Source organism: Schistocerca nitens, chromosome 11 (genome assembly GCF_023898315.1).
Source record: "Schistocerca nitens isolate TAMUIC-IGC-003100 chromosome 11, iqSchNite1.1, whole genome shotgun sequence".
Taxonomy (NCBI): Eukaryota; Metazoa; Arthropoda; class Insecta; order Orthoptera; family Acrididae; genus Schistocerca; species Schistocerca nitens.
Genome location: NC_064624.1, coordinates 138,816,461 through 138,960,639, shown reverse-complemented (window position 1 = coordinate 138,960,639; position 144,179 = coordinate 138,816,461). Strand labels below are relative to the sequence as shown.

The 144,179-nt window shown below is 40.5% G+C and overlaps 2 protein-coding genes and 1 long non-coding RNA gene across 3 annotated transcripts; all 3 read right to left on the bottom strand.

Moving 5' to 3' along the window:
- Positions 1 to 39,447: 39,447 nt before the first annotated feature.
- Positions 39,448 to 118,175, bottom strand: LOC126212717 (uncharacterized). Its single transcript, XM_049940128.1, has 4 exons — positions 117,565 to 118,175; positions 98,805 to 98,842; positions 82,047 to 82,129; positions 39,448 to 39,715 (listed from the first exon to the last, which is right to left on the bottom strand). The coding sequence occupies exons 1-4, from the start codon at positions 117,770 to 117,772 to the stop codon at positions 39,448 to 39,450; spliced, it is 597 nt and encodes a 198-aa protein (XP_049796085.1). The 5' UTR covers positions 117,773 to 118,175.
- A 5,929-nt stretch (positions 118,176 to 124,104) lies between these two features.
- Positions 124,105 to 126,903, bottom strand: LOC126213184 (uncharacterized). The gene is made up of 3 exons (XR_007541105.1): positions 124,822 to 126,903; positions 124,591 to 124,716; positions 124,105 to 124,494 (listed from the first exon to the last, which is right to left on the bottom strand). It is a non-coding gene; the product is annotated as an uncharacterized LOC126213184 (long non-coding RNA).
- Positions 126,904 to 126,982: 79 nt separating this feature from the next.
- Positions 126,983 to 133,093, bottom strand: LOC126212715 (uncharacterized). The gene is made up of 6 exons (XM_049940127.1): positions 132,957 to 133,093; positions 130,274 to 130,367; positions 127,931 to 128,082; positions 127,681 to 127,827; positions 127,436 to 127,560; positions 126,983 to 126,995 (listed from the first exon to the last, which is right to left on the bottom strand). The coding sequence occupies exons 1-6, from the start codon at positions 133,053 to 133,055 to the stop codon at positions 126,983 to 126,985; spliced, it is 630 nt and encodes a 209-aa protein (XP_049796084.1). The 5' UTR covers positions 133,056 to 133,093.
- Positions 133,094 to 144,179: the final 11,086 nt, after the last annotated feature.

Sequence of the window (144,179 nt, the reverse complement as noted above, 5' to 3'; positions counted from 1 at the left end):
GAACTTCAGGGTGGTCTGTGAAGTATTGACATGGCTGTAGATGTGGCTGAAGTTATTCACCAGAAGGAAAAAGGAGAGGGGCAAGCTGATGATTAACTCTTTGCATGACACACGGTTCGAAAGACATAGTATTATAGGAAACACAAAGTTTTACCTTAAACAGATGAGGCCTCAACCACTACACCAGCCACTCAACAAGTAACAGAAATGTATTTACATTGGCACTCCACGTTCTCGTGACCTCCAGTATTGACAACACAATAACTGTAATTTCCCTCGTGGGCCAACAAGGCCTTCGTGTCATGTAAAGGGTTCAATGAACTACAGGGTGTTTATAAATGAATATTGGGGTTTTAACACTTTATAATAAAGGGTTGGCCAGTGAAACGGGCAGATTGGAGATGGCCTTGACAGGTGGAATGAGCGGTGGGGGTAATGGTAGCTGGCTCCGTTATACCTGCATGTCCCGCCATTTAGTTGCGATGGATCGTCGGACGGGTGAACATTGCGGCTACGCGATTAAAGCGTATTATACGAATGGTGAGAGTTTCGTGAAAACACGACGTGGACGCCATTTCAACATACTGCGTAACAGGACTATTCCCCCAGATAACGCAATTCGTTCATGGATAAACAACCTTGAACAAACTGGATCAAAGTCTAAAAAAAAAGAGGTGGGAGTGCAAAAACAGTTCGAACCCCTCAAAACATTGCTGCTGCTCAACAGGTATTGCTGAGAAGTCCACGCCGATCTGCCAAACAACATGCTCTACGTATTGGAATAAGTAACACTTCGGTGAGAAGGATTCTTAATCAAGATTTACATTTTCACCCATACAAAATACAGATTGTGCAATCTCTCAAACCAAGTGACTATCAGAAAGGGTTACAATTTTGTGAGGAAATGGCCAGAAGACTTGAAGAAAATGACGACCAAGTAAACCACTTGTGAATGAGCGATGAGGCGCATTTCCACCTCTCGGCTTTTGTTAATAAACAAAACTTCAGATACTAATCAGAGGAAAACCCTGGCGCACTTCACGAAACGCCTCTCCGTGCTCAAAAAGTGACTGTTTGGTGCGCAGTGTCGGCAAGAGGAATAGCAGGCCCATTTTTCTTCGAGGATATCAATGGAAGTGCTGTGACTTAACTCTGCACGTTACGTTGCAATGATCCAGAACTTTCTTACGCCAGAACTCGCCCGTTTTCCAGTGAATGAACACACAATGTTCCAACAAGATGGGGCAACAAGCCACACTGCAAGTTGGCACGAATGTTGTGAATGTTTTGTTTCCAGGCAGCGTCATTTCCCGAAACGGGGATATCCCTCGGCCCCCTCGCTCTCCAGATTTGACAACCGGCGACTTTTTTCTACGGGGTTACTCAAAAACAAGAGTTTTTCAGAACAATCCACCAAGGACTATCCCAGCCCTAAAAAAAGGAATTCGGGACAAAACTGAAGGAATACCAGTCAATATGCTGCAAAATGTCATGGGAAACTTCCAGGCCCGGCTGCAGAAGTGCACAGGAGGACATTTGGCAAATGTTATATTCAAAAAATAATTTTTTCACTTATTGTACAGTAAATTATATTTATAATGATTAAATTAAAAAAATAAATTTTCTTAAAGAATTAGTCACTTATTTAAATCTTCCCGTTTCACTGGCTAACCCTGTATTTATTACATTAAACTTACAGTTATAAATGATGTCAAATGAAAGAGGAACTCAAACAGTTGAGTTGGCACCAGTGTGCATGCGCAGCGCGCAATGTTTCCGCCACAATCCACTAGACAGTGGTAGTACCGAAGATGGCGACTAGTGAACAGAAGCGTTTTGTGTTTTGTAGTTTGCAAAGACCAAATCTGTAGTTACTGTGCAACGGGCATTCCGGCTAAAGTCTGATTGTGATCCTCCAAGTGATGATAACATTTGTAGATGGGATCATCAATTTGAAGATACCGGCTGCCTTTGTAAAGGGAAGAGCACAGGAGGAACCAAGAGTTAGTGAAGAGACTGTTGAGCGAGTGAGAGAGTCGTTCACTCATAGCCCAAAGAAATCAGTCTGGAAGGCTAGTCACGAATTACAAGCTCCCGTGTCGACTGTTTGGAAAGTTTAACAAAACATGCGTACAACTACGTCCTTACCGTTTACAGCTATTACAGGCTCTAAAGATGGCAGACCACGGATTACGTGCCAACTTTGCAAACGAAATATTGTTTCGTGACGAAGATTTTCTGGGTCATGTTGTCTCCAGTGACGAATCGACCTTTCCCCTTAGTGGACACGTCAACACACACAATGTGCGCATCCGGGGCTCAGAAAATCCTCACGAGGTGGTACAAATGCAACGAGATTCCCATAAAGTGACTGTTTTTTGTGCCGTATCCTGGCAGAAAGTTTATGGGCCTTTCTTTTTTGGTGAACCTACTGTAACTGGCACTTCTTACCTTGATACACAGAGCAATGGCTCTTCCCTCAGTTGGAAGAAGATGAGCCAGAGAACTTCATTTTCCAGCAAGATGGATGCCACTTCACTGGCATACCAAAGTACGTGATTAGTTGAACTTCGCTGTACCCGAGCGCTGGATAGGCTGCAAGGGGCCCAATGACAGGACTCGCTTCGCGTGGCCTCCACGTTCACCCGACCTAATGCCACGTGATTTTTTGCTTTGGGGCTTCATCACGGATCGTGTGTACGTGCCTCTGCCACCAGCATACCTCCCTGAATTAAGAAACCAGATTGAAGCAGCTGTTGCTACAATCACTGAAGACACACTTATCAACATTTGGGAAGAACTCGGCTACAGACTTGATGCGTGCCGCGTGACAAATGGTGCTCACACTGAACATTTATAAGGTTCTTGGTAAAACTGTTCGAGTTGCTCTTTCATTTGACACACCATTTATAACTGTAAGTTTAATATAATAAAAATTATAAAGCGTTAGAACCCCAATACTCATTTATAAACACCCTGTATTTAGTAATACTAAATATTCAATCATATTCTTACTGGTCTTTCTAGCAGCAATGATATATGGTGAGTCGAAGTGATACTTTAATGTAATTACCACTTATACTACAATATGTGTTATTTTATTCTGTTGCAAGAATGAGACAGCAAGAAAGTGGCACCAAAGGTAGTCTTCAAATGTGAGAGAGCATTTAACGCCACCGAATGTATTCACCAACAAGTCGGCAGTCAGAGGGTCAGGAGCGTCAAATCCATTCTGTGCCTATTTTTGTTCACAATGGGTTAAGAAAAAATATATAATTTGTATCGTAAAACTTTCAGTAGTCTCGACATCTGAAAATGACAAAGATGTTATCTGATCTTGTAATTAAGTTATTATGTGACAAGACGCTCTATACACATGTTAGAATAAAACATTTGTGAAGTGTTGAGATTTATTAGAAAATCTTGGTTTTCTGATTATCTTCATAACTGTGTAAAGAGAATAGTTCAAAAAGTGGTATTGGAGACAGTGATCATATTTTCAAAAAACACAAAGACAAGATCCCGACCGATACGAAAGAAAAAGTAAAACTTATCTTTTGTTGATGAAAACTTATACAAGTGGGAAACAGGAATTTATTAATTGTATTTGCAAAATCAAACAATCAAAAATCCAGGATGGAAAAAGACAATACCATGAAAAGGATAGATTGCTACTCACCATACAGCGGAGAAGTTGAGTCACACACAGGCATAGCAGAAAGACTGTTAAACAAGTAAGTTTCCAGCTAAAAGGCCTCCTGAATTACACAACACAACACACAACTAATACCCACGTGGTCATATATATATGTGTGCGTGTGCGTGTGTGTGTGTGTGTGTGTGTGTGTGTGTGTGTGTGTGTGCGCGCGCGCAGGGGAGTGCATGCGCGTGCACTTTCTAAGTCAGAAGAAGACCTTTCGGCCAAAAGCTTAATTCCTAAGCAGTCTTTCTGTTCTGCCTGTCTGCGATTCAACTTCTCCGCTATATGGTGAGCAGCAATCTATTCTTCTCATAATATTATCTGTATTTGATTTGCAATAGATCAGTGAAAAGTTATAAGTAATACTAAAATATTCTTTATTTAGAATGTTCTGAATGGTTTAGTGAACTTAATGCTGAAATTTAAAGCTAGTTAGCATTTTATTTGAAAGGTGGATAATACATACCAGACTACAACATTCAACAGTGTGTGGTGTCACAAGGCTTAGGCCTGTCCCACCCCTCATTAAATCGACCAAGACTTATACGAATAATTGTAAGAACAGTTATTATTATTATTATCATTATTATGTTCTTTAAGCTTGTTTTTGGGTTTTCAGAAATACTGTGGGAAGAAAGTTTATTTATGTCGCAGATAACGTGGAAGACGTTGCCCAACGATCACCACGAAAGTTCGATGTAGCGGAAAGTGGGCAAGGAATAAAACGAATGCTGCAAACTACTGGGAGTCGTGGAAGAGCCCGGGCCGCGAGGGCTTCGAGCTTCCTAGGTCGTTGTTGGACAATGTCAAAGGAAGAGATATTCTGCTTTCTCTTTGTAAACAGATCGATTGAGTCTGGAAAGGTTCGTGTAAAACGTATAGGCGGGTGACACATTAGGTGGGACCCGATGCCTGTAATACTTCCACAGTTATTAAAAATTTGTTAAACGGCAAAACCAATAGTTCATCATTTATACAGATAAAAAGTAGTAAATATATAGGAAAGAAAGAGTTGCGGCGTCAGAATGAAAAGTGATACATTGCTCAGCAGCGAAGAAGGACGTAAACAGCAGGCGTTACGTGGTGAAAACAAATCAACTGATGAAACAGTAAGTCTGTAATTAAGCATAAAGCCACGAACACTGCAAGTGCAGTAGTAGCTACAATCACTGGTGAAAACAAATTACGTGGATTATAAAACAAAAGTGAAAACATTTGGAATTTTAAGGCCCACATACCTCCGATAAGTGTAGCACATTTCAAATTGAATACTCAATGTTAATAAAAAGAGACTGACGATATGTTAACTATGTGATTTTTAGGTAATAAAGATATTGCTATAGGTGAGTTGACAAACTGTAAAAGGTAAGGTAAAAAGATAATAGGTAAGTGTGATCTCTGGAATGGAACAGCAACAGAGAAAATAAAAAAGTCCAACTTCAGTGGATTTAAAACTTGTTTCCGAAAATAAGAAAATTTACCTAGTACAATATGAAATAATGCCCACATTCAAAACGTGAAAGCATACATGAATCTGTAATCAATGAATTATCTTCATAAGCATGAGAGGTACAATGTTCGTGGATGCAGCTCGCGATCTAATGTGATGAGAAGTAGGTATGTTATCTTCGAAACATACAGTTGTATGTATTTGAAGAACAGATAACCAAGTTTATCATAGTTTATTTATTTAAACAGTAAAACCCTGCTTCTTTAAAGAATTGAGCTCCACATGTATAATACCTTCAAATGTCTGATTCTTTGCAAATGAAGTGTCACATATTTGATGTTAAGCATGCAAGGGAGAGAAAGTTTAGGAAAGGATTGAAATTATGCTCAAAGTTCGTTGGAAGTCACGAAATGCTCTCATTATGAAACACTGGATGAACGTTTTCCTTTTTTTAAGCAAGGGCTGGTTTTTTACACATCTGAATGTTTACGGTGTTTTATATCCTGAACTATAAGCTGTACAATGATATAATTTAGCAGTTACATTCAGTGGTATATGTGAATACTGTCTGAAAATTTTTGGAACAGAGTTGGTAGCAAAGTAGTATTGCTTATGTTTTACTGCATGAACAGTGAAAACATAGCAAGTGATGAACTTTTTCCATCATTTTGCAGGGCAATGTCAGTGACAAAAATCTTCATAAAGATTTGAATTTATTTGTAAAGTTTGTTGAAAGTAAATAAGTGCTCTCATTTGCAAATACTGGGTGAATAAAGTATGGGTATTTTCATGCTGTCAGTTAGGCTGACCCATGACACACACAGAGTTTCTAATCTTAATAGTTGTCTTACTGCGTTAAAAGTTTAACGTACAGTTATACATCTTAATGAGGTATACAGATCAAGATAAAATTGCAGAAAACCTCACTGTATCGGAGAACCCTACCAATGTGGAAGACACATGGTTGGTGTTGAGGAATGACGTGTCACGAAGTGCAAGAGAAAAACACTCTTGCCATCCAAAACGCAGAAGTAAACCACGGTTTGATGGAGAATGTCGGGAATCTGTTCGTATAAGATCAGCAAAGAGGATACCGTGGTTAGAAAAACTCTCAGAAGAAGCAAGGGTAGCCTACTGGGAAGCAAGGTGTAACACAAAAAAACTCACAAGAAAGAAGAAACGGAACACCATAAAAGACTGCTGAAAGCAGTAGAAGTAGCAAAGTCATCACACTCGTTTATCCAGGCCTCAAGATTTGCCAGAGGTGTCTACCAACAACATACGTTAGTTCTAATGTATGAGACAGGTGAAGTGGTACCACCAGAAGGGCAGGCAAACCTATTAAAAAAACACATTTAGAGAACCTAATGAATCGGGACGTTCCACTGACGGTGACAACTCAGATGGGAGCCCGTTTGATAGAGTAGAAGTTCTTGAACCATCAGAGGAAGAAATCAGTGTTGCCCTAAAACTACTCAAGAACAACAAGGCCCCAGGAGGTAGTGGTATCACAGCCAAGATGCTTCGCTTGGGAGGACAACTACTGATGGAGGCATTGAAATGATTAATATCAACCATCTGGGAAGCACTAATAATTCCAGAAGAATGAAACAGAGCAATTATATGTCCCCATCTTCAAGAAGGGTGATGCTGCCAAAATATCGAACTACTGATGAATTTCACTTCTCGAAATTGGATACAGAGTCTTTACAACTCTGCTGCTAAGCCAAATGAGACCACTGACTGAAGGAATTGTAGGCACATATCACTGTGGGTTCGTCCCTGGACGGTCTACCACTGACCACAAATTTACTTTGAGGCAGCCGATAGAAAAATTCTACGAGTTCAATCGGGAACTACACATCATCATCGATTTTCGGCAAGCTTACGACAGCACTGACTGCGTCACATTATGGGAAACGTTAGAGGAACTTGGCATCCCGTCGAAATACACCTGTCTAATTGCAGCTTGCTACTCCCAGTAAACTACTAAAGTACGGTTTGACAACCAACTATCACCACCTGTCACTATCCAAAATGGATTGAGACAAGGAGATCCATTGGCGCCAATATTATTCAACTTCGCCTCGGAAAAAGTAAGCCGAGACACTAGCCGAACCAGAGAAATGGAGACGGTAGGGGCAGACACAATTCTAGCATTTACTGATGGCGATGTGACCCTCGGCGACACTCTAGAGCAAATGTGTGCAGGTACTTCCCGAATCCTCCAAATTACAAAGGAAATTGGGCTGAAGGTGAATGAGGACAAAACTAAATATATTGGAGTATCGCGTCGTCAAGTTCTCCCTCCTTCCACTGTTGTAGACGGGCATACCTACGAACGAGTTGAACAGCTCAAGTACCTGGACTCGATATTAACCGACAAAAGTGAAGTGACGAAAGAAGTACATCAATGCATAATACGTGCTAATCCCGTGTTCTTTAGTCTGAACAATCTTTTTAAATCTCGTCCGATATCTCGGAAGAACAAAGTCCATCTGTACACGACGCTGGTGGGGCCGGCACATTTATACCGTTGTGAAATTTGGACGACACCAGCAACGACAGAAGATTCAATTTGTGCGTTTGAAAGGAAGGTACTTCAGAAGATCTATGGACCTGTCTACAATAACATGGAAGGTAAATAGGAACGAAGAAAGAAAGAAAGTAAGAAAGAAGACCTATACCAGAGGTTTGGAAAGCCACACACTGGATGAATATTGGGACAGAGGCGACTACAATGGTTTGGCCACATCTTAGAGTGGATGGATCTCTTCCTGAGAGTGTCCTCCACTCTCAGCCCATGGGAAAACGACCGAGAGGACGCCCACAACTGCGATGGAAGGATCGAATGACGATGATCCTCTAAGAAGTGGAACCAGCGGCAATGGAAGATGATGCTAGAGGCCGGAGAAGACGGAGTGCCATCTGCAGCAAATACCTCCTCTCTTGTGTTTGACAGACATTTCCTTCATTGGGGTTTTTTGTCTTTATAATGTTTTTTTCCCCCTAATGTTCTCCTGCTGTAGGCCTCAAAGGCCTATTAATGCAATAAATGATGATGATGATGATGATGATGAAGAATGAGTTCATTATGACAGCATTTTAAATTCTTAAATTCTGTCAATAAAATACACAAAATACTGAAAATCAAATTTCTGTTGCACCTATAAGCCACTAGTTAGACAACCTGATAGTGAGTTCCGGATTAGGCACTTAATAAAATAGCTTATGACAGTATTGTTACAGCTATATTTAACTGTAAAATTGAGAGGTTCCACGCCCTCTTTTGCATGTCGCCTCTCATTTTCATCAATTTCATTAATGTTCTGTCATTGTACGGTAATAACAGACTGAACAAGGTCATTGTAATGAGAGTATTTGTACTGAGAGTATTTGTACTGAGAGCTGAAAAATACTTTTCACTTGATTCCTATGCATGTTGGGTCACTTCCCAGGGTGGCCTGTGCGAGGCGATCATCCGAGGACGCGGCACACTGCATTTCTGGTTGGGGGCTGCACTTCCCCGAATTCTGAGGGGTTCATACAATGGGCTTAAGCGCCTGGTGGAACGACTGACGTCGGTCAAGTTTCGCCTATTGACACAGTGGGAAACGACCTGCGAGACGTCTGAGTGTCGCTGCAATTTATGCGTTTACTATTCCGGCGCGTCCGGAAACAAGACTCCTGGCACCGACTGACTGCATTCTCCTCTCGATTCTGAGAATACTTGTGGACCGTGCCCTGCTGGGTGCAACTGTCTGGCGCCGGATGGCCGGTGGTCTAGGCACGTTGTTTTCGTAGCCGATCAAATGGCAAGTTCAGTGCCCTCAGCTGAATAGCAAAGGCACGATCAGTCAACTTGAACTGAGGCTAGTTGACATCATAAAGCCCTGCTCGAAATTGGGTGGAACGGTCGCTATTGGCGCGAATGATGTTCTGAGACAGTGTGGGGGAATTTTGGAATCGGCACTGAATGCCGATTCGCAGTTTTCGAGGATGGTAGGGAGTCGAGCAATGTTGGCTTCGCAATTCCATTGCGCGGGCGCAGGGAATTCGGGTTCTGATCTTCGTCAGAGACGGACGGTCTTGCGAGTTAGTTGCACTTTTTCGGCAGAACTTAGAATTCTCGGACAGCCTTCGAGGCCAGAGGTCGACACAGAGTTGCCGCACAGCAGAAGTCTGCGCCTACATCGTCAGAACACTGCCTACCGACGACTTGCTACAGATTTCAGCACTGGTAAAGTATTTTGCGGCTCCGACATTGTAGGACCTATCAGTTTTATACTCGAGTCCTCAACAGCACGCGCACTCGCTTTGCTGGAAGTCCAACTTGCTTGTTTCTCCATGTGATCCCATTTGAGCACTCACTACTCATCACAATGCTGCAATATACTCGGGAGAGTCATATTTGATTCTTTAGGACCTCCAGCCATTATCGTCAATCTATCACATCACAGAGAGTAGGAGTCCCTTGTACTCGAACCAACTCTTATTCTCATAATAGTTCAGTATACCCTTATCCTTTAACCTACTGTTTGTGTCGATAATTGTGTGCATTTATGTTCTGATGTATAATAAATCTCATTGTAATATTTAATCTGGGTATCATTTTGTAGATATTTGCAAAATCCCATTTCCTGTTGTTTATTATGATAAAGTTCTCCTTTTTTTCTCTGAGTAATTACAATTTTTTATTAAATTATTTTGAGTGTGCACTCCTTATTTTACCAACTAGCAGGTCCACCATCATTTCCCTTCGTTACTGTTGTGCACATAATTAATTAGGTGGTATGTAAGGGGGGGGGGGTTGAGTGCATGTTTTGTTCTCGTGCAAAATTCGTCAGAATTAAAAAGGTACAAACTCTTCTCTGCCCCGGCACCTCGTAAAAGAAATCACAATATTATGCAAACTGATATCTACCTTTTCTTTTCTAGTTACAGTATTTGCAGCTCAGTGCAGTAGTATAAAAATAAAGGTTTACTTAAGCAGTCATCTACAATATGTGGCCTACATGTGAGCTGCAGATTAGTGTGGAAAAGTGGTGCAATGATTCCTTTACAACGTTAGCTGACAGTGGTACGTAGCTGCGAAAGGCAAATTACTGAAAGTAGTGCCAGGCGGTGCGAGCACTATTTTTTGCCTGTCAACAATGCCGGGCCCTCTAATTAATGAAAAGAATTTTTAATTTTTCATCACGAGCCATAGTACTCGTAGCTGGGAGGTGACTGCCGAGTTCTGATAAACCGATGGCAGGCCACAACTCTGTAGGCTACTTGACAAGCAGTTTAAAACACTATCCTTAATATGCTTATACATTTTAATTTTACTTCTTTCACAATGCAGCTTTTACGGACCATAGACAAAAATCCTTGAGCACAATTCCCACAAAACAAGAAATTAAAGAAAAGTCCAGGTAACATCACACAATATAAAATTATACGAAATAGTGTAAAGTGCACCGCAGAAATCAAAATAATCAACCACACTGCAGTAGACTCCCTAACAACCCAGTCAACAGCAGGAACTGAAACCCAGCTGAAACAACTTATGAACAGCTATGAAGGGAGTCGAAACAAGGCCCCGGGAGTAGACAACATTCCATTAGAACTACTGATGGCCTCGGGAGAGCCAGTTCTGACCAAACTCTACCATCTGGTGAGCAAGATGTACGAGACAGGCGAAATACCCTCAGACTTCAAGAAGAATATAATAATTCCAATCCCAAAGAAAGCAGATGTTGACAGATGTGAAAATTACCGAACTATCAGTTTAATAAGTCACAGCTGCAAAATACTAACGCGAATTCTTTACAGACGAATGGAAAAACTGGTAGAAGCTGACCTCGGGGAAGATCAGTTTGGATTCCGTAGAAATGTTGGAACACGTGAGGCAATACTTACCTTACGACTTATCTTAGAAGAAAGATTAAGGAAAGGCAACCCTATGTTTCCAGCATTTGTAGACTTAGAGAAAGCTTTTGACAATGTTGACTGGAATACTCTCTTTCAAATTCTAAAGGTGGCAGGGTTAAAATACAGGTAGCAAAAGGCTATTTACAATTTGTACAGAAATCAGATGGCAGTTATAAGAGTCGAGGGACATGAAAGGGAAGCAGGGCTTGGCAAGGGAATGAGACAGGGTTGTAGCCTATCCCTGATGTTATTCAATCTGTATATTGAGCAAGCAGTAAAGGAAACAAAAGAAAAGTTCGGAGTAGGTATTAAAATCATGGAGAAGAAATAAAAACTTTGAGGTTCGCCGATGACATTGTAATTCTGTCAGAGACAGCAAACGACTTGGAAGAGCAGTTTAACGGAATGGGCAGTGTCATGAAAGGAGGGTATAAGATGAACATCAACAAAAGCAAAACGTGGATAATGGAATGTAGTCGAATTAAGTCGGTTGATGCTGGGGTAATTAGATTAGGAAATTAGACACTTAAAGTAGTAAAAGAGTTTTGCTATTTGGGGAGCAAAATAACTGATGATGGTCTAAGTAGAGAGGATATTAAATGTAGACTGGCAATGGCAAGGAAAGCGTTTCTGAAGAAGAGAAATTTGTGAACATCGAGTATAGATTTAAGTGTCAGGAAGTCGTTTCCGAAAGTATTTGTATGGAGTGTAGCCATGTATGGAAGTGAAACATGGACGATAAATAGTTCGGAGAAGAAGAGAATAGATGCTTTCGAAATGTGGTGCTACAGAAGAATGCTGAAGATTAGATGGGTAGATCACATAACTAATGAGGAGGCACTGAATAGGGTTGGGGAGAAGAGGAGTTTGTGGCACAACTTGACTAGAAGAAGGGATCGGTTGGTAGGACATGTTCAGAGACATCGAGGGATCACCAATTTAGTATTGGAGGGCAGTGTGGAGGGTAAAAATCGTAGAGGGAGACCAAGAGATGAATACACTAAGCAGATTCAGAAGGATGTAGGCTGCAGTAGGTACTGGGAGATGATGAAGCTTGCACAGGATAGAGTAACATGGAAAGCTGCGTCAAACCAGTCTCAGGACTGAAGATCACAACAACAACAACATGAAGGGAGTGCTTGCTGCAAGCCAGATGTCTATATAGTTCCCCTTTTCAATCATCACAAATTGTAACTTTATTATATCTGTTCATTTTGTAAATAGCTACTTTACCCTGAGATTTGTGTACATTTTGTTGGAGTACAACTGAACCTACACTGCATCTTTCTTTCTTTCATTCCCTGTTGCCTTAGTCCCATATCACGGGCAGGGTCGGCAGGCTTAAGTATGGATTTGGCACAGTTAATGTTAAGGGGTGGCCGGATGCCCAGGGTGGCATGATGCCACCATCCAATACGTACCCGGGACGGAATTAGTGTACCCCAGCTGTCTGCGTCTAGTGAAAATCGTGTAATAGTGTGAATGCGTTTCAAATGTCTGCGAGTCGTGTAACTGAGGCGGAATGTGGGGACCAGCCCAGTATTCATCTAGTGGGATGTGGAAAACTGCCTAAAAAGCACATCCAGGCTGGCCGGCACATCGGCCTTTGTCATTAATCTGCCGGGCGGATTCGTTCTGGGGCCGGCGCGCCTACCCGAGTCCCGGCGCCTACCCGAGTCTCGGCTACCCTGGCGGGTGAGCTACACTGCAGCAACTGTACTGTAATGTGCTGACTTGATCGATGGGATGAATATAGAACTAAATCGATTAATGATATGTGCCACTAGGAGAATCATTCTGAAAATTAACTGTAACACGTGAAAACTTTTAGGAATATGAAGCAGCATTTTAAATACTAAGAACAAATGGAAAATCCTGAATGAAATGCAGAAATATTATAAAAAGGAGAGTTGCTACTAACCAAGTCGCTACTGCCAAGTCGCAGATGAGCACAAACAACAAAGATTATCACAAATAAGCTTATGGCCAACAAGACCTCCTTCAAAAATAGACAACACGCGCGCTCGCACATGTATGCTGTAATGTAATGGATTACTGAAACTAAAGTTATATTACTCTAAATTCAGATTGTGATGATACCTTTCTTTCTCCATGTCTTCAACCCTGTATGTACTCTGTTGTTAGAGTGAACAGCATGACGGGGACTTGTGGTCCACTAGGCACACCAGGGAGACCACACAGGTTTAAAATAATAATTTGTAGCTTAATATACTACTACTGATAATAATTAATATTTGTCCCCTGGAGAAAGAGCTGCAGTACAATGCGCGCGTATGACAAGTGGTATATATTTCTTGGCTCTACTGACTGATATTGTGTCAGTTACCTCCAACTGAATATTTGGTCTGTGCTGAAAGAGATGCAAAGGTAGTTGTAACAGCTTTACAAACTGAAGTAAATTGACCAAAATTACACACACAATATACGTCATCACAAGTTCCCAGTTAGGCGAAGAGCAAATTGTCAACAGGCACAGGAGGTTACAAAATTTGAAAAGTGAGACCACATTTTACAAATAGCAGTGTGCACAAAGTGGACAATGATTTGATGGCACAGATAAGGTTAAGGAAGTGAAAACAACAGAGCACACTTCCACCTATTTTCAGAGGGGGTTCAAGGGTTACATTCAATGATGACACAAATGTATCACTTTCAACAGAGACTATTAATTTACCGGTTTTGTCTATAGCAAGAAGCACTCCAATTACATCAATTCATAAGTTAAAACCACCTTTGCATTACTTTAGTTAGACCTCTCACATTTGCGAGCATAAAAATGATTCAATGTTCAACAACTTCAACACTGCAGACCTCAATGCAAAGACATGTCAATATTACCTCACATTACAAGAGCAAGTACAAATCTGTTTTTATGATCATTAAGAAGCTGCTCAGTTCAACATTTTTTCATGTATAAAACTAAAAATGATAGCAAAAATATGCTGAATTACATACGATGGAAGCAAAAACAAATTGAGCCTTTCATACAGTGGAATTTTACCAATAAATTATTCAAGCTTTCGAAAATTTGAATGACAAGTTGTTACGGTTGCAAATGTTGCTATTTTATATGCATTACATAGGTGACTCAAGATGGGATCTTACAATTTCAATATCAATCGCAGTATTACATCTGGATAAATGAAACAGCTGTCATATAATAAACACAGTATGTAGGCCAGAGAATAATGTGGCCAACTTCACTCTCAAGAATGGGAAAGGAAATCATTCCTCTGTGCAGATTACATAACGTAATCGTTGTTAAGGTGTGTACCTCCACAATGGTGTTGCGCATAACCGATAACTGACTTAAATGTCCGAAACTACAACTACGAGGCACATTTTTTAAGTAAGGTCCATTTGAACATAAGTACACAACGAAAGGTTATTTCAAAAAAGTAAATTTATTTTCAGAAAGTACATACTTCACTCTATTTTTTCGACATAGTTGCCAAGTTTGTTGAAACACGTATCGTACCTCTCAACCAATTTTAAAATACACTCTTCATAAAAATTTGCTGCCTGCTCCGATAACCAAGAGTTCACTGCCATTTTCACATCATTGTCATCATTGTAACAGTTGCCACTGATGTGCTGTTTGAGGTGGAGGAACAGATGGTAATCGCTCGGCGCAATATCGGGACTGTAGAGTGGGTGGTCTAAGACTTCCCAGCCAAAACTGTCCAATAAATCGTGGGTCTGACCTGCAGTGTGAGGTCTTGCATTGTCAAGGAGAAGGACAATTCCCTTTGTCAGCATGCCGCACCTTTTGTTTTGAATCGCTCTGCGTAGCTTTCTCAGGGTTTGGCTGAATGCTTCTGCATATGAAATCGACAAACAAAACACCATGTCTATCCCAAAACACAGACACCATGATTTTGCGCTGGGACAGAGTCTGTCTGGCCTTCACCTTTATAGGTGAGTGTGTGTGTGTTTCCATTTCACGCTCTGTGGCTTCGATTCAGGTGTGATATGCGAAACCCATGTTTCGTCTCCAGTTACGATCTAACTCAAGAAGCCGTCACCTTCTTCGTGTTAACGAGTCAAGAACTTCATCGCACACTCAAATCTTTGGCTTTTGTGGTCCTCCGTTAGGAGTTTTGGGACCGAAAAGGACCATAGTTTCCTAAACTTTAGGTGTTCAGAAACAATGTTGTCAAGCACTAATCTCGACACGTCAAGGAAATTCGTTTGAGAGACCTGTTATTGTGAAGTGCCTGTTCTCACAAATCCTCACTACAAGTGAAGCCACCAAATCGTCTGTAATCAAAGAAGGGCAGCCAGAGCTGTTCTCATCATGGACGCTGTCACGGCCATATTTGAATTCTCATACACACTAATGCACTTTGCTTCCACTCATAACAGTATCACCATACACTTCACAAATCTGTCAATGAATTTCTGCAGCAGACAGGTTCCTTGCTGACAAAAACCGTATCACTGAGCGAACCTCATATGCAGCAGGCGAGTTGATAGTCCTAAACATTTTGAAAGCACAGAACAGAACCGTACAGGTTAGCTACAGAGCTGAAACTGAGCACAGTTGTTCCAGAGGCATGCCAGTACACGACACACGTGTTTGCCGCAGTATGCGCAAACTACTAGTATCTACAACAAAACGGACCTTACTTAAAAAACACACCTCGTATAATAATTGGCATACTGTAATTGTGTTTCCTACAGTGCTAATGTGGATCCTATCTTCTCCGTAGAAATTTTTAAATTTTAAATAATACTTCACAATTCCTTTCAGTTGTTATATTATGTAAGGTGTTAGGAGGTGGTTTTCCGTTGGTTGTATAAGACATAGTGGAAGGGATTAGCAGCTACTTAAAGCCCAGCACTCAGCTGGTGTATTCAGTTGCAATATACTGCTGGAATTAAATGACATGTCACAGTTGGATATAATATCCCACTGCTCAGGGCCTGGGATATTATGTTGGTGGGAGTGATTTATACTTGTGTAGATCCAATTTTTAGAATGCTTTTGACATTATTCCGGTGACGGATCCTTAGGATTTTTCAAAAGTCCGATGGTGGTCGGTACAATGAAACCAATACCTCATCAATTAAAAAGAAGTGCAACCAGGTCTTAGTTTTTATTGGTAACAACTGGCATTGCATCCAAATGATTCAACTAGAAGTCCCAAATCTAAATGGAACTAAATGCCGCTCCTTCCGAACCTGAGACCCATACCTGAAGAACTGTACCACACCATTCATAGAGATTCCACGCCCTATCTTTTACCTCAACTGTCTCTTTCTCACAAGCTACATTATTTCTTTGACCATAAATTACAGGAAAGCACTTTTCAAGACATTCATTGCTTCAGTTCGATCACATTGCATTTACCATAACTGCTTTGGGATTTTCACAGATAATTTCAACTTCCGCTGGGAATGCAGTACTTTATACGACATTGCACTTCAGTATCTGAGATCACCCAACACACTTGCGGATAACTCCCCCTGCCCCAGACAACAGCACTATAATGTAGTATCCCGCTTCTTACAATTCACAACAAATTAGCCGACTGCTGAACACAACAAAAACTCTAGAAAAATTTCAAAATACCATTTGGTCACTTGGCAAGTGCACCAGTAACACAGCATCAGACGTGCGTTACATTAACCTGTGAATTTACCTAACACTTCTGGAAAACAACTTTCTCATTTGAGAAGATTCAGGTGTGCAATTTGTGAAACATACCGGAATACTTCACCCATTTGTTGTGATAATTTTCAGTGGTAAGTTTCAGCTCAACCTGAGGATGAAACGCTCAACATCTGTCAAAGACTGATGCATTCTCTGTCTTCTTTCCACTGTCCAGAAAGTGCAGGTCCGTCACCATTCAGATATCTGTAGTCCATTACTTCTCTCTTCCATTAGAAAATACTTCTCTTCTCACTGCACAGCTGTCTCAGTTATCACCGAGCGTGAAACTGTAAAAAATAGAAGCTATGTATTAGGAATTTAAAACAAATTTCACACAGGTGTTATAACTGTTGTGAAACCATAACAAGCACTAACACTGTACAGAAAATGAGTACCGTATTTACTCAAATCTAAGCCGCACTTTTTTTCCGGTTTTTGTAATCCAAAAAACCGCCTGCGGCTTAGAATCGAGTGCAAAGTAAGCGGAAGTTCTGAAAAATGTTGGTAGGTGCCGCCACAAGTGACTTCTGCCGTCGAATATAGGTAATGCTGCATAGGCATGCTTTGCAGGCACAAAGATAAATACTAGCGCCAAACCCCCCGCGTCAGTAAATAAATTAAAAAAATAAGGGTGGAAGACGAGCCTTCTTCTCCGCCCCGAGTTTCGACCACTGCATTTTATACATTATCCAACGACGTAAATACAAATTCCGTATTGTTCATCTTCGAATGTAGCAGCATTTCAACGTACTACGAAAATCCGACTGGCAAGACTGTTTGGGATGTTTGTCAATATGGCCAACCCCACGTTCTGAATTTTTTTCTACCTGTGAGAAGAGATGGTTGCTAATAGGAACTTTTATGAATTGTGAATCACATACAGTATTCTCTTCGCCATAAGAATAATACGATTATAAACATTTTGCCGTGTATTCTTTCATGTTTGCTGCTATCTCATTTAAATACTGCCTGCCTAATAAACTACGAAACTAGGGTGAGACAACAGCAAACGCGGAAGAATATACATATCATGTCATGTTTATATTCGTATTATTCTTATGCCTAATAGTGATACAGTCAGAAATGAAGCACGGCAATTGATTAGATTCTTAAATCTAAGATGGCTCAAATGGTTCAAATGGCTCTGAGCACTATGGGACTCAACTGCTGAGGTCATAAGTCCCCTAGAACTTAGAACGACTTAAACCTAACTAACCTAAGGACAACACACACATCCATGCCCGAGGCAGGATTCGAACCTGCGACCGTAGCGGTCGCGCGGTTCCAGACTGTAGCGCCAGAACCGCTCTGCCACCAGCGGCCGGCAAAATCTAAGATGACTCTAATTTCTGTGCACAATGTAATGTACTGAAGAGGCGTCTGCAAAGATTTTCAAACGGAGAAAAATTTTCGCTAAACTCTCGTTTAGAACGTCTTCTATCAAAATCAGTCTATTATTTGGTTCTTGTTGATCATTATCAAAGAAAGCAGCAGTGTAAGTAACAACAAATAGCAGTCTCTTGCCGTTGTTTTGCTAATGAAATGATTCCTCTCTTTGTTTATTGCAAGTGGCGGTAGCGCGCACGAAAACAAGCCATGCCGCGAGCGGGGACAGGCCGTATACACTCATATTAGAATGCGACAAACAATGCATGACACAGTACAGTAATGCATTTTCAGCTTAGAGTGACGTAAACACCTATAACAAAGAGAACGGCACTTACCAGATCAAAGCAAAATAAGCAATCAATTCAAACCCGACGTGAAAAAGGAAAGGTACCCGTATAAATACTGACGGAGTGCGTGACGCGCAGCAATGGCTACCCAGTAAAGCTTAACTGCTAAGCTTACGACTCGGACCTACTGTAGCTGTATCGTCCGGCATTCATTCAACCTAAATTGTGTCTCATATTACAATGGACCAACTTTGTTTCGATTTGTAGGTGCGGCCTAAAACTTTTCTCCCCCCTTGAATTTCGAGTCTCAGATTTCAGGTGCGGCTTAGATTCGAGTAAATATGGTACCGTAGTACTGTAATAAGATAACACGCATGACATTCATTCTAGCTAGTTAAAAAACTTGCTTCATCAATGTGTTTGGTGGTGTCTGGTTTGAAGTAGCTCTCCTCACTACTCTATCCTGTGCAGGCTCCTACGTCTCTCCGTAACTGTTGCAGTCTACATCCATCCGAACCTGCTAATTAGTCGGGCCTGCCGGTCTAGCAGTAAAGCACTCGAGTGGAAACCGAGAGCTCGTGGGGTTTAATCCTATTACAACCTCGGATTTTTCAGTACGCATTTTAAAATAGCCTTCACCTCTCAACAGTGTGACGAATCACTAGCAATGACAGCCGGTTCGGATTCAGCGTTAAACTGTAGGTCCCCATTCCACAGTCGAATAACTAGGGTAGGTCGCGGACACGGAAGCTGCCGAAGTGGTGTTTGATTGAAAGACTTGCAGCAGGCCACTGAGCCACACAAAATTATCATTATCTGCTTATTGTAGTCAAGTGTTACATGCTATTTGGGCAAATAACATTTCACACTCCTCCTAGTACGAGGTAAGACGATCGTGACAGAGTAACATTAAATAGGGAGTAAGTCACAGAATGTATTCTGTGCGCGGGTGTTTGTTTTTGTACGTGAAGACACTAAATGAGAGGTGTGGATTACGAGATAACAGCAAGACGCGTTGACAAACGGCTTTACCTGCCGTGGGAGGGGCCTTTTACGTTTTGGCGGTCGCGGCTCCACAGTGGCTCGACCGTCAAAGAACGACTGCACTCTCAGAGAAACAAGACAAAAGACGAGACAGTTTTGTGACAAATGAAATATATTGTAATCTGGAATGCTACGTTGAGCCTTCAAGGTGTATGACTAAGTTGTGTTCTACTCTAATTCACGAGTCACACTAATGGTCTGTACACCCAATGAAGGAAATCTAGGTCTGTAGAAGGAAAGTGGTAGAAGGCTGCAGAACGTGAAGACGTCGAGCTTTTCCTCGGCTACACGAGGGATTTCAGAGGCACTGATCAGCCGGATCTCTATTTCGAGAGAATCAACTACCGCGACCGGATTAAACGAAAAAGATAAATATGTCAGATATTACGTCAGGTGACAGGTCTCGTGAAGTGTTCTGACTCGGCTTCGAGAACAAGGAGCGAGCCTGCAGCTACATAAAACCCTAAACCGACGAGAAAAACCCTAAACCGACGAGAAAAACCCTAAGCCGACGAGAAAAACCCTTCAGTAGTCGAGTCTCGTTGTCCATCTACAATCTGCCTGCTCCCTCCCCAAACTAACTACTCTTTGATGCCACACGAAACATCTTACTCATGTACTTGTGGACTTCAGTGAGAAAGTTACACATATGCATTCTGGATAAAAACACCTTCAGTCACAATTTTTTCAAGTTTTATTAAATTACGACAGTGAATGAAAAGTAATGCCTCCACATTTGTTAATCGGGTTTGGATGGGAATATTTTAATGAATCAAACACATAAATAATCCTTAGAATGTGATCTTTAATTACCAATATTCACTTTTCCACATAATCACTAGCAAATTGTCTACATTTCTGTCAATGATCAACAAGTTTACTGAAGCCGTCACGGAAGAAGTCGACACTCTGTTTCCGCAACCACAGCCTCACAGTTCTGTCAACGTCTTCATCAGCAGCATAATGATGTCCCCGCAGATCGTCTTTCATTATAGGGTACAGGTGGAAGTCAGACAGTGCTAAATCTGGACAGTACGGAGGATACCGTACGGTGGTGAGATTCAGTCTCTGAAGTTCTGCTGTGGTGGCACATGAAGTGTGTGGTTTGGCACTGTCATGCTGCAGAAAAACATTTCCCCTTTCCTTTCGGACCCTCGTTAGACGTCGTTTCAGAGTTCGCAGTGTTGTATGTAACGCTCTGAATTTATTGTTGTTCTACAATTGAGGAAATATAACACCATCTGCGTCCCAGAACGCTATGGCCACGATTTTTCCAGCTGAGGGCTGCGTCTTGAATTTATTTTTCTGGGGTGAGTCTTTGTGTCAATATTCCACAGACTGACGTTTTGTCTCTGGGTAGTTAGTAATGGTGTACCAAAGTTTTGTCTCCCGTCACAATTGAATGGAGAAAGGTGTCACCTTCATTCTCATAACGCGAGAGGAGTTCCTGGCAAATTTCAAGTCTGTGTGCTTTTGTTTCAGTAGTCAGCATCCGGGGTATCCATCGTGCACAGATCTTCCGATAGCCAAGGAAAGCAATAATGTGACCCACACATTCTAGTGAAATGCTGATTGTGTTTGCAATTTCTCTCAGAGTGATACGACGATCTTCCCGAATCAATCTGTCAACATTTTGCTTGTGAAACTCGGTGGCTGCTGTCACGGGACGTCCAACTCTTTGTTTGTCATGCAGGTCAGATGTTCCCACCTCAGCATCTTCAAACTTACTGGCCCAACGACGCACAGTACTCACATCCACATGGGGCTGATGACCTTAGTAGTTAAGTCCCGTAAGATTTCACACACATTTGATTTCACATCAACACGTTCACCATAAAGTACTTTCATTCTGTGCTGAATCAACTTTGGGGTGACAACTTCTGCTGAAGAATTCAATGACTACACGTTGCTTAAATCACACTGACCGACTGTCTGCACAGGGGGATACTTTACACTGTAACAACACAACTGTTCAATGCTAAGGCTTCCCACCAACGGAAGCAGTACAGAAGAGGCTACAGAACAAGCCAGTACCTACCGCATACCAATGCTGCCAACTGTTGAAGAGTTATGAAGGTACAGGCATTACTTTTCAGTCAACCCTCATACACAAAGCGTTTCAGACCCTATGGGTCCATCTTCGGGTACAAATTGTCTAACACACAATTTACATTTGCTCTTCAATGATGTGAACATTTACCTGTTATGAGAAAGTCTGAAGTTAGATTTCGTATTTCATAAATGGAGTGCACAGAAATATGAGGTCTCTCCAAAAAATTCCGGAACTTTGTCCACAATATTTTTCTACGTTTACCTTTACTTATTGTATAGAATTGGAAGGAAAATCAGCATTGGCTGTATTTTGTTGTTTTATTGTCAGCAAAATCGATCTTCGGTCACTTAGTGACCATCCTCAGTGCTGTAATATACAATTACCGTATTTACTCGAATATAAGCCGCACTCGAATCTAAGCCGCACCTGTAAAATGAGACTCGAAATCAAGGAAAAAAAATTTCCCGAATCTAAGCCGCACCTGAAATTTGAGACTCGAAATTCAAGGGGAGAGAAGAGGTTTAGGGCGCACCTCCAAATCGAAACAAAGTTGGTCCATTGTAATATGAGACACAATTTAGGTCGAATGAATGACGATACAGCTACAGTAGTTTGGTTCGAGTCGTAAGCTTAGCAGTTAAGCTTTACCAGGTAGCCATTGCTATGCGTCAGGCGCTCCGTCCGTATTTATACGGGTACCCTTCCTTTTTCACGTGCTTCGTCTGGTTTGAATCGATTGCTTATTTTGCTTTGATCTGATAAGTGCCGTTTTCTTTGTTATAGGTGTTTACGTCACTAAGCTTAAAATACATTACTGTACTGTGTCATGCATTGTTTGTCGCATTGTGATAGTGCGTGTTTACGGACTGTCGCCGCTCGCGGCATGGCTTGCTTTTGTGCGCACAACTGCCGCTAAAAAAAAAAAAAAAAAAAAAAGAGAGAGAGAGAGAGAGAGAGAGAGAGAGAGAGAGAGAGAGAGGGGAATCGTCTCATTAGCGAAACAATGGCAAGAGACTGCTATTTGTTGTTACTTACACTGCTGTTTCTTTGATAATGATCAACAATAACCAAATAATAGACTGCGTATGATAGGACATGTTCTGAACGAGAGTTTATCGAAAATTTTTCTCCGTTTGAAAATCTTTGTGGCCGCTTCTTTAGTACATCAAATTCTGCACAGAAATTAGAGTCATCTTAGATTTGAAAATCTAGTCAGTTGCCGTGCTTCATTTCTGACTGTATCACTTAATACGAATATAAACATGACACGATACATATATTCTTCCGCGTTTGCTGTTGTCTCACTCTAGTTTCGTAGTTTATTAGGCAGGCAAGATTTAAATGAGATAGCAGCAAACACAAAAGAAAACATGGCAAAAGTTTATATTCGTATTATTCTTATGGTGAAGAGAATACTGCATGTGATTCACAATTCATAAAAGTTCCTATTAGCAACCATCTCTTGTCACAGATAGGAAAAATTTCAGAACGTAGAGTTGGCCATATTGACAAACATCCCAAACAGTCTTGCCAGTCGGATTTTCGTAGTACATTGAAATTCTGCTACATTCGAAGATGAACAATACGGAGTTTGTATTTACTTCGTTGGATAATGTATGAAAATGCAGTGGTCGAAACTCGGGGCGGAGAAAAAAGTTCGTCTTCCACCTTTTTTTTTTTTAAAAAAAAAAAATATTTACTGACGCAGAGGTTTTGGCGCCAGTATTTATCTTTGTGCCTACAAACCATGCCTGTGTAGCGCTACATATATTCGACAGCAGAAGTTTGTTGTGGCGGCACCTACCAACATTTTTCAGAACTCCCGCTTGCTTTGCACTCGATTCTAAGCCGCAGGCGGTTTTTTGGATTACAAAAACCGGAAAAAAAGTGCGGCTTGGATTCGAGTAAATACGGTAAAATTGGTAGGCACTGAGGATGGTCACTAAGTAACCGAAAATCGATTTTGCTGACAATAAAACAACAAAATATGGCCAATGATGATTTTCCTTCCAATTCTATCCACTATTTGGTCGTGGTGCACACAACACACCATGGAGTTGCCAATAAATCAATTTACTTATTGTGCATGGTCTGCTTAAAAATATTCTCCTTCACTGTCGATACATTTCTTCTAACGCTATTTCCACTTCCGGTAGCAATCTTGGTACGTCTCTTGCTAGATTGCATGAAGCACCATCTGAGAATTTTCTTTTACCTCATCTGTTATTGCAAACCTTCACCCTTTCAGTGGGGTTTTCAACTTTGGAGGTAAAAAATAAACAAAATAAATAAATAAATAAATAAATAAATAAAGGTGCACAGGTGTCAGCTCTGGAGAGTACGGAGGATGAGGCAGCACGACAATTCCGTTTTTTGTGCAATAGTCACAGCATCGACAGGGATGAATGTGCGGATGCGTTAATGTGATGCAAAAGCCAGGAATTGTTACCCCACATTTCAGGTTGTGTCCACCTCACATTTTCTCACAAGCATCACAACACGCCCCCATAGTACCATCTGTTAACACTTTGTCCCTGTGGCAAGAATTCATGATGAACTAATCCTTCAAAGTCAGAGAAGACTAACAGCACGGCTTTGACATTTGACTTGACCTGACGAGCTTTTTTTGGTCTCTGAGAACCTTTCCCGAGCCAATGTGAAAATTGAACCTCGGTGTCCACATCGTAACTGTAGACCCACACCTCATCACGAATTGTGATTCTTTTAAGGGACATCTCTTTCTCATTTGCACGATTCAAAAGCTCTTTACAGATTGCGAGGCGAAGGTCTTTCTGGTCTTCGCGCGTGAGCCACGGGAAGAACTCGGCTGGAACATGATGCATTCCGAGATTGCGTCAGTATTTCACAATGTGATCCAACTGAGATATTATTTTCCGCTGCAATCTCCCAGGCTGTCAGTCTTCAATTGGCACGCACAGTTTCGTTGACATTCTTGACACGAACATCGTCAACAGGCATCAAATGACTGACTGTGTCAGGTTGTGCCCTAAGGCACCTTAAACTTGTAATTGCTACCACCAGATAACTGGATTCTATATAAATGAAATAACTAACCACACACAGATACAAAAACTTAGATTAAATTAGAATAGAACGGCATAGAAGATGGACATAAGGCAGTTACTCCATGTTCATTCAGAGATATTTGACCATAGTCAGTCAATCAGAAATAGGAAATCAGTATTCCAGTGACTTGACATGTACTACCTAGATCCTTGAAGTTTGGAATGGCACTTGTGGTAGGATCTTACAATTTCTATCCTATCTTTTTTTCTCCTTCCCAATCAATCAATCTTATGGCAAATTCTTCTAATTTTGCAATCTAATGTTATTTTTTAAATTTTTGCCTGAAACTTCCAGGCACATTAAAGCCATGTACCAGACTGGATCCCAAACCCTGGGCCTCTGCCTTTTGCCGGCAAGTGCTCTACCGAGGAGATGAGGTGCCGACGGAATCAAAGCTGTGAGGACGGGTCATTAGTTGTGCTCGTGTAGCTCAGTCGGTAGAACGCTTGGCTGCGAAAGGCAAAGGTCACGGGTTTGAGTCCTTGTCGGCACACACCTTTAATCTATCAGAAGATATTTATCGGCACTTGCTCCATTTCAGAGTGAAAAATTCGTTCTCAAAACTTTTTATTTAATTGTAAAATCATAAATATACACAAAGAAACAATAGAAATGTCTTTTGTACAACTTGTAAAAAACACGAGATGCAAAACGCAATCCATTTAGTTAGCTAGGCAATGGACCGTCACTAAAGATAAATATTAATGTTAAAAATAAAGTATTGGAGTGTACACTGTTGCTGCATCCAGGTAAACACAATGGTGCTGCCACCGTGCCCACATTACCAGTTTGGTTTGCTGAGAAATACATACATCTATATATTTACATACAAAGCTACACAAAATCAGGGTTGTCACAAGCTTCCCCAAGTCAAATTCCCTGATATTTCCCCGATTTCCAGACAAGTTTTAGCATTTTTACTTGACAAATTTTGGGATCTCAAGGGAAAGTTAAGACGTAAGTTGACGATTTGTCTTTGCAGCTACAGTACATGAACAACAGTGCAAACAAGGAAATATCCAAAAAAACTTGCAACGTGATGGCATTTCCTGATGTGAGCAAAAATCTTAAGTACTAACATCTATATATTTTGTAATGAACTGTTTTTAGATGGAGACAGCACGCCAAACGGTATGCGTGTTTCATGAAGACCGTCGACGATATTTCATTTCAATAAAACGAAACACATTTAGTGACAAAAATACTCATTTCCTTGGAGTCGCAAGTTCACTGATTTCAGAAATAACATAAAAAAAGTAGGCTTCTTGCAAAAAGTGTATAAGGTGGAGAAGAATTGTGTAAACCAATGCTGTAGGTGACTGCCATTAAAATGTTTGTTCTATTTTCATTACAGTCTGTTATTACCCACTGTGGTACACCTATTATTTTACAGGTATTTTGTGATATTTCTTTCGTGAAATAGAGGAGTACATAGCATACAGACCACCAGCGACTGACAATTTTTTTCTTCTTGTCGTCCATACTTTGTAACATATAAACTACACTACTGGCCATTAAAATTGCTACACTACGAAGATGATGTGCTACAGACGCGAAATTTAACCGACAGGAAGAAGATGCTGTGATATGCAAATGATTAGCTTTTCAGAGCATTCACACAAGGTTGGCACTGGTGGCGACACTACAACGTGCTGACAAGAGGAAAGTTTCCAAGTGATTTCTCATACACAAACAGCAGTTGACCGGCGTTGCCTGGTGAAACGTCTTCGTGATGCCTCGTGTAAGGAGGACAAATGCGTACCATCACGTTTCTGACTTTGATAAAGGTCGAATTGTAGCCTATCGCGATTGCGGTTTATCGTATCGCGACATTGCTGCTCGGGTTGGTCGAGATCCAATGACTGTTAGCAGAATATGAATCTGTGGGTTCAAGAGGGTAAGACGGAATGCCATGCTGTATCCCAATGGCCTCGTATCACTAGCAGTCGAGATGACAGGCATCTTATCCGCATGGCTGTAACGGATCATGCAGCCACGTCTCGATCCCTGAGTCAACAGATGGGGACGTCTGCAAGACAACAACCATCTGCACGAACAGTTCGACGACATTTGCAGCAGCACGGACTTCAGCTCGGAGACCATGGCTGCTGTTACCATTGACACTGCATCACAGACTGGAGCACCTGTGATGGTGTAATCGATGACGAACCTGGGTGCACAAATGGCAAAACGTCATTTTTTCCGATGAATCCAGGTTCTGTTTACAGCATCATGATGGTCGGATCCGTGTTTGGCGACATCGCGGTAAGCCCACATTGGAAGCGTGTATTCGTCATCGCCATACTGGTGTATCACCCGGTGTGGTTGTATGGAATGCCATCGGTTACACGTCTCGATCATTTCTTGTTTGCATTGACGGCGATTTGAACAGAGGACGTTACTTTTCAGATGTGTTACGACCTGTGGCTCTACCCTTCATTCGATCCCTGCGAAACCCTACATTTCAACAGGATAATGCACGACCACATGTTGCAGGTCGTGTACGGGTCTTTCTGGATACAGAAAATGTTCGACTGCTGCCCTGGCCAGCACATTCTCCAGATCTCTCACCAACTGAAAACGTCTGGTCAATGGTGGCCGAGCAACTGGCTCGTCACAATACGCCAGTCAGTACTCTCGATGAACTGTGGTATCGTGTCGAAGCTGCACGGGCAGCTGTACCTGTACACGCCATCCAAGCTCTGTTTGACTCAATGCCCAGGCGTATCAAGGCCGTTATTACGGCCCGAGTTGGTTGTTCTGGGCACTGATTTCACAGGATCTATGCACCCAAACTGCGTGAAAATGTAATCACATGTCAGTTCTAGTGTAATATATTTGTCCAGTGAATACCCGTTTATCATCTGCATTTCTTCTTGGTGTAGCAATTTTAATTGCCAGTAGTGTACTTTTGAAGTGCCAAAATGTACTAGAAGAGATAAAATGTCTATAAAATGCCACACTATACAACAAACTTGCGGTGAGCCAGTTGCAGTTCTGGAAATCCATTGCCTGTGTCCTCTGGCCTGATGAGCAGCACTGCAGTCCTGGGTCCAAGGATAAACCGTGAAAATCCGCTGCATTATGCCACACAGAGAGACCCAGCCTGCGGGCAGGTCGGCAAGACTAAATCTGACGGGCAGAGCCTACACATCAGTGGAAACCAAATGGCTTCAGATCGGCAGGTCCGATCCGTTACAGATACCCGCAGAAACGGCCTGCAGATTTGGCCCGTCACAGAAATCCACTCGTGTGGCCCCCTATTCGAGAGGCACAGATATCATCGTGATGAAATGAGGCCGCAGTGATCAGTCCAGGCAACAGGTAACTTGTTCAACTACTCTGAGGATCAATAATAAACTTATTGTAAGGGCAATTTCTGGGCACTCTGATGTGTAGAAAAGACAATCACACTCTCACAACTAAATTTTCAGCCACAGATTTTGTCAGCAAACGAGAGGGCACACACATTCACACAGTCACAACTGGTGCACACACGACCGCTGTCTCCGACCACTGCATCCACAGTCTCTGATAATTGGACCCGAACAAACCGCTCCTCGCGCCTCCCCGCCCCTCGTCGGCAGCTACTAGGCTAGTGTCGAGAAGTGGTGGCAGCCCTAACTGCAAGCTGAGGGGAGTGGTAGGAAGGAGAGAAGCAGCAGTAATGAGGGAGTTGGGAAGCAGCGTGTGCACTCAGCTGCATCCAGCCAGTGACGATGCACGATACCTCAGTAAACAAACCATTTCATCTACTGAGACAAAAACGAGATTTTTCCAGCCCGCCCCCCCCTCCCCCCCCTTCAAAATTTCCCGTTTGTGTTTGAAATTCCCTGATTTCCACAACCTGTGGCCACCCTGAAAATATGATGCACAGTTCGGCTTTAGAAGTCGTTTGACAACTGAAAATGCTATATTCTCTTTTCTCTGTGAGGTACTGGAAGGGCTAAACAAAAAGTTTCGAACGCTTGGCGTATTTTTTGATTTAACAAAGGCATTTGACTGTGTCGATCTCACAATATTGCTCCAGAAGTTGGACCATTACGGAATAAGGGGAGTAGCTCACAATTGGTTCACCTCTTACTTTAGCAACAGGCGCCGGCCGTCTGTGGCTGAGCGGTTCTAGGCGCTTCAGTCCGGAACCGCGCTGCTGCTGCGGTCGCAGGTTCGAATCCTTCCTCGGGCATGGATGTGTGTGATGTCCTTAGGTTAGTTAGGTTTAAGTAGTTCTAAGTCTAGGGGACTGATGACCTCAGATGTTAAGTCCCATAGTGCTTAGAGCCATTAGCTTTTAGCAACAGGCAGCAAAAGGTCATTATTCACAATGTTGAGAATGGCTGTGATGTGGGGTCTGAGTGGGGTACTGTCAAGTGGGGGGTGCCCCAGGGATCAGTGTTGGGGCCGCTCCTGTTCCTTATTTATATGAAGGATATGCCCTCTAGTATTATGGGTAACTCTAACATATTTCTGTTTGCTGATGACACTAGCTTGGTAGTAAAGGATGTTTTGTGCAACATTGACTCGGTTTCAAGTAGTGCAGTACATGACCTCAGTTCATGGATTGTAGAAAATAAACTAACGTTAAATCACAGTAAGACTCAGTTTTTACAGTTTCTAACACACAATTCAACAAAACCTGACGTTTTAATCTCACAGAACGGGCATATGATTAGTGAAACTGAGCAGTTCAAATTCCTAGGTGTTCAGATAGATAGTAAGCTGTCGTGGAAAGCCCACGTTCAGGATCTTGTTCGAAGACTTAATACTGCCATTTTCACTATTCGAATGGTATCGAAAGTGAGTGATACTTCGACACGTAAATTAGTCTACTTTGCTTATTTTCATTCACTTATGTCATATGGTATTATGTTTTGGGGTAACTCTTCCCATTCTAGAAGGATATTTTTGGCTCAGAAACAGCCGGTTCGGGCAATAAGTGGTGTGAGTTCACGAACCTCTTGTCGACCTCTGTTCACGAGTCTGGGTATTTTGACATTGGCCTCTCAATGTGTATATTCCTTATTGTCGTTTCTTGTTACCAATATTAGTTTATTTCCAACAATAAGCAGCTTTCACTCGGTTAATACTCGGCAGAAATCAATCCTCCATTTGGATCGGACTTCCTTAACTCGTGTGCAAAAAGGTGTGCAGTATACTGCTGCATCCATTTTCAATAAGCTGCCACTCAAATTCAAAAATCTTAGCAGTAATCCACGCACTTTCAAATTGAAACTGAAGAGTTTCATCGTGGGCCACTCCTTCTATTCTGTCGAGGAGTTCCTTGAAAAATTGAGCTGATTCTCATTGTATAGCTGATACCGTTTGCTTAAACTTATGGACTGATCTTCTTGCAGGTTCATGAACATTTATTTTTATCTGTTATTACTTTTATGTTGTAAGTTCATGTACTGACACGTTCCATGACCTTTGAGATTTGCTCCTCAATTTGGTCCTACGGAACTTGACGTGTAAATAAATAAATAAATAACAATATGCAAGGAACAGAGCTTATTGCACCTGCTGTTAGTGTATTGGAGGGGCGGCTCCCAAAACCGACTGTTGAATATGCAATATTTTGGTGTCTTGGAATGACATTATAAACTATTCTTGTGCATTCTTGTTCTAAAGATGCTGTAGGTGACTGCCATTAAAATGTTGGTTCTATTTTCATTACAGTCTGTTATTACCCACTGCGGTACACCTATTATTTTACAGGTATTTTGTGATATTTCTTTCGTGAAATATAGGAGTACATAGCATACAGACCACCAGCGACTGACAATTTTTTTCTTCTTGTCGTCCATACTTTGTAATGTATAAAGTACTTTTGAAGTGCCAAAATGTACTACAACAAATAAAATTTCTATAAAATGCCACACTATACAACTATACTATATTTTTTCGAGAGGATGCTACACAGAGTTGCACGGCCTCTGGAAAAATTACGGTTGTAGTTTCCCTCACTTTCAGCCATTTGCAGTACCAGCACAGAAAGGCCATTTTGGCTGATGTTACAAGACCAGATCAGTCAATCATCCAGACTTTTGCATCTGCAACAACTGAAAAGGCTGTTGCCTCTCTTCAGGAACGACATGTTTGTCTGGCCTCACAATAGATATCCCCCCATTGCTGAGGCACTCAAGCCACCCCACCGATGTTAAAGTCTGTGTTTCATCAATACTGAAGTACTAAATATTGTGCCTACATGCGAAGTAGAATCATCACCTCAGCAGACATTGTTCTTATGAAAATGCTGACCAGAAAGTTACCACATGCCACGATTGAATGACCAACAAGTAGTGTGGGAGAGGAGTTGTGTGTACGTTTTAGGATGCAGCCAGAACATTTGGCCACGTACAGACACTGTCTCCGATTCTGGCTTCCAGCTAAGCACGACATACAGCCAAGTCTTAGTACCGTGTTGATAAGTCACAACTCCGTGAGAAAAATGTTATATTTGGATTTAAAATTGCACCCACATTAAACGCTGTCGGTTCCGCAGATGAAAAACAGGGGCTTACAAAAATAAGGAGACTTTGCAAAGCGATCTATGAAGAAGACTCAAATACAATAGCGGTTTTGAGCACAGAGGCACAGTATCACTTAAATACATCAGTTAATACACAAAACTCTTCACTGCCCACATGCCTTACTCCTGGTGGAATCGGACCAAGTTTTTTGAGGACAATGGCATAATAGTGTCATAGAACTCCAAATGTTAAGTGGAGGTGCTGTACACGTTGCTTCTGCCAGAATTGCAGAGACTATAGATAAACATGAGAAGTATTTGTTTTGGACAGCACAGTGCCACATCGCATACTGTAAGTGATTCTGTGGTAGTTGTGCACAATATTTTCCGTGGACATCTCATTTCACGTTTTGGTGATGTCCGAGATCACCCGAGTTGTCCACTTGTGACTTCCTTGAGGGGGTATTTTAAAGAGCATGTCTGTATCAACAAACTGCAAAGTTTCATGGAGTTGAAAGCTGCTATTAAAGAAGATGTGTTTTTGACCTGATTGACCAATACGTATCCACCTCAGTTATGAGTAACTTCTTGCTGAAAATTCTATTGGAGAGAATGTATGTCACTTGGATGACATAATATTTTCTAAGTTACCATGTCAGGAAGCTGTGAACCATTGCTTTTGTACAAATGGATTCATTTTCTTAACAATCAACATACTACTGTTCATTTGAAAACCACATGTTTGCTGTAGTTCAACCTGTACAGACTCTGTGATCAAAAGTATCTGGACACCTCCAAAAACATACATTTTTCATATTAGGTGCTGTGCTGCCACCTACTACCAGGTACTCCATATCAGCAACCTCAGTAGTCATTAGACATCATCAGAGAGCAGAATGGACCCCCCCCGCGGAACTCACGGACTTCGGACGTGGTCAGCTGATTGGGTTTCACTTGTGTCATACATATGTGCTTGAGATTTCCACACTCCTAAACATCCCTAGGTCCACTGTTTCTGATGTGATAGTGAAGTGGAAATATGAAGGGACACGTACATCACAAAAGTGTACAGGCCGACCTCTTCTGTTGACTAACAAGAAACCGCCAACAGTTGAAGAGGGTCGTAACGTGTAATAGGCAGACATCTATCCAGACCATCACATAGGAATTCCAAAATGCATCAGGATCCACTGCAAGTACTATGACAGTTAGGCAGGAGATGGGAAAACTTGGATTTCATGGTCTAGCAGCTGCTCATAAGCCACACATCACACTGGTAAATGCCAAACGACACCTCGTTTGGTGTGAGAAGCGTAAACATTGGATGACTGAACAGTGGAAAAGTGTTGTGTGGAGTGACAAATCATGGTACACATGTGGCCGTCCGACAGCAGTGTGTGGGTATGGCGAATGCTCAGTGAATGTTATCTGCCAGCATGTGTAGTGCCAACAGTAAGACTAGGAGGCGGTGGTGTTATGGTGTGGTAGTGTTTTTATGGAGGGGGCTTGCATCTTCTTGCTTCCCACTGTTGAAGAGCAATTCGGGAATGGCGACTGCATCTTTCAACACGATCGAGTACCTGTTCATAATGCACAGCCTGTGGCGGAGTGGTTACGCGACAATAACACCCCTTCACAGAGTCCTGACCTGAATCCTAAAGAACACCTTTGGGATGTTTTGGAACGCCAACTTCGTGCCAGGCCTCACTGACCGACATTGATACCTCTTCTCAGTGCAGCACTCGTGAAGGATGGGCTGCCATTCCCCAAGAAACCTTCCAGCACCTGGAGAGTGGAAGCTGTCATCAAGGCTACGGGTGGGTCAACACCATACTGAATTCCAGCATTACCGACTGAGGGCGCTATGAACTTTTAAGCCATTTTTCAGCCTGGTGTCCAGATACTTTTGATCATATAGTGTACCTATTTTATGACTATTTTTCCCTAACTCTAGACTACCATGATAAATATTTTGTAAGACTGTACAAGGTTTCACTTTTTGAATAACATGCCTCTTTGAGAGAAAATGTCACCCAACATCTACCTAACCGACAAATGATGTTTGTATGATGTGAGAGTATTTTTAGTAGTCAAGAGATTAGCTTAGAAATGACTGCTGTTTCAAAGTTTGTTCTTATGGGTGCACGTACACGGTTTCGGTAGACACAGCACGTCTGCAAAGCGCAATGACAGTTGCAGCTTTACTGTGGGCTGCAGTAGATATTGGTTTTATGGGTTATTTTGTGCTGTAGTGTCCTGACTTGAAGATGCGACATGTGCCACGGAACAGTACTGTGACAATGGGAGTGACATCATGGAGAAAAAGAGAGTCGGGATTTAAGAAAATTTTACAGCTTCCAGCACAGGAGAAGTTGCAGGAGGGAAGGGGTCCAGAGCACAGAAGGGAACATATAACAAACAACATGAGGAAAAGGGTAAATTGCTACTCACTGCAAAGACGTTCCTATGAGTTGCAGTCAGGCACAATGAAAAAACTTACATATTATAGCTTTGGGCCAAATACTTCATCAGCAAAGAAAACACACGCGCACAAGCGCGCGCACGTGCGCGGCCACACACGCGGCCACACACGCGGACACACACACACACACACACACACACACACACACACACACACACACACCACACACCACACACACACACAAATCAAACATGCAAGCAAAGGCTTCAGCAGAAAGCAATAATGCGTAACTGTGCCTATCTGCTACTCAACAGATCATCTTTACAGTGAGCAGCAAACTATCCTTTACCTAATATTGTTGCTACTGAAACCTGGAGTTTCCACTGTTTGAAAATATAACATAGTTATCCTGTATGTTAAATCGAGAAGAGAGAGTTCAGAATATAAAAATAATGGGAACCATAATCCAAATATACACGTGCTATGAACCTAGGGATCCCTTTACCCTCGGAAGTAAGGATAACATTGGAATTTCAATCCCCCACCTCCGCAGTAGAACGTCTTGAATCAGATACCTAACTGGGTGAGAGAGAAAGTACGCCCCCCCCCCCCCCCCCCACTCTCCCTATCCCATTCCCTCTCCTCCCCTAAAAGATCAAAAGTAGTCACAACAGCACAAACTACCCTCGGCCTAAAAATGACAACTGCACTAGCAAGTGGGTCTCCATTCAATGCTTGCAGATGAAAATATATATTTAAAAAATGAATAAAAAATCAATAGCTTGCATCTCAAACAAGAAAAGAACTGGAAACAACATCAACTGTATACAACAGGTACCCACAAGTTCAGAACGAACAGCTTTCCTTGATTCAGGAGGATACTGAAGAGGAGAGGGACAAAAAATGGACATAAGAAAGAGAAAGCAACTTGGGGAGACGATGAAGTACTGGGCAAAAAAATACAAAACAAAGGAACTGAAGTTCCTACATGGTCCCAGAACAGTACAAAAATAAACTTCACAAATGAAACAGCCAAGACAAATTTTGGCCTTGCCAGTCACAGAACTAAATTATGATTTCCTAGAGAAACTGAATCCTACTTTGCAACCTACTCCAGTGATGGCAGGTTCTATAAAGTTGAAGTAATTCCACCCCTGTAACTTTATTACACTAGGTGCTGGGAAAGTTGTGCTCAGTTACAACACATGTTGGAAATAAAGTCCACAGGTGGCTGGACAGGTCGGAACCAACTTAATATCATTCAGTTTTTGTGTCACAAAGCACGTGCGGCGGTCACGGCGCGCCGCACCACCATTGTTCGGGCGGTCACGGCGCGGCGCACCACACGTGCGGGCGATCACAATGCAACACATGTGCGGGTGATTACAATAAACTACAGATTTTGCTGCTCCCAAAAGAAAAACGTCTGGTGGAGTTATGGCTGGCATGTGAGTGGACCATAGGTGTTTTGAGAGGATAAATTTCCCCAGAAATTCTTCCAGAAGACACACAGTGTTCTTAGCTGTGAGCATAGATGCACCATATTGTTAAAACCATGAGTGGTTGATTTTGTTTGTCTTTAGCTGACTGATGAAACTGTGAATCATCAAACATTAACTTTTTTTTTTTTTTTTTTTTTTTGTGGGGTTTAAGGGCGCTCAACTACTGAGGTCATTAGCGCCCAGTCACCGTTGTTAGAGCACATGGAATCTAGTAAAACTCAAGGGGAGGGGGGGACACCAGAAAGACCTGACAAAGACGCAGATAAAATAAGTAAAAAGGTTAGATGTCTTTGGACAAGCCAGTCAAAGTTATAAAACGCAGAACACTAGCAGCTGCTCGAGCGTCATCAGCTAAAATATCCGGTAAAGTAGATGGCAGGGACAGGACAACACGAGATTGACTAAAGCGGGGACACGACAATAAAACATGGCGCACTGTTAATGCCTGACCACAAGGGCACTGCGGGGCTGGGTCACCGGAGAGCAGGTAGCGGTGGCTAAACCGGCAATGCCCAATCCGCAACCTGGTCAGAAGGACCTCCTCTCGCCGAGATGGTCGGGAGGAGGTTGTCCGAGCAGTTGGGAGCGGTTTTACTGCCCGGAGCTTGTTTCCTTGGATGGATGACCGAGCATCCCACCACAACGACACAAGCCTCTTACAAACATCCCCACAAACGTCAGATGACTGTACACAATGGGAGGCTGGCCGAGGCAGGAGGACTGCAGCCTTGGCTGCAGCATCCGCAGCCTCATTCCCAGGCACTCCCACATGTCCGGGAACCCACAGAAAGCTGACAGGAGAACCATTATCAGCGAAAGAATCGAGGGACTGCTGTATCCGTTGAATCAAGGGATGGACCGGATAGGGAGCTCCAAGGTTCTGAAGAGCACTGAGTGAGTCAGAGCAGAGTACTTACGGCAAATGGCGGTGGCGGCGGGCATACTGAACGGCCTGACAGAGCAAAAAGCTCGGCCGTAAAGCTCGAACATTGGTCGAGGAGCCGGTATTTAAAGGCGGCGGCCCCGACGACAAAGGCACAGCCGACACCATCGTCAGTTTTGGAGCCATCGGTGTAAATAAAGGTGTGACCGGCAAGTCGAGCACGAAGTTCGACAAACCGTGAGCAATACACTGCAGCCGGAGTACCCTCCTTCGGGAGTGAGCTGAGGTCGAGATAAATATGAACCGGAGCCTGGAGCCAAGGTGGTGTCGGGCTCTCACCCTCTCTGAAGGTGGTAGGGAGGGCAAAATCCAATTGTCGAAGCAGGCGAAGGAAGCGGACCCCGGGGGGCAGCAGGGCAGACACATACAAGCTATACTGACGGTCGAGAGAATCGGCGAAGAAGGACTGGTAAGAGGGGTGGTCGGGCATAGACAACAGCCGGCAGGCATACCGACACAGCAGTATGTCGCACTGGTAGGTCAATGGTAATTCAGCAGCTTCAGCATAAAGACTCTCGACAGGACTAGTGTAGAAGGCTCCAGTCGCAAGACGTAACCCCCGATGGTAGATGGAGTTGAGACGGCGTAAGAGGGATGGCCGAGCAGACGAGTAGACGAAGCTCCCATAATCCAGCTTCCATCGGACTATGGACCGATACAAGCGAAGCAGGACAGTGCGATCTGCTCCCCAAGATGAACCACTAAGAACTCTGAGGACATTAAGGGAACGTGTACAACGGGCCGCCAAATAAGAGACGTGCGGAGACCAACACAGTTTCCTGTCCAACGTGAGCCCTAGAAACTTAGTTGTGTCCACGAATGGGAGAACAACGGGACCGAGATGTAAGGATGGCGGAAGGAACGCTTTATATCGCCAAAAGTTGATACAAACCGTCTTCTCTTCAGAGAACCGGAAGCCATTTGCCACGCTCCATGAGTATAGGCTGTCTAGACAACGCTGAAGGCAGCGCTCCAGGGGGCATGTTCTCTGGGCACTGCAGTAGATTGCGAAGTCATCGACAAAGAGAGAGCCTGAGACATTAGGTGGAATGCAATCCATAATTGGATTGATCGCGATGGCAAAAAGGGCTACGCTCAAGATGGAGCCCTGAGGCACTCCGTTCTCCTGGAGGAAGACGTCTGACAATACAGAACCCACAAACTTTCGATCCGTTAAAAAGGAATCAATAAAAAGGGGCAGGCGACCGCGTAGGCCCCACCTGTGCATAGTGCGGAGGATACCTCCTCTCCAACAGGTATCATAAGCCTTCTCCAAATCGAAGAACACGGCTACCGTTTGGCGCCTTCGCAAAAAGTTGTTCATGATGAATGTTGCCAAGGTCACAAGGTGGTCAACAGCGGAGTGGCGGCGACGAAAGCCGCATTGGACATTGGTAAGTAGCCGTCGAGATTCAAGAATCCAAACTAACCGAGCATGAACCATGCGCTCCATCACCTTACAGACACAGCTTGTAAGAGAAATGGGGCGGTAACTAGAAGGAAGGTGTCTATCCTTCCCGGGTTTGGGTATAGGAACAACGACGGCGTCACGCCAACGCATGGGGACCTGACCTTCGGTCCAGACGCGATTGTAGGTACGAAGCAGGAAGCTTTTGCCCGCCGGAGAAAGGTGTGCCAGCATCTGAACGTGAATGGCATCTGGCCCCGGAGCAGAGGACCGGGACAGTGCAAGCGCACGTTCGAGTTCCCGCATAGTAAAGGGGACATTATAAGTTTCCAGATTCAGCGAGTGGAAGGAAGGTCACCGAGCCTCTTCTGCCTCTTTCCTGGGAAGGAAGGCAGGGTGGTAATGGGCGGAGCTTGAAACCTCCGCGAAAAACCGGCCGAAGGCATTGGAGACAGCCACAGGATCAACAAGGACCTCATCACCTGAAGTCAGGCCAGGTACCGAGGAGTGGGCCTTAATGCCCGACAGCCGGCGCAGGCCACCCCATAAGACAGAGGAGGGAGTAAAACTGTTAAAGGAGCTGGTGAAAGAGGCCCAACAAGCTTTTTTGCTGTCTTTGATGACTCTACGGCATTGCGCTCGGAGTCGTTTGTATCCAATACAATTCGCCAACGTAGGATGGCGGCGAAAGGTGCGTAAAGCACGTTGTCGAGCATGGATAGCGTCTCTACAAGCCTCGTTCCACCAGGGGATGGAAACGCGACGTGAAGAAGAGGTAGTACGAGGAATAGAACGTTCGGCAGCATTGATGATAACAGCCGTAGGTATTCGACGTGACTGTCACAACTGAGAAAATCGTGGTCCGGAAAGGTCGCCAGGGAGGAGTAAAGTCCCCAGTCAGCTTTCGGTATGTTCCAGCGCGAAGGACGCGAGGATGGGGTGTGGTGCAGGAGGCGAACGACACAGGGGAAGTGGTCGCTCGAATAGGTGTCAGAAAGGACATACCACTCGAACCGACGGGCAAGAGTGGTAGAACAGATCGAGAGGTCCAAGTGGGAGTAGGTATGAGTAGAGTCCGAGAGGAAAGCCGGGGCACCAGTATTGAGGCAGACAAGATTGAGATGGTTGAAGACATCCGCCAAGAGTGAGCCTCTTTGACAGGATGCAGGAGAGCCCCAAAGGGGATGATGGGCATTGAAGTCGCCAAACAATAAAAACGGCGGGGGAAGCTGAACGATCAGGTGCATCATGTCAGCCCGACTAACAGCAGATGACGATGGAGTGTAGATGGTACAAACGGAAAAAGTAAAGGCAGAAAGAGTAATACAGACAGCTATTGCTTGGAGTGGGGTGGTCAATGGGATGGGATGGTAATAGACATCGTCCCGAATGAGCAATATTTCAATTTTCCAATCACACAATGGCAGCACGAGGGTTTTCCCTTGAACATAATCGTGTGCTTTGTGTGTTAACATGACCAAACATGTGTAACCGGGCCTCACCTTTATATCAATGGTATTCCTCTTCATAAATGATATAACCATTCGCTGTAATGAATTCACTTTTCACGATCCGCATCTTTCAACACTTGCACTGCTGTCACTTTATATGTGGAAAGTTTCAATGTTTGCCTAACCAGTTTATGCACAACTGCAAGCCCAATATCTTTCTCTTGTGACAAACTGCACAACAATTTTGCTGGACTCTGCTGCATAGAGCCGGAAGTATCCCACAACTTCTGTTTGTTTACTTTAGGTGATCTGCCAGTTTGTCTGGCACCTAATACTGAAACATGCATGCAACAATAAAAAATACATTCCTCAGTTGAAAGCACAATACATTAAAAACACATTTCACATCTAACCACTACATATTGCATTCAACAGTTAAATGTCACGCAACAGTAGAACAAATACAAATTAAAAAACAATAGTGTATCTACGGGAAAAAAAGAAAAAAGAAAATACAGTTGTCCCAACATGTGTTCTGCCATCTCTGTTTCAAACTTCCAACATAATCTACATGTTTAGTCTGTAGTCCAGTCCATAGAAACTTACAGAACACAATGTCCATTAGTGTGAGAATCTTCCACTACTGAAACTAAACAAACGAGACCCACCTGTACGGAGACTGCACGATGGCCCTCGCAATGAGTGGCTTGAGAGGCGGTGCATCTCTGAGAAATTCTTCTGGATTGCAATCCAACTTGTCCCCAAAATCAGTCTTGAAGTCTACTACAGACGGAGACAAATTTTGACATTCCAGCTTCCTCTGACCATTTGCCGGTGGGATACCGACGTGATGGCTGTGTCCAGATGAGCTGAGAGGAGGTCGGTTATCATTCTCCTGAATGGATGATGTCTTCTTGCTATAATTTGAGGAAAAACCAGAACAAAGCTGTTAGTAAGCTGTGTACTGTGAGGAGACAAAAGTAATTAGTAAACATATTCGTCTTCAATTATCATACAGTAGAGCGCTGATTATCAGAACTGGGGATACAGCAGTTCAGAAATGTGTTTCTCTTTTTTTTTGTATTATCAAAATTAATAGTTTTATTTACCAACAAAAATTACATATATTCATAACTGCATGAATCCCTTTTATTATTACAAAGGCAGGTACACTATGAATGTCTGTAGTACAACCTAGTAAGCAAAAAATATGCAATACATATGCATTCTGCATGTACAGTATTAACGCTTAAAAAAATCCTTATTTTGGTCTGTCCAAACAAGCCTAACAAGCTACCCACTTATGAGCAGCTATGTCATGCACTTTTTTCAGGACAGATATCTGATACTGGTCACTTTCACTTTCCGCTTCAAACCACAAGACAGTATCTAAATATGCAAATGCTTCAGAAACAGCCGGTATGTTTTCATTCCCATTTTCAGGGTCACTAGTTGAGGTGCTGGTGGCATCAGCTTTATCAATGAAGAGGTTTACAATTTTGTTATCCCATACGATTTGGTGCCCTGGATCTGCACTGTTGACATTCATCCATTCTTGAATGCCTCTTCTTCACATTTGTGGCAATCGAGTTCTTTCAGCATACCGAGCACTTCGGACATATCGTACCACTCGTCATTTTTAATCAGACTTGAGACTTTCTGCAATACCCAAAATTTTTATTCCAGGCTTTATCACATTTTGTTCCTTTACATTATCCCATGCTGCTCCCATCATGTAAGACATATCTTTCAAATAAATATTTTTATGACTTGTTAACACACTTTCTTCTCCCACCTATCTCTTGTGAGTAATAATTTATGTCACAGTTCTTTTCTGTAACACTGTAAGAAAGCCTCAATAATGCCTTGATCCACTGGCTGTAACAAGGTTACATTAGGTGCCAGAAAGTTGCTTTTTTTTGAACACGTCATTTTTGTGTAAGGGGGGATGTAACCATTTTTTTTCCAAAAAATCGATTTTTCAAAAATTTTATTTTTTTCGATGTACACAGTTTAATCTATGTTGAGTGTGTGAATTTTATCATGGTATCAGCTTTAGAAATGTCTTTAAACTGTTAAACTGATTAACTCTGCACTGGCGGCCACTCCCACTTTTTCCGACATTTGGGAAAGTGCTTGCTTCAGCGGAATTTTTGTCAGTGTGAAGGCTATTTTCTTTCGATATCTTTGGCTGTCATTTATGTCTCTGCCTGACATCTACATCTTTGCCTGACAACTTTCTAGCATGTGGTTTATTTATGTTTTGACAATACTAACACGTATCAGTAGATGGAAGGTTGAATTCACAAACCTTTGCGTGGTAGTCAAGATTTATGCATAATGGGTGGTGGAGAAACTGTGCTTAGAAAACAGAGGTTTCATGGAAATTGGTTTACCAACAAAAAAGAGGAAGCAACTCAAAATGAAGAACATAAGCTCTCAGCTTCAGCATCGAAACTTGGGACAGGAGAATCGTACAGGTGCGTGAATGATTTTGATATGGATTCCACTGGATCAGATTCAGATTCATTGATTTAGAGCTTCTATGTCAGGATATAAAGTTTCCATGTTTGTGTGTTAGCTGTAAAAACACAGAATGCAGGATAGTTGTTGAAGAAAGAAGAGTAGGAATAGCTTGTGATTTTAAATTAATTTGCAATTTGTGTGGCTATGAATGTTCATTTTCTTACTCCAAAAAACCTGACAATGGTACCTATGAAAGCAATTTTAGGTTATCATATGCTCCGAGATGCCTTGGACAGGGCAGGGAAGGAGGTGATTTATTGTGCGGTTTTCTGAACATGCCTCCACCTTGCGCAAGGCTTGAAAAAAATAGGTAAAGAAATGTCTGATGTATGCGATACTGCCAAAATATCCATGAAAAAAGGAGTGGAGGAATTGGTGCAAATAAACCAAAAAGAAATATATCCTTGGGTAGACATTCATTCATCTCCTACAAATGTCTGTTGTTGTTGATGGGACCTGGATGAAAAGGTGTCACACATCTCTGCACAGAGCTGCATCTGTTATCGGTATTGACGCCAAAAATGAAGACAGTGAGAAACTGTAGCAAGAAAAGCATGCAGTAGCATGCTCTAAAAATTATTGTGGCTCCAGTGAGGGCATGGAGGCTGCTGCAGATCTGAGGACCAGTATGGTGTTAGATATACTAAATACCTTGGTGATGGGGACTACTAATCATTCAAAGCTGTAATAGATAAAAACCTGTACAATACAACAATAGAAAAGCTGGAATGTGTTGCCCACATCCAAAAGAGGCTCGGTTATCGGCCTCGTCGCTTGCTGAAAGAGAAGAAGGGTGACTTACTTGAGGATGGAAAACCAATAGGAGGAAAAGGCAGGCTTACCGTATTTACTCGAATCTAAGCCGCACTCGAATCTAAGCCGCACCTGAAAAATGAGACTCAAAATCAAGGAAAAAAAATTTTCCCGAATCTAAGCCGCACCAGAAATTTGAGACTCTAAATTCAAGGGGAGAAAAAAGTTTTAGGCCGTATCTCCAAATCGAAACAAAGTTGGTCCACTGTAATATGAGACACAATTTAGGTCGAATGAATGACGATACAGCTACAGTAGTTTGGTTCGAGTCGTAACCTTAGCAGTTAAGCTTTACCAGGTAGCCATTGCTATGCGTCAGGCGCTCCGTCCATATTTGTACGGGTACCCTTCCTTTTTCACTTGCTTCGTCTGGTTTGCATTGATTGCTTACTTTTCTTTGATCTGATAAGCGCCGTTTTCTTTGTTATAGGTGTTTACGTCACTCTAAGCTGAAAATGCATTACTGTACTGTGTCATGCATTGTCGCATTCTGGTTGTGCGCGTTTATGGCGGCTCGCGGCATGGCATGCTTTTGTGCGTACTACCGCCGCTTACAATTAAAAAAAAAAAAAAAAAAAGGAGAGGAATCGTCTCATTAGCGAAACAATGGTAAGAGACTGCAATTTGTTGTTACTTACACTGCTGCTTTCTTTGATAATGATCAACAAGAACCAAATAATACACTGCGTATGATAGAAGATGTTCTGAACGAGAGTTTAGCGAAAATTTTTCTCCGTTTGAAAATCTTTGCAGACACCTCTTTAGTACATTACATTCTGCACAGAAATTAGAGTCATCTTAGATTTAAAAATCTTGTCAATTGCTGTGCTTCATTTCTGACTGTCACTATTAGGCATAAGAATAATACGAATATAAACATGACATGATATGTATATTCTTCCGCGTTTGCTGTTGTCTCACTCTAGTCTCGTAGTTTATTAGGCAGACAGGATTTAAATGAGAGAGCAGCAAACATATAACAATACATGGCAAAATGTTTATATTCTTATTATTCTTATGGTGAAGAGAATACTGCATGTGATTCACAATTCATAAAAGTTCCTATTAGCAACCATCTCTTGTCACAGATAGGAAAAATTTCAGAACATAGAGTTGGCCATATTGACAAACATCCCAAACAGTCTTGCCAGTCGGATTTTCGTAGTACGTTGAAATGCTGCTACATTCGAAGATGAACAATACGGAATTTGTATTTACTTCGTTGGATAATGTATGAAAACGCAGTGGTCAAAACTCGGGGCGGAGAAAAAAAGCTCGTCTTCCATCCTATTTTTTTTTAATTTATCTACTGACGCAGAGGATTTAGTGCCAGTATTTATTTTTGTGCCTACAAAGCATGCCTGTGTAGCACTACATATATTCGACAGCATAAGTTAGTTGTGGCGGCACCCACCAACATTTTTCAAAACTTCCGCTTGCTTTGCACTCGATTCTAAGCCGCAGGCGGTTTTTTGGATTACAAAAACTGGAAAAAAGTGCGGCTTAGATTTGAGTAAATACGGTACTCTGAAAGCAATTGATTCTCTCCAGTCATTTTATGGGAGAGCTACCAGGAAAAACAAACATAATTTAGAGGCAATGAGGCATGCTGTGTGGGCAATTTCTTTCCCCACGAATTATCCACAGACCAAACACCAATGCACAATCTGTGTCTGAAAGATGATTGGTGTAAGTTCAACAACAGAAATCAGATGTATTCACACAAACACTCATTACCACAACCTGTTATGAATGCAATTAAGCCCACATTCAGGTTTCTTGCAAACCCTGATTTATTAAGGAAGTGTGTTCACAGAAAGAAACAAAATGCAAATGAAAGCCTCAGTAATTTAATTTGGATTAGATGCTCCAAAAGGACATTCTGGGGACTTGAAGTACTAAAAATAGGTGTCTATGATGCAGAAATCATGGCAGAATTGAAGTGCTGAAGAGAGTTGGTATAGAACCTGGTGTGTTTACAACAAAAGCATTTTACACCATCAACGAGAGCAGGGTCAAGAAAGCTAACAGATCAATGTCTTACCTGCAAATACAGGCCAGGCAGATTTAAAGAGGAGGGAAGAGAAACCTGGAGGATGAGGAGTATCAGTATGGAGGATATTAAAATTGAGGTAAGCCTATTACATGTATTGGTATGAGAAGAAAATCTTTGAGCCTCATTTTCTCTGTTTTACATTTTTTTGTGTTATTTGAAGCCTTTTCTCAAAAAATATATGCACTAATGCTATGAAATTTTCAGCAACTGTTTTCAATGTGTTGCTGTCTCCCTGGAACTAAAAAATACGAGATCCTGCCATTAAATTCTGATTTTTAGATGATTGTATGTAGAAAAAAAGTTAATTTTGGATGTACAAAATTAAAAACTCTGTTAATGATACAATTTGTACCATAAATTGATAACAGTAATTCAGTTGTCTTATTACTTTCTCAGGACACAATAAAATTTTCAGATTAATTGCACAATTAGAATCTGAGTTACGGCTTTGGGTCAATCCATTTAAAATCACCCAATATGAATAAAATTTGTTGCTCAACATTTTTGATTTTCTTGATTTTTTTATCATGAGTTCCCTATAGGCAGGCATTCACAAAACACTGTTTAAAAAATTTTTATAAGTCCTAGTTTTTTTTCTGGCAGCAATTTTTACAATGGCGGTTGGGCAAATTTTAGTGGAATTCGACGTTTGCGGCAAGTTTAATTGCCAAGTTATTTTGAAAGATATCAGAATAATTCAAAAACAAGTGTGCTCAGCATGAAATGAACTTCAGGGATAATTTTTTAAAATTTTTCTATCATGCAAGAGAGTCACTCAAACTCTTTCTATAAAGATTCTGAAAAAATTTATCAATCTTCACTTTTTAAGGCCTTCAATTTTCATGAAGGAAGAGGGACTCACTAATAATATGTTATCTCTGTGTTGTGTACTTACATAACTACCTGCAGTAAAAGTTGCAGTCCTGAGAATGCACTCCGTTTTTTCTAGAGCTTTTCAAAAATGGCCAAAACCCTTCTAACATCAATTTTCGCAGTTCAATAGCTGAAAAGGGACTGAATGAAAACGAGTGAAAATTTTACGGAATGTTCTTTATTCTCATGGGAATATCTCACAAAAAAATTATGACAGACTCAACTACATTGAGAGTAATAGAGGAGCAAATTTCAGTAAAAACGCTACCCCTGTACATGCTCGTGCAGTGCCAAGTTAGCAAACAAGGGCGTGAAATTATTACAGTTGACATTGGTCAAATGATGTTTAAATCATTACATACAATAAATGATCAAATATTTCTACTTTTAAATAACAATGGGGAGAGATAACAATTGGTAAGAGTTCTAATTCTTAAAATTAATGGTACATTTGTTGTACTACACTTGCGTACAGTATACACATAATAATGTTTCTCCATGTATACAGATTTAAAACTTCAGTTGTAACTACTTGCCAGCTGCAATTTTGATTAGGGAGTTAAACAAACACGATTACTATTGTCGGCACCGGTGCACAGGGGTGAGGGAGGGGAAGACGGTAGTGGGGCGGAAGAAGAGGAGGCCACACGTGAGCGAGTAACAGTTCGCTCGAGTGGTCATTCGATGAACGACATTCCGGTAATCAATGCTCTACTGTACCTTTGTTTCTCAGAAGAGGGCGTGTCGTACGTGTACCTGATGTGATCGTCACTTTTTATTTGTGCGTATAATTAATCAATGGATGGTACAAAATGATACAAGAAGCAATCAAATGAATGGTACCACTAGATAGCTTATTTAAGTAATGCTTGAACATACCATACTTGCATTTAAAGTTAGGTTTTTGTTGCGTAATTTAGATAACTGTTACTAAAACTGATGATCATTTGGATGCTATTGAAATGTTTAGTATTATTGTATTCAAGTATACTCTCAACTTACATAGCGTTTCAATATGTATAAATTGATAATACTGAGTGGCCAAAAACCGCAACAGTTCGCTTAGATTTTTTTTTTTTTTTAATTTTTATTTTAAGTTCCAGTCACGTTTAAAGACTAAGTTTATGACAAAATATTGTGGTATGGTCCGACATACCGTATTTACTCGAATCTAAGCCGCACTTTTTTTCCAGTTTTTGTAATCCAAAAAAACACCTGCGGCTTAGAATCGAGTGCAAAGTAAGCGGAAGTTCTGAAAAATGTTGGTAGGTGCTGCCACAACTAACTTCTTCCGTCAAATATATTTAGCGCTACACAGGCATGCTTTGCAGGCACAAAGATAAATACTGGCACCAAAACCTCTGCGCCAGGAAATAAAAGAAAAGGTAGAAGGATAGAAACATTATGCCGTATATTATTTCGCGTTTGCTACTATCTCATTTAAATCCTGTCTGCATAATATACTACGAAACTAGAGTGAGACAGCAGCAAACACTGAAGAATATGCATATCATGTCATGCTTATATTCATATTATTATTATGCTGAATAGTGATACAGTCAGAAATGAAGCACGGCGACTGACTAGATTTTTAAATCTAAGATGACTAATTTCTGTGCGGAAAGTAATGTACTAAAGAGGCGTCTGCAAAGATTTTCAAAATGGAGAAAATGTTTCGCTAAACTCTCGTTCAGAACATCATCTATCGTACGCGGTATATTATTCGGTTCTTGTTGATCATTATCAAAGAAAGCAGCAGTGTAAGTAACAACAAATAGCAGTCTCTTGCCATTGTTTCACTTATGAGACAATTCCACTCTTTTTTTTTTATTGTAAGCGGCGGTAGTGCGCACAAAAGCGAGCCACGCCGCGAGCGGCTACAGGTCGTAAACACTCATTATCAGAATGCGACAAACAATGCATGACACAGTACAATAATGCATTTTCAGCTCAGAGTGACGTAAACAAGTATAACAAAGAGAACGGCACTTATCAGATCAAAGCACAATAAGCAATCTATTCAAACCAGACGAAGCACGTGGAAAAGGAAAGGTACCCGTATAAATACGGACGGAGCGCCTGACACATAGCAATGGCTACTTGGTAAATCTTAACTGTTAAGCTTACAACTCGAACCAAACTACTGTAGCTGTATCTTTATCCATTCGACCTAAATTGTGTCTCATGTTACAATGGACCAACTTTGTTTCGATTTGGAGGTGCAGTCTAAAACTTTTCTCTCCCCTTGAATTTCGAGTCTCAAATTCCAGGTGCGGCTTAGAATCGGGGAAATTTTTTTTTTTCCTTCATTTCGAGTCTCATTTTTCAGGTGCGGCTTAGATTCGAGTAAATACGGTAAGTGTGTAACAACGAAAAAACAAGACAGTTATAAACAGATTAAGCCACTGACGTAGAAGTAACGCGAAATAATTCACTCTTCAACTACTGAAGAAGTTCATGGAAGTAGTGCACTTCTGTTTTGGTTCTATATACTTCACTTCAAAGACCTGTCTCACCATCTTCAAAAGGTTATACTATCTTCTCACGAACCAATCACGGCATGCAGCCATTCAGGCATGCTCCTGACTAATACTGCACTGTCATCTCGAGGGATCGTATCCAATTCTTTCAGGAGGCACTCCTGTAGGTCCTGCACACCCTCTGAATAATCCTATCGAGAACCTCTCCCCAGCTGGTTCCACGAATTCTCACTAGGATTCAAATCGGGGCTCCGAGCAGGCCGAGCCACGACACAAATGTCCACTTCGTTTCTGACCCTCCTCGCACAATTCTCGCAACACGTGGGTGTGCACCGTCATCCGTTACTGTGAAACCGTCACCGATAAGAGCAGTGAAAGACAGAACGTGCTCAGATAGAAACTCTTCCACATAACGATGTGCTTTAAGACCAACATGCTTCACAAAGAACAAATCTGTCCTTGGCAGCCGTACTGCTTCCCGCCCACACCGTAAGAGATCCACTCTAAAAAGGTGTCCTGCACAAGAATGTGCAATAGGAATACCTTTCCCATTGCACACAATAATATCAGATATATGGGAAACCGAAACTATGCCCGATAATTGGAAAAATAAATAATAATCTCCATTTATATGAAAGCAGATAGAGCAGCACGTGAAAACTATAGAGGTATAACACTCCTAAGCACAGCTTATAATATCTTCACAAATATATTAAATGAAAAGATACAGAAGAGCGCAGAAGACATACTAGGGGAATATCAGCTGACTTTCGACCAGGCAAAGGAACAACTGATCAAATATTTGTGATAAGACAAATGATGGAAAAATTATATAAATGTGATATACATCTGCATTTCCTATTCGCCGACTTCCGACAAGCCTTTGACAGCACAAACTGGCAAGAACTATACAGAGTACTGAAAGAAGTTGGCATGTATGCTAAACTAACAAGACTAATCAGAATGACAATGACCAAGACAAGAGCAAAAGCAAAAATCTTTAACTAGTGAAAGGTTTGACTTAAACAAAGGCATGAAGCAAGGTGATGATAGCCTCTCCACTGTCCTAATCAATAAAGCCCTGCAGAGTGTAGTAAGTAAAATCAACAAATGCGACACTATATTTATGAAAACTAGTCAGGTATGTTCATACACTGATGATATTGCTATGTTGTTGTTGTTGTGGTCTTCAGTCCTGGGACTGGTTTGATGCAGCTCTCCATGCTACTCTATCCTGTGCAAGTTTCTTCATCTCCCAGTACCTACTGCAACCTACATCCTTCTGAATCTGCTTAGTGTATTGATCTCTCGGTCTCCCTCTACGATTTTTACCCTCCACACTGCCCTCCAATGCTAAATTTGTAATCCCTTGATGCCTCAAAACATGTCCTACCAACCGATCCCTTCTTCTAGTCAAGTTGTGCCACAAACTTCTCTTCTCCCCAATCCTATTCAATACCTCCTCATTAGTTACGTGATCTACCCACCTTATCTTCAGCATTCTTCTGTAGCACCACATTTCGAAAGCTTCTATTCTCTTCTTATCCAAACTGGTTATCGTCCATGTTTCACTTCCATACATGGCTACACTCCATACAAATACTTTCAGAAACGACTTCCTCACACTTAAATCTATACTCGATGTTAACAAATTTCTCTTCTTCAGAAACGCTTTCCTTGCCATTACCAGTCTACATTTTATATCCTCTCTACTTCGACCATCATCAGTTATTTTGCTCCCTAAATAGCAAAACTCCTTTACTACTTTAAGTGTCTCATTTCCTAATCTAATCCCCTCAGCATCACCCGATTTAATTTGACTACATTCCATTATCCTCGTTTTGCTTTTGTTGATGTTCATCTTATATCCTCCTTTCAAGACACTGTCCATTCCGTTCAACTGCTCTTCCAAGTCCTTTGCTTTCTCTGACAGAATTACAATGTCATCGGCGAACCTCAAAGTTTTTACTTCTTCTCCATGAATTTTAATACCTACTCCGAATTTTTCTTTTGTTTCCTTTACTGCTTGCTCAATATACAGATTGAATAATATCGGTGAGAGGCTACAACCCTGTCTCACTCCTTTCCCAACCACTGCTTCCCTTTCATGCCCCTCGACTCTTATAACTGCCATCTGGTTTCTGTACAAATTGTAAATAGCCTTTCGCTCCCTGTATTTTACCCCTGCCACCTTCAGAATTTGAAAGAGAGTATTCCAGTTAACATTGTCAAAAGCTTTCTCTAAGTCTACAAATGCTAGAAACAAAGGTTTGCCTTTTCTTAATCTTTCTTCTAAGATAAGTCGTAAGGTTAGTATTGCCTCACGTGTTCCAACATTTCTACGGAACCCAAACTGATATTGCTATAGTAGGAAGAAATATCAATACACTTCACACTTCAAGAAACGTACTGGGCAATGGAAACAGATGATTAAAAACTGGCCTCAAATAAATGAAAACAAAACAAAATACAGGGTGTTGCAAAAAGGTACGGCCAAATTTTCAGGAAACATTCCTCACACACAAAGAAAGAAAATATGTTATGTGGACATGTGTCCGGAAACGCTTACTTTCCATGTTAGAGCTCATTTTATTACTTCTCTTCAAATCACATTAATCATGGGATGGAAACACACAGCAACAGAACTTACCAGCGTGACTTCAAACACTTTGTTACAGGAAATGTTCAAAATGTCCTCCGTTAGCGAGGATACGTGCATCCACCCTCCGTCGCACGGAATGCCTGATGCTGCTGATGCAGCCCTGGAGAATGGCGTATTGTATCACAGCCGTCCACAATACGAGCACGAAGAGTCTCTACATTTGGTACCGGGGTTGCGTAGACAAGAGCTTTCAAATGCCCCCATAAATGAAAGTCAAGAGGGTTGAGGTCAGGAGAGCGTGGAGGCCACGGAATTGGTCCGCCTCTACCAATCCATCGGTCAATGAATCTGTTGTTGAGAAGCGTACGAACACTTCGACTGAAATGTGCAGGAGCTCCATCGCGCATGAACCACATGTTGTGTCGTACTTGTAAAGGCACATGTTCTAGCAGCACAGGTAGCGTATCCCGTATGAAATCATGATAACGTGCTCCATTGAGCGTACATACTGACGGAACTAAAATGAGCTCCAACATGGAAATTAAGCGTTTCTGGACACATGTCCACATAACATCTTTTCTTTATTTGTGTGTGAGGAATGTTTCCTGAAAGTTTGGCCGTGCCTTTTTGTAACACCCTGTATATGAATATATGGTAATGCCACAACCTGAGGCCAAAAGAAACCCTAAAGACCTAAACATCAATGGGAATTGCTTCAAAGAAGTCTACTCTCTTAAACTACTTGGGAGCCCTAATAACAAATAGTAACAGTATTGGAAGGGCTATAAGGAAAAGAATACAAGTGGCTGTGGCAGCAGCGGTGGTGGTGGTGGTAAGTTGCTATGGGACCAAACTGCAGAGGTCATCAGTCCCTAAACTAACACACTTCTTAGTCTAACTTAAAATAACTTACACCCATGCCCGAGGGAGGATTTGAACCTGCGACAGGGGTAGCCGCGTGAACTGTGGCAAGACACCTCGGACAGTGCAGAAAGAATACAAGCAGAAACAGATCCTACACTGCAAATACACAACTTTTCACAAATAGCCTTGTTACAAGAGAAACAAAACTACTAATATATAACTCCCTAGTCTGCCCAGTCATCACGTATGGGTCACAGGTATGGATGTTGATAGAATACGGCGAAAATGCACTAAGAACCTTTAAGCAGAAAACACTATGCAAAATTTATGGTCCAATAAAAAAGGAAGAAGGCTGGAGAATACGCTACAATGCCAAATTACAAGTATTAATACCAATTACAGGTATTAATACCAATACCAGAGAAGGGAAATTGCTACTCACCATAGAGCAGAGATGCTGAGTCGCGATAAGCACAACAAAAAGATACACACAATCACAGCTGCCAAACATGATATCCGTCATCTCATGCTTCACAGCCTGTGCCATATGGATCCTTCCCACCAACACCAGCTTTTCTGAATTGCGCAGGTGGGAACTTTCCCTGCAATACATCCTACGTTCCCGTAACCCTCCTGGCCTTAACCTTCGTTAGTCGCACAGCCGTCATTTCACAGCACCCAGTCTTTTATTTTCTCTCCTTTCCGCTACTTACCCCCTCCACACCTTCTCTCCTGCCCTCCGTCTAAACTGCAACACATGACTGTCCACCACTCCCACCATACTATCCCTCCCCCTCCCCACCCCAGCCTCCTCCTTACCCCCACCCAGTTGCCACTCCCATCATGCACTGGTGCTGCTGCTCGCAGTGTGGTTTCAGCTCACTGAGACTGCAGACGTGTGTGCAAGTTGCGTTTGTGTGACTGTGTGTGTGTGTGTGTGTGTTTGTGTGTGTGTGTGTTTGTGTGTGTGTGTGAGTATGTGCGTGTGTGTGAGTATGTGCGTGTGTGTGAGTATGTGCGTGTGTGTACGTGTCTACTGCTGACAAAAGCCTTAATGGCTGAATGCTATAATTGTGTGAATCTTTTTGTTGTACCTATCACGACTCAGCATCTCCGCTATATGGTGAGTAGCAACTTTCCTTCTCTGGTATTGTTACATTCCATCCTGGATTTCCCATTGTTTGAGGTATTAATACCAAGTAGGGCATAGTAAAATTTGTGAAATTACAGTGAATATGGTGGCTAGGACACGTGAGAGAATGGCAGAGGATAGAATTCCAAAGAAAATGATGAAAGATGCAATCCATTCGGCTAGGCGAAAAGGGAGACCCAGAAGATGGACTGATGACACAATAGTAGATCTCACCAGCATGGGAGTCCGGGGTTGGAAAAGAGTAGCAAAGAATGAAGAAATGTGGAGGAAAATCGTTGAAGAAACCTAGGCTCACTAAGGGCTGTTGCACTACAGAAGAAGAAAAAGATGAAGATGAAGAAGACCTTTCCCCAAGGCCTCTTTACCATTGCACAACTGCAGACCAAATCTCAACCCGTCGATGATGAGCAACACCTGCTTCCATTGCTGTACCATCCAGCCACCACTTCCCATTCCGAAACAGTCCAGCTGTGCAATGCTCTCAGGTGAGATCTGGACCTGTGACAGGTCTTCTAGGTTGAAAATTGGCTTTGTTCAGTTTTCTTCAAATGGTTCTCGCTGACACTGACCCGTCAAAATCGGCGGAATCAATTTCATGTTTCAGTGGTGGCAGTGTGAGACTGGCAGAGAAATTTAAGTTATAAGAAGTGGTCCTCTTGCTGACAATGCTCTTCTCGTGGCCACTTCTGGTTTCCTTGCACCTTCTTAAAGTTCTAGAAATCGTGAAAGGTGTAGTTCTGAACACTTCTGCAATGCATTGTATGTTGTGAGCATCTTCCACCAAATCAACAGCTTTTGCAGCTTAATGGTATGTTTACACCAGAAAGATGATTATGATGTTCATAAAAAGAGCCTGGCAAAGACATTTGATTGCAAATGGGGACAATAGATGCTTCTACAATCAGTGGTACAAAGATGGAAAACACTATTGCCTCACATCCAGTGATGCATTTTCATGTTGCACCAGAAAAAAAATTAGGCTAGTGCAATAACCAGTGTTTCACTTTTCCCTGCTAAATAAGGCGAATAACATACCAGTGACACACCACATATAAAAATATAGGATAAAGCACTACAATCTGATTAAATACATAACTACACATTGTAGCGATGCAAGCGGTACCAAATTTGTCATAAAAGTCCATTAATTACTCAACTGATAGTATTTTTCAGTACAGGTATTTCGTTCATTCCAAACGAGAATCAATTCGTGATGTCATCGTCCAGACATGAGTTGACAGTAATCTGAATCCATTTTAGCAGACTAAGTTTCTTTCATGGGATAAAATTTGACTGATTATGAAATATTTGTTCTTGAAGTTTATTTAGAATAGGAAATATTAAGAGTGCTAAAAGTGCACATGTACAGTGATTTTGAGCCGAATAGAGACAAATCCAGTTTCATTTAGACTTCACGCGAGATAGACACATCATGTTATTACAAAAAGTCGTTTAGCCCATCAGGGAAAATTGAAACCTGTACGCTAGATTTGAAACACGTTACACACTAGCACATGATTGAGCTATCCATTAAATCGTGTACAATAATCGCAAACATGCTTGGACTTCAGAATGAGATTTTCACTCTGCAGCGGAGTGTGCGCTGATATAGAAACATCCCCCAGGCTGTGGCTAAGCCATGTCTCCGCAATATCCTTTCTTTCATGAGTGCTAGTTCTGCAAGTTTCGCAGAAGAGCTTCTGTAAAGTTTGGAAGGTAGGAGACGAGATACTGGCAGAAGTAAAGCTGTGAGTACCGAGCGTGAGTCGTGCTTCGGTAGCTCAGATGGTAGAGCGCTTGCCCGTGAAAGGCAAAGGTCCCGAGTTCGAGTCTCGGTCGGGCACACAGTTTTAATCTGCCAGGAAGTTTCATGCTTGGACTTAATGCACGAAGTTTGAAATTACTTTTCGAGACAAATACTGATTTTTGATAAAAACTAACTGAAAATTTATTCAAAATATCGAGGTTCTGTTTTAATTAGGACACATATGACCTTGTTGATCACATTGCTTAGCAACACTGTAATCAAAATCAATTCATTCATTAGAACGATTTGCGACATAATAAGTCCCATTACAAATACAAACTGTTACACGGAATTTGCTGATCGAATGAGAGTATAAGAGAGTTCTTTTCCAGAAATGCCAATAAACCAGCAGTTTCAAAAGTTAAATTACCAACTGCTGTGTAACTTCACTGATATTGCATTTTACTGGCGAACACTATTCTTATTGATAAATGAAGATTAATTGCAAGTAGATTTTGAATACTCACCAACACTGCCAAGCAGAAGTTCAAATCACAACCAGTTATAAATGCCAATATAACTGAATGGGCATTACTTCATTAAAACAGAGCAATCAGCTTCCAATTCTAGGATAAACTGTACCAGGTGGAATTATTACAATCTTGTGGAAGTGTAATAAGGTTTATCTGGACACTTTTATCACACATTATTATTTCACATTAACTGGACAGATTATTGGTCGGAAACGAATTCATCCACAACAGATTGTCCCATGCCATTAATAAACTTTTATCGTGACTCTTCGCAAGAGATCTCAAAAAGCTGGGATCAAGAAAAGAAGACACATCGGTATAACATCATTAACTACTTGTTGCATTTGTTATGCCAGTCAGTGTATTTGTGTAATACACAGTGACAGAAAAAAATGCAACACCAAAAAATAATTACTGCAGAGTAATGACATTTCAGGAATACATACGAGGGTCACTCCAAAAGAAATGCACGCTATTTTTTTACAATCCATCTTTCATTCTACATGTCAAAGTTTTACAGTGTGTAGATACATCCTTTAGGAACAATATTTTCATTTCTCCACATAATTTCCATCCCTCTCAACTGCCTTACGCCATCTTAGAACAAGCGCCTGTATACCCGCACAGTAAAACTCTGGACCAACCTGTTGGAGCCACTGTTTGGTAGCGTGCACAAGGGAGTCATCATCTTCAAACCTTGTACCACGAAGAGAGTCTTTCAGTTTCCCAAAGAGATGATAGCCACATGGAGCCAGGTCAGGACTGTAAGGTGGGTGTTTCAGTGTTGTCTATCTGAGTTTTGTGATCGCTTCCACGGTTTTTTGACTCACCTGGCACAAACGCCAACACTTTCAGTATTCTGCAAACTCTTCCTTTCCCTATCTCAACGTAGCGTGACAATTTGTTCACTGTGATGCGTCTGTCAGCAGTCACCAGTTCGTTAACACTCTGAACATTGTCCGGAGTGTGTGCAGTACGAGGCCTGCCGCTGCGAGGACAATCCTCAATATTGCCGTGCCCGCTTTCACCACGTAACCTGCTCCCCATCGACTAACTGCACTGTGATCGACAGCAACATCTCTGTACACCTTTTTCAACCTCTTGTGGATGTTTCCCACTGTCTCGTTTTCACGGCACAGGAATTCTATGACAGCACGTTGCTTCTGACGAACGTCAAGTGTAGCAGCTATGTTGAAGACGTGCTGTGATGGCGCCACTCACGGGAACAGGTGGAACTAAGTTTGAAAAGGAAGCGGGAAGGATGTATCTACACACTGTAAAACTTTCACACATGCAGAATGAAAACTGTATTTTTACAAAAATAGTGTGCATTTCTTTTGGTGTGACCCTCATATGTCTAGGTAACATATTCAAGTGGTTAACACTACAAGTTCACAGAGTAATGTTAAGTGCGAGAAAAACCACTGCAAATGTAAAATGCTAGTGAATTAGTATCCAGTGTAACAGCCGGAATGTTGACTGCAGATGAGAATGCATTGTGTTCTACGGGTGCCAGATCTCTGTTTGTGGGACAGAGTTCTACGCCTGTTGCACTCGATCGCTCAATACGGGGATGGTTAATACTGTCTGTGGATGATGCTGCAGTCGTCTTCTGATGATGTCCACATGTGCTCGGTTGGAGACAGCTCTAATGATCAAGCAGCCCAAGGCAACATGTCAATGCTCCATAAAGCATGTCGGGTGACATCAGCAGTATGTCGACGAGTGTTATCCTGTTGGAGAACACTCCCTAGAATGTCGACATAAACGTTTTCTGGGTTTGGTACCGCGTCATAATGTAAAAACTACTGCTGCTATAGAAAAGCCGACGTTTCGGCCACGATTGCAGCGGCCTCCTTCTGGGTCTAATGGTGCCTTCTAGCTATGCAGTGTCCTTTACATTTTGTTGTTAGTGTTCACTGTGCATGCCATTACGTCATAATTTTAAAAAGGTAGTTAGTTTATTGGTCACTTAAGGACGAAGGAGAGGGAACTATATTTTAATAGGTTTTTGCGGCAGAGGGAGACCGTGACCTCTGTTGTCCATCGGCTCTCGTGTTATGTACCACGATCGCTGGCCACCGTCGAATGAGAAGTTTGCTGCCGGTTACCAAATGCTGGACGTCGGCCGCGCGGTGGCAGTTACTCGCCGGTAGTGCTCGTGCCTCGTGTTGGCAGTGCGGTCTGTCGGGCTCCGATTGCTGGCAGCCGGGATGGGGCAAGCCCGAGTCCGTCCTCCCTGTTCCTGTTCTTACAAGGGAACCTCCCCAGCGCACCCCCCTCAGATTTAGTTATAAGTTGGCACAGTGGATAGGCCTTGATAAACTGAACACAGATCAATTGAGAAAACAGGAAGAAGTTGTGTGGAACTGCGAAAAAATAAGCAAAATATACAAACTGAGTAGTCCACCGGTCACATAGGCAACATCATGGACTATGTGAGATCAGTCCCGTGGTTAGCGTGAGCAGCTGCTGAACGAGAGGTCCACGGTTCGAGTCTTCCCTCGAGTGAAAATTTTATTTTCTTTATTTTTGCATAGTTATTATCTGTCCGTTCGTTCAATGACGTCTTTGTTCACTGTAAAATTTTAGTGTCTGTGTTTTGTGACCGCATCGCAAAACCGTGCGATTAGTAGACGAAAGGACGTGCCTCTCCAATGGGAACCGAAAACATTTGATCGCAAGGTCATAGGTCAACCGATTCCTCCACAGGAAAACACATCTGATATATTCTATACGACACTGGTGACGGCATTTGCGTCACGTGACAGGAATATGTTGTCGACCCACCTAACTTGTACACTTGGCGAATGGGTAAAAAGATTCTTCTACCTTGCCCCATTTAGGTTTTCTTGTGGATGTGATAATCACTCCCAAAAAAGTGATGAAAACATAAGAGTTTGTCACATAAACTGAAAATAAAAAATTAAACTTTTCACTCGATGGAAGATTTGAACCAAGGACCTTTCGTTCCGCAGCTGCTCACGTTACCACGAGACCACGGCGCTCCTGCATTCCTAATGTCCTTCATGTTGCATATCTCCCATGAACTACTCAGTTTGTATATTTTGCTTATTTTTTCACAGTTCCACACAACTTCTTCCTGTTTTCTCAATTGATCTGTTTTCAGTTTTTCAAGGCCTATCCACTGTGCCAACTTATAACTAAATCTGAGGGGGGTGCAATGGGAAGGTTCCCTTGTTAGGGTGTTTAAGTATTTCAATGGCCTCTCTGATTTTGTGTTTCGTCATAATTGGCTGCTTGGCCAACACACAGGCTTCGCTGAATTTTATTCCTTTTCCGCAGTCATGGTGATGTTCTGCCACTGCGGATTTGTTGTGTTGCCATAGACGAATGTAACGCTCGTGCTCCCGAATGCGCGTTGCTGTCGGCCTACCAGTCTCGCCGATGTATGCCTCTCCACATTCGCATTCCACCTCGTGAACGCCTGCAGTGTGTAATGCATCCACCTTGTCCTTGGTGGAGCCTAGCAGGTCCTGGATTCTATGACCAATATAGATGACAGGCTGCACCCCAACTCGGCGAAGGTGTTTACCTATTCGGTCAGTAACTTTTTTCACATAGGGTAAGTGTACTGTTGGCTGCAGTTTGTCTATTTCCTGCTTATTTTTCTCGCTTGTGTTCATCAACAAGGCTGTGTTTATCGACTTACGGCTGTAGCCATTGGCTAGAAACGTTGTGCGTAACTTTTTAAGCTCAGGTGAGATGTTTTGAGCATCACTTAGGCGCTGCGCACCTACATGGTACATAACACAAGAGCCAATGGACAACAGTGGTCACGTTCTCGCTCCACCGCAATAACCTATTAAAACGAAGTTCCCTCTCCTTCTTCCTTAAGTGACCAATGAAACTAACTACCTTTTTAAAATTATGACGTAATGGCATGCGCAGTGAACACTAACAACAAAATGTAAAGGACACTGCATAGCTAGAACACACCATTAGACCCAGAAGAAGGCTGCTGCAATCGTGGCCGCAACGTCGGCTTTTCTATAGCAGCAGTAGTTTCTACATTATGATGTGGTACCAAACCCAGAAAACCTTTATGTCGACTGACTCTGGCCGCGGAAGCCTACGCAATTATACTCCCTAGAATGTTGTTCACGAATGGCAGCACAACAAACCGGATCACCAGATTGGCATACAAATTTGCAGTCAAAGTGTACGGGATAACCACGAAAGTGCTCCCGCTGTCATACGAAATCGCACCCCAGATCTTAACTCGTCATGTAGGTTGCGAGTGTCTAGCTTTCAGACAGGTCGGTTGCAGGCACTCACTCAGCCGCCTCCTAACTGACACACGGCCGTCACTGACAACAAGGCAGAACCAGGTTTCATCAGAAAACACAACAGATCTCCATCCTGCCCTCGCGTGAGCTCTCGCTCGACACCACCGTCGTAGCAAACTGCGGTGCTTCGTGGTCAGTGGAATGCGCACTACAGGACATCTGTCTCCGAGCTGTCCTCGACATAAGTGCCTCGTATCAGTTCGCTGTGGTGTCACTGCTGCTCAAATTGCTGCTGCAGATGTAGTATGATGAACTATAGCCATACACGGAACACGACGACCTTCTCTCTCGGTAGTGCCACACGGCTATACGGAGCCGGGACTTCTCGTGAATGTACCTTCCTGTGACCACTGCTGCCAGCAATGATGTATAGTGGCTAAATTCCTGCCATGTCTTTCTGCAATGTCCCAGAAGTAAAATACAGCTTCTCGCAGCCCTATTACAGGAGCTCATCAAAACTCAGTGAGCCGTTTGCAATGGTGTCTTTGTTGTCTTAAAGGCATTCTTGACTAAAATCAACTCGCAATGTCCAATCTCCAAGCTAACTAATGCTACCAGCCATTACAGTGCATATTTAAAGAAAACCTGATATGCATGCTCTCAGTGACGTTACTAGCACAACTTTTATGCGACAGGCTCATTTGATCATCTTTCAGGTGTGGAAACACGCCTATGAACTTTTGCTTATCTTGTACAACTCCTTCTTGGTTAATATGCAGGACTCCTCCTCTGTGTTAAGACTTTTTTTTCCATCAGTGACATCTTATACAGAAGCACACAATGCCTCAGGGTATTGGAACACCAAGTAGAGACAAATAATCCTGTTGGAAAACCACCCGCAACTGAACATTATAGCAGAGGTTGAAAAAACTGCTTCAGTTGTAAATTTCTTTATTTTCACGTGACCGGTTTCGGACTGTTATAAGCCCATTTTCAGGTGTCGTACTGGAAACAGCAAAAGACGGGAGATAATTTTCACATGCCTCATCACACACACACACACACACACACACACACACACACACACACACACACACACACACACACACACAAAAAATCCAAAAGTTTTAGAAACTTTCAAAAACAAGGTGCTGTGAATCCTATGTCAATGCGAAAGTGGCACCAGACAGTACTACAGACGGCTGCCTGGGTAGGGAAATATACAAAAGATACCACGACACTTACACTGTGCTGTGGTCCCTGAGCGCCACATGTACCAGGCGCAGTGTGCCGCCTATGAGCTTAGAACTGGGAGTAGCGGATGCAAACGAGGAGACAAATCGGTAAACCAGAGTGACAAAAGTGCTGCCATCTATTGACGGAGAGAACACGGGGCCACTAGCCCGGCCGTTCACAATTTGAATTCAGTGGTTTACATTTAAAAAAACATAATAAACACACGAATAAGTTAGAAGTGCATTATGTATAGTAAAGGAGAGTATTGAACAGGTCGGTACAGAACTGTGGTAAAACTGAGTGGAAGGCGCGATATAAAATTATTATATAAACAGTAAAGTGCAATGAAATTTTCCTTTTACATGAGTGGCAAACAAGTTTTAAAGGATGGGCTTACAACAGTCCAAAACCAGTCATGTAAAAATAAAGAAATTTACAACTGAAGCAGTATTTTCAACCTCTCCTATCAAGTGGAGACTCGACACGAATGCGACGAAGAGCCAAGTCCCGGTAATAACGGGGGGAAAAGGTGCCAGAAGATTTACTTCCACTTCGTATCGTGAAAGGCCCAATCCCCTGGTCACACGTGGTCTCAGCATCACACTTGACAGATACCTGGTGCAGGGAGTGCATGTCCGTGAGGTGAGGGGTTAAGTGTAGAATAGGGTTACGAACACTTTACCCTGCTCCAACCTGATTTCTACACTACCCACATCCCACGGAGTCATTATCTAATGTAATGGTACTTTGACTTCCGCGCCTCCGCCAATACAAAGTTATATTTTACGATCGCGCACGCAGAAGAGCGCTGCGCCAGCGACCGATTTTATAAATAATTTTTTTTTTTTTTTTTACTTTTGCGTAGCTTTTTTGTTTTTTTAAGAACGAATGGATGTCTCTCTCTCTCTCTCTTGTCTTGATACGAAAGACGTGTATTTTCCCGCTGTGTTGAATGTGCTTTTGGTGAAAAATTAAAATTACATTACAAGGCGATGTTGTTTCAATAGATAATGAGAAGATAATAATAAAAAGGTAACACCACAATTGGCGTCCTAGTGACAGGACTTGCAATCTTCGGATTTGATACAAGTGCAGTTCGGATTTGATACAAGTGCAGTTCGGATTTGATACAGGTGCAGTTATTATAAATTTTGGACATTTTATCCAATTTTAACCACTTAATAGCATCAGAAAATGAATTTGGACTAAGTCTCATTCATTTCAATTGTAATGTTACGTGCATGAAATTTACAACAATATTGTTTTCCCTGTTATTAATTTGTGTTAATTTTCATTTTCACGCTGAGGAAATTAATTTGGTAAAAAAAAAAAATGGGAAAAGGATAACGTTCCATAAAATAATTTGCACGGACGCGAAAGAAAAATTTTGGATTGAAAACTATATTTGACGCTACATTTGCAACATAAGACTGAAAAAAAATTGGTGAGTACAGAAATTTACATTTTTCCAGTTTCAAGCAGCCATCTGTACTTCCTTTATTCCGATCCATTTATTTCGAAATTTTTTTTCAAATTGTAGTTAAAATTGATTTACTACTATTATTGGAAATGGTGAGTGAAGAGCATATTCACAGTCATTTATTTGTGAGAGGGAAATTTCAGTACCAGTTTAATAATTCCATTTCTAATTAGAAATCATATAGAAATATCCATTTCCATAAGAGAAATTTCAGATTTCAACATATCATATTTTAAAAAAAAAATTTTTTTACCATTGGAAAATTTTATTTGCAATTAATTATGAAAATCGCAAGATGGACGCTAGACGCGTAGAAATTGTTTCCGCGGACGAGCTTAGTGAAAGTGACACATTGCAAAACATGTCCGACAGTCAAATGAATATTGAACTTAATAGGGAGGATGTTCAAGACATAATTTTACCGGATCGATTAAGACAACAACCCCTATATTTAAACAGATATACAGGCGAATGGAGAGTGAGTACTACGCGACAAAACGTGACATTGACAACGTCAACTTCAGAACCAGACATCAATCAGGCACGAAAAAATGACGAAACTAAGACACAGGACTCTGACATGCTCAACCAGATCCTGAAGTTACTTGGTGACCAAAACAAAAAATTTGACACTTTAGACAAAAGATTTGACACTAAATTCGATGAACTGACACGGGACATAAAACAAAATTTTGAAAAACAATCGAGACAAATTGCCGACTTGACAGAAACCACCAGTAGTCTTGGAAGGAAATTTACTGATTTATCAGACAAGGTTACGAGACAAGAAAAGGTATTTGTGGAATTCAGTGACGAGACAAAAACTGACTTACAACGATGTAATGAGAAATTGTTAACAGTAGTTTTTGAACAACAGAAAACCAGTACCCAAGTTGACGAATTACGACAGTCACACAATTCCGTAAAAACAAACCAAGAACACTTAGACCTGACGATTACAGACCTTTCAGACAGATTAAATGATGTAACATTGGAGCAGAAATCCTTACAGGAAAAGTTAGAAAAGCTTGAAGACAGAGCAGATGTAGCATCTTTAAAGAATGACAACTCTAGCAGAAAAACTTTTACATGAATGCAAATTATGTGATGATTATTTAGATGAGAAGTTTGAGACAATGACACAGATCATTTTAGATAAGACAAAGGAACAAGTAAAGGGAGAAACAGATAATATTCAGAAAGAGGTACGTAAACTTAAAGAGAATGTAATACCAGGTTCGTCAGTGATACCAAAACCCATAACAGACAACCAAAACATAAATGAGAATCATAATAATGCTAGACCCAGCACACAGCCGAAAATAGAATTACCAATGAGTGACACAAATCCCAATGAACCATTTTCAATGCTACCACAAGATCAAAATTACTATCAGACATCACCACATACTATGCACAGTTTGACACAAAATACAGGACCCATAATACCATCGGGAGTAGCTGATGAAACATTAGTACGACATGGATACTTTCAGACATTTTCATGTGATGAGAAAGACAAAGTGCATCCGATTGTTTTCATCCGCTCTTTTGATGGTATTTTCCCGAGACATTGGTTGGAGGCCGACAAAATTCGATATGTTACAAATTTGTTACGTGGAAGAGCAGCTAAGTGGGGAGCAGCAATTAAAAGACAATGTTTAACATTTGAACAGTTTGAACAATCATTTCTTGAGGAATTCTGGTCGATCACAGAACAGCAAAGTTTAAAACGAGAAGTATACAATCCAGAAATTTACAACCCGAAGAAAGAGACTTTACGACAATACTTTGAACGCTACCTAGACAAAACATTATATTGGACAAAACCAGCAGATTTACCAGACGTAATTAGAACACTTAAAAGCCACTTACCATTTCCTTACCGTGATAAATTAATAGGAGTGTCCGAGGACAACATAAAGAATTTTTTCAGTTATGTTGATGAGATAGATGTTGTTTACAGAGATGAGATCAGGAATTTCAATCAATTGTATCCGATCCATCCAAGCAATTCGCGTACGCACAACAGAAATGACAGAGGCTATTGGAATCCGCCTCCGACACCACAACAAAACACTCAAAGAAACAATTCGCACTACACTGGGACAAATCCATTCAATATTAGGAGAAACAACTCGCAGCATTGGCAAGGAAACAGTAATTATTACTATAATGGTTATCCGAACAGTAATTACAATCAGAACAATAACAGTTATATTCAAAATAACAACAGAAGAACGAACCGAAATTATAGAGATCAAAGAAGAGACGATAACAGGTACCATCCAGGCTATTTTCAGAGAAACAACATCCAACAACACCCAAACATGTATTGCAGGAATAACAGTAATGACAATACCAGTTACAGTCATGGGCGAAATAATGTATGGGGAAATCACAATGGACAACCGCCACGACACAGGCAATACAGCAACCCTCAATTTGTACCTAACGGAACTCCCAATGCGACGCGGTGTAATGTCAACATCCAAACAGCTGATACTTGGGTGACGCGCGACAGAAATGTAAATATTATTGAGTTGGGCAATGAACCCAACCCGCAGCAACAACCGAATTTGCCGGAAAACGAACGACGACCGGGCTAAGCGCTCGAGTTACGGTCAATAGGGAGCAGAGCGCAACGGAACCGACGATTTGTTTTCTCCGATATGATGACAGTAAGAAAATAGAAAAAGAATTATATCAGGATGTAGATTTTAATAATACCAGTAAAACAAAGAAGATTATTCAGGCTATAACACGAGTTATGATTGGTAGTTATGAGGTGGAAGTAATGTTAGATACAGGAGCAGCAGCAAGTGTCATTTCAATGTCCTTATATAATGAACTCAAACAAATAATGAACATACAAACATTGCCAGTACAGAATTGTCACATTATAAGTGCCACCGGTAACAAATCAAAGAATGTGAAATTTCAAGTGCTAATTAACTTCACATTTTCAAATATACCACTCAATTACAGTTTTCTGGTAGTAGACAAATTAGTTATGCATTGCATATTAGGAATTGACTTTTTGAATGAATATCAAGCAATCATAGATTTAGGGAAAGGGAAATGTCATTTAACCGTAAACCAACAACAACTGACAATAGAGTTAACACAGGGTAAAAACTTAAACAGTAAACAAGGTAAATTTGAACAGTTACATTTTCTGTATCCACCAGCAATAAACATATGTGATTTAACTTTTAATGAAGCTATATCTCAGGGAATTAAACCTAATAATTTATATGAGAAATGCACAGAATCTGAATATCTGACGAAGGAACAACAACTTGAATTACTTGAAGTTTTGCAGCAATTTGCTGAGGTATTTGTGGAGAAACCTGGAATTATTAGAGGCTACACTTATGAGATGGATGTTAAAGCACACAAAACATACTGTAGAACATATTATAATATTCCTTGGTCAAAGAAACCCGCAGTTTTGAAAGAGATTGAAAAAATGCAAGCTTGGGGTATCATTGAAAGGTCACATTCACCATATTGCAGTCCGATCCTAGCAGTTAATAAAGAGGATGGTAGTGTAAGGTTAGTGCTGGACGCACGAGAAATTTACAAAGTTATAATCCCAATCAACACACGACCTATTAATTTGGAAGAACAACTTTTAAAATTTCATAATGTACAGTATTTAACCAATATCGACCTCCGCTCATCATTTTGGCAGGTGAACCTCCATAAAAACAGTCGTAAATACACTGCATTTCTATGTGAGGGGCAAAGTTATCAATTTTGTGTTCTACCCTTTGGTCTACGAGTGAGTGCTGGAGTATTTATTGAAGCCTTAGATGCTGTTCTTGGACCACAATTGTTATCGCAAATCACAGTTTATGTTGACGACATTGTCATTGCCACCACTACTTGGGAAGAACATGTAAATCTTTTGAAGCAACTTCTGACTAAATTTTCTGACGCAGGTGTCACTATCAATTTATCAAAGACGAAATTAGGGAGGAGAGAAATCAAATTCCTTGGTCACATCATATCAACTGAAGGCATTTATCCAGACTCAAGAAAAATTGATGCAATAAAGAATTTTCCATCCCCACAGAATCGTAAACAACTCAAAGCCTTTCTTGGTCTATCTTCATTCTTCAGGAAATTTGTACCCTACCACCTTCTTAACAGTCCACATCATCTATCTTTACTCAAAAGAAATAATATTTGGAAATGGACAGAGTTCTGTCAGACAGATTTTGAAGCGATTAAGAATGCTTTAGTTAATGCACCGTTGTTATGTCATCCTGACATGACGTCAGACTTTTGCCTAGTAACAGATGCAAGTTCCTATGGGCTTGGAGCATTTTTATTCCAAATTCATGTAGAAAATGAACAAACAGTCATCAAACCTATAAATTTTGCTAGCCGCACGCTCACTGAATGCGAAAAGTCATATTCAGTGACCGAGCGCGAAACACTTGCCATAGTATGGGCATTTCGCAAGTTTCGCTACTTTCTATGGGGAAAACGTACTAAGCTTTATACTGATCATCAAGCTCTTTCTTTCCTGCTATCATGCAAGTTATTACATCCACGTCTTGCACGCTGGTGTGCATCACTACAAGAATATGATTTTGATATTATATATATAAAAGGAGAATCCAACATTATAGCTGATGCTCTATCTCGTTTGCCACAAGGCCTACAAGAATTTTCAGATGTGACAGAACAAACATCAGATTTTAAAATTTTACTCATATATGACGGTACATTTGCACCTTACTACAAAAACATGTGCAGGAAGTTAGCCATATTGCAGGACAATGATCCCAGGTGGATCCAGATAAAGAATAAATTACGTGCAGGAACAGACCCACATCTTGAAAAATATTACACGTTGCACAAAGAAGTATTATTCCACTGACGAAACCCTGAATCACAGCATTGGTGTGTTTGCTTACCTGAAGCTCATGTTGATGATTTTATTTTATTTACACACAGAACTTGGGGACACTATGGTGTAACCAAATGTACAGATAAGATTATACAATATTGCTACTTTCCAAATTTAAGGCGAAGAGTATTGAGTAATATTAGGAAATGCATCATATGTCAGAAAGCCAAATATTCTAATTGCACAAGCATGAATGAATTGCACCCAATCATACCTAAGAGGCCATTACAGCTAATTTCTTTAGATATTGCAGGACCCTATCCACAAGCACGTGGAGGAATGAAATACATCCTTGCTGTGTTAGATGTTTTCACAAAGTATTTAAAATTATATGCTTTACGTTCAGTTTCTACCACTGCTATTACCAGACGTCTATTAACAGATTATTTTGTAAGAATAGGAAAACCTGAAGTTATGATCACGGATAATGCAGCATATTTTACCAGTTTAAAATGGAAGACATTTATTGAAGAACAGAATGTTAAACATATTTTAATTTCAAGATTTCATGCAGCAGGAAACCCAGTAGAAAGAACATTTCGAGAATTTGGACAGTTTATGAGAACACACACACCAGACAAGCACACAAAATGGGTAGAATACCTAGCACCATTTGAACAAATAGTGAACAATTTAACTCACATTTCTACTGGATACACACCAACTGAATTAATTATGGATAAAACAGAAAGAAATGAATGGACAGACCCTCTACCTAAACTTACAGCAACAACAAATCATGTTAGTTTAGAAGAAAAGGTAAGACAAGCTTACACAACATTATGTGACAAAGCTAAGGAAAGAAAGCAGAAATATGACAGAGGTGTCAGGAAAGCACAAACATTTCAAGTTGATGAGTTAGTTTTACTAAGAACACATCCTAAACCCACAAAACTGAAACATTTAAACAGGAAATGGCAGATATTATACTCTGGACCATACCGAATTGCAAATATTCCACACCCTGGCTGTTATTCATTAGAATATCCATTAACACATAAACCCAGAGGTCAACATCCACACAGACATTTGAAAAAATACATACAGTAAAATGTTAGCCAATGAGAAGAAGATAATTAATATGATATACAGTTATGATGAGCCTACATTTAAGTTATACAGATACTTACAATCTAATGAATGCAGGTAAGTCTAGAAAGCAATGTGAACCATCCAACAGCTAATAAGATATTTGGTTATAAGAGGAGTTGCTATTGAGGCATATACACATTAGAGGAGGCAGAGAACTGAACAGAATTATTTTCTTTAGGAGGCATGTGATAATAGTAATGTTGATATGAGTGATGTGAGTGACTGAATGAGATGAGTGAATGTAATTTTAGTTTAATAAGAGGATAAATAGTAATATGGAGAGAGGTAAAGTGGTGATGAATAAGAGGAAAATATATATATAATGCTGAGGAATAAGTATGTTATTTTGTGAAGAATGAATAATGGATAGGTGAGAATGTTATGAGTGATTGAGAATATGTTGAGAGGAGAGAAACTAGATTTGAACGCTATATCACATGTACTCTTGGAATACAGAATGAAAGTAGTGGAAAGAAAATTATTTATTGAAAGATTGGTATGCCTGAGATAATAACTTATGTGGTGTCTTATATATTCTTATAACTAAAGGTGAAAGTATAGATTTATGTGGAAAGAATTATTTACAGCAGCCACTGTTGGAAATATACCAGAAGATTTAAATCTATAACACTTTAACACTAATCTAATGGGAACTTGTAATGAAATTTTTGGAGTTATGTAGGCTTGACACTTCAGATTGGAAGAATTATTTAAGAGAACATATTTAGCAGTCATCTAGTGACATAATTAAAGCTCGTCTACTGAACTGAACTAATGCACCATTAAATAGAAAGGAGAATAAGGAGAAAACAAAACGTCAGTCCTCTGTTGCGGCTCATACTCTCATCCCTCCCTTAGAAAAATTTATACATGTTGATAAAATATTTGACATTATATAATTCGTGATTATCTGACAGTATGGAGAGACATACACACACATTTATTTATGAATAGAATTTTACAGGTACCACAAGGTAAATACAGAATGGATATACAGCATGGAACGCAGCAGCAATTATCTAAGAAGATTTATTTATCTATTAAGTAAAACATTTATTTATATTACTTGATACTCATGAAAGGAAGGAGATGAACTACACAAACTTTATAGGAACATGATTGACTTGAACTATATATATACACTTACCACACTGATGTACATACGTGTAGGATCCTAAGATATTTAGAGGGGCACCACTCTTAGAGATGGTGATAGAGGGGTACCATTCTTAGAAACAGCAATAGTGGGGACACCACACTTAGAAACGGTATTAGGTATAGGAACTTTTACATTATATTAACATGTATTTTATTTATCATATTTTATTTTGTGTAGTCCATTGTAGGGGATGACTTTACTAGTATTTATGAAGTAGTCAGCAACCATCCCATGAACCTATCCTCCTACAGAGGGCTGTCTTGAAGCTTGAAATGTGAGTAAATTTTATTCCAGGAGGCAAGATGAATTTTAACTTGAATATTCTAGCGAGTTGCCACAATTATCTTCAAATGTTGCAAGTGTAACGAAAAAAAAGAGCTAACAAATAAAATAAATAAAATATATATTGCAATCTGAATGTAATGTAATTCACATGTCAGCACAATGGTATTGAATGTAACGTAAAAATTTACTATATTTTTCATTTAATTCTGTATATGTACTGTATGACAACAATGTATCTCATGTAATGATTAATTGTAAATATTTGTATATTTATGTACTTCCTATATCAAGAAATGTATTTTAAGGAGATGTTAATGAGCTGCAAAGGACTTGTGCATGTAGCACATGATTCATATAAATGGAACTGCAAATGCAAAGAAGAAACCAACATGATGGAACACTGGTCAAGCAATATTTACGTAGTGTCAATATGCTTTGAAGTGTATGGTGTTGTGGAAGCCGGCAGGTCTTCAGGTTGGTGTAAAAGACAAGCTCATCACCTGTCGTAGGCAGTGAGGTGTTTCCTGTGCCCTCATTGACCATTTATACCCCGGTAGACGCCACCAAAATTCGACTGCTGGAGATCACATTTTCGTGTTGACACATTGAACAAACTTTGGATTTTTTTTCAAGTCACACGCAAGAGATCCAGGCAGTACACACACACACACACTCAGAATCCGATACTACGTTTAAAGACATTGGAGCAATATAATAGAAACATTTATTGTTCGAATTAATTCAATTGTAAACACGAATCATGTGAACTGAATTCAAACGCTGTGCTAAGCAACGATAATACGCTGCAATTCAAAGACATTAATGTTACGACTCCTAAAGAAGGTACACACCAAAAAGACTGTATACAAAGACTGATATGCAAAGAACATTGTGCTCAGAAATATTTTTTTGTAATATGTAAATTTCTTATTTTCTCATATATGTATGTATCTATGTAAATTTTCTATACTGCCACGCTCGCTTGCGGAGCGTGTCAGTAGAGGAGGCATTGTAATGGTACTTTGACTTCCGCGCCTCCGCCAATACAAAGTTATATTTTACGATCGCGCACGCAGAAGAGCGCTGCGCCAGCGACCGATTTTATAAATAATTTTGTTCTTTTTTTTTACTTTTGCGTAGCTTTTTTGTTTTTTTTAAGAACGAATGGATGTCTCTCTCTCTCTCTTGTCTTGATACGAAAGACGTGTATTTTCCCGCTGTGTTGAATGTGCTTTTGGTGAAAAATTAAAATTACATTACAAGGCGATGTTGTTTCAATAGATAATGAGAAGATAATAATAAAAAAGGTAACACCACACTAAATAGCCTTAATAAGACTCTTCACAGAATACGCCACTGCCATATGAAACAATGCTGCCACCACCAACATCGAAAGATAACAAAAAAATGCAGAACAGAGCTTTTCAACTTGCTTTACACCTTCCAAGGTGCTACTCTACACTGGAGCTCTGCGAGCTACACTATGTGATCAAAAGTATCCAAACACCCCCAAAAACATACATTTTTCATATTAGGTTCATTGTGCTGCCACCTACTGCCAGGTACTCCTTATCACCGACATCGTCAGAGCAGAATGGGGCACTCCGCGGAACTCGTGGACTTCAAACGTGGTCAGGTGATTGGGTGTCGATTGTGCCATATGTCTGCAAGTGAGATTTGCACACTCCTAAACATCCCCAGGTCCACCATTTCCGATGTGATAGTGAAGTGGAAACGGGAGAGGACACGTACAGAACAAAAGCAAACAGGCCGACCTCATCTGTTGACTGACAGAGGCCGCCGACAGTTGAAGAGCGTTGTAATGTGTAATAGGCAGACATCTATCCAAACCATCATACAGGAATTCCAAACTGCATCAGGAGCCACTGCAAGTACTATGACAGTTAGGCGCGAGGTGAGAAAACTTGGATTTCATGGTCGAGTGGCTGCTCATGAGCCACACATCACGCCGGTAAATGCCAATCAATGCCTCGCTCGGTGTGAGGAGCATAAACATTGGACGACTGAACAGTGGAAAAACATTGTGTGGAGTGACGAATCACAGAGCACAATGTGGTGATCTGATGGCAGAGTGTAGGTATGGCGAATGACCAGTGAACATCATCTGCCAGCTTGCGTAGTGTCAAAATTAAATTTGGAGGTGGTGGTGTCATGGCATGGTTGTGTGTCTCATGGAAGGGGCTTGCACCCCTTGTTGTTTTGTGTGGAACTATCACAACACAGGCTTGCACTGATGTTTACTTTTGGGATGTTTTGGAATGACAACTTCGTGCCAGGCCTCACCGACTGACATTGATACCTGTCCTCAGTGCAGCACTCCGTGAAGAATGGGCTGCCATTCCCCAAGAAACCTTCCAGCACCTGACAATGTATGTATGTGAGAGTGGGAGTTGTCACCAAGGCTATGGGTGGGCCACAACCATATTTAATTCCAGCATTACCGATGGAGGGCGTCATGAACTTTTAAGTCATTTTCAGCCAGGTGTCTGGATACTGTAGATCATGTAGTGTATTAGGTATCCCTATGTTCAGGGATTGCTATACATCGGCACAGCAGTCTGAGAATAGATTTATCACCAATCTGGGCAACTAGATCCACAGGTAACCAACCGTGGAGTGGCCGGGTCTACTGAAAAAAAACTGCTTAATACAAGAGATAACAAAGCCATCCAAGATGAAATAAGAAAATTAAATAACCAGAAAACTGAGCATGATATATGCGAGGCACTATGAATGAACAAGACTGAGGTAGTCTTGAGAAGCCAAATGAGTGAGTTGGTGGACGTGGGACAGTTGCTCACGTGTTGTTATAAAGACGAAACTGCATCATTTTGTTTCATGATACGGGCACTAATTCTGGGTGGTGGTACAGTGCACTGGTATGGTGATGGAATGTTTTCCATGTAGTGGAACTTGGAGGGTTAGTAGTGATCAGTTAACACACCATTTCAGTACACTGTCACGCATTTGAATGGCATTACTTTAGCTTAGTTACATTTTGATTTCACACTCTGGGACTTTAATAATCATCTGCATTAAGTTGGACCACATATCAGCTGCCGACTGTTGGTATGTAGGCTTACTGGGATATACTTGTGTAGAGTAGCTTGTAGCTCATGAAAGCCTGTCATTGAACAATGGTAGTCTTTGGTGACCGCAACCAGTGATTGTAAATTTTATTTACCACATTCCAATATTTGTATTTTTATTTTATTCTATTTTATCCTTTTTTTTTACCTTACTGAATTTTTCACGAATGCAAAGCTAGATATTGTGGCTGTCATTTGCTGAGTCTCTGAACCTATGCACTGACGGGAGGTACTGATGTTAGTTGGTGAGGCCTGGCACGAAGTCGGCTTTCCAAAACATCCCGAAGACGTTCTATGGGATTCAGGTCAGGACTCTGTGCAGGCCAGTCCATTACAGGGATGTTGTTGTGGTGCAACCATTCCGCCACAGGCTGTGCATTACGAACAGAGCAGGTGCTCGATTGTGCTGAAATATGCAATCGCCACCCTGAATTGCTCTTGAACAGTGGGAAGCAAGAAGGTGCTTAAAACATCAATGTAAGTCTCTGCTGTGATAGTGCTGAACAAAACAACAAGGAGTATAGGCCCCCTCCATGAGAAACACAACCACACCATAACACCACCGCCTACGAATTTTACTATATTGGCACTACACACGCTGGCAGATGACGTTCACCGAGCATTCACCATACCCGCACCCTGCCATAGGATCGCCGAATTGTGCTTTGCGATTTGTCACTCCACACAACGTTTTTCCACTGTTCAGTCGTTCAATGTTTACCCTCCTCACACTGAGCGAGGTGTCGATTGGCATTTACCGGGGTGATGTTTGGCTTATGAGCAGCAGCTCGACCAGGAAATCCAAGTTTTCTCACCTTGCACCTAACTGTCATAGTACTTGCAGTGGCTCCTGATGCAATTTGTAATTCCTGTGTGATGGTCTGGATAGATGTCTGCCTATTACATGTTACGACCCTCTTCAACTGTCAGTGGTCTGTCAGTCAACAGACGAGGTCGGCCTGTACGTTTTTGTGCTGTACGTGTCCCTTCACATTTCCACTTCACCATCACATCAGAAACAGTGGACGTAGGGATGTTTCTGAGTGTGGAAATCTCGCATACAGAGGTACAACACAAGTGACACCCAATCAGCTGACCACGTTCGAAGTCCTCGAGTTCCGAGGAGCACCCCATTCTGCTCTCTCACCATGTCCAATGACTACTGAGGTCACTGATATGGGGTACCTGGAAATAGGTGATAGCACAATGCACCTAATATGAAAAAGTATGTTTTTAGGGGTGTCCAGTTACTTTTGATCACACAGTAGAGATGCCTTTGTGCAGAGAGAAAAGAAACTGTATGTAGGGGTGGACATTGTGCCCAAGGATGGATGCATACTTCTGTCGATCCAGTGTGCCTTCCTGAATGACAAAATCACCCAGCGAATACCACAAGAACATTTCCCAGACCAAAAAGCTCTCTCCTCCGATTCCTACCTTTCTGGCGATTGTTACAGGGCGTTTGCAGGATGTTTGTATTGACGGAGCACAAAACATATTCGTCCGAAAAGGCCACCTGTCGCCACTCGGTGAACGTCCAACTGCAGTGTCGGCACACAAATTCCAGCCTCCGTCGGTAACGGACGGCTGTCAGTTAGGTCGCACGAGCCAGGTGCCTGCTGCAGGAAGACCCCATATGCAGCAATGTTAGCTGAACAGTCACTGAAGAGACACTGTAGTCCCTCGGCTCACCTGGGTGGCCAGTTGCTCAACAGGGGCACATCTATCCATTTGTACACATCTAAGCAGCCGTCATTCCCACGTGTCACGTGCTGCACAACAGTCGACTCGGTGCCGGCTCGAGACGGTGCCATTTTGCTACACACAGTACACTCTAACCACAGAAGCCAACGAACACTTTACAAACTTAGATGCTTCGGAAGCGCTCTCACCCCAGGCCCAAAAGCCAACGGTAGAGCCTTTTTTCTGACAGCAAAAATGCTCGACTTCTGCATTATGACAATCTTGGGTAAAATATTCCGGAGGTAAAATAGTCCCCCATTCGGATCTCCGGGCGGGAACTACTCAAGAGAACGTCGTTATCAGGAGAAAGAAAACTGGCGTTCTATGGATCGGAGCGTGGAATGTCAGATCCCTTAATCGGGCAGGTAGGTTAGAAAATTTAAAAAGGGAAATGGATAGGTTAAAGTTAGATATAGTGGGAATTAGTGAAGTTCGGTGGCAGGAGGACCAAGACTTTTGGTCAGGTGATTACGGGGTTATTAATACAAAATCAAATAGGGGTAATGCAGGAGTAGGTTTAATAATGAATAAAAAATTAGGAGTGCGGGTAAGCTACTACAGACAGCATAGTGAACGCATTATTGTGGCCAAGATAGACACAAAGACCATGCGTACTACAGTAGTACAAGTTTATATGCCAACTAGCTCTGCAGATGATGAAGAAATTGATGAAATGTATGATGAGATAAAAGAAATTATTCAGGTAGTGAAGGGAGACAAATATCTAATAGTCATGGGTGACTGGAATTCGTCAGTAGGAAAAGGGAGAGAAGGAAACATAGTAGGTGAATATGGATTGGTGGGAAGAAATGAAAGAGGAAGCCGCCTGGTAGAATTTTGCACAGTGCATAACTTAATCATAGCTAACACTTGGTTCAAGAATCATAAAAGAAGGTTGTATACCTGGAAGAATCCTGGAGATACTAAAAGGTATCAGATAGATTATATAATGGTAAGACAGAGATTTAGGAACCAGGTTTTAAATTGTAAGACATTTCCAGGGGCAGATGTGGATTCTGACCACAATCTATTGGTTATGAACTGCAGATTGAAACTGAAGAAACTGCAAAAAGGTGGGAATTTAAGGAGATGGGAGCTGGATAAACTGAAAGAACCAGAGGTTGTAGAGAGTTTCAGGGAGAGCATAAGGGAACAATTGACAGGCATGGGGGGAGAGAAATACAGTAGAAGAAGAATGGGTAGCTCTGAGGGATGAAGTAGTGAAGGTAGCAGACGATCAAGTAGGTAAAAGGACGAGGGCTAATAGAAATACTTGGACAACAGAAGAAATATTGAATTTAATTGATGAAAGGAGAAAATATAAAAATGCAGTAAATGAAGCAGGCAAAAAGGAATACAAACGTCTCAAAAATGAGATCGACAGGAAGTGCAAAACTGCTAAGCAGGGATGGCTAGAGGACAAATTTAAGGATGTAGAGGCTTGTCTCACTAGGGGTAAGATAGATACTGCCTACAGGAAAATTAAAGAGACCTTTGGAGAGAAGAGAACCACTTGTATGAATATCAAGAGCTCAGATGGAAACCCAGTTCTAAGCAAAAGAAAGGACAATATTATGGAAATGGAAGAGGATGTAGATGAAGACGAAATGGGAGATAAGATACTGCGTGAAGAGTTTGACAGACCACTGAAAGACCTGAGTCAAAACAAGGCCCCGGGAGTAGACAACATTCCATTAGAACTACTGATGGCCTTGGGAGAGCCAGTCATGACAAAACTCTACCATCTGGTGAGCAAGATGTATGAGACAGGCGAAATACCCTCAGACTTCAAGAAGAATATAATAATTCCAATCCCAAAGAAAGCAGGTGTTGACAGATGTGAAAATTACCGAACTATCAGTTTAATAAGTCACAGCTGCAAAATACTAATGCGAATTCTTTACAGACGAATGGAAAAACTGGTAGAAGCGGACCTCGGGGAAGATCAGTTTGGATTCCGTAGAAATGTTGGAACACGTGAGGCAATACTAACCTTACGACTTATCTTAGAAGAAAGATTAAAAAAAGGCAAACCTACGTTTCTAGCATTTGTAGACTTAGAGAAAGCTTTTGACAATGTTGACTGGAATACTCTTTTTCAAATTCTAAAGGTGGCAGGGGTAAAATACAGGGAGCGAAAGGCTATTTACAATTTGTACAGAAACCAGATGGCAGTTATAAGAGTCGAGGGACATGAAAGGGAAGCAGTGGTTGGGAAGGGAGTGAGACAGGGTTGTAGCCTCTCCCCGATGTTATTCAATCTGTATATTGAGCAAGCAGTAAAGGAAACAAAAGAAAAATTTGGAGTAGGTATTAAAATCCATGGAGAAGAAATAAAAACTTTGAGGTTTGCCGATGACATTGTAATTCTGTCAGAGACAGCAAAGGATTTGGAAGAGCAGTTGAATGGAATGGACAGTGTCTTGAAAGGAGGATATAAGATGAACATCAACAAAAGCAAAACGAGGATAATGGAATGTAGTCAAATTAAATCGGGTGATGCTGAGGGAATTAGATTAGGAAATGAGACACTTAAAGTAGTAAAGGAGTTTTGCTATTTAGGGAGTAAAATAACTGATGATGGTCGAAGTAGAGAGGATACAAAATGTAGACTGGTAATGGCAAGGAAAGCATTTCTCAAGAAGAGAAATTTGTTAACATCGAGTATGGATTTAAGTGTCAGGAAGTCGTTTCTGAAAGTATTTGTATGGAGTGTAGCCATGTATGGAAGTGAAACATGAACAATAAATAGTTTGGACAAGAAGAGAATAGAAGCTTTCCAAATGTGGTGCTACAGAAGAATGCTGAAGATAAGGTGGGTAGATCACATAACTAATGAGGAGGTACTGAATAGGATTGGGGAGAAGAGAAGTTTGTGGCACAACTTGACTAGAAGAAGGGATCGGTTGGTAGGACATGTTTTGAGGCATCAAGGGATCACAAATTTAGCATTGGAGGGCAGCGTGGAGGGTAAAAATCGTAGAGGGAGACCAAGAGATGAATACACTAAGCAGATTCAGAAGGATGTAGGTTGCAGTAGGTACTGGGAGATGAAGAAGCTTGCACAGGATAGAGTAGCGTGGAGAGCTGCATCAAACCAGTCTCAGGACTGAAGACAACAACAACAACAATGTATAGGTACTCCGATGTATCGATATATTACAGTGATATGTTTCTTGGGTGTATTCATTTCTGTGAGACTGTCAATCTTTGACTTACTTGTAACCGTTTTGGCGCGAATGCGCACAGAGCAGTCTTTGTTTCACTTTGCAGACGTTAAGTTGTTATTTCACTTTGTAAAAGAACAGTCAAGTCTTGTGCTTGGTTAAAGTGGAAATTAAATATATGAAGATTGCTACAAAACTGTTTTCTTGATAATGTGACAATTAAGAAGAAGTGTATGTGAAATTACAAGAAGTTTAATAAAAATGTGGATTGTGAACACCAAGTCAAAAATCATTTCTACCATACCATTGTTCTGATCTGGGATTGCTTGATCATTAACAATTTCCTAAAAAACGCTTTTGTTAGGTCTTGAAATCTGGCTAAAACACAGATCTGGACCTTCTAGCAGTCAAAAGTGGAATCACCCTAGAATCAACAAGATGAGCCATAACAACTTAGATGAAATCTACATGGGAATCAATTCAACATAAGTGCCAAAATTAATAACTATTTTTTCCATTCTGACGATACCATCCACAGTCAGTAACTTTGTTGTTGCCCGATAAAGCGAACATATGCTGCGTGAGCAACATTATTAATCTGATTTCTAACCTACTTTGCAAGTGGTGGTATTGTTAAAACGTACACCACAAAAGCATACAGGTCGACCTCGTCTGTTGACTGACAGACAACACCGACAGTTGAAGAGGGTCGTAATGTCTAATAGGCAGTCATCTATCCAGACCATCACACAGCAATTCCACAATGCACCAGGATCCACTGCAAGTACTATGACAGTTATGTGGGAGGTGAGAAAACATGAAATTTAATGGTCGAGTGGCAGCTCATATGCCGCACATCACACTAGTAAATGCCAAATGACACCTTGCTCGGTGTAAGGAGCATAAACATTGGACGATTGAACAGTGGAAAAATGTTGTGTGGAGTGACGAATCACGGTACACAATGGTGCAATCCAATGGCAGGGTATGGCTATGGCAAATGCCCAGTGATTGTCATCTGGCCAGTGCGAGTAGTGCCAACAGTATAATTCTGAGGTGATGGTGTTATGGTGTGGTCGTGTTTTTCACGGAGGGGGCTTGCATCCCTTGTTATTTTGCATGGTACTATCACAGCACAGACCTACATTGATGTTTTAAGCACCTTCTCGCTTCCCACTGTTGAAGAGCAATTCGGGGATAGGGATTGCATCTTTCAAAATGATCAACACCTACTCATAATGCACGGCCTGTGGCGGAGTGGTTACACGACAATAACATCCCTGTAATGGACTGGCCTGCACAGAGTCCTGACCTGATTCCTATAGAACACCTTTGGGATGTTTGGAACGCAGACTCTGTGCCAGGCCTCACCGCCAGACATCAATAGCTCTCCTCAGTGCAGCACTCCGTGAAGAATGGGCTACCATTCCCCAAGAAACCTTCCAGCACCTGATTGAACGTATGCCTGTGAGAGTGGAAGCTGTCATCAAGGCTAAGGGTGGGCCACCCATTTAATTTTTGTTTTCATTTCTGTGAGGTGTCTATGTGGTATGTCACCTGTCCTCACTATTCATTTACTTGCAAAGGTAATGTATACTTACCACATCACTCATACTCTATAGTGAGCATACAGTAAGACAATTGCCAAGACTACACGAAGAGAACATGTTTCAGTGACTGCATAGACAGTTCAGTTCATAATGTTTTGAAAATATGTATATGGCACGAGGGAGTTTTTAACATAGCTTGTCTGGTTGACAATCCAACACCGTGACCAGTTAACTATGACTGTTTAACTTTTCTCGATATTGCACTTGTTAAGTTTGGACCGGTCACTATTTCTATTTTGTTTTGACAGTCAATACACCTCCTTCCTGTTTTCATATTTGATCTGTGTTCAGATTTGACTGTCTATCCTCTGGGACGTCTTACAACTAAATCTGAGAAGCAGGTGCAATGTGGATTTTCCCTCGGTAGCATAGTCTGTGAAATGTGTGTAGGGCATATTTTAGCTAGGAGTCCCATTTTGGGAAGCTCGGACGCCAACTGCAAGTCTTTATAGTTGACGCCATTCCGGCAACTTGCCTGTCGATGATGATGAAAGGTTGGTGAGGACAACACTAAAAGACAGCTTTATATGGTGCCAGAGTAACGGCCCGGTGATTCTCTAATAGTTTTTGTAGCAGTCTGACACTACTGACATTTTATGGGTGCTTGCATATTATTTGTTAAGCTGATGAAATGTTATTGTTTCCAGCAGGTAATGTATGCCTGTTGCAGGTTAATGAAACCCTTGTGTAAGTTATACATGCATGAGGTCACAGTCTGTGCCAATGAACTCCATGTAATGTTGCTTCTGTAAAAGGAAAAAACACCAGATACATGGTCTAGGCCACTGAATTATTGGACTGGATAGTGGCTGCGGATGAGGTGTGTTGCAACAGAAGGGAACCATTATTTGTATTCATTATTTTATTTCTGTAAATGATGCTGTAAAATAATGTTCATCTACTGGGTTCTGACCAAAATCAGAAGGCCAATGGGTTCCATGATAACCGTTTTCTCTATAAAGGGGCATAAATCATGATGATTACATTATCTCTACTACTATACAGGGTGAGTCACTAACTATTGCCACCTAGAATAACTCCGAAACTATGATAGTAGCTGAAAACTTTGTGGTACAAATGTTGCATGGGACAACAGAGGCCATAATGTGACTTTAGCTTTTTGTTCCTAGATGGGGTCACGTGAGAGATATGAAGGTCAACCTTTTTTTTATGGGATGCTATAGTTTGGTACGTACACTACTGGCCATTAAAATTGCTACACCAAGAAGAAATGCAGATAAACAGGTATTCATTGGACAAATATATTATACTAGAACTGATATGTGGTCACATTTTCACGCAATTTGGGTGCACCGATCCTGAGGAATCAGTACCCACAACAACCTCCTCTGGCCGTAATAACGGCCTCGATATGCCTGGGCATTGAGTCAAACAGAGCTCGGATGGCGTGTACAGGTACAGCTGCCCGTGCAGCTTCAACACGATACCACAGTTCATCAAGAGTAGTGACTGGCGTATTGTGACGAGCCAGTTGCTCGGCCACCATTGACCAGACGTTTTCAGTTGGTGAGAGATCTGGAGAATGTGCTGGCCAGGGCAGCAGTCGAACATTTTCTGTATCCAGAAAGTCCTGTACAGGACCTACAAACACGCGGTCGTGCATTACCGTGCTGAAATGTAGGGTTTCGCAGGGATCAAATGAAGGGTAAAGCCACAGGTCGTAACACATCTGAAATATAACATCCACTGTTCAAAGTGCCGTCAGTGCGAACAAGAGGTGACAGACGTGTAATCGATGGCACCCCATACCATCACGCCGGGCGATACGCCAGTATGGCGATAATGAATACACGCTTCCAATGTGTGATCACTGCGATGTCGCCAAACATGAATGCGACCATCATGATGCTGTAAACAGAACCTGGATTCATCCGAAAAAATGACGTTTTGCCATTTGTGTACCCAGATTCATCATTGAGTACACCATCACAGGCGCTCCTGTCTGTAATGCAGCGTCAAGGGTAACCGCAGCCACGGTCTCCTTGCTGATAGTCCATGCTGCTGCAAACGTCGTCAAACTGTTTGTGCAGATGGTTGTTGTCTTGCAAACGTCCCCATCTGTTGGTTCAGGGATCGAGACGTGGCTGCATGATCCATTACAGCCATGCGGATAAGATTCCTATCATCTCAACTGCTAGTGATACGAGGCCATTGGGATCCAGCACGGCGTTCCGTCTTACCCTCCTGAACCCACCGATTCCATATTCTGCTAACAGTCATTGGATCTCGACCAATGCGAGCAGCAATGTCGCGATACGATAAACCACAATCGCGATAGGCTACAATCCGACCTTTATCAAAGTCGGAAACGTAATGGTACACATTTCTCCTCCTTACACGAGGCATCAAAATGTTTCACCAGGCAACGCCGGTCAACTGTTGTTTGTGTATGAGAAATCGGTTGGAAGCTTTCCTCATGTCAGCACATTGTAGGTATCATCTCCGGCAACAACCTTGTGTGAATGCTCTGAAAAGCTAATCATTTGCATATCACAGCAGCTTCTTCCTGTCGGTTAAATTTCACATCTGTAGTACGTCATCTTCGTGGTGTAGCAATTTTAATGGCCAGTAGTGTAATTTCTGATAGCTGCTAACGAGATGAATCCACTGATGTGTAACAGTAAGGTCTATGAAGGTCGGTGAAGGCCAAAAAGGTGGCATGGATGTCCATTTACAGAAGGTGTTCGAAGTGATGACGATTGGTATCAATGCAGTCCTGCATTCTTCTTATCATGGATTGAGTGGTATTCCTTATCACTCTGGCACTTATCGAAGCACATGCTATGGCAATTCTCTCTCATGTATTGTGCAAATAGTAAATATTCGCCACATACGGCATATCCATTTAACGTGCCATTGTCATGTAAACACCATTTGACGGTTTTGCAATACGACGCTAATAGCAACAGAAAGACTAGTATCATTGAATCAAGCAAATGTGAATCATGTATTCCTTAGAAAAACAAGTCCATATTCTTCTAATTTATGCAGAATGCCAATGAAATTCAGTGAGAGCTAAAGACTTACACGCTGGAAGATATCCTCAACATACCCACCCTACACGTCGTACATTTAAATATGTGTATGATAAATTGAGAACAATTGGATCTTTAACACATCAGAAACATATCTGTCACACGAAAGTTACTAACGAGGAAACAGAAATAGGTACTCTTGCCACTGTGGTTCGAGATCCTTGTGCTAAGTGATAAAATCTTCTCAGGTCAACCCGAGAAAATTTTATCATCGAGATTCGCCGAGAAAGCCTGCATTTTCATAGCCTTGTGCTAGTTCGTGTCAAATCACAAATTACAAATCGCAAGGGAATCTGGCAAGAGCCAGAGAAGTGTTGTTCATGTTTCTGATCACCAAAAATATGGTCATTACCATATCAGTCTCTACCAAGAATTAACTGGCACGGATTGTATGGGTCCCACCGAATTCTGTCAATGGGCTCAACTTCAGATTCAGAGGGATGACACATTTATTAATTTGATTTTATTTACTGACGAGGCTACATTTACGAACCACGGAAATGTTTATTTGCATAACATGCATTTTGGGCAACTGAAAATCCACGTTGGCTGCGGCAAGTTGCACCACATTCCTGCAAGAAAGAAGAAATACCTTTAGGAACAAGAAACATAATGTGGTATCAACACGATGGGTGTGTGGCACATTTTTTGCTGATGGCTAGAAATGAGTTGCAGAGACAATTCCCAAATCGTTGGAGTGGATGCAGAGGAGATGTGTCGTGGCCAGCTCATTCTCCACACTTGACACCTCTGGATTTTTCTTGTGGTGATTCATAAGAGACACTGCTTATAAAGACGTTCCAACTACACCTGAAGATAAGCGAGAGAGAATTTTCAGAGCATGTGCTTCGATAAGTGATCCACGTGATAAGGAATGCCAGTCAATGCGTGATAAGAAGATTGCAGCACAGCATTATACCAATGGTCATCACTTCGATCACCTTCTGTAAGTGGGTGTTCGTGCCACCTTTGTGACTCTTGTTGACATTCAAAGATCTCACTGTTACCCATCATTAGATTCGTCTCGATAGCTGCTATCAGAAAGTAAGTACCAAACTGTAGCATCCCATTAAAACAAAAAGTTGACCTTCATATCTCTGAAGCGACCCCACCTAGCAACAAAAAACCAACATCACATTATGGCCCTCGTTGTCCCATGCAACTATTGCCCCACGAACTTTTCAGCTCCTATCATACTTTCGGAGTTAATCTTGGTCCCAATAGTTAGTGACTCACCCTGTATAATGACAAGTAGTAGTTTAACGTTGTTACCAAAACTCTGCAGAAGTTATTGACTGATTTGCTTCAAATTTTTACACAATAATAACATCCAGACAGACATTTTTTTTAAAAATAATAATTTATAGGTCTTATGTTGAAAATGGCTGTGAGAAAGAAAGTGCTGTACTGTGAAAAATGTAAGATTTCTTTTTATTTAACGGCAGTCAGTTTTAACTTAGATATCACAGCATTTATACAATTAGACATTGTTTCCCCCCATACAATGCTTTCTCCATAAATATAATCTTAAAGAAAAACTGTATACACAACAGTATGCTGCTTTGCTTTCTTTGTTGCAGTCAGTACTAAGAGGAAAGAGAAATGTTGCATTCACGGGTTATCGACTTACCATTAGAATACTGCTGTACTACGGAATGTGAATCACCCAAAACTTTACACTTCTACCCGTACACATATAAAAACTGAGAAATACTATCAGATAGATACAACAGCTGGAGAGATCACTGCTGTACAACTTATTACATTAAATATACCAACTGATTTACCCAGTCACTGTAAGTGACTTCATTTCCCAATGCAGGTTTCATTTGCAGTAACAGTACACAAAGCTCAAGGTCTGAGAGAGAAAGGCAGAGAAGGTCTGAGACAGAAAGGCAGAGAAGGTGGACAGAGAGAGGAGGGAAGAAGGAGAAAAGACGGAGAGGTGGGTGAGGAGGAGCTGGAGAGAGATCGAAGGGGTTTGGGGGGGGGGGGGCGAGGAGGCGATGGACACAGAGGGGGAGAAGGAAATAGGACAAATATGCAATTCCCACACATATTTAGCAACTGCAAAGCACTGCCATGTTCGCTAGTGGTTTTATAGAAGTAATAAATTTTGATTTTGCATTTGTTGTTTTTAGACATTCTTGTCTTAATAATATCCTATTAAGACCTTAATTATCAGAAAGTATACTATGGAAGTTCAGGGTTGGAAATTATGATTGGATAAGATTTTGCTGCAGCAAGTCTAGGTCTGAATGGCCATGGTGGTAACTCAAATTTTGGTAGCTTTATCCTGTTAGTTATTCTTTATTAGCTTGCATTCATTATGTTGTACTAGTTTTGTTGTTTATACTTTGGAATTGGGGAAAGGAAAGTACCGTATTTACTCGAATCTAAGCCGTACTCGAATCTAAGCCGCACCTGAAAAATGAGACTCGAAATAAAGGAAAAAAAAAATTCCCGAATCTAAGCCGCACGTGAAATTTGAGACTCGAAATTCAAGGGGAGAGAAAAGTTTTAGCCCGCACCTCCAAATCGAAACAAAGTTGGTCCATTGTAATATAAGACACGATTTAGGTCGAATGAATGACTATACAGCTACAGTAGTTTGGTTCGAGTCGTAAGCTTAGCAGTTAAGCTTTACCAGGTAGCCATTGCTATGCGTCAGGCGCTCCGTCCGTATTTATACGGGTACCCTTCCTTTTTCACGTGCTTCGTCTGGTTTGAATCGATTGCTTATTTTGCTTTGATCTGATAAGTGCCGTTTTCTTTGTTGTAGGTGTTTATGTCACTCTCAGCTGAAAATGCATTACTGTACTGTGTCATGCATTGTTTGTCGCATTCTGATAGTGAGTGTTTACGGCCTGTCGCCGCTCGCGGCATGGCTTTCTTTTGTGTGCGCTACTGCCGCTTTTTTTTTTTTTTTTAAAAAAAAAGGAGAGTGAACAAAATCGTCTCATTAGCGAAACAATGGCAAGGGACTGCTATTTGTTGTTACTTACACTGCTGCTTTCTTTGATAATGATCAACAAGAACCAAATAATAGACTGCGTATGATAGAACATGTTCGGAACGAGAGTTAGGCGAAAATTTTTCTCCGTTTCAAAATCTTTGCGGCCGCTTCTTTAGTACATCAAATTCTGCACAGAAATTAGAGTCCTCTTAGATTTAAAAATCTAGTCAGTTGCCGTGCTTCATTTCTGACTATCACTATTAGGCATAAGAATAATACGAATATAAACATGACACGATACGTACATTCTTCCGCGTTTGCTGTTGTCTCACTCTAGTTTCGTAGTTTATTAGGCAGACAGGATTTAAACGAGATAGCAGCGAACACGAAAGAATACATGGCAAAATGTTTATATTCGTATTATTCTGATGGTGAAAAGAATAATGCTTGTGATTCACATTTCATCAGGTTCCTATTAGCAACCATCTCTTCTCACAGGTAGGAAAAAATTCAGAACATAGAGTTGACCATATTGACAAACATCTCAAGCAATCTTGCCAGTCGGATTTTCGTAGTACATTGAAATTCTGCTACATTCGAAGATGAGCAATATGGAATTTGTATTTACTTCGTTGGATAATGTATAAAATGTAGTGGTCGAAACTCGGGACGGAGAAAAAAGCTCGTCTTCCACTTTTTTTTTTTTTTTTTTTAATTTATTTACTGACGCAGAGGTTTCGGCACCAGTATTTATCTTTGTGCCTACAAAGCATGTCTGTGTAGCACTACATGTATTCGACGGCAGAAGTTTGTTGTGGCGGCACCTATCGACATTTTTCAGAACTTCCGCTTGCTTTGTACTCGATTCTAAGCCGCAGGCGGTTTTTTGGATTACAAAAACAGGAAAAAAAGTGCGGCTTAGATTCGAGTAAATACGGTAAGAGAAAACCACCTGGTAGAATTTTGCACAGAGAATAACTTAATCATAACTAACACTTGGTTTAAGAATCATGAAAGGAGGTTGTACGCTTGGAAGAGGCCTGGAGACACTGTAAGGTTTCAGATAGATTATATAGTGGTAACAATATTATGAGAAGGAAAGTTGCTACTCACCATATAGCAGACATGCTGAGTCGCAGATAGGCACAACAAAAAAAGATTGTCACACTTTCACTGGTTTCGGTTGACAGACTGCAGTTGTGTGTGTGTGTGTGTGTGTGTGTGTGTGTGTGTGTATTGTTGCAAAGGCCATTGGCGAAAAGCTGTAAGTGTGAAAATTTTTTGTTGTGCCTATATGCGACTCAACGTCTCCGCTATATGGTGAGTAGCAACTTTCCTTCTCATAATATTGTTACATTCCACAGTTTTATTATATAATGGTAAGACAGAGATTTAGGAAACAGGTTTTGAATTGTAACACATTTCCAGGGGAGATGTGGACTCTGACCACAATCTATTGGTTATGAATTGTAGATTGAAAATCAAGAAACTGCAAAAAGGTGGGAATTTAAGGAGATGGGATCTGGATAAACTGAAAAACGCAGAGGTTATAGAGTGTTTCAGAGAGAGCATTAGGGAATGGTTGCCAAGAATGGGGGGGAAGAAATAAAGTATAAGAAGAATGGGTAGTTTCGAGAGACGAAATAGTGAAGGTAGCAGAGGATCAAGTAGCCTAGGTAATAAGACAAGGGCTAGTAGAAATCCTTGGGTAACAGAAAATATACTGAATTTAACTGATGAAAGGAGAATATATATAAAAGGAGTAAATGAAGCAGGCAAAAAGGAATACAAGTGTCTCAAAAATGAGACCAACGGGGACTGCAAAATGGCTAAGCAGGGATGTCTAGAGGACAAATGTAAAGATGTGGAGGGGTGTACCGCTAGGGGTAAGATAGATATTGCCTACAGGAAAATTAAAGAGACCTTTGGAGAAAAGAGAACCGCTTGCATGAATATCAAGTGCTGAGATGGGAAACCAGTTCTAAGCGAAGAAGGGAAAGGAGAAAGGTGGAAGGAGTATATAGAAGGTCTATACAAGGGCAATGTACTTGAAGACAATATTATGGAAATGGAAGAGGATGTAGATGAAGATGAAATGGGAGATGCGATACAGCGTGAAAAGTTTGACAGAGCACTGAAAGACCTGAGTCAAAACAAGGCCCCAGGAGTAGACAACATTCCATTAGAACTACCGACAGCCTTGGGAGGGCCACCCCTAACAAAACTCTACCATCTGGTGAGCAAGATGCGCGAGACAGGTGAAATGCCCTCAGACTTCCAAGAGGAATATAATAATTCCAATCCCGAAGAAAGCAGGTGTTGACAGGTGTGAAAATTACCAAACTATCAGCGTAATAAGTCATGGCTGCAAAATACAAACACGAATTCTTTACAGGTGAATGGAAAAACTGGTGCAAGCCGACCTCGGGGACAATCAGTTTGGATCCCATATAAATATTTGAACACGTGAAGCAATACTAACCCTACAAATTATCTTAGAAGATAACAAAGCAGGGAAAGCAAACCTACATTTCTAGTATTTGTAGACTTAGAGAAAGCTTTTGACAATGTTGACTGGAATACTCTTTCAAATTATGAAGGTGGCAGGGGTAAAATACAGGGAGCAATAGGCTATTTAAAATTTGTATAGAAACTGGATGCCAGTTTTAAAAGTCAAGGGGCATGAAAGGGAACCAGTGGTTGGGAAGGGAGTGAGACAGGGTTGTAGCCTATCCCCGATGTTATTCAATCTGTATATTGACCAAACAGTAAAGGAAACAAAAGAAAAATTTGGAGTAGGTATTAAAATCCATGGAGAAGAAGTAAAAACTTTGAGGTTTACCAATTACATTGTAAATTCTGTCGGAGACAACAAAGGACCTGGAATAGCAGTTTAATGGAATGGATAGTGTCTTGAAAGGAGGATATAAGATGAACATCAACAAAAGCAAAACGGGGATAATGGAATGTAGTCAAATTAAATCAGGCAATGCTGAGGGAATTAGATTAGGAAATGGAACACTTAAAGTAGTAAAGGAGTTTTGCTATTTGGAAAGCAAAATAACTGATGATGGTCGAAGTAGAGAGGATGTAAAATGTATACTGGGAATGACATGGAAAGCGTTTCTGTAGAAGAGAAATTTGTTAACATCGAGTATAGATTTAAGTGTCAGGAAGTCTTTTCTGAAAGTATTTGTATGGAGTGTAGCCATGTATGGAAGTGAAACGTGGATGATAAATAGTTTAGACAAAAAGAGAATTGAAGCTTTCGAAATGTGGTGCTATAGAAGAATGCTTAAGATTAGATACGTAGATCACATAACTAATGAGGTATTGAATAGAATTGGGGAAAAGAGGAGTTTATGGCACAACTTCACTAGAAGAAGGGATCGGTTGGTACAACATGTTCTGAGGCATCAAGGGATCACCAATTTAGTATTGAAGGGCAGCATGTAGGGTAAAAATCGTGGAGGGAGACCAAGCGATGAATATGCTAACCAGATTCAGAAGGATGTAGGTTGCAGTCGTTACTTTGAGATGATGAAGCTTGCACAGGATAGAGTAGCATGGAGAGCTGCATCAAACCAGTCTCAGGACTGAAGACTACAACAACAAGAACTTTGGGTCCCTTCTGTGTAGTCTGATGATCAATAAAACTGACCTTGTATTGTACAATCAGTTGACTCAATGGGTAATTATTTTGGGCCCAACTCCTCTGGTTCGATTATACTGTGTCTTTACAGTCAGGACACCATCGTCCATTGTTTATTTAATTATACAACAAAATGAACTACCCTTCTTTGATGTTTCCCACAAATCCCATCTGGTAACGGTTCCATACTGCACAGAAATACTGTAGAGAAGGACAGACAAGCATATTACAAGAAGAATCTGTAGCTGATTTGTTGAAACTTTTAAGTGTTTCCACAACAAAACACAGCCTCTGGTACACATTCTCTAGAAAATTCTTAATTAATTATTTCAATTTAACAAGGGGAAGCCAGGGCATTCGGATAACAGATTTACTTCAAACTTTGTACACTGAATAGTCATTAGGACAACATAACGTGCGCATAGGATAAGGTATACTCCTTAGCTGGATTAAAGTAATTTTTCACGTCAGTGATGTATTGGTGCTTTGCGACCCCGAGCACAAGACGGTCACAGTCACAAGGTTAGTGCTCGCGCTACGTAATTGGAGGATCGCTGGATCGAGTCCCACTCGCGCCTTGCTTTTTACTTATATTTTTCCACAATAGTCATATTATTTCATGCATATTACATTTGCAAGGTAATAAAATGAAAAGATACATGTATTTCGATTAACTTGTATTGAATTTCCAACATTATTTGGCTGTTTGCTAACTTTAATTATCACTACAGACGCAACATTTATAATTATCGACAAGTAAACGATGATACGTGTGAAGTCTTCTTGAAAATGTATGCCTGTCATGATTTTTGAAATCTTATACCTGCAATCGGGTTAAGGTACGAAGAACTGCTTTGCACTTTGACGCTTCGATCTGCAGACACAGGTTTCGAGGACACGGAACTCCCACTATCAAACATTGATAAATAAAGTTGTAAATAACTTTGTTCCATAATACAATGTGTTATAATATGCCAGAATATATGGGTAATGTACGGTTAATCGTCATATGTGCTTTTGACATTATGAATTGCAGGATGATATTTTTCATACAGACACAGAAAACAAATTAGAGCAGCATCTGCAATATCAAATGAATGCAATTTTCCCCATGTGCACAGGGAATTTGTTGAGTTTTTCAGGGGAAAAAAAAAAAAAAAAGATCAAAGCTATTTTGAAAAAATTCTTTTTCTTCTAACAATTTGGAATCAAAAAATGCATAACACAACGTTTCTGTAAATATCGGTGCTGTAAATAGACAAAGAATGATTGTACATATTTTAATAGCATCTTCAGGAGAAGCAATTTCTCGGTCATCGTCAATCAATTATGAACAAATTTGAAGGCACTTGATAAACTTTTTGATTTCCCTATAGAAATAACAGTTGCATAATACTTGTTATTTAAGTAAAAATTAGCACATAACCAAATAACATCAGAAATTAAACAACAGTTCATGCAAAAACATGTGTTTTTGGTAATATTACCTTTCAAATGTAATATGTACAAAATAATACGACTAGCATTGGGGGGTGTGGGGGGAGGTGAGGGGGTTGTGAGCACAACAACAAAACACAGTGTGGCTCGATTCAATGCTCCGTCGACTGCGGAGCTCCAACGCTAACCGTATGACAGCTGCCAGCCCGTGCTCAGGGTCGCAACACAGCGGTACATCAGTCACTGATATGTAATATGTCTTGCGATTTTCTAAGTTGTATGTCCTATTACTTGCACATTATGTTGTCCGAGTGGATTATTAGAAGTGTACAAAGTCTGAAGTAAATGTGTGATCCAAATGTCATGGCCTCCCCTTGTATGTTGTCCCTAAATGCAAACTCCATACATTTAGTTGAACAGACAGCCTCTATATCTGTGTCATTTATTATGTAACATATCTGACAATTCTCTTGCACTCATGTGAAAGACTTCACACTTTTTGCTGTCACAGGGCAATTGCAACGTTTTGCACCATTCAGGTATCCGATTTAACACATAAGGCAGTAAATGACAGCACTGTCTGGAACCAATCTACAAAAACTCCTCACGAACAACAAGGTCGTGCTGCACTTGTTTGACAGCCACAATAAACAATTTTCTTTTTCCTACAGAGTACGATGGTGGAGGTCATCAAAAGCTTGGGTTTAGGAAATGTTATGCAAAAAGAGAACTGAAAACGCTCTACACAAATACGTCACAACGAAACACTTCCTCCTGTGTCCATAAACAGGTTTAATGGCAGAAGATGAAGTGATGACAAGACAGTACAAGTGTGTGTGTGTGTGTGTGTGTGTGTGTGTGTGTGTGTGTGTGAGATTATATATAAAGATTATGTGACTTACCAAACGAAAGCGCTGGCAGGTTGATAGACACACAAACAAACACAAACATACACACAAAATTCAAGCTTTCGCAACCAACGGTTGCTTCATCAGGAAAGAGGGAAGGAGAGGGAGAGACGAAAGGATGTGGGTTTTAAGGGAGAGGGTAAGGAGTCATTCCAATCCCGGGAGTGGAAAGACTTACCTTAGGGGGGAAAAAAGGACAGGTATACACTCGCGCGCCCGCTCACGCCCCCCCCCCCCCCCCCCCACACACACACACAGACAAGCAGACTAAGGTAAGTCTTTCCGCTCCCTGGATTGGAATGACTGCTTACCCTCTCCCTTAAAACCCACATCCTTTCGTCTTTCTCTCTCCTTCCCTCTTTCCTGGTTGGTTGCGAAAGCTTGAATTTTGTGTGTCTATCAAACCTGCCAGCGCTTTTGTTTGGTAAGTCACATCATCTTTGTTTTTAGATATATTTTTCCCATGTGGAATGTTTCCCATATATTTTTTCTTATGTCAGTTACCATAGGCAAATGACAATAAATGATGGGGTGTGCTGCAAGAGCTGCACAGGCTGGTTGTAACATACTAACCAAAAAGCTAACGACTACAGTAACATTCAAAACAAGCTAATACCTTTTAATTGATGAAGGCCCTCACTTGGGTTGGGCGCTCTGGACCAGGTGGACCACAAACGGCTTACAGACTTTGTTCGGCAGTGTGGGAAAACTCGTTTCAATGGTTTGCTCGGCTGCAAGAGAGTGTCAAAATGGTCAGGAATACAATAGTGATAAATCTGCCTGGTAGTCCTAGCACACACTGCACTATTTGCACTACAGTACCGCAGTACTCCAATTGCCAATACCGGGAGAACGAACTGGGTGTCTCGCGTCAGGCTCTGTATACCTGTAGTCAATAAAGGCACCTCAAGGGGAGACAGCTCACGAACGTGGCACAAAAAAAATGCGGTAGCACTCTTCTTGTTAAACAGACTGCAACAGAATGACAATGACGAGTGTAGGATAAGAATTCTGTGGTGATTAAAATTCTTCTGGGTATTATGCCGCATCATTGCTAAAAACTAACAACAATAATAATAAACTAAAACTGGCGTTTTGGCCGAATTGCGACTGCCTTTCTCAGGGAACGATTGGTTTTGCATGGGGATAGGTGCTTCTATTTATTACAGACTATTGATGTCTGACATCACTTTTATAAAACTTTTAATTGGCCCTCTAATATGATTGGCTAGTCATGACGTAAGGGAAGATGAAGGGAAAGAGGCTATTCGTGGATTTCCATGTCGTCAACGATTGGTAGCTGTCCGCCAATCAGCGTTCGGCTTCTGGTCAGCAAGTTTTCCTCCTGGTGTGTGTGGAAGTTGATTACAGTACACCAATTTTTCGAAGCAGTCACAGGATCCACGAAATGATAGGTTCCACCAAGGATGTAGTCAACAATCTTAACACTGCAGGTGTTTACGAACTACGGTGTGAGTGTGGAGCTGCCTACATAGGAGAAACAATGAGACCTGTCAGCTTACAAGTAGCAGAACACAAACGCTATGTACGATTACAACAACATAATAAATCGGCAATAGCGGAAGACCACCGTGACTGTGGACAACCTATCCGGTTCCAGGAAGCCCGAGTACTGGCAAAATAATTGTGGATGCGAGAACGCAAAATACAGGAGGCGATCAAAATTATTGAGCAGCCTGACAACATCAACAGAGAAGATGGCTACAAACTCCTGGCGTCCTGGCTGCCGGCCATCCCAGTCCAATGCGACGCGAGCGGTCGCGGGGCAGAAGCTACACGGGACACGGACACATCTGCACAAAAGCTGTTGAGCAACTGTCAGCCCACTTCCGCGCACACCAGGAGGAAAACTTGCCGACCAGAAGCCGAATGCTGATTGACGGACGGCTACCAATCGTTGACGACATGGACATTCACGAATAGCCTCTTTCCTTCCATCTCCCTTACGTCACGATTAGCCAATCACATTAGAGGGCCAACTAAAAGTTTTAAAACGGTGATGTCAGACATCGATAGTCTGTAATAAATAGAAGCACCTATCCCCATGCAAAACCAGTCGTGCCCTGAGGAAGGCCGTTGCAATTCGGCCGAAACGTCGGTTTTAGTTTATTATTGTTGTTAGTTTTTAGCAATGACGCGGCATAATACCCAGAAGAATTTTAATCACTTTGACACTGGCCGCGGAAGCCTACGCTCTTATACCAAGAATTCTGTGGGTCGTGCATACCCCAGCAAACGCGGCAGAAGATGATGCGAGCCACGGAGTGTTGCGCAGGCGAACTGCCGAGAACACGACTGGGGATATTGCCTCGTCGGAGCAGAACAAGAGACTGCTCGAGCGACTGTTCGGCATACCTCGCGTCCGAAATGCGTGGCCGTCTAAGTTCTCTCTCCTGCGGAAGTGACCAGCGAAGGTGTTTGGGGACCCAATTTCCAGTCTACACAGCCCACTGTCTGCTGCTACAGATGGAGCCAATAGACGGCGACGCAACAGGACCAAACTGAGGAGCAGGTCTCCGTTGTCACGGAATGAGTCAGTACATGAAATTATAACAGAAGAGTAATAATGATAAAATGAAACGTATTATGAATCCTATGATGATGACAAGCTATAAGTTTACATAAACGTAATCAACAACATTTTTCCAGGAGTTCCTCAACAGAATAGGTGGGAGCTGTGAGAAACTTCTACAGTGCAGACTTGAAAGTGCATGGATTACTACTAAGATTTTGGAACTCTTGTGGCAGCTCACTGAAAATGGATGCAGCAGAATATTGCATGCCTTTCTGCACAAGAGTCAAAGAGTTGCGTTCCAGATGCAGATTGGATTTCTGCCTAGTATTAACTGAGCGAGATATGCTAATGCCTGGGATTAAGGAGACATTGTAAACAACATATTACGTTAAAGAGAATATGTATTGAGAGACCAGTGTCAGAATTCCCAGACTAATGAACAGGGGTCGACAAGAGGTTCATGAACTTACCTCGCATACTGCTCAAACTGCCTGTTTCTGAGCAAAAAATACCCTTTTTGAATCAGGAGAGTTACCCAAAAAATAATACTATACATAATAAGCAAATGAAATTAAGCAAAGTAGACTATTTTTTGTGCTGAACTCTCTTATTTCAGATACTGTTCTGATGGAAAATAAAGCGGCATTCAGTTTTTGAACAAGATCTTGAACAAGGGCTTCCTGACAGCTGTCTATCTGAACAATCAGGAATTTGAACTGTTCAGTCTCACTATTCATATCCCCAGTCTGTGTGATCAAAATGGCAGTTGAATTGTGTGTTAGAAACTGAAAAAAACTGAGTCTTAATGTGATTTAGTCTGGGGGCTTTCTGCAATTTTCTTTGTGATTTGGACATTCCTTGGTGTTAGAGCCCTTATGATTGTCCACAACGATGAATTGTCACTCAAACATTCTTTGAACTTCTTTATAATGTACTCCACTGTAGGATAGGATGACTTGTCAATTGCTGACACTTCTGTAGCTAGAAACACTACAAAGTGTTACAAGAGATAGAGAAGATCCAATGAAGAGCGGCGTGTTTTGTCACGGGATCGTTTATCTGGCGAGAGAGCGTTACAGAGTTGCTAAACAAACTCCGCTGGAGACGTTACAAGAGAGGCGTTGTGCACCACGGAGATTTTTTTGAGAAATTAGAGCCAATATAGAGGGTTACCGACAATCATTCTTCCCACATACTGGAACAGGGTTGGAGGGATCAGATAGTGGTACCGAAAGTACCCTCCGCCAGACACCATAAGGTGGCTTGCGGAGTATGATATAGATGTACATGAAAGTATTTGAATTATTTGATCTTCAGTTGCTGATGTATGACTAGGGACAGGAAAATATTGCATAAACAATAATCTAAAAACGAAAAAAAATCTGCAATTTTTTACTGACAACACAAAATCATCAGTTTTTGGCAAATTTTGTGAAATTTTGCAATTCTTCCATTCCCATATAACAGGATTTAAATAATACGGCACAGCTAAAATAATGTTAACTGACAGTTACTTGATGTCGAAATTGGATTTTTACATTTTTCCTCTGGGCTAAGGTACGTGTATGAACTTGAAATAGCCATTCATTTCCCTCCTAAGGAACTAGTGTCTTAAATGTGACATCAGCCAGTAACAGTTTACCTGCCCATGTCAGATTCCCCAATCCTTACGTGCAAGTTGCAGCATAAGCTAGGCATGTTATTGAGATCTTTAATGCACTACAGTAATTAATCAGCATATTTTCATATTACGCAAATATAAATGCAGAAGCCACCAAAATGGCCCTTTAGCTTCAAAAACATGTAAATAACGGACACCTGCTAAGTTTGCTACTGTCAGAAAATCAAAACTCGGGCTACCCTACAGATCAGACTGTAACCACAACTTAATTTTGCAAAAAGATAAAATTTACTCACTAAATACTGAGATGAACACTTCGGTGTTCTGTTGTAATGCCAGGAACATGTTTGTGTGATTTACGTGCTTGCGGATCTGAAGTACCGTAACTGATGGTTTTCGTATTTATACTCGAGTACTACAAAAATATGCAGTTGTAGTTGATGTACTGCATCAAAGATCTCTCTAAAATACACCGTTCTTCAGTACATCTTGTTGTGCAAAAGTGTCCGAGAATGTTGCATCAGTGGATCAATCTGGTATCTCGATATGGATTCCTTATTTCAGGAAAAGGAGTTGTTAATGTTAATGACACAGCTAGTGCACTTTTAAAAAAATTTGAAGACAGACACTTAGAGGTGAAGGAAACATGAAAGCATTGGGTTGCAGTCTCAGAGTAGCCTAACCACTCTTATAGCCACACATGCATCCAAGTCTGTATTATTCTTTCAACCATAGGAGTTTTGCTGACATAGCAGGGAGCCTGTTACTGTGTCTCTCTGGCATAGACGATATCCGCACGGAAGTTAGTGCACGGAAGTTAGTGCACGGAAGTTAGTGCACGGAAGTTAGTGCACGGAAGTTAGTGCACGGAAGTTAGTGCACGGAAGTTAGTGCACGGAAGTTAGTGCACGGAAGTTAGTGCACGGAAGTTAGTGCACGGAAGTTAGTGCACGGAAGTTAGTGCACGGAAGTTAGTTTGGTTTCCCTATTTAAATATACATTCCCAGCAGCTGTTTTTCACTGAAGTGTTGACAATTTGGTTGCATAATGTTTCAGGAGAGGGACTTTGAAGTTATGACAGTACGTACTTTTGAAAAACTTATCTGTTCACGGTTGACTACCTTTAATAGGTTTAACAGAAATATTTCCTTTCTCCAATAACTGAAATAAATGAGACGTGATGTCAAATTTTACCTAATGTGGGTATATTTTTATTTTCATCATAGCAATGAAGAACGCCAAAAATAAAGAACATACTTGACAAATATGACTTCTCTCAACGTAACGAAAGAAGAAACAGCCATATTTTTTGTTAGGTCCTGCCAACTGTCAAATACGGGGTGCCTAGGAAACCCGCTTTCTCGGATCGCTAGACAACAATTCAAGCAAATAATATAATTAATTTTTATTACAGCAAGATAAATAACAATACTTAACTTTGAGACATTACAGGGATGTGTCGAAAGCAATGGGTGACAGACAAAATAAGAAATCTCATCAGTATAGACAATGCCTAATACATGTGAAATTGCACAGTTCCTAAGTTGCTGCTATAGAGCGCGTAGAATGGCTAGTCTTCAACTGGGCCAGGGCCAGGCGGAGCGGTGCTTATGTTCTCTTCACCTAGAGGCCGCTGTTGTCTCAGCGTCATCCTAGAGAGGGGTTGGTCAGCATACTATTGGCTGACATCATCTTCACCGCCCTCTCTACCCTAACGCTCTTGACCGTCGTGCTCGACTTTACGGCCGAACATTTTTTCCCTTTATTTTTATAATATACTTCACTGTGGTAAATTTTAGAGTAATGAGGAGCAAAGATGCAATATCTGTGAAATAGTACATTAAAGTTACAAGTAGACTACATACAATTTTTTTTATTTAGCTTCTTCTGTCGTAATATGACGCTGACAGAACTGGTTGTACCGAGCAGACGTAACAGTGCTGTGAAGTAAAAATGATCACGTGAAAATATAATTGCTAATGTGGTTAAAAGCAAAAGCTTTTTAGCTTGTGTCTCTGTGAAATTATGAAGCAAGAATTATTGGTGTACAAAAGTCGCAGCAAAAGGTGGAACACAGAATCACGTCCGATAACTGAATCCGAGCTACACGGAAACTATCTAGGAAGTGTTGTGTGGACCACAATCAACTCAAAGGTGCTGAAATACGATGAAATGGAGAGATAAAAGCCAATATTAACTATTTCCAAACGCATCAGTACGGACATTTATCTAGAAATAATGATATACATAAATGTTAATATTGTTTCTGATAAAATGTCACCGTAAAAACTTATGTAATGTTTCTTTCGGTCTCTGTGAGGGGCTCCTTAAAACAATATAATCACACATTAATTATCTTTTTATTTATTAGAAAAGTAACCGCCAAAATGGATGCAAAACAACACTGAAACTAAACAAAAAATTTCTGTCTCATTCTCTTATAAGGTCAAAACAAGAGCACTTTTTTTCTTTCTTTTACATAAGCTGCCCACAGAGTAGCTTTATTTCTTTGTAGCCAGACCAGAATCAGGCATGCCCGACACACATGGCCACCCACACTGACAAAGAGAGAGGTTTTACGATTTCAAGACTGATTTTAATTTTTCTTTTAAAAAGGGGTAACAGTTTTGAGTTAACTGCAAAACAAATTTACTGAGCAATGTTCGCAGAGTTTAATAGCAATACCTCGCAAACAAATAGTGTTACCTTCCGTACCCAAGTCAATGGTGGTACAAATCATCTCAGTTATCAATTTCATAGCAACAACAGATATTGCTCTACGGTGCTGTGAATTCACCACTGTCTAAATTAATTAAAATAATAAATTTATGAAAATATATTGTAACTGGACTGATAAAAAAATCTACTAACCAAGTGGCTTTTGCAGCCAGTGGCTCCTTCTTTTGGCAGGTGGGTTGCCCATCGGGCAGATCGTTCGCCGGGTGCCAGTCTTTCAATTTGATGCCACTTTGGTGACCTGCAGTCGATGATGATGATGATGATGATGATGATGATGATGATGACAGCACAACACCCAGTGCCTGGGTGGAGAACATTTGCCAACCCAGTTGGGAATCGAACCCGAGCCCAGAGGATTGACAATCCGTACTGCTGACCATTCAGCTACTGGGGGCGGACAGGATGAAGGAGAATGACTGGGAAGGTTTAGGAAAAGGTGTAGAGTTGGAAAAGTTCCCCACAACCTCGGGTCCGTGGGGGCTTACCGGATGGGATGAGAAGGGAAGACTAGCTATTGGGGACCGCACCAGTTCAGATTTGAAAATCCGAGAGCTTAACGGTGGAAGACAGGGTAACATGCAAGACAAAGACTGCAGCCGAAACATGGTGTATAAGTTAATAAGAGCAGAAAGCTAAGAGCACTTTATGTGATAGAGGTGCAAGGGAGGTGGCAAAAAATAGACAAGTTAAAAAATAAAAGATATAGAAAACTAAAAGGGAGTGAAGAATGAAATAGTTACAGTGAACAAATGTTGAGACAGAGGAAATTAATGAAAATTAAGGACAGTTGGGTGGCGACAATTAAGAACATGATGTAGCAATAGTTCCCACCTGCAGAGTTCTGAGAAACTGGTGCCTGGGGGAAGAATCCAGACAGCACATGCGATCAAACAGACATGGGGGTTGCGACTGTCATGTTGTAGATTTTTTTATTTATCTAATTACATTATCTTTTTATCTATACGATTACATAAGACTGTAGAAATTAAGTTTTCCTGGCCGTACATAATTGCGTTCTGAGAAAACGGCACATCTCATTTCAGGAATAGTAGTAATTCTGTACAATTTACCTCATACTGTCCAAGTATTTTTAATTTCTTTAGTTACTTTAAAAAAAAATATAGAGTTTTATACTATCAGTTAACATCAGCACAGTATCTGGAGGCAAGTAATGCAAAAACTAAGGCAAAGTGGTTACTGGCTACAAAAGAAAACACAAATGTGGGTCTTCCAACACACAAGTCACAAATGACTGATGAAGTAAAAGAAGAAAGAGTTGCAAACTTGAAAGAGTTGCAAACTTAAAAGCTTTGCACACAATTCAGTTCTCTGTTATGGTTACTGCACAAGAGAAATTTCCTGACTTCCCAAAATGTGAAAGTAGAGAACAAAACTTACAGTGTACTGCTGGAAGTGCTGGCTGTCGATTGATCTATCTGTAACAATAGAATCAAATATATACAAATTTGTACAACTACACAATTTCACAGTTTTTTCAACACTTTACTGCAATGCTGTATGTATGTTGAAAGCAGACACTGTAATGCCACTAATAAATTCAGAGGTTAAAATAGCATTTCTTAAACTAGCAAGTGAGTGAAATGCATTAAACAAAGAAATCACCACGTGTTGTTATTTCTTCTAATAATTATAAAATTGTTTCAAATCTTAATAACAATTCCATAAGAAATGAGAATTCAAAACACCGAGAATGCTTGTCAGACAACTGTAGAACACAGCTGTACATAATACAAGATCTGATCAAAATTCTCAAAACCAAACAGAAATGCTAGTGGAAAGTAGGTGAAAATTATATTTTGTTTCGAGATGGCAGGATGCGAACCAGAATTATTGTATTCACAATTCCACCTCTTCATGCACTAAAGGGTATGTCACCCAATACACCACAGTGATCATATACAACTTATAACCTTGTCCCGTGTCATAGGCCTCCTGAAACCTTATTATCTGATTTTAAATGTCAAGTGTTTGTACCTTCTCAGAGGATCCTCAATATGCTAGTGTTATGAAACAGCATTTTTTTTAGGATATACTCTAATCAGCCAGAACATTAACCTAATAGACGGTATGTCCACCTTTGGCACGGATAACAGCAGGAACGCATTGTGGCACGGAAGCAATGTGGTCACGGTAGGTCGCAGGAGGAAGCTGGCACCACATCTGCACACTAGAGATGGGGGATCCGCTCCTGAACTGTTTTATAGAGTTGAATCTTTCAAAGGAGTGAACAATCAGTGATTCAGAAAAAAAGAACGGTAGCTCCAAACGTTTCACACAGCAGAGAGAGAGAGAGAGAGAGAGAGAGAGAGAGAGAGAGAGAGAGAGAGAGAGAGAGTCGGAGCAGGTCAGCGGGGCCTCTGCTGGTCAGAGCACACTGCACGCCACACAACACAGCCAGCGCCGGCCTCTGCCCTGCTTCTGCCTTGGCTGCCTGCATTGTGCAGTGCCCCATTGGATTTTGTGTTTCACATATGCCCTGTGGTTCCTCTGCCGAGTGCAGTGTCTGGCGCACCTTAGCACCGCACTCCGTCGGCGATCGTTTCAGTCGCACGTCCTGCCCTCTGGGCAGTTGATGCAAGCAACAGGACAGAGCGCCTCCTAGCGGAGAACATAAGAACTACTTGCAACAACCTGCTCGCAAGAGAACGGACGATTTGTCTCGGAGCGGGTGAGTCGTGGCCGTTCACTGCTCCCCCCACCCTCGGAACTCGCCCGCTCAACGCTGACCCTACCGTTCTCGACTCTAGCCAGAGCGTTGAGCAAAGCAACTCAGGTGTCACTCTGGTCTCTGCGGTCTTAGTTCACGCAGCAATACAGCTCGTGGCTCGACCAGCTTGACTCAGCGCCTCTGCATCGGAGTTCGTCTATTCTGGATATTGTTCTTCGTACTAATACCGATATGTATATTACATAATTATGTTATGTATACATCATTTGTTTTTATTTTATTTTTATTTGTTTAAATTGATAAGATGAGGTTCCTGACTACTCCTCTTACTATAGGATTTTTCATTATGGACACTCGAATTTACACTTTAATTACGAGCGAACCAATAAACGTATCGCAAAATGTGATACACCAATATTTTCCTTGTTTTATTCTGCATAAGGCTATATGCAGCACTTTGGTCTTACAGTCAAATTTATATTTTTTTTCTAATTGTAGTACGGATTTTGCGATTTTGGGCGTCTTCGGAAGGAAATGTTCACTTTAAAAATATATGGCTTGGGATGTATTTGTACGAGATTAATGAAATTTTAATACATTATAGCCAAGTACATTTTTAATGTAAATCTCAAGTTACAACATTTTCCGATCACCCAAAAAACCACGATAGTGCAAAATAAATCGATAATCAAAAACTTTGTCATATCGTGGAAATTTCAATAAACAATACAAAATTCTTACTCATTATCTGTGTTACTTCAAAATAGGATCAAATAAGATCAAAATACAGGTATAGTACTGGAATAAACCAAGTGTAAAGGGCAATGTGCCTTCCATTTATTTTCTATTGTGAATGAGTGGTGAGTCATGAAAAAGACCTAGTTCATTTCTGGGAGTGAACAGTTCGGATCCGATCTCTGAAAAGAACAGTTTTGCCCATCTCTACTGCACACAAGTCACCCAAATTCCAGGGGGGGGGGGGGGGGGGAGGGGGGAGCACAAGCTGTGACACCACATTCAAGTGACTGGGTCCAGATCGGGCGAGTTGGAGGGGGTGCAGCACATCAACTGGAACTCGCCACTGTGTTCCACGAACCACTCCATCACACCCCTGGCCTCGGGACGTCACTGCTGTTGGAAATTGTGATTGTCACGAAGGGGCGTACGTGGTCTGCCACCAATGTACGATACTTCTTTGCTGTCACGGTGCCTCGCACAAGCTCCACTTGATGCACACACGAATGTTCCCCAACGCATAATGGAGCTGCCACCGCCAGCTCGTCTGTGTCCCAACGTACACGTGTCGAGGAGCTGTGCCCCCGGAAGACGACGGATTCACACCCTCCGATCGGCACAGTGAAGAAGGTATCGGGACTCGTCAGCTCGTGCAATACTCTGCCACTTCACCGACATCCGGTGACAACGGCCACATTCCCATTTCGGTCACAGTTGCCGATGTCGTGATGTTAACATTGGCACACGCACGGGTCATCAGCTGCGGAGGCCCACAGTTAAAGAGTGTTCGGCGTACTGTGTATTCGGACAAACTTTTACTCTGCCCGGGGTTAAAGTCTGATGTTAGTCCCACCACAGTCTGCTGCCTGTCCCATTTTACCAGTCTGCCCAGCTTATGATGTCCGACATCTGTAATTAGGGGACCTGGTTTCACCACATGTTGAAGACACCACAGCACTGCTCGAACTCCCGACAAGTTGTGCAGTTCCCAAAATTCCCGTGCCGAGCCTCCGGGCTGACAGGATGCTCACTGATAGTACACGCATTGTGGGTGTGTGTGACTAGCAGACATTCCTACCAGGTGATGCTGCTATGGCCTGGACAGGTTTATATCAATAGGAAGTCTGTGGTTGTAGTGTGCTGGCTGATCAGTGGAAGTTATACTGTGGTTATAATATAAAACATACCAAATACGAGCATGACTAAATACTATTTGGCCTCACCAGGTGCTCCCACCAAAATACATCTTTGAAAGGAGGGCAGCCACAGTATCTCTCCTAATGTAAATGTAAACAGAGGCACGTGTTCCCGTTCCCCTTTCACAGGAAAACACTCTGGGAATGTAGCTAACACTTTACAGAATGGCCAGAGGGCTGGTTGTGGTCGTGGCCCGACGAGTTCCAGTTCTATATCGCACGATCAAAATTGTCTGGAGACTCTCGAACGTATCTCAAATTGGTCAAGTACCCAAAAAATGCTGACAGCTATAAGGTGTCTAAGAGATCAGCAGAACGGTACTCTGACAGGAAAGGCATGTGTGTATATAGGGACAAGCCATCCACCCTCTGACAGTGGGCAGGAAAGGATTTTGAAGCTTTTGCAGAATTTATACACACAACTTCATGTCATATCTATAGTTTGGGATCGAGGAGAGCAAGGAATGACATCCCACTCGACAATACATGTGAGCGAGCAGTAGGTGTATTTATTAAGGAGATTAGGAGGAGGAGATTAGTGTTTAACGTCCCGTCGACAACGAGGTCATTAGAGACGGAGCGCAAGCTCGGGTGAGGGAAGGATGGGGAAGGAAATCGGCCGTGCCCTTTCAAAGGAACCATCCTGGCATTTGCCTGAAGCGATTTAGGGAAATCACGGAAAACCTAAATCAGGATGGCCGGAGACGGGATTGAACCGTCGTCCTCCCGAATGCGAGTCCAGTGTGCTAACCACTGCGCCACCTCGTTAAGGAGATTAACCCACAAGACTGGCGAGAAGTTAAATGGAGAAATGTGTGTACTGGTATGTTTGGATAATATTGGCACACAATTTTATGTGGAGCAATTCCGTCCTGGCTCTTCATTTCGCCCCCTAGGAATTTACAGTTTCTACATCATGTAACTAATGTTTGGCTGTGTGCACATGCATGACCTCATTCCAGCATCTTGTTGAGTCATCTGTTGTGTGCAGCACATTTAGCTTCTGTGTACAAGAGAATTCACTTCTTTATGTTGAAATGAGTTAGTGCAGTAGTCAAATTAATATCCTACTACTCCTAATGTGAGCAATGATTTGGATTCAAATATGGGCTGTATTTCAGTCACATGCTGTTGTTTCTGGAGTGCAATTGCAACAGTCAAGGGTTTGGCATATGTTACTATAGCAGTCATTATAATTGATCTGGGGATGTTCATTATTTCGTTTCCCTTGCAGTTCCTATCTTCATCACTGGAACCAAATATGGAACTCTTATTAATATACGAGTTTTTTTGCTATTTATAGAGGTTAGTTTGCTTTTTTCAGAAGGGAAATGCAAGAAGGGAGAAATTTATTCATTGCACAAAATGCTTGGTTTGGTATCATGAAACATGCTCCTCACCTATACACAGACTTACAAATTCATATGAGGCATAGGATTAGAAGGTTGAAAATAGCTCTAAACACTATTGCTCCATGACTTTTCAGTGATTTGGAGTAGTGAAAGTATTTGGAAATGTACAAAAAGGCATTTAAATTAATTACACTTCTGAGAATTTTTAAGGGCAATGAAATTAGGAACACTTCTTTAGTATTTCTGTTTTCGCAGTGTTAATATTTACAGCTGTATCTTCCCTAACAGTGTAGAAAAAATTCAGGTACGTATAAACCACTTTTTTAACATTTTCCATAATCTTTCACAGCTTGTACAAGTCTGTACATACAAAGGTGACAAAACTTTGGGTCCCCTACCTCACAAAAGATTGTGGCATCAAACAATGAGCAGTGTAACCAATAACACAAACTTTGCACGCAATCACACCAGCCCTTAAAAACCAGTTAAAAGAAAAACTAATACAGCTTGTGAGTACCTCAGGCATGCAGTCGGATTGACTGATCACTGTAGAATGAATTTTTGATAGTGTAATGTGCAACAACCCCCCCTGACCTCGGGGAAGATCAGTTTGGATTCCGTAGAAATGTTGGAACACGTGAGGCAATACTGATCCTATGACTTATCTTAGAAGAAATATTAAGGAAAAGCAAACCTATGTTTCTAGCATTTGTAGACTTAGAGAAAGCTTTTGACAATGTTGACTGGAATACTCTCTTTCAAATTCTGAAGGTAGCAGGGGTAAAATACAGGGAGCGAAAGCCTATTTTCAATTTGTACAGAAACCAGATGGCAGTTATAAGAGTCGAGGGACATGAAAGGGAAGCAGTGGCTGGGAAGGGAGTGAGACAGGGTTGTAGCCTGTCCCCCAATGCTATTCAATCTGTATATTGAGCAAGCAATAAAGGAAACAAAAGAGAAGTTCGGAGTAGGTATTAAAATCCGTGGAGAAGAAATAAAAACCTTAAAGTTAGCCGATGACATTGTAATTCTGTCAGAGACAGCAAAGCACTTTGAAGAACAGTTGAAGGGAATGTACAGTGTCTTGAAAGGAGGGAATAAGATGAACATCAAAAAAGCAAAACGAGGATAATGGAATGTAGTCAAATTAAATAGGGCGATGCTGAGGGAATTAGATTAGGAAATGAGACACTTAAAGTAGTAAAGGAGTTTTGCTATTTGGGGAGCAAAATAACTGATGATGGTCAAAGTAGAGAGGATATAAAATGTAGACTGGCAATGGCAAGGAAAGCGTTTCTGAAGGAGAGAAATTTGTGATAATCGAGTATAGATTTAAGTGTCAGGAAGTCGTTTCTGAAAGTATTTGTATGGAGTGTAGCCATGTATGGAAGTGAAACATGGACGATAACTAGTTTGGACATGAAGAGAATAGAAGTTTTCGAAATGTGGTGCTACAGAAGAATGCTGAAGATTAGATGGGTAGATCACGTAACTAATGAGGAAGTATTGAATAGGATTGGGGAGAAGAGGAGTTTGTGGCACAACTTGACAAGAAGAAGGGATCGGTTGGTAGGACATGTTCTGAGGCATCAAGGGATCACAAATTTAGTATTGCAGGGCAGTGTGGAGGGTAAAAATCTTAGAGGGAGACCAAGAGATGAATACACTAAACAGATTCAGAAGGATGTAGGCTGCAGTACGTATTGGGAGATGAAGAAGCTTGCACAGGATAGAGTAGCATGGAGAGCTCCATCAAACCAGTCTCAGGACTGAAGACAACAACAACAACAACAACAACAACAATGTGCAACAATCAGAAGGTTACTCCTGCTGACTACAAACACACAAATATTAATGCATCTGTCAGAACCAAACACAAACATGCTGTATCTCCTATTTGAGCCATCTATAGAGTCACACTATTTACTGATCACAGATTTGAGAGAGCATGATATTTTGACAGGGAATGCAAGCCAACCACACAAAAGCCATACCGCATCCCTTATTTACAACCATTTGTGAAAAAAGTGTGTAACGGAAATTCATCTTCCTTTAGCACTTCAGAATCACTTATTATTGTGCCCAGAAAAAGCACTAGCAGCGAGGTAACTTATTGCCTTTGTGTTGGCATGCGAGTGGTGAATCAGTTAAGCACCCCCTAATGCACATCCACTGTGTTGTATTGATGACAGTCAACGGATCAGGATATTGCAAATATTTTACTATCTCAGATATGAAATCAAGCTATCAACAAGCTCCTGAAGACAAACCTACGACAGCACTTAGTGTGGCTCCTGGACTATATAAGTTTCTCAGAATGCCGTTTTGCTACAGGAACACACCTGCTACTTTTCAGTGGTTTGCAGATTTATTACGGCAGGTATTTAAAACCACCATTTGTTTAGTGTATCTGATATCATTGCCCTTTTGCAGACAGCAGATTAACATATCAAATGGCTGCGAAGCACACTATTGCAGTTACAACCTAAGCTTAACACTTTGGACACAGGCGATGTAGCACCTATGTCGCACAGATTAGCTCCGATAAGATGAATGACGTAGGGCCTACATGGGCCGTGTCTCAGCTTTGTAAATGTATTCCAACATTTGCCTTACAATTATTGTCTGTAGAATGGTAATCTATGATGCCTGAACTACCAGGAAAAGAAAAAAGATGGCAGCACATGTCACTCACATTGGCGGGAAAGGAATACAGAAAACATTGTGTATTACTTTCTTTGCGGCATTAGCATTCCCCTTGTTGAGACACACTGCACTTCACGAGGTCACACACAGTGCTAAGAGCATCGATATTTCTTTCGACAACAAAACACGAAATCAGTGCATCCAATGTCAATGTCAGATCAAAATTAGTAAAGATAGAGGACACAAAACCTGTCTGTATGTTTGATTGCAATAAAAACAAGGTAGAAGTGGACCACAGCGACAAGCTACGGGGCTACTACCCCTTTGAGAGGATGCAAATAAAGTGGCGGAAGAAAGCTTCTTTCATATTTTCATGATGATTGTAAATTCTCATGTTTGTAAGTTGAGACCTGATAGTAAATATCTTGTTGAATTCATTAATGAATTGGCAATAGGACTTACAAATGAAGGAGGGCCGGTTGGATAAACTTCCACTCAAAATAGTTCACCTGTACAACAGATTCATTGGAATACACTTTCCAAAAATTGATTGTGGCTACAGAAATGTCAAAATGGGCTCAGCGAAGATGTACGGTTTGTGTCGAATGAATCAAAGCAAGATCTCGGCGTACAATTTTGTTTTCTTATTCTAAAATGTTTCGAAGTTTTTCATACTAATGCAATTTTAACTAAGCTATTTTCAATGAAAAATCTGCATTTTCGAACAGTTTTATTTTATAGCAGTAGTAAATCCTATTTCCATTTAAGAAACAAAGGATGAAAAAATTTCCTTATTGCGAATACATTACAATTTTATTTCAATATAAAAAAAAGATCACTTATGCAAGTTTCTTTACAGTACTTCGTAGAATGAAGTCCCCCCCCCCCCCTTTCAAATGCAATAAACCAACTTATGTTCTGTGCAGTAGAAACTGCTACATAAAATTCAGAAAAAGCACAATATCAACCAATTGAACTACACTCTAGCTGCCCAGTCCTCAAAGTGTTTAAGTTAGAAAAATGTTCTTCTGCAGAGTCTCAGATGCAATACCAGGGGCACACTGTAAGTTCTGTTGACATAAAACCCAATTCTACTGATGTAAAACCCTTGACAGTTTCCCAGCCCCAAAGAATGTGGAAGATCTACAATCATTTATTGGTCTCACTAGTTACTATTGTAGATTTGCGCCAGATTACGCCATTGTCACAAGAAATTTACTGAGAAAAGCATTCCTTTAAATTATGTGGACCACAGAATGCAAATGGAGATTAAACACTGTAAAGGCGTTCTGACAAAATTCCATCTGCTAATTCATTCAGGTTTTGAAAAACCATTTATTACATGCTGCAATGATAGTGACTATACTGTTGGGCTTGTTTTCAGTTGGGAGAATAATGGTGATGAGAAAGTAGTTGGTTATGCATCCCATCAGCTCAACAAGGAGGGAATTAGCCCTTTCACTCCTACAGACACGCTCTCTGCATTCCGTGCACAGTGCAAGTTTTTTGTGGCTGTATTGATCACCTAATGCTGAAACCTGTGTGAGAGATGGCATTCTGTCCACTATGAAATATTTATCATTCAATTTTAAGACACTGAAAATATTGTATTTTTGCCCATCTTACAGTCTGATACCTTTGCTCGATAAAAAGGAAAATTTTTTTTTCATTACTCATCATAGTTACTGAGCTACATCAAATTAAGTAATACTTTGCACGCTATTTTAAGGAGTTCCCTGAGGTAAAAACACGTTGTTTAAATTTTGCGTATGGTCGATTTTAGCTCAAACACTGCACATTCAAGAGTACAGGGCATTGGTAAGCAAAATCCACATATGTTCCTTGAAAAACCTTTCCTAAAATATTTGTGGTTGATTTATAAGTCAGAACTGTAAACAGGTGAGAGTTGAAAACAGTCATTTTCTCAATGCATATGGTGTACATTATTGGCCATTAAAATTGCTGCACCACGAAGATGACGTGCTACAGACGCGAAATTTAACCGACAGCAAGAAGACGCTGTGATATGCAAATGATTAGTTTTTCAGAGCATTCACACAAGGTTGGCATCTGTGGCGACACCTACAACGTGCTGACATGAGGAAAATTTCCAACCGATTTCTCATACACAAACAGCAGTTGACCGGCGTTGCCTGGTGAAACGTCGTTGTGATGCCTCGTGTAAGGAGGAGATGTGTGTACCGTCACATTTCCGACTTTGATAAAGGTCGGATTGTGGCCTATTGCGATTGCGGTTTATCCTATCACGACATTGCTGCTAGCGTTGGTCGAGATCCGATGACTGTTAGCAGAATATGGAATCGGTGGGTTCAGGAGGGTAATACGGAACGCCGTGCTGGATCCCAACGGCCTCGTATCACTAGCAGTCGAGATGACAGGCATCTTATCCGCATGGCTGTAATGGATCGTGCAGCCACGTCTTGATCCCTGAGTCAACAGATGGAAGCTGCATCACAGACATAAGTGCCTGCGATGGTGCACCCAACGATGAACCTGGGTGCACGAATGGCAAAACGTCATTTTCTTGGATGAATCCAGGTTCTGTTTACAGTATCATGACGGCCGCATCCGTGTTTGGCGACTTCGCAGTGAACGCACATTGGAAGAGTGTATTCGCCATCGCCATACTGGCGTATCACCTGGCATGATGGTACAGGGTGCCAGTGGTTACACGTCTCTGTCACCTCTTGTCCGCAATGACGGCACTTTGAACAGTGGGCGTTACATTTAAGATGTGTTACGACCCGTGGCTCTACCCTTCATTCGATCCCTGTGAAACCCTAAATTTCAGCAGGATAATGCATGACCGCATGTTGCAGGTCCTCTACGGGCCTTTCTGGATACAGGAAATGTTCGACTGCTGCCCTGGCCAGCACATTCTCCAGATCTCTCACCAATTGAAAACGCCTGGTCAATGTGGCCGAGCAACTGGCTCGTCACAATACGCCTGTCAGTAGTCTTCATGAGCTGTGGTGTCGTGTTGAAGCTGCACGGGAAGCTGTACCTGTACACACCATCCAAGCTCTGTTTGACTCAATGCCCAGGCGTATCAAGGCCGTAATTACGGCGAGAGGTGGTTGTTTTGGGTACTGATTTCTCACGATCTATGCACCCAAATTGCGTGAAAGTGTAATCACATGTCAGGTCTAGTATAATATATTTGTCCAATGAATACCCGTCTATCATCTGCATTTCTTCTTGGTATAGCAATTTTAATGGCCAGTAGTGAATTTCACTGTTGTATTTTCAGTGTAAAGAATCACTAGAGACAGCTTGGTTGCACAAACAATGTAATATAATGTTTATTCCTTTACTGCAAATTAAAAAAATTTGCCAGTGAAAACAACAAAAGATACAAGTAATAATGAGAGATATTAATAGGCTAACTTTTTAAATACATGCCAGCATATACAGATATAAAGATGTGCAAAGAACAGGTTCATAAATAAATTCAAACACAGACTGTACATAAAGTCCAGGAACACTTTCAATTATTTACTGCACATGAACCAAACATTGTACAGATATCATAATATGTCATTTTGAAGACAAACCCTGAAAGATGGAGCTCCACCCCATTTTCATCGTGAAGTTTGTGGGTATCTGAACACGGAGCTGCCGCTTAGATGGATAGGTTGTGCTACAGAAGGGGACAGCTGTTTCACGAAATGACCTCCCCAATCACCAAATCTCACCTTGTATGACTTTTCTGTGGGGACACATTAAAGGTCTGGTGTAGCAGAGCTCCAGAAGAGAATACAGGAAGCAACTGTCACAGTCGACAGTGCCATGCTGGGACGGGCATGGCAAGAATTCGATTACCGTATTGGTGTCTGCTGGGTCACTCACGATTCGCATTTCGAATGTTTGTAAAAAAAAAAAAAAAACTTTCAGAGTTTCTCTTCAAAATGCAATATGTATGACATCTGTACAATGTTCAGTTCTTGTGCAATAATTTATGTACACCCTGTATGAAGCAGGAAACTGTATTTTGAAAACTTTTCCACCTTGCATATGACCGTTTTCATTGACATTTTGATGCAAAAATGAAATGAGTTTACTTAAAAGTGAGAGTTATGATCTTTCCCATAGCACTAATCGTCAAGTTTATAAAACCGCACAATGTGCCTTTGTTATTCTGGGACATCAAAGTTACATATAACAATGGAGGAGAGGGCCGAAATATCATCATTTCTTCTGGGCCATGAAAGGAATTGTGATTCAGCAGTAGGCATGCAGTTAATCTCAGCACCTTTAGATTCACGTGATGCCCAGCAAACGTGTCCTATGTATTAGATTTCATCATATTTGAAAGCCACATTCTCTCACATCTGCAGCTGTTCCCACAAAGCATTCACATGAGCTTTCACAGCAACAGTGCTCCCATTTGCATCTGTTGGAAGTTTCTTCATCAGAAAGGCATTAGTAGCAATGACCAGAAACGCACGACCTGAACTGTCTTCATTGAACTGTACCTGTATTTCATGAAACCGTCATACGATTTGATCTCCTGCAAAGAAACAAAAAACATTTTAATTCCCTGTATTTTGTACACAACTCTTTCAGATCAGCTAAAATAAGTCTCTTCTGCATGTGAATATTCTTGTTATTTACCATGGCGGAATCTCAAAAAATTATTGTTTTCATAAAATATTGCTACATCTTGTTTCACAATTTCAGTTAACATCTTATGACCACGTCTGCGTTCTGGACCGGCAATTACACCACTACTCTCTAACTTTTCTTACTACACATACAACGTGTTCTTTGAGTACATGCTACCCTGACAGTGCTCCACGAAGAATGGATCAAGTGATAAAACATTAATCTGTTTGTTGCGAGCTGAGCTTTGACATTTCTACTAGTGAGGAGCTACATTACATCAGAAAAATAGTTGCACTGTTCACACGTGCAGCCAACACAATACAGTGCATTAATATGTTCTCGGTTTCTTCACAGATAAAATCCTATGAAGGTTTCTCCGAACACAGGTACAGTAGCATTTCTAGTCGCTGATGCTAACATCTTTCTAATGAAGAGACTTTCAACAGATGCAAATGGGAGCATTGTTGCTGTGGAAGCTCACGTAAATGCTTTGTGGAAACAGATGCAAGTCAGGTAGTGAGCAGCTTTCAAATACGACAAAATCGAGTACACAGGACACATTTGCCAGACATTACATGAATTTAAATGTGTTGAGATTAACTGCATGCCTACTGCTGAATCACAATTCCTTTCATGGCCCAGTAGGAATGATGTTGTTTAGGTTCTATTCTCCAATGTTGGGCGGATGCCCCATCATTAAAAAGACACAGTATGTTATTGTATAAACTTGACTATAAATGCCATAAAAAATTAAAAAAATCATGTCTCGCACCTTTAAATGAACTCATTCTGATTTTGTCTCAAGATAGCAAATCCTGAAGGTGGCAGGAGTAAAATACAGGGAGCGAAAGGCTATTTACAATTTGTACAGAAACCAGATGGCAGTTATAAGAGTCGAGGGACATGAAAGGGAAGCAGTGGTTGGGAAGGGAGTGAGACAGGGTTGTAGCCTGTCTCAGACGTTATTCAATCTGTATATTGAGCAAGCAGTAAGGAAACAAAAGAAACATTTGGAGTAGGTATTAAAATCCATGGAGAAGAAATAAAAACCTTAAAGTTAGCCGATGACATTGTAATTCTGTCAGAGACAGCAAAGCACTTTGAAGAACAGTTGAAGGGAATGTACAGTGTCTTGAAAGGAGGGAATAAGATGAACATCAAAAAAGCAAAACGAGGATAATGGAATGTAGTCAAATTAAATCGGGCGATGCTGAGGGAATTAGATTAGGAAATGAGACACTTAAAGTAGTAAAGGAGTTTTGCTATTTGGGGAGCAAAATAACTGATGATGGTCAAAGTAGAGAGGATATAAAATGTAGACTGGCAATGGCAAGGAAAGCGTTTCTGAAGGAGAGAAATTTGTGATAATCGAGTATAGATTTAAGTGTCAGGAAGTCGTTTCTGAAAGTATTTGTATGGAGTGTAGCCATGTATGGAAGTGAAACATGGACGATAACTAGTTTGGACATGAAGAGAATAGAAGTTTTCGAAATGTGGTGCTACAGAAGAATGCTGAAGATAAGATGGGTAGATCACATAACTAATGAGGAGGTACTGAATAGGATTGGGGAGAAGAGGAGTTTGTGGCACAACTTGACTAGAAGAAGGGATCGGTTGGTAGGACATGTTCTGAGGCATCAAGGGATCACAAATTTAGTATTGGAGGGCAGCGTGGAGGGTAAAAATCGTAGAGGGGGACCAAGAGATGAATACAATAAGCAGATTCAGAAGGATGTAGGTTGCAGTAGGTACTGTGAGATGATGAAGCTTGCACAGGATAGAGTAGCGTGGAGAGCTGCATCAAACCAGTCCAGGACTGAAGACCACAGCAACAACATAGCAAAGAAAACAAAGTTGTATGGGAGGTGGAACACTTTTAAAAATACAATTTTGCACTTTATATTTGAATTTGATTATGAAACTGTTCTTTGCCGAATTTTTATGTCTCTATATGCTGGATATATTTAGGAAAGTTATCCATGACTTTCATTATTGCTTGCACCTTTCCTTATATTTCATTGAAGCAGTTTTTTCAATAAGGATGTATCACCTCACTTGTGCACCCGAGCTGTCTCTAATAATTCTTTACACTGAAAGGACAATTAACACTGAAATGCAACATATACATTGACAAATATGACTGCTAACTGTTTTTAGCTGTCCGCTCACCAGGTATTTTAGGAACAGATTTTCAAGGAATATACATGGTTTCTATTTACCAATACTGTGAAGTGTTGAACATGGATGGCATGTGTAAGTGGCATTTTCATTTTATTTTCTGCCAATGAATAAAGATAGTTAGGACATTCTTCTTTGCATCTAAGATTATAATTGTAATTGCTACAAGATATATAAACATTTCAGTAAAAAACCAAGTTGAGATTCAACTGTCTACGTACAAACACACCTCACCCCCCCCCCCCCTGAATTCATCAAATTTGATGGTTTTTCCTGTGACAGAGTCTTGTTTAAGTGAAGGTAAGAACAACTAATAGCAATGCCAAATTCTTTTTATTACTATTTAAACTTAATACTAGAGCTGAAGAGTTATAGCGCACAAGATAAGGTTTATACTGTTTCTCCAGGAAAAGTTAGTATTCTTTAAAAAAATCACAAATTTGAAGCACAACATTCTTCATAAGAAATCTCAGGGATTACAGAAGCGTCTGATTCCACCCATCTACTTGGCCCATGGCGCCACCAATATGGCGGAAATGACCATTCTCAACGTCTCCAATATGGCACCTATAACATCTTTACATAAACACGACAACAAACACAAAAATACATATAAAACAAACAAGCACATGTCCCTTCAAAAATATAATCAATCTAATGGGACCAGCGTGGGAAACTGGGGGTTTTTGGCTGGGGACAAACTAAATATAAACACATACTGACACACACCATGATCCCAAAACACACAAAACGACGATATAACAACACCATAAAATTCCCAAATTCCGCTACACTTACAATATCGATAGGAATCTGTCACTTCATTTCACCTACATAGCTCAACCACAATTGTCGATGCCACAAAATAAAAACCAACTACTCCAAAAATTATAATCACACCGCAACTATTGAAACCACAAAACAAACACCTCTAACAACAAAAATTGGAATCGGGCACATCCCTTGACACATATAGGCAAACAGCAGCTCATGATACCAAAACACACACAGCTATGACACATTGGAATCTAACACTTCCCTTGAGCTATATAGGTCAACAACAGCTCACGATACCAAAACACACATAGTTACGATGACAAATTGGAATTGGTCATTTCCCATGACCTATATAGCTCAAATACAACTGACAATAACAAAAAACTTGAAATTGAGTACTTCCCCGTATGATACATAAATCAACTACAAGTGCCGATACCAAAACATCGACCACATGCAGTACATAACACTGACCCAACAACACACAAAAACACCACCGATCATCATAACACGCGAACAATAGACCCAAAAAAAATGACTACTTACCACAAAAAAGTGCTACACACACACACACGCACACACACACACACACACACACACACACCCCTCGCATATTCTGCTTGCATATGCACCATCACTATCTCCGCCACAAGCCCAAAATGTTGCAGAAACTTAATGACGGATAACATGTCGTCCCATGGTTCAGCCCGCAGATGTGCACTATACCTAACAAAAAAGCTACAAATAGATCTAAACGACTTACTGCGTGACAAACAGCAAACCAATATCATCAAATGACACCGCAATAACATAAACACAACAAAACTTAATTCTTAACTCACTGAAACTAATTTCCGTTCTTCTAGTCTGACTTATAAATGAACACTTAAAGCACCCGACACCCAAATGAACCCAATACACCACATAACACGCGGACCTTACACCACCAGAGGACATCACCAATCGCAACAACACGACATCTACAAACACAACACACTCATAAACTAAACTCCCCGCCGTTAGGGCGTCACTCACCACAACACCCTTACGTCACAGGTCAAAGCCAACGGGTGGGATCGGACGTCTCCATTGACCTGAAATCTCAAAGATTTATCCTACCTTTTACACATTATATCAACTTAATGACCTATATACTAATGGATAAAAAATTTATAACTGTAGGTCAGCTCATTACCACGTTGTTTTCTTTGAAAATAGGAAAAGTGGTGCCTGACTAATGACCACGTACACACCCTTGAGTCTCCAAACCTGAATTTATCAAAAGCGGTTAGAGTTAAGACAGTGCTATCTGGCAGTTTTACTATTAAGATATGTAGGTACCCATGTGCCAAATATGACTACATTCTGAAACAGTTACCTTATCACCTCCTGTGAAATTGTATGGAATGACCCATTATTACAATTATCAACAGTGAAAAATGTATGGTCTCTATTAACTGAATTGCATAACAACCTATGCCCAGTCATTATCAGTCCAGTCCTGAAGTTCCTTCATCCACTAATGTCTCATTTTTCAATGCTGAAGAGAAGCATCCCTTTTTTTGTCCACCCTTCCCAGTCATTGCATAATTTGATAACAACAACTGAATAACAGACATACGAAAACAGAAAACAAGAACTCTATATATATATGTGTGTGTGTGTGTGTGTGTGTGTGTGTGTGTGTGTGTGTGTGTGTGTGTGTGTGTGTGTGTGTGGGCGCGCGCGCGCGAGTGTATGCCTGTCCTTTTTTCCCCCTAAGGTAAGTCTTTCCGCTCCCGGGATTGGAATGACTCCTTACCCTCTCCCTTAAAACCCACATCCTTTCGTCTTTCCCTCTCCTTCCCTCTTTCCTGATGAGGCAACAGTTTGTTGGGAAAGCTTGAATTTTGTGTGTGTGTTTGTTTGTGTGTCTATCGACCTGCCAGCACTTTCGTTCGGTAAAAAAAAGTCACATCACCTTTGTTTTTAGATACACACACACACACACACACACACACAACAGGAATGCTTTCTCTGTACAAAATTGCAAAGTTATCAGCTGCGAAGAAATAGATGATTACATTACTACAGTACATAGAAAATACTTAGGCTACAACACTTCTTAAGTTAAAAAAATTATGTTTTCATTGACATTTTGATCAACAGCACTCGTTTGCCTGCCTGCCTGCTAGAATATTATAATTTTTTTTTTTTTGTAATAAAGGCTGTTTGTTTTTATGCCATATGAATTTCGCTTCCTTTAATTTACGAAATACAATTAGTAGACAGTAACACACGTTTGTTGTGTGCCGGTAATAAATTCATTGTAAAATTTTCTCGGATACATTACTGACTTTACGTAATTTTCTTATCGGCGGGTACGAAAAGACTTCTGGTGTACAAGTTTTCTGATATTAAATTACTGTTTGTTTCTACATACTATCTCTTGTCCGGCGTACACGAGGTGGTCTGATTTTCTGACTCTGGGAGCAAATTTCTCCTGAACACCTCATTGTCCCAGCACGTCATTTAAAAACGAGAGTTGGTTGCATTTGTTTATAGTGTTCCCAACTATCTCAGTGTGTTTTTTAGTCGTCTTTATGTTTAGTCCCATGTCCTCTCTCCCCTCAATCAATCAGTCATCTTTTTGTCTTTGTCGTGGTGTAGTTCCATACACGTTCGTTTGTTATATAAATGCGATAATTTGAAATCGTGGAGTAACCAAGGCCAATTCACAGTCAGATTTTTGTACGTAGTTAGATACGACACGTTTTCGTGGAGGAGTTGAGCTATTGACAGAGACCCACTGCCTGTCGTACAATGATTGTAAACCATCATTTATCACCACTACAATATTATTAAGAATTCACAAAACTACTCGCAATAAATGGAGTCAGAACCACCAATACATATAACAGGATATTAGCATTAGCAGATATGAAAACTAACCAAAACAACCTAATTATGTCACTATAAAGGAATCGTCACTACTACGTAGTCATCTCATTACAATATGTATCACAAAGAATTACAGAAAGATTTTTTGGGCAGCTACATATGTGCGCTTTGGAAGAGAATATGTATATCAATTCATTTGTAATTTTGAAACATGCACCTTATTAATTTCGCGTATATATACATGAAGCAATTGCTATGTGCATAGCTTCCCCAAGAAGCACAAAAACTTTTCAACACAATCACTATGTTCACATGGGCTCCCAGAAGCGGATTTCGTAAACCGATTTCACAACACCGTTTCCAGTTGGTCGTGTAAAACCTCCCAAATCGATTCGGGAAATCCGTTTCTAGCTGCCTGTATTTCACTTCCACAGTTGATTTTCGCTCCCATGTAAACCCACAACCGTTTCTGGGACATGCCCGATTGCCTGGACTAGCAGTCTTAAGAGTTAAGACTTGTTTTCAAAATATTCGAGTAATACGAACATAGTGACTTATTGTGCAGTGAAGGAGATGCAGAAATTTTAGACTGATCATGAAGCTGTGTACCTTAAATATATAAGTGAAGACAAATAGCAACTGTGTTGACTAAATAACAAACCGGTACAGCTGTTTTCCGTACGCCATGTTTAACTGGGGTGGCAAATCCGCTTCACTGCTTCAGACCTTTAATTGTAAACGCTACTGAGAAAATCTGTTTCCTAAATTTCGTTTTCGTGTTTCGGAGGAAATGTCGCATGAAAACTGACCCAATATTAATACGGAGAACACAATAATACGCACACCATAAAATAAACTCGCATGTTGAAGGTTTTAAATGGAAGTTTTCTTCCTGTTCACAATATTCAACCCGTGGATTGTGTCAAACAGAAACAATGAGGTAAAAATATACAGGTCACAAACTGCTGCTGTGATACAAGATACCGATAGCACAGGGAAACTTTTTTTCATCGAACTGTCATATAGATGTGGTACGCATAACCATTAGAATCATTTACGAAACACTTAGTGCAACTTACATTCTCCAAGTACGGGGGCAACGATGAAAAAAATGGAAGGCACGGCGCTGTCTCTGAGGCGAATGGTTGATAACGACGTTCGATCAATGTCAGCTTCTCGAAAATGCATTGAACATACTGCACTATATTGTGTTGGTTCCCAATCTTTTAGTCGCAGTGCCTTGATCCACAAGCTTCTCCTTGCGGCGTCCTTGGGAAAACTATGCATCGTAACATAGAAAGCTTGAAGGCAGTAACAGCTTTGAGTCACACAATCCAAATTTAATGCACAAGTATTAGTTTAGATACAGCATTTCCCTGTGGAAACTAACAGCTGATTTTCCACTTCTGTTTGCACATCCGTAGGCGGAACAACTGACCATTCTTCTCCCGAATTTACGTATTATTTCGATGAGCGACACACAATGTTTTGTTCTCGAACAAATGGCGTAGTCCGTAACTAGCAGCCTTTACGCTAATTGTGTTGGGATCCCGGCATCTCCATAGATCCTAACCACCTTGTTTGTGTCCAACGATTTTAAACTCAAACACGTTGTTGGTAACACCACAGTCTAACATAACAGTCGCGACACTCACTGGGGAAGCCTAACAGACACATCATTGTGGTCCAAAACCACTCGGAAGTGACGTCAAAATGACGTATAAGCAAACGCGCTGCACACTTGTCGAGTATCGAGATCCGTGGTCGAGTCGAGTTACGTGAAAGTTTTCGGACCACACTGGAGTGTATGTTAAAACGTCGGTGCGTGTCTGCTGAATCGTCATGAAACGAATGTGATCCGCTGATATGTGACCGTAATGTGAAAGAAATGTGGCTGTTATCGCATGTACACTGTAGCGGAGAAATGGAAATGTATTTATAAATTACGTAGAAGTAAATAAATCGTACGGATTCTCAGCTTATCGGATTTTACCTGTTTCTTGACCATGCTGTGATTGATCTGCTTATTCTGTCGAGGACCAAATAGGTAGCATAAAATGTTATACACCTAAATAATAAATGCAGTATTTCCGTTACACATTCCATAAACCATCATGTATAACCGTTGAGAGAAGCAAAACATTGCCATTGCTTACGAGAAATAGCATTTGTTGTCGAGTACGCAGCTCATACTGGGGGAAAAAACAAACTGTTAAGAATAGTGTCGTGATAAAGCTATAAATTTTCGTTTCCTGGGATACGTAAGATTCCAGTGCAGTTATAATGAAATTGGTTTACCAAGAGCTGTTACTTGTGTTAAAAAAAATAGATATGTTTTCTAAATTATGCCTCACAGGAAGTTAATGCCTTTTGCCGTCTTCTCAGTTAATTGTGAAAACAACTTTTCAGAAGAAGCAGGCTTTGTTATACATTTAAGGGGTAGTTGTTTGGCTATACATAGGACAGCTAATCTTTTATATTAATAATAGTTTCGATGATCATACAAATGAATTTTGATCACGCAAAAGCGGCCTTAAAGGATCATGAAAGAAACCTCCAAGGGCAACATAAAATTCTTTAAAAAACTACTTCCTGTGTTCATTATACCACAGTTAAATTAGTAAGAATACTTGTGTGTTGTGCCCTGCAGTGTCACACAAAAACTATATATGATTTAAGAAGAATGGGTAAATAACTTGACTGTATAAGAAACAAGGCAGTTTGCTATGGGGTGCATAGCTCACTCAGCAAGAAAGAAGAGTAAATGACAGGCTGTGTTACAAAGAGTGTTGTCATAAAACTTTCACATTATTTCCACTTTCCTGGCAATTTAACTATGCACAAGTCATAGCTGAATGAAATATTTCATTTTGTATATGAATCCAGGTCATGTGGACTTTCTTCTCATGTGGCTGTGACTTCAGTTTTGGAAAATTTTACTAAAAATTTACAAACAACAGAACGCTATGAAGCTTTCCATAAAGCATTCTTGTAACCATTCTTACCGTGAGAGCATATAAAAATTAGTTCTGCACCCCTCCAGTGTCACAGTACATTTACATTTTGCACCACCTAATGCAGAGTAACTGTAGATTTGATTCAGATGTTCAAATACTGAGAGATTTAAGGTATTTAGTGTGCTACACAGTTTTGATTAAGAAATTGTCTCCAGAAAACACTTGTTTTACTAATGCATCTGGTATCCTGTAAATAATGATAAGATAATCTAATACACTACAGTCAGACAAGACGACCAAATTTAAAGAGTGTACAGTAACAGCTATGTTACATTAACTGTGATTAGGAAGACAGGCTACTGTTTGCCTTACAGATAACACTGAAAGAAAATCATTTCTGCTGCCATCTGTAAAGTAAGTGGCAGTCTGACTTCCTATTGAGATAAAGCCATGTGTTATTTAAACTTGTTGATGCTGTGATACATACAGGTTCTGAATTTTGAAAATTCCAGTAACACTTCAAATTAAAGTAAATGAGACATTGGTAACAAATGCATGTAGTGTTGCAAACTTCTTAAATAGGTACAGTACTTTGTATCTGTTACTGACAGCTTCAAGTTATCAGGTTCAGTTAACAGTGCAATTGAACATCTGAGACCACTCCCTACAAATAACTTCAGTAAAATGGAAATGACACTCACTTCTCCCTAAGTAGCAGCACCCATCATAAAATCCTTAAAGTATTCTAGTGAAGTTTTTCAAAGTGTATTCATGTGAGTTGAGTTGTACCTCAAATTATTTGTGTAATCATTCTATCAGTGGAACATTTCCAGGCTGGCTAAAATATGCCTAAGTTAAGCCTCTGTACAAGAAGAGCGTTAAAGAGATACTATCAAATTATTGATCATTTTCACTTTTGCTGGTGTCTTCAAAAATATTTGAAAAGGTTGTGTCTAAGCATCTTCTTAAGCATCTGACTGCAAACAATATATCATCCAAGTCACAGTTTGGGTTCCTTATGCTTACTGATATAGAGAAGGGTATTTGCACATACAGTGGGAATAATTCATAAGAAAACAAGTTAGAGGCTAATGGCATTCTCTGTGACATGTCAAAAGCCCTTGACTATGAAACACAGCTTTCTCTCAAGAGAATTAGAATATTGTGATGTCACTGGCAGTGCTGCAAAATGGTTAGAGTCTGACCTAACTAAAAGGAAACAAGGGTGTCACTGCAAATACATGCAGAGTGAGCAAATAGTCTTCGTCTGATTGGGAAGTGATTACATGTGGTGCTCCTCAAGGTTCCATCTTGAATCTGTTGTTTATTCCTGTCTACAGTAATGACCTCATCTGTTAAATTGCCAGATGCTAAGTTTGTTTTGTTGGCACATGACACAAACATTGCAACAAATAGCAAGTCAAGTACAGATTTAGAAATTGCTACTAATCAAATTTTCACTTACAATAAATGGTTTAGAAGTAATTTACTGTCATTAAACTTTTGGAAAGACCCACTATATGCAGATAAGAACCTGTAAGAAATTTGTTTCCAGGATGTGTATAATGTACGAAGACATGCAGATAGAAGCAGTTGACAGTGTTAAATTTCTCGGGTTACAACTCAGTAACAAATTCAGTTAGGAAGGGTGTGTACCACAAAATTGCTGAAGCACCTAAACAAGTTTGTATTTGCAATGGGAATGATGTCAGATGTAGGAGATAGAAAAAAAAAAAACTTGCTTACTTCATTTGCTTTCATATTTTGAGGTACCTCGTCAAACCGAGCAAAAGTTTTTATACTGCAGAAGCATGTAATAAGACTCAATTGTGTTGTAAATTCCATATAATCATGTACAAATCTGAGCAAGGAAGTGGGTATTCTAACCAATGCTTCAGTATATTTATCCCTTAAAGAAATTGGTTGCAAATAACATGTTTATTTCCAGGCAATAGCTCAGCACATAGTAAAATACTAGGAACACTAAGACCTAAAATTGCTTACCTTGGTCCAAAGAGGAGTCCAGTTTACGGGAACACACATTTTCAATAAATTGCCAGCTACCATTAAAAAGTTTGTTTCAGAAACAGCACAGTTTAAACAGCGTTTGAAAGATTTTTAGGCAGGCAGCTCCTCTATAAATGAATATCTTAACAGGGACTGTTAGACCAGCTTAAGTAAAAATGTCTTAGATTTGGTTTTACAACAGTTAAGATTAGGTGTTGTGTGTATGATAAATTTGTTAAAAGTGCATAACTGTTTCATTCTGAGTGTATTAATTCTGTAAACGTTGGCAGTCCCAGTTTATCTGTTATGTATTCACATATCTTTAAAGTATCCTGACATGTGATCAGGGAAGTGTTATATTCAGATGGTCTTTGTTTTTTATGTTGTACTTTGACATATTCCATATCCAAGAAACCCATCTCATATTTGGGTCTATAGAATGAGAACTGAATCTAATGTAGTAAAATACATCTGAGGATGTTAAACATGGCTTCAGTTATCAGCATAGATGTGTAGCCGTTTCAGTTGCCAAGATGAGTACTTAAAGATACCAGTGATATTTATTATGGGTTTATTATGTTAATCATACCTGTGTACACCCAATTCAACTGATAAGCAACTCTTATGGCTATAATTTATATGTAAAATATTGTCAGGATAGAGCAATTGTCATATCCAATCACTCAATAAATGCTACTTTTATGTCTGGTCTTTCGTTCCACTGTTGAATCTTCGAATCGTGTGTAATGAACTGGCAAGAGCTACAGACAGTGCCATGATTTACAGCCAAGCATTTTAAATGCATGTTGAATCAGAGCTTGAAGATGATACTAATTAGTTAAAAACCTTTGTTGAATTTATATACCATTACTTTAATATTTCCATTCCCCTCAAAACATTGGTAATACAAATCACAGTAAGGATTGTACACTAAATTAATTCCTCTGCAACAGGAACAACACCCCTTTAAACATACATCTGCAAGTCGTGGTTTCACCTTCTACAATACTTCACTCCCGGTCTCACTCCCTTCCCAAGGACTGCACACTTTTCATGTCTTTACACATTACTGTTACATCAGTGTGCAAATTTTAGTCTTTGTATTTTATCCTTGCTACCTTCAGAATTTCCTAGTGTATAGTCCAGCCAACAGTGTCAAAAGCTTTCTCTATATCCTCTTGTAAGATTTTTCATAGGACCAATACTGCCTCATGTGTTGCTACTTTTTCCCAGATACCAAAGTAATGTTTCCTGAGGTCAGTTGGCACCTACCAGTTTGTCCACTATTCTTTACTTAATTTGTGTCAAACTACAACCATGACTTGCCACACTGATAGTTCTGTAATATTTCCAACTTTCAGTGCCTGGTTTTCGTGGAATAGGAATTATTACTTCCTTCTGAAACGTGAAGGTTTTTCACTTGTCTCTTATCTTGCATACCACATGAAATAGTTCGACTTGGCTGTCTGTCTGAAGGATCTCCATAAATGTGAGGGAATGTCTACTCCAGGTGCCTTATTTGGGTGCAGGTCTTTCATCACCATGTGAAATTATTCTCTTAGTCTATCTCCCACCTAGTCTTCATCTGTCTCTTATAATATTGTACTCTAATTTCTCTTGTTATAGTAAACAGTTTAAGTAAGAGCCCGTATTTACTCTTTTGATGAATTTTATACACAATCTAATGTACCTTAGGTTAAAGGTAAGTTAAACAATCCCCATTCTTCCTGCTACAATAAAAATATTCAGAAAGAATATGTACAATCTGAATGCCTTGACACAGTGTATTTTTGGAAAGTGGTCCATACATGAAGGTAGTTACCAGTCCTTTGTGCATTTAATAAAGTTTTTCTGCTCTGTTCATATAACACTAAGGTTTTTGGTTAGTCTATCTCTACAATAGGATGCAGCTGGCTGGAATATCCAGAAAGGATATGGAAATAACTTAATCCAACAAAAGTGACTGCTTATGGCAACCTTTATACTTTTGGGGAACCCTGCCTCCTTTTCACGAGTTTGTAAATGACTTTTTTCTTAATCTTCCTTAATGTGGCACAAATCAACTCTTCCATCATAACAGTTACCAGCAACAACAGAGTGAAACAGAAATAAGGTTGTGATACATAAGGAATATCAGTCACATGTTACCTATGTGGATTGCTAGTGTTTGTAACAGAAGCCTCTTTAAGAAATTTAATAAATCTAAAAGGAAAACTTAGCAGCAGAGTGCAAAATCACATGACATTCAAGGCAAAGGTTTCTTAGTTGCATGTGAAACATACCTTGAAGAATATACTTTGCTCCTGCTGATCTAAACCACTTAAAGGGTTCAAAGTTGTACTGAAGTATCACCATTATGTAGTACTACTACTGAATGCAGCCTGTTTTGTCGGCTTTGGTGAATAATAGTCAGTAAAAACCTTACTAATTTATATGAAGCTGGTATCTGTACAGATACCATTGGTGATCTTGCAGCTCTCTAAAAATGAAATTATAATGAAATCCAGACCTTTAGCCGCTTACAGGTGTTGATAATTAGGTATATTCTGCACACAATTTCCGATCTGTTATTGCCACATTTCCCATGAAATGATAATATCTTACACACACACACACACACACACACACACACACACACACACACACACACACACACACACACACAACTCAGGTCACCAAGCTACAGAATTATTATACAGAAACAAAAAATATAAATATCAATCTATTTTATTGGGCATTTACATATTATTACACCTTACTACAATCAATGTGATTTGTATTTCCTTTACCCAAGCAACAATGTCTACTTCTCATTACAAGAAATTCTTGGATTGTTGAGAAACTGTTCAAAAATTACAATCAAGTTGCAAACATTTATGTGCCACAACAAATGGCAGTTTGATACACACGTGAAATACTATATGGATTGTTTTCCTTCAGGAATACTATCAATCTTCCAAGATATCCTTGGAATATAACAGTCTTGATGCAATCTGGTGTGAATTTTCCCATGGACTGAAGGCCAGAAATCCATCATAACTGAACCTAACAAATAAATTAACAACAAGTAATTGAGTTATGCAACATGAAGACAACTGATACACATGTTTTCAAGGCACAATTCCAAAATTTAGTACTCACTTCTTTTGGTGCCCAATGACACTGCTCACCAGCTGCAATGCCCAGAACTATTTTACAACTGAATTTAATAAAAATTACTGGTATTCCAGTAACAGTAATTGCTTCTGTGTGGTATCTGCAGTAACTCTGCAAAGTTATTAAGAACATTAGAACCAAGGTGGTAGATATCCAATATGTAGGTAACTGATACACATTAAGCTTCCAAAGCAAATAAAAAAAGTCAATACTTACTTCATTTGGTCCCAATGACATTGCTGACCAGATACCATATGAAGGAAACACCATACTCTTCTGTCAGAGTGATACTGGGCAATCTCATGTTCATTAACAGGGCAGTCTATCTTTTTCTCTGTTTCACGTGAATCACTAGACATGTATTGAAGCAAGTGAGAGCAAGTGCATTCTTACTTGCAAAACGAAATGCTAAATCTTTCCTCCATCACTCATACGACATCTCAATGCCACTAAGATATTTCAATTCTCAACATTGTCCCATATTTGAATTAACCTAATTTAAAGTTAAAATTTTTTACTTCATATTTTAAAAAGTTTGCAAGTTCTACACTACCATCTAGTTTAATTCCCCAGAAAAATCTTCTCTCTGATGAACAACGAAAAATCCAGGATGGAATGTAACAATATTATGAAAAGGATAGTTGTTGCTGCTCACCAAATGGTGAAGATGCTGAGTCACAGAAAGGCACAACAAAAAGACTGTCGGACTTATCTTTCGGGCAACAAGGGCCTTTTCAAAAGCGCGCGCGCACACACTCGCTCGCTCACTCACAAACACACACACAAATGTAGCAACTATCCTTTTTATAATATTTTATCTATTGCTACTTCGAAATTCAAATGTGCAACAAAGTTTAAAAGCAGAGACCAACATAAAGACCTCATAGCATTGCATCTCGAGGATCAGAAATGACGGAGCTTATTTGTATTTTACATAGACAAAGAGCTATCTAAAATTCAAATAAACCGTCATTTCTTACCCTTCAAATGGGAAGTTATAATGTGTTTAAGACAGATCTTTTAAGGCTTTTGGCATCATTCTTCACTATTATTTGGAAGTTGATGGCACTGCTAATGAGAGACCACCAACTTCAGGATTTGCTAATTGCAAATCTTGCACACAGTTGCTCAGTGATTCAAGTACTTTTTGTAATGTTTCGCTGTTGCTGCAGTTGTATGTGAGATTATAAATCTGTTTACACAGCTCCCTTGCTTCAAACTGCTGCAAAGGAATATTCTGGGTTTGAACAACACCATCTGTATTTGCTGCCTCGACAGCCTCCTCAACCTCGACAGCCTCCTCAGCTGCTTCAACTGCCTCCTCAACAGCTTTGTCACTACTACTGCCTTCATATGAAATTACTAAAGAGCCACTTCTAAAGCCCACCCCATACATTTCATCAAGACAGATTAATGGACTAGTCTTATAACTTTCTGGCATTTTATCAAAACCCCACTCTGGGTAAAAAATAAAGATTGCACAGAAATGCTTGCATGGGTATTTATATCTCCGAAAATCTTCACATGTGCAATCTGGTATATCAAAGTTTACAACATAATTACAGTTTTTGGACTTTGCACTCTCCACACAAAATGAACCATCCGATCTCCTACTCACTGATCTTGCAGTTAACTCAACTTTTGCTGATGCATATCGCTGCATGACATGTTTCACAAACTTGTTTGTTTTTTTTATGCAAAAACAGTGGAACATCTTTGTTATAAGCTTTGATGGCAGAATTCTGCAGACAGTACTTTCTAATTAGGCTTGGAAGAAACTGGTTTATTATAACCTTAGTAACCCCAGTTAAAGTCCTGTCTGAATTGTGTTTAAGGAAAAAATGTTTTACAACCTTGTTCATTGCTTCAACTTCATTTGTACTGTCAATAGTTGCAAATCTGCCCTTGTCCTCATACGCTTTCACCCATCTTTCACATAGCGTTAGCCATTGCTGTTGAAATTATGGCCATGCACGCTCGTTTCTCCGAGAAACCTCATGCGTTCGCAACTCTTCTACGCGATCTTTAAATTCTCTCTCTGTTGGTGATTCTGAAATTTCTTGTCACATATCCAGAAATGTCTTCATGTCATTTGGTACACGTAGATTATCCTTTTTTTTCAACCATCTTCCCCATGCCTGTTTTCGATGGAAAAGGCACAAGTAAACTTTTGTCTGAGGGAATGCTTGCTCAATTGCATTTATCTCTGACTCCGAGAAATCAGTAACCCAATATAGGGGATTCCAATCCTTGTTCCAGTCCTTGAAAATGTCTAGTGCTTCATGAATGGATCTTGCATTTCCAATCTGGAAAAAAAAAAAAAAAAAAAAAAAAAAAAAAAAAAAAAAAAAAAAAACCGACAACCAAATAGCCCACATTACTCTTCACAGCTATAAAAAATAAAGGAATATCATATGTTGTTGTTTTGTATGTTGCATCTAACAAACAACTACCCCCATACTTCTTCAAAAGATCTCTCTGCCAACTGCTCTGATAGCAAAAAAGTAATGGTTTCATTTCTCCATTGGCTCCCGTACAATGTCTATAATAAATCATGTGATTGCTCGAGTCTTTGTGCCACTCATCAACCTGATTCTGCAGTCTAGTCTCGTCAAACAATACTTTATTTGTACCATAAAGGGTCCGATAAATGTGACTGTAAATAGTTTTCTCTATGGGGTAAAAGGTAGTATTCATTTGACCTGGTATGTGTGTCCCAGTGAAATTGATTTCAACAAATCTGTCTAGAGCCAACTTAATGACTTTGAGAGATGTCATGCCACTGAGTACTAAGTTTTTGATTTCCTTTACAAGTGAAGGATGTATGTACCCACTTGCTTCAACACGTTCAGTAGCATGTGTGTGTGCACTTGCTGGGGAAGCAGTCAAATAATAACGTAGATAGCTCTTAGGCGGGAATGGCAATGCCAAATCTTTCTGTAGACTTGCAAGAACCTGTAAGACAAAAATGTATCAATTATTTAATTAAGAGCATTAAAAACAATAGATTTTAAAGTATACCGTCAACTGATCATGTAAAATTTTCTCCAAGCAGAACCCAAACTGGATACTTACTTTTGCCTTGGTATCCCTGTGTTCAGTTGCTGAGTGCACACTGTAATCAGGATATACCCTTATACACTTCATATTTAAAGTTGCTGGGCAGTTGGATTTTCTAGTATCCATGATCCTCAATCTCTTACGAGGAGTCACATGGTCTTCCTAAAGAGGGTAAAGAACTACTATAAAATTTATTTAATAAACTTTCCCTGTAACGAACTTGTTTTATGGAAAGTAAGTATATCTTAACACAGCATGATATTACCAAGTGCTCAGGTACACTAGACTCTTTACTTTTATAGTATTTTGGCCCCAAAACACAGTGCCTTGACCACACACTCTCCACTGCAAATGCACAACCAAAAAAGGGGATAGGGACATGTCCCTGCATTTGCTTGAAGAAATGCTTTGTTTTACCTGGAACAGTTAATATATTTCTCACAGACAAAAAAACATTGTTATTGTTAAATAATTCACATATGTTATTGTTAATTAACTAAATACAATGTGAGAAAACATTTCATTCATTTGACAGGTATTGTCAAAGTTCTGAACTGATGGAAGCAGATTGTCTATCTACTTTACATAGTACTGGAGCAAAATTTTACAGGATGTCACACCTATTGTATCTAGCAAAGAAATGGAACTGTCTGCCATGTGCAATGAGGATACCATACTGATTTCGGGCAACTGAAGTGCTTTATTGTGGTTCCAATAAATGTGGAATTAATATTCTTTGTAAACAAAGGAGATGTGAAGAACACTTATGTAGAAAAATGTAATTACTATAAATGTGGAATTACAAAAAATACACTTAACTAGGAAGACAATAAAGCTAAACATGCCTGTCAATATGTTCAATGAGCTGACTACTGTTTTACATATCAACACCACAATTATCGAAAACCATAGAAACCACTTCAACATGAACACAGCAGTATAGATTCATTAAAATTATTTGTTAGTTGGCCTCTGTCACTTGTTGCTAAAGTGTTGGCACACCGGCTGCTGCTGTATTATAGGCAACAAACAGAGCAGGTCACTCAGCAAGTGCTGTTCAATTTAATTTTCATGTTAAAAAAAGTAGGTTTAGCTCAGTAGAGGCAGAGCACAGGTTGGGATTACGAAGGATGGGAGACGTATACATGTAACTCTGGGCAGTTTTGGAAGTGGCCATTATGAAATAACATGAATATGACATGCTCTGCTGACAACTGGTTTTGGAGTGACCAATGGCATAACTGTGGCAGATACGACATTTTATAGCCCAGAATTTAAACTCATTTGATAACCTAACCATAACATGATGTGCAATATATCCTAGAAAATGGCTGTCAGCATTCTACAGAAGAACTGTTAATCGTACTTTGTTCACAACAATTAATACACTGACCACGGGCAGTCACAGCAGAGCCTCACACCTAATGCTGTTGCCTGGCCTGGCTTGATGGTGAAACATCCAACACTAAGCATGTGGCAGAAAACTAGCTGAAGCTATTCTCTATAAGCAAACTCAAGGAGGGGGGGGGGGGGGGGGGGAATTGTATTTCAATGCTAAAAGCAAACTAATTTCTTCCTTTCATTAATTATGGCACCTGAAACTGTCCTCACACAAGCTGCATGGACTGCCAAATTACCAACTAATGAGCAGTCCTGGTTTGTATTCAGTTACAGGTTACAGGTGACAAGCTGATTTCAAATGAAATAATGATATGAAGAAGAAATATAAGGAATTAAAAAGTAAATACAATGTCGAAAATGACACAGCAGAGTGTTAGAAATAAAACTGCATCCAAACCTATTAACTAAATAAAAATAATGAAGTAATTTTGATAATATTTTGGTATAAAAAGTATGAAAGAATCTGTCAAGACTCAAATCCACAACTTTATATGGAACAGGGATGTTTCTTATCCGTTGCACTATGCCACCACTCTACATTACACTAATGTAAGATTATTTGGTCCCAACGATCATGTGCTACCTTCAACCAGATCAGCCTTTCACATTATGTTACGATGTGAAAGCTAGCTCTAGCACCATAAAGATATTGTAAGGATACATAGTTATGCCTACTGTCTGAAAATGTTGTTTAAGGCCAATCTTGTTGAAGGCAGCAAATGATTGCATGGCGTTCAAACACATCAAGAAAGGAAGTCAGACAAGAAAATGGAAGTGGATTGATCAGCTGTTGTGGCAGTCAGGAAATGGCGAACAGAGAGAGTTTGGACCTGACGCATTCAGCACTCTGGAGGAAACCAGCTCCGACAGGAATTGCCAACCAACTAATAATTTTAATCAGCCTATTATCAAATGCAAGTGTGTGAAAATTACTGAGTGTATGGCTGTGAAAATGGATAAATGACAAACAAGTCAACACAGACGAAAATAATTAATACAATTCTGCCTTGCATATCACAACAACTATTAACAATAACAAAAACAGTCAATTCCATCAGTTGTTAGTGCAGCTTAGAAAGAAATGTCCATTTAAAGTAGCCTATATATACTATCCCTAATTCCAGCAAACTAAGTTCTTCCTTCAAGTATACATAAATGAACTAAAATGGTAAACCACAGAAAGTAATTAATGCAGCAGTTCACTTACTTTTCATAACATCTGAAGAAGGCTCTTTAATACAACTACTTCTCACGCAGTATGAAAACCCCACAGTTTTCAGATGATCGAGAAGCGTTTCCACCTGAGAATAAAGTGACCAGTAGCATAAACTGAGGGTAACTACACTTAAGGTTAACTGGGAAACATGAATGAAGAGGGAAATTTTAGGCTTTACAAAATTCAGTTATTTAATGTACACAGCCTTTCATCACATCTGATGTTTTTGACAGCTAAAGTAAGTAAGTTTTATGTTATTAATCATGGATGAGTTAACAAAATTGGGAGTTCATTTGTTTGCTCTTTTGCTTTTATTCCATTGTTATTCACTGACCACAAATTATGTTACTGTTGACTTCAGTTAAAATTGTAATCATAAAATGTTCTTTCAGTTGTGATTATGATGATGAAAAATATTTTCCAAGTGCACATGAAGTTTAATGACCTAGTTTTGGGATTAACTGATCAGTACTTCAGTTAACCTCATTTCAAGCAGGCTTGCCTTATGTCAACAAAAGCTTTATTAAGCATAATAATTATGCATACTATGAATTCCAGGTTGTATATACTAAGAATAAGACAGTCACCAATCAAAACTATCCACTACAACTGCTGAAAGTTGAAACTGGATAATACATCCATGAAAAAGTTTTTGTAAAAATTACAAAATGATTTCTCTCCTACAATTGAAAAATATCAGTTTTCGGCTGTCAAACTCTTAACAAAAGTGGAAGAAAGACCTCTGACTACATTACTTCAATACAACATCCATTAAGCTTAATCACAAAATCTGCAAGCATCTTGGCACATCAATTTGCAAAGGGATTGAAATCTGTGACAAAGACCTGGGAAAGAGAGCACGATACGACGAATTGCTCACAGAATTCATGAAACTTCCATTACGTACATGAGACACTCCCCTCAAGGACCACAACTTATGATTCTGCATAATCATCATATGAAAAAAAACAGCATAATTTTGCATACTCTGCCCCATCATACAAGCCATAATCTATGACTTCTTGTCTTGAAGTCTTAAGTTATTGTATGATACAGGAAATTATCTGATGACAAATAGAGCAAAATCAATCACGATCAGGGCTGGTTAGCTAGAATTCCTCCTTATCACCAACAGAAATAATACAGCACTTTTAAGGCTTATTTGACTGATACACTCCAAACTTAAAAATAATTTGCCATATATTTCTACTATTGGTATTCCTGACAAGGTTATAGATGCAGACCTCAACATTTCTCCTCCTCGAGAAGTCAACACTATCCAGTAGAAGAACTGAGATAATATCTCCAGAAGACATTTTGCCTCATCCCAAGTCCTATGTTGTGAGACGAAAAACTAAGAAAAATAAATAAATTACTTAATAACTCACTCCCATCATCATTATCTCCAGTAAAAGCCAGACCAATAGAAGAAATTAAAATAAAATCTAGCAGGGCAATAAGAAGAGTGTAGATGTGAAAGAACACCTCTAAGAGAAGTTTAACTTTGAGGGCTTCAAAGTGTCATAACGTTCTATACCCTATGAGGACCCATATTCACCAACGAGTATTTCTAAAGACTAAAACAGCTTACATTATCATCAAAATTTCAGTGTGGTGCTGAGAAAATTTTAGATCCTGACAGACTTTGTCTACCAATATAATACAGGAATCCCAATAGAGTTCCAACATTATCCACACATACTTCAGCAGCCACCTAAGCAGTGGTAATAATTGAAACATCGTAACATGTATTAATTAAGCGGACAGTTATTACTGAGCAATGGTATCCTGAACAAAAAGCTCTCACTCAGCATCCATCAACAATACACCTTTGCTCAGAATTCAGTAGGGAGGCCAAATGTGGTCATGTTGCAACATTTGCATAAAGTGGCATTCATTACAGTGCTATTGATGAAAAAAGTTGTTTCATAGTTGATGTCACTGACCTTGCTGAAACTTTGGTGGGAAACTAAGGATCTTACAGTCATTTGAATTACAGAGCTCCATATCCCTGCATAGACAGTTTTCTAGCTAATCTCTGAATTCAGTACCTCAATGAAATTCAGCTCAGTGCCAGCACAAAGAAAACAGCAGTAATGGATTTGTGCAATTATGCACTGGAGCTGATAGTGCAATTAGAAAGAACTACGTAAAATTCCTGGGAAAATGCAGGATACATTTATGTGGAATACAGAGCCCACGCTCTGGCAATGACATTAGCTGCAAATATACTGCTTTTTATTTTCCTTTTGCATGATTGATCCCAGGCCCTGAGCCCCATTTTCATGTGTGTGTCTTCTAAATTATGCCATTTACTCGAGACGACGTTTGCGCTTGAGCTGCTGCAATGTTCAGTTTCTCTTACTGTAATACATAGATGACGAACTCACAAACGGCGAATTTTGAAGCAAAGTTGCCATTAACTTCCTAAACACCGATCATTAATTACAATATTCCACGTGTATATGTTACAGTAAAGGTAACAATGCAGCACCTCACAACGAAAACAAAGAAAAAATTGCATAATACATAAACTCACTTAAAAATTGGAATCAGATCGCGGAAAGAGACATATAAAATTTATTAAAGTGAAATCTTAACTGGCAGCAGAAAAAAAGTTATTTTCTAAGGCGCATATTTTTGCCAGCCAATTCTAACATAAAATTATTATTACCTCCTCCAACGAATTACAACAGCCTGAAATCAGGCCATCCTCCGAAACTCTGAAATCTTTCAGAGCGTCACGAAAGATGTTTTCATATACCTGAGGCATTTTGCTCGACAGCGAAAACACAACCACTCAAGATACACGGTCAGTATGACAGTGCAGAACAAAGCAGACGCTTTTCCCGCTAACTCGATTCGACCACAGATCTCGATCAGTCGACAAGTGTGCAGCGAGTTTGCGTATACGTCATTTTGACGTCACTTCCGAGTGGTTTTGGACCACAATGATGTGTCTGTTAGGCTTCCCCACTCACTGCTGTAAAAGTTGTTGCGGTTTGACAGATGGAGCGACACTAGCGCTCCAAGCGGCAGGTAAGGTGAACGTCAGACGCGTCGTAAGCATAATGTTTGTTTGCATCCATGTCCTACGTAATTTCCGAATTATTTGAGTTAGTTTCTTGCCTCCTAGAGTTTGTGTAGTATCAGAAGGCATATATGTTTCTAAAAATGATTCTAAAATAAGCGCAAGTGTGGACAAAAACCATGAATAGAGTGGCAAGCTACAATACATTCGTGTAGAAACACTTGTGACATTGGACAGAATTGCAGCTTACCACGTTGATATCAAAAGAATATAAACACACAGATTCACATGTAAGAAGCACAGACATGTACCTCTACATGCAAAAGCGATGGACAACTCGTTTATCGTTCTGTAGGCCTACTGTGTTTGTCATTGTCGCCTGTTGCCACAAGTACGACCTTCATCTTGGTATTATTCTAAGTGTGACAAGCAACTGACAAATAGTGGGAGAAATATGCTGAAAACATTATAATGAGCTGATTACATTACATTTCACAAAAAACCAAATATTTGAATAATTTTCAAACAATCTGTCTGTAGGCACTTTCCTTGTCCCATAATAGTTTCGCTCGAAGTCTAGCGATCTGCACATTCTGACACTTCACACGCTTTTGTAAGACACGAACAGCTGCACTTAATCTATCCAGTTCATCGTCAAAGTAGGTCTGTGTTGACTATTCTCACGAATCTGGCACTAATACATGGAGAGTTGAACTGGCTGCTTTGTGTCATAGGACTGTTTTACAGCTTTAGATTAGCTGTCAAAATCTTTGTGGCAGTTTCCTCTTCATCGACAGTTGAGGTGGCTTTTTTGGAATGTCAAACAGTGTGGGTACTGCATTCCACGCGAGTTTGTTATTGTCTGCGTTCATGAACTGGTTTTGTTCGAAATGTAGCGAACAAAACCTAGTATTATTATACAGGTAAACCGGGTCTTTCTTCATAAGGTCTTCTCGTTGCTATTAACTAGCCATTTTTTCGCTCCTAAAACGAAACATTCATCATTTATACACATACATTTGCAAGTGAATCCTGACGATACAGTTTAGTAACATGATGGTATATACCTCTCAGGATCCTTGGGAAACCTAAAAAAAGACATCTGCGGTGTCTTCTGCCTATTGCTGGTGGTGGTGGTTAGTGTTTAACGTCCCGTCGACAACGAGGTCATTAGAGACGGAGCGCAAGCTCGGGTTAGGGAAGGATTGGGAAGGAAATCGGCCGTGCCCTTTCAAAGGAACCATCCCGGCATTTGCCTGAAACGATTTAGGGAAATCACGGAAAACCTAAATCAGGATGGCCGGAGACGGGATTGAACCGTCGTCCTCCCGAATGCGAGTCCAGTGTGCTAACCACCTGCCTATTGCTGCTGCAATTTATTGCGCTACAAACGCTCCCGATGGTAAAAACCATTGTATAAATAAAAATAAACAATCACTATTCGCTTTTACGATCGCGCCGAACTCACAGTTCAACCTACCGGAAGGCTTGGAGCGCTAATGGCGCTGAAGGCAACAAAATCGAGGCGAAGTGTCGCGACTGTTATGTTAGACTGTGGTAACACTTCGTAATCAAAGAGGTTACAATAATTTTTAACCTCCTTGTTTTTAACGCACGATTAAGGTTCCGTTTCAATTTCCCACAAAAGTGACGTAATTTGGACGTCACACACAATATCGAAAACGGCATGACCGGGTATCGATTTCCGTATGCGTTCGATACCAGCCTCTCGCAAGACCGTGCGCGCGTACCGAAGATTTACAGAAAGACGCCATTCTTGGAAACATTAATTATAATTATTGTCACAATAAAATGGTTAATTTCCAAGAATGATTGCCTATAGAAGTCGCGGCGTCCAAACGATACAATTCGAACGCGCGATCGTAAAGCGATCATGCGACTCTGGCGGGCGTTATGAGTATGTTTACGTTGGTCACTACAGCAACGACAAAAAAGAGAGTTACAAAAATACTTGTAATTGCAAAGGAGACGACTTACGTTACTCGTCGTCGGTGTTGTCATGTGAAAGTCCATTACGGAGGTGTGGATGGATAATTTCGAAGAAACGAACCATGTATTCTTCCCGATACTCGTTCGTTTTTCGCACTGTCCGCAATGAAATTGTAACTGTGTTTCAGCGTCGAAACTGTTCTTACGAAGTTTTACGTATTTCGCACCACCACAGTCTACACAGTCCCTTCTTTCCTCATCTCGTAGTACTCCATATTTGCTACAAAAAGTCGAACAATTTTCTACGCTGCATAAACATGAAATTAGATTCTTCCGTGTGAGAGAATCCGCCGAAGAAACGTCAAGAACACCAGACATCCCACTCACTAACGACATAAATCGTCTGGGTTTCCCTAGCGAATTCACAAATAATTCGCGAAGGTATGTAATTTAGAGCAAGTAAGGGAACAACGGAAAAGAGATAAAAATGACGGTCACAACACCCACCACTGGGGTCGCATGTTCGATTTACGATCGCACGTTCGATATGTATCGGTTGGACCCCGCGACTTCGATACGCAATCATTCTTGGAAATTACCATAAAATGCCACATAATTATCTATCGACAGTTAATGCCTTCACACAAGAATGCTCTCTCAAGGGTGAGTTATTATCGTCAATAATTTACATATTAAGCATGAAACACGTGTTTTTTATAATTTGGAGTACGCCATTTCAAGGTAACGGGCATTGAAAATTTGTCACAAACACGTCACCATTATCATTAAATACCACTTAATAACTTGAACCATGGACCTTGCCGCCGGTGGGGTGGCTTGCGTGCTGCAGACAACCTCAGGCAGCCGTGCTGTAGGTACAACCACAATGGAGGGCTATATGTTGAGAGGCCAAACATATGGTTCCTGACGAGGGACAGCAGCCTTTTCAAGAGTTGTAGGGGCAACAATCTGGATGATTGACTGATCTGGACTTGTAAGATCAACCAAAGTGGCCTTGCTGTGCTGGTATTGCGAAAGACTGAAAGCAAGGGGAAACAACATTGAAAATTTTTCCCAAGGACATGCAGTTCTACTGTATGGTTAAATGATAATGGCATCTTCTTGGGTAAAATAATCCGAAGGTAAAATAGTCCCACATTCAGATCTTCAGGTGGGGCATACTCAGGAGGACGTCATCATCAGGAGAAACAAAACCGGCATTCTATGGACTGGATTGTGGAATGTTAGAGCCCTTAATTAGGCAGATGGTTAGGTAATTTAAAAAGGGAAAAGGATAGGCTGAAGTTAGATATAGTGGAAATTAGTAATGTTTGGATGCAGGAGGAATAGGATGTCTGGTCAGGTGAGTACAAGGCTATGAAGACAGAAGCAAATAGGGGTAATACAGGAATAGGTTTAATAATGAATAAGAAAATAGGAATGCAGATAGGCTACTATGAACAGCATAGTGAATGCATTATCATAGCCAAGACAGACATGAAGCCCATGCCCAAAACAGTAGTACAAGTTTACATGCCAAATAGCTCCACAGATAATGAAGATATTAAATAAATGTACGATGAGATAAAAGAAATTATTCACATAGTTAAAGGAGACGAAGAGTCAGTCATGAGCAGGGATTGGAATTCGATAGTAGGAAAAGAAAGAGGAGGAAAAATGATAGATGAATATCGACTGGGGAAATGAAATGAAAGAGGGACTTGCCTCGTAGAATTATGCACAGAACATAATATAATCATCGCTAACACTTGGTTTAACAATCATAAAAGAAGGTATTATATGTAGAAGAGACCTGGAGACACTGGGAGATTTCCCGATGGTTATATAACTGTTAGACAGAGATTTAGGAACCAATTTCAAATTGTAAGACATTTCCAAGGGCAGATGTGGATTTTGAACACAATTTATTGTTTATGAACTGCAGATTAAAATTTAAGAAATTGGAAATAGGTAGGAAATTAAGGATATGGGACCTGGATATGCTGAAAGAACCAGAGGTTGTTGAGAGCTTCCTAACGAGCATTAAATATCAGTTGGTAAGAACATGGAAAAGGAATACTGTAGAAGACGAATGGGTAGCTTTAAGAGATGAAAAAGTGAAGGCAGCAATGGATCAAATAGGTTAAAAGACAAACCCTAATAGGAATCCATGGATAACACAAGAGATATTGCATTCAATTGATGAAAGGAAACAATTTAAAAATGCAGCAAATGAGGCAGGCGAAAGGGAATATGTTGTTGTTGTGGTCTTCAGTCCAGAGACTGGTTTGATGCAGCTCTCCATGCTGCTCTATCCTGTGCAAGCTTCGTCATCTCTGAGTAACTACTGCAACCTACATCCTTCTGACTCTGCTTAGTATATTCATCTCTTGGTCTCCGTCTACGATTTTTAACTTCCATGCTTCCCTCGTACCTCTTCATTTGTTACGTGATCAATCCATCAAAAATCTTCATCATTCTTCTGTAGCACCATATTTTGGAAGCTTCTATTCTCTTCTTGTGTAAACTATTTATCATCCACGTTTCACTTCCATACAAGGCTACACTCCATAAAAATACTTTCAGAAAGGACTTCCTGACACTTAAATCTATACTTGATGTTAAAGGGAATATAAATGTTTAAAAAATGAGATTGACAGCAAGTGCAAAATTGCCAAGCAGGAATGGCTACAGGATAAATATAAGGATTCAGAAGCATATTTCACTACGAAAACGGGAAAATTGAAGAGACTTCTGAAGAAAAGAGAAGTAGCTGAGTGAAAATCAAGAGCTCAGATGGAAAACTAGCACGAAGCAAAAAAGGGATAGCTGAAAGGTGGAAGGAGTATAGGGTGTGTTTACACAGGGATGGTGAACTTGTAAGCAATATTATGGAAATGGAAGTGGAAGTATATGCGGATGAAATGGGAGATACGTTACTGCGAGAAGACAGACTTACTTTGCATCAAGGACCCAGGAGTAGACGATATTCCATCATAACTACTGACAGCTTTGGGAGAACCACCCACGACTAAACTCTTCCACCTGGTGTGCGACGTGTACGAGACAGGCGAAACACCCTCAAATTTCAAGAAGAAAGTAGTAATTCCAATTCCGAAGGAAGCAGTTGCTGACTGGTGTGAAAATGACCGAGCAGTCAGTTTAATAAGTCATTGTTGCAAAATACTTTACAGAAGAAGGAAAGAAACTGGTGGAACCCGACATCAGAGAAGATAAATTTGGATTCCACAGAAAAGTAGGAGCACATGAGGCAATACTGACCCTATTACTTATCTTAGAAGATAGGTTAAGGAAAGGCAAACCCACATTTATAACATTGGTGGACTTAGAGAAAGCTTTTGACAATGATGAGTGGCATACTTTCTTTGAAATTCTGAAGGTAGCAGGGGTAAAATACAGGGAGCGAAAGGCTATTTACAATCTGGGCAGAAAGTAGATGGCAGTTATAAGAGGCGGGGGACATGAAAGGGAAGCAGTGGTTGGGAAGAGAGTGAGACAGGGTTTTAGCTTCTTCCCGATGCTATTCAATCTGTTTATTGAGCAAGCAGTAAAGGAAACGAAATAAAAATTCGGAGTAAGTATTAAAATCCATGGAGAAGAAATAAAAACTTTGAGGTTCGCCAATGACATTGTAACTGTCAGAGACAGCAAAGGACTTGGAAGAGCAGTTGAACGGAATGGATAGTGTCTTGAAAGGAGGATACATGATGAACATCAACAAAAGCAAAAGTATAACAGAATGTAGTCAGATTAAATCAGGCGATGCTGAGGGAATTAGATTAGAAAATGAGACACTTCAGGTAGTAGAAATATTTTGCTATTCGGTCAGCAAGATAACTGATGATGGCTGAAGTGGAGAGGATGTAAAATGTAGACTGGCAATGGCAAGGAAAGAGTTTCTGAAGGAGAGAAATTTGCTAAATGATGGTCAATATTCAGGGTTATGATAGAAACAAAAAAGTCAAGTAAACATGGGCACTAAAACGCATATCTTAAGAGCTATGAGCAAGTCATGATCTTTTATACTGTGAAACAAATCTCGTCTACTGCAAGCTCTTTGCTTTCCATATTTTGGGAAGTGGTAGTATGGACCAAAACAAGAAAAATGTCCAGTAAACATGTCCCTAAAATGCATACCTTAGGAGTTGTGAATACTTTTTCATCTTCGCTGCTTTTAAACACATCTCTTCTAACGAACATGTATACGGGGTGAACATTAATAAAACCGACAAACTGTAAGGACGTATTTCTGACTGGAAATGGAGGAAAGAAAGGTCCTACAAACAAGTGTCCAGAAATGCATTGTTACCGCAGTAGATGGCACTGATGAATGAAAGTTCCTCTGACCATGTGCCATGTGTTCCATGCAGGTTGGAGGCTGTGTTATTGATGCAGCGTACTGTAAGCAAGAGAATGATCCGATATTTATGTTGGGAAGAAGCTTAGACGGTGTTTGTATATGGTCAATCAGACGGAAACGGTCGAGAGGGAGAACGTCTGTACCATAACAAGTACTCTCACAGATACTAATCACATCAAGCAACATTTAAAGCCGTTTTTGGGTGATTGTGCGATCATGGACCCTTTCAGACGGACGAACGTACGGGGAAGCTGTGGACTGTGCATTCAGCCGATTTTGAGGACCAGGTCTATAGAACATTGGGACGTACCCTAGTACAAGCTCCAGGTAAGTGGCCTGCCAACATGGTATAAGCCAAAGTACGATTATGTGTATCCTGCATGACAACTGCATCTATCCCTATCACTTGCAATGAGTGCAAGGATTGTCAGCAGCGCATCTTGTCAGTGTTTTTTGCACCAGACCACCAAAATAATGGGATTTCCGTCGTTAGTCCTCTTCACTGACGAATCATTCTGCTGCTTACAGTACGCTGCATCAGCCACACATTCTGCAACACACAAGGAACACACCGCACTTGGTCACAGGAACTTTCATTCATCAGCGTCATCTATCGTGGAAATGACGCCCGTTTTGGACACGTGTTCATAGGACCTTTTTTCTTCCACTTCCTGTCAGGAATAAGTCGCTGCTGTTGGTCGGAATTTTTAATGTCCACCTTGTACATTTAATTAAATACAACTGTAACACAGTTCAATGAGTAGAAGACAAATGACATTTAAAGCATTTTCTACATAAACATATCGTACGTGTTTTGTAACTGCTGCTACTTAATTTATTTATCCCATACGCGTTTCGCCATATCTTGTTCTAAGGCATCATCAGTGGGATCTATAACGATACAGTTTTGTTAGTTTTAGGTTATTAAACAGTTCACGTCGCGATTTTTGTGTAAAAAAAGTAATTACTTACGATTTGGTGATCAGCATTTCCTCACATCTGGTCTTGAGGTCGCACTACCAATTTTATTACTGCCATATAAGCACAGCTTTGCGTTCTGACCTTCTTCACACTGTTCACCATGTTTCTGATCCTTTTTTGTTTTTCACTATTGTACTTTCCTTATTTTTTAGAGAATTTTTTGCAAGTTGTAAAATTTTTTTCCACGTATTTAAGCTTTATTAATTCATAATTTCTACTGTTCAACTAAACTTCTGTCCGCCCCCAGTAGCTGAGTGGTCAGCGCGACAGAATGTCATTCCTAAGGGCCCGGGTTCGATTCCCGCCTGGGTCGGACATTTTCTCCGCTCAGGGACTGGGTGTTGTGTTGTCCTAATCATCATCATATCATCCCCATCGACGTGCAAGTCGCCGAAGTGGCTTCAGATCGAAAGACTTGCATCTGGCGAAACGGTCTTCCCCGATGGGAGGCCCTAGTCACACAACTGAACATTTAAAAATGCATCATTGACGTTCAGCACAGTTTCTGTAAGTTGGGTAAGTTTCACTGTTCTATGATGGTACGTTCCTGAAAAAATGTACCCAATAATTAAAAAAAATAAAATCTCAGGAAGCCAGCTTTAAAGATGAACATAGTTTGTTACTGACCTTAAAACATCCCTGCACCATATCCTGGGTCATCTGCGTTTTCTTCATCCTCACCGGGTCTCTTAGCATTCCTTGAGTGCATTCTTCCCTTCCTAACTACCGTAGTCACTTCATAATTTGCTTTCTTCACACGGACAGCATCCAATTTGGAACATGGCATTACCATGTTTTCCCCAGGTTGTATGCCTAACTTTTGAAGCAGCTTAACTCTCCCCACATTGTCATCATTAAATGAAAGAACTGCATCATAAACTCCCAAATTCAATGTATATTTACCTACAAATACTGTTTTAGGAATTTCCAGACCATATGACACTGTTAATTGATTTATTTGGGTTCTGGAAGTATAAGGAACAAGTAAATGTAGCGCACGAACAGGCCAGCCATCTGTGAGTACGAAACATTTTCATAAATCAGCAAATGAGGTTTTTGAAGTTCAAGAAGTGGGCATAAGGCAAAAGTGGGGCGTGCCAACATGTGCTGCCCTTAAAATAAATGAATATTTAAAGCCTTTAATGGCTAAAATGCTCTTAGAAAACGTATTTCTCAAGTAATATACGCTCCAAGTAATGTTTATGAGCAAAAAAAATTTTCTTTTTATATTTTGCCCCCTACAAAGGTACAATTTCCCCTTAACGTAAACGACAGGTACTACTGTCTGCCCTGTAACAACGTCACTTTGCTCTCTAGTTCCATTGGGCATGTATCCGCTCAAGTCGGCAGCCATAGTGACTTTGATGTCATGTTTTTAATCCTTCAAACAACTGTAGGGTAGCTGCTCTGTGAACGTGTGTGTGGCATTAATTAAATGAAGCTTTCAGTGATGAATGACGATACTGATATTCCTGGACTTTAGGGGTCATGAACCATTCCTGACTTCCTTATGGGTTAGGAAAAACTAAACACAATGTGATATTAAACACGATATTATATAAAAAGTTTGTTTGTGTGGCCATTCTAAGCAGCAAGCATATAATTACTTGTTTTGTCAATAAAACTGCCTTTTCCTGCTGCTACTTAATTTATTTATCCCATACGCATTTTGCCTTATCTTGTTCTAAGAAATCATCAGTGGGATGTATAACGATACAGTTTTGTTAGTTTTAGATTATTAAACAGTTCACGTCGCGATTTTTTTATAAAAAAGTATTTACTTATGATCTGCTGATCTGCATTTCCTCACTGTTGTTCTTCTGCCACTCGATATAACTATTTCGCCATACACTGCTTTTCACAACGTAAATATTGCGACTCCATTACCTGTTTTCTCCTCTTTGGCATATTTATCTATTTGTTGCCAACCTAACTTCTATTCATGATGTTCATACCATGTGTGTGTATGAGAGAGCCGATGAGGTTTTTTTTTCGGGGGGGGGGGGGGGGGTATGGTTTCAATTGTAATTAGCTATTAGCGAGTGGTTGCAAACTTTGGTGACAGGTGATTTGACTTTTCGTTTCATTATTTAGCGGAGGGGATTATGAATAAGTCAGTGTAAAGATGTTGGGTGGTATTATTATTATATTAGACAGTATTATTGAATTAATCCTCTTTGGGAACGTTATTCTATTATTTTATCTATTAGTGTAACTCATGACTTGCTTGGCATGTATATTTGGTCTTTCAACAGGGTTTTTCTTTCTGCTTTGGTTTTATGCATGTGGTAATTTTCTTGCAGGGTTAGGAGGTGTTTTTTATTGCTGATTCTAATTATTTTCATGTAATCTTCTCTATTGGTTGGTTTGTGGTCATGTTCTCTTAGGTGTTCTGCAAATGTGGAGTGGTTTGTACCATATTTCCATGCTCTCATGTGTTCTTTGTATCTGACATCAAATGTTCTACCTGTTGGTCCTATGTATCCACCTTCACAAGTGTTACACTGTAGTTGAGATATACCTGCTTTCTGGTATATGTCCCTTTTTCTTGTCCCTGTGTCTTTTGGGGTGTGTTTTTGTATAGAATTGTATGTTGTGTATGCCATATTTATTCCCTGTCTTTTGAAAATGTTGGTGATTTTATGGTTGAGTTTGTATTTGTATGTCATTGTGTACCATTTGTGTTTTCTTTCATCCTTTTCTGATTATCCTGTGTAGTTGTTACGGGACTGCATGTTTGTGTTTTGCTCTGTTGTGTTGTTGTCTGTGGTTTGGTGCCTTTTGCTTTTATTTTACTTTTGATTTTCTTGTTTAGCTTTGTGATTGTGTTATTATTGTAACCATTATTTTGTGCTATCTGCATTATTATGTGCAGTTCTTTTTGGTAGCTTTTCTTGGTGAGTGGTACTGTGTTGAGTCTATGGAGCATGTGTTGAAGTGCTGCTTGCTTTTGTGAGTGTGAGTGGTTCGAGGATTGGGGAATGATAATATCAATTGCTGTGGGTTTACAATAAATTTCAAACATACGTTTACTGTTTTGTTTTTTTGATTGTTATATACAGGAAGTTAATTAGGTTGTTTGGGTGTTCTTCAATTGTGATTTTTTTATGTATCTTGTTGATATCAGTATGTAGTTTTCCAATTTTTGTTTGTGGTTCATCTATTAAGCAAAGGATGTCATCCATATACCTGTACAAATATACTATGTTGTATTCTTTTGCTATTATTTTAGTGAAAATGATCTGTTCAATGTGACTAACACAAACATTTGGTAAGGCTCCTGAAACTGTTGACCCCATTGGTAATCCATCTTCTTGCAGATAAAATTCATTATTGAATTGGAAGTAATTTTCTTCTGTTATGATCTTTATTAATGTGCATATTTCCTTTATCTGTTCATTGGGGAGTTGGCGATAAGTTTTCAGGTTCTTATCTATGATTTCTATTGTTTCTGGTACTGGTATGTTGGAATATATACTTTCTATATCAAATGAGAGGAGTGTTTCTGTGTCTGAGGTCTTTATATCTTTTATTTGTTGTATTAGCTATGTAGT

Coding starts and splice junctions, on each gene's coding strand:
- LOC126212717 (XM_049940128.1), bottom strand. CDS start 117,772: ATGCATAGTTTTCCCAAGGACGCCGCAAGGAGAAGCTTGTGGATCAAG. Junction 98,843..117,564: donor TGCCCCCGTACTTGGAGAAT/GTAAGTTGCACT, acceptor CTATTGTTACAG/ATAGATCAATCGACAGCCAG. Junction 82,130..98,804: donor AGCACTTCCAGCAGTACACT/GTAAGTTTTGTT, acceptor TCTTTCTTGCAG/GAATGTGGTGCAACTTGCCG.
- LOC126212715 (XM_049940127.1), bottom strand. CDS start 133,055: ATGCCTCAGGTATATGAAAACATCTTTCGTGACGCTCTGAAAGATTTC. Junction 130,368..132,956: donor GTTGTAATTCGTTGGAGGAG/GTAATAATAATT, acceptor CTTTATTCTCAG/GTGGAAACGCTTCTCGATCA. Junction 128,083..130,273: donor TTCTTCAGATGTTATGAAAA/GTAAGTGAACTG, acceptor TAACTGTTCCAG/GTAAAACAAAGCATTTCTTC.